The sequence below is a fragment of the Diceros bicornis genome, chromosome 3 (assembly GCF_020826845.1).
Source record: "Diceros bicornis minor isolate mBicDic1 chromosome 3, mDicBic1.mat.cur, whole genome shotgun sequence".
In the NCBI taxonomy this organism is placed as follows: Eukaryota; Metazoa; Chordata; class Mammalia; order Perissodactyla; family Rhinocerotidae; genus Diceros; species Diceros bicornis.
In genome coordinates this window covers 93,607,291-93,751,469 of record NC_080742.1, presented here as the reverse complement: position 1 = coordinate 93,751,469, position 144,179 = coordinate 93,607,291, and positions in this window count along the sequence as shown.

Sequence of the window (144,179 nt, the reverse complement as noted above, 5' to 3'; positions counted from 1 at the left end):
AAGTTTTGACCAAACAAACAAATAAAAAATCTTAGAAATGTTGGCAAGGGTTATTCCATAGATCTGCAAAAAGATCCTTTAGAGAACATCTTAGAAATTATTGTCAAGTGTCTGATATCAACTAGCATTCACTGAAATACCTTCTACACCCATAGTATTGTGTCAAGAATGTGAGGCCATTGAGGTAAAGGGCTGAGTTTTAAGAAAAAACTAATAGACGAGCTCTCCTGTTAAAAAAGAGAATTAAGATTGAATGAGAACTCCAGACAGATGAGGGAGCAGCATATTCCATTGCTTTAAAGAGTTCAGTAGTTCTATATGATTTTAATATCTAAGGTTCATGGGTTATGGGCCGGGTTAGAATTGGAAGACGAAGGACCCAGTGCTCCATATGGAAGATACAAGTCTATATGGGTGATGATGATGGTGTCCTAAGGGGAAGGCACATGTTCAGACTCTCCTCTTAGAAAGATAACACCTGTGTTGAGGTGGGACAGTGGAAGGGGTGGAAGAGAGTGCAGAGGCAGAGGCAGCAAAGACCTCGCCTCAGAGAAGCTGAGGGTCTAATAGTGTTGACAAAGGTCACATCAAGCCGGAATTCAGAAGATAACTGTCGTTAAAGAATGCAAGGCTTTCTGATGATGCATTGTTGCTACCCAGAATTCTGAAGTAGTGAAGGCTTCTGTAGTGACTGAAGAATTTCAGATGAATATTTAGTCATAGTTCCCCCCAATGGTATGACAAATCCAATACCACAAAAGTATCAGGACTTTTAAGGGAATTGAAGCTACCCTAAAAACAGAAACAAAATCTCAAAAATCCCTCTTTGAAATATGCTAAATATTTGAATTCAATTATTTGCACTACCCCAATTTTTAGAAACAATCTGTTTGCTACTTTAACTATCCCACATTGTAATGCTCTATTTCATTCAAACCCATACCTTAAAAAAATAACATTAATCTAAAAACGTTAAGCCAATATTTTTCCAAACAATATACACTTTCCCAACAACTTCCACAAAGTTCCCTGGACAAGTAGCAATATGCACTAAGTGACTAGTAAAGACTGTCATTTTTACTTATTTTACTTTTTGTACTTTTCTGAAAGCCAAATGAGTTGGTACAAATGATTTGCACTTACTTGCAAGAAATGAGGACATATGCTTAGTGTGTTTTGAGTTTATGCGTAGGATGTAGTTCATTACAGCTTCACTTTATTTTTGGTTTGATTTCACACACCTTTGGGTGAATCTTTTACCTCAACCATAAAATAGGATTAATAAAGCTCAGAGTGTACACACGTTGTGACAAAATGTGCTCGCTGCTCTCTGCTAGGGCAGTTGGGTCCTGTCTGGTAAAGCACTAAATGGGACTCTGTGGTCCGGTCGTCAACACACCTCAGCGACGTGGGCACTGGAGGGACTCTGATTCACTGTGAACCTGGGTGCCATCCATTACTTCATGACACCCGCACACCCACTGAGGCCCTGGTGAGCAGGCTGAACTAATTCATTTCCATAAATGAGCAATGCTCCTACCACTTGTGTAGAGAACTGGCTCTGACAGGGCTGAAATAATTGGGAGCTCCTGAAATTAGAAGTCATAACTTCAATGCTCAGAAGGGACAAGCAGTTCATACAAATCAGTGATGCTGGCTTGTCGTGAAAACCATTGATCCATCTTTCACTTTCTCACTTTTGATAGAGATATGGGTAACAGAGACCATATTCTCCCTGATTAAAAAATCAACAGGGAAAAGATGTTAAATTACTGGCTTAAAATTTGGTCTTGATAGTGGAGAAACAATGCAGAGTGTTTGGGATGTATTACGAGCATAAGGGAGGTAGCCTCTATCCACCTGTAGCAAACTGAAGCTACGCAGCAATTCTGGTGTTATTCACACATTCAATTTTCAAGAAAGGCCAGAAGTCTAACATTTTAACGAAATCTCCCTATTCTTAAATGCTGAGCAGCTGATCTGGGGCTGTATTAAGCAGACGCTGCTTGCTAGTGCCCCAGAGATACGTTTTATTTGGCCACACATCTTTTTAAACTTGTCAAAATATAAGACTAAATGGATCATAATAAGTTTAAAAAATTAAATTTATTGTCCATGATATCATAATTTACCTGTGAATTGCTGCAGTATGTATCAGCAAGGAATTTTATTTCTCAAAATACAATTTTTTGAGAAAACAAGTTGGTTAGTGCAAAAAAAATAGAGAGTGGATGAGTTAAAAAAAAACAAACAAATTTTTTTTTTTTTTTTTTTTGTGAGCAGATCAGCCCTGAGCTAACATCCGCCAATCCTCCTCTTTTTTTTTTTGCTGAGGAAGACGGCCCTGGGCTAACATCAGTGCCTATCTTCCTCCACTTTATATGGGACGCCGCCACAGCATGGCTTACCAAGCAGTGCGTCGGTGCGCGCCTGGGATCCGAACCAGCGAACCCCGGGCCGCCGCAGCGGAGCGCGCGCACTTAACCGCTTGCGCCACCGGGCCGGCCCCCAAACAAATTTTAATGGTATCATATGATAGAAAGATACACCACTGTACGCGACCATAAAACTACATAGGAAAGAAGAAAAGAAGGAAGGAGAGAAGAAGGGAGGGAGGAAAGAAGGGAGGAAATGAAAACACCATAAACCTGAGCTTTATTCACTGAGATTTTAGATAGAAGACTTTCTTAAAAAGAAATACATATATTTCTTAAAGTATTACCAGTTAACAGGTACAGCCAATCCTTCATTACTGGTAGATTGTGTATTTGCAAATTTGCCTACTCACTAAAATTTATTTGTACCCCCATTCATGGACATGTGCAGCAGGGCAAAAAATTGGAGTCACCTGATGCTCACATTCCCAGCTAAGGTTGAACAGGGCAATGCTCTGCTTTCTTGTTTCAGCTTCACTCTGTAAAAAAGTGTGTCTTTCACAAACTGCTTACTGCCATGCTTTGCATTTTTGTACTTTTTTAGGATGAGTTTGCTGTTTAAACTGCTGCTCTCCCAAGGGTAGTGCTGAGGTGCTGTCTAGTGTTCCCAAGCTCCAGAAAGCTGCGATGTGCCTTCTGGAGAAAACACACGTGTTAGACAAGCTTTGCTGGGCATGAGATTTGGTGCTATCAACTGGGAAGTCAATGTTAATGTAGCAACAATACATACCGGATAATATGTTTTTAAACAAAAACGCAAATAAAGCGAGGTTATGTATTGATTGGCTGACAAAAATGTAGTGACCAGAGGCTCCCAGGAACCCAACCCTGAATTTCCCTGGAAGCAATGGTTCAGTATTTGCTAATTCAGTCTTCAGGGGGCAACTTTAGAGAACACAACTACTGCGAACAAGGAGAATTGACTGTATTTACATTGCATTCATTTCTTTAAACAGGAAAATAAAGCACCATTGCAAACTACCACATATAAGAAAGTGAAAATACAATAAGTATTGAAATTATCCTTGAGAAAAATGATCAACAAACTGTGAGTCTCTTCGTAGATGAGTGCGATGCTACCTGGTGTCACTCGACGAATGTTCTCCTTTTCTTCTTCCCGCTGCTTAGACACACGTGTTAGCACATGGGACTCACAGGTAGAGCTTACAAAGGCAAATCTCTCATTCCTCCCGTGCTTACTGCAACTAACCTCTGTGGTTGACTTTTCTAATTATTACAATTCACTAAGCACTTTATAAACAGTAAACCCAGTGTTAGAAGTATGTTAATGTCAAGGGGGTTCGGGACATGCCACCCCAAAATATGTCTCTTTGGTATACTGATTTTTTTGAGCTGAAGGCACGTGAGAAACAGCAGATGCAGGAAGGGCTCTCTCATCTACCCCTTTCAACCTCAAAGTAGGTCGAAATTAAATTGCCCATGAAAAAGGTGCCTTCCCTGTCCCAGGAAGAGAATAACATTGTTATCACCAGAGACTAAGAGTGAACACCAAAATGGGAGTTGCAACCTGAGCAAACAAACCAACTAAGATAACCCTTATCTTCGGTTAGTTTCCCCCAAATATTTCTTAATCACTATCTCAATTTACTGCCCTACCCCAAGCCCCTTTGTCTTGTCACATCCGTATAACTTATCATTCTTTGTTTAAAAAATGTATATAAGCTTTTGGGCCTGATGGCTTCTTTGGGTCTTCGTTTTTCTTCTGAAGACTCTCATGTACACACAAAATATTAAATAAAATTTGTATGCTTTCTCCTGTTAATCTGGCTTATGTCAGTTTAATTCTTAGGCCCAGATACAGAACCTAAGAGGGCAGAAGGAAGTTTTTCCTCCCCTACATTGTGTAGAATTCACAGATTCCTGGGGAAACACAAAATCCAAACAGCACCCCCCATTTACATTTCCCATGAGGCAAGACCAAGAATTTTCTTTTTTTTTTTAGCTATTTGATTATTGCCTACTTTTCCTGACCTTATAGGAAATAATCCTCTTGAAATTTACAGCATAAAAATACAGATTTTATTGAATCTATTAGAATGGGAAAATTAGTCTGTCTACCTTCTAACTCTAAATTACTCCAAGGCTATAAATAAACTTGAAGTTGACTTCTTATATTTTAAGAATTTTAGATATTCTTTTGTATAATTTATACTTTGAATTTCTTTTCCTAACATAAATCATAGGTTTCTCTTGAAGAGTTCTGGCATTTTCTTTTGAATAAAAGCTTGAGCTATTACAAATATTAGAAATCTATTGGTGAAGCTGTAGAATTTTGTAGCCTCGAGAAGGGGATCATTTTGAATTCACAAAATATAAGAGCAGACAAATGTTACAAATTCACATTAATTTTAGGGAAGGTTTGTTTTTTTGTGTGTTTTTTTGGAGGGCTATTAAGAAAGGAACTGAATTTGGAAATAGGACACATTTTCATATAGTGCCTACACATCCTATTTTCAACTTTCTGCATTTGACATTTTTTACAGTTTAGGTCAATCCTAACCATTTATGCACTTCCCAAGGCATGACAGATATAATGCTGTTACAAGTGCTATTTATAGTAGGGCGGTTAAGTCCTTAAAATGTCAATGGTTGAATTTCTCTTAATGTAGACCTAGAAGCAAAGCACAAGTCTTCGTTCTAGGGGGATAAAGGGCATGCTGAGACAGAAAATTTATTCGAAAATTAAAGTGATGCCAGTTTTCTCATGACCTAAGAAGTATGTAGTTGCATCAGCAGCATTATGACCATCCCATCAGACTTCAGGAAAGCCCTGGACCTGAATCTGGAGACCTCAGACCCAACCCTGGCTTATTCGCCCTTGGGGAAGTCAAGTGCTTCAGTAAAATGAAGGAAGGGGACAGATAATCTCTGAGATTCCTTTCAGCTCCAAAATTAAGCATCTCTTATTCTGAGTGACTTGGTCAAGCTTACAAAGAACTATACATTTATTTTCAGTTTTGGACGTTAAATCAGATTCTAGAATGGCAGAGTTCTGAATTTTAGAGCATATTCACATTTCCTGATTATTTTAGAACATTATCAATAGGATATTACCAAAGGCAATTTTAAAACACAAAATCCATAGACATCGAAACATTTTCACTACTTTGGACAGTAAAAATTTATATATGATGTGTCAAAATTTGAAAATTGGAGTAAAAGTATTATATTCTAAATACCACATATAATTGTCCATATTGTTAATTCTTTAAAAGAAAACAATCATTTATTATATGGAGGCTTCCGGAAGTGGAATCTACAAAACAATTTATAATGATAGATTAATAGTTAACTTATATTCTTAGTGCCTTGATACTGTTTAAATAGACATATAAATAGTAAGATTGATTTATTTTAATTCTAGAGCATGGGAACAAAATTGCTTATCTGAGTAAATTAAGGAAAACATTCATGGCTACAAATACCTGGGGCCAGTAAGAATAAATGTATGACCTTAAGCAGGTATAAAAGATCTGGTCGCATTCAGCTATTATATGTCATGTTTCCCTCTTTTTTTGCTAGTATTTAGCCTGGCACAACAGCACGACTCTTGTTGTAAGTATCAAAGCATTTTCACAATTATATTTTTCCATATCTGTCTCCTTTACTAAATCAAGATCACCTCGATGCGAGGGACTTTGTGTCCTTAGTGCCACTAATCCTGGTTATGGAGCTGGGGAAGCGACACAGAGATGTAGTTAAGACTGCCAAGGTTCTAATTCCTGCCTGGTAGCTCTGTGACCTTCAGTAAATTACAGAACTTCACTAAGCCTCAGTTTCCTTGACTGTCAAAAGGTGAAGGTAACGACATAGCGTGCTTTATAGAATTGTGAAGACTGGGTGAGTTTATACATGTAAAGCATTTAAAACAGTATCTGGTACATTGTAAGCTGCTAATGAACATTATCTTTTATTGTTATCATATATTAAATTTTTGTTTAATTGATTTGAAATAATGAATAATCTAATCCACCCACTTGGAAACATTGCCTCAGGCCTGGGAAGACAGCAGGTCATGTTCTATAATAGCATTAATGGATTTAGGACAAAATGGGGAGCCACGCTTGGTGACTACAGGACCACCCTACTTACTATTCTCTGTTTTTGCTGCCTTCACCGATGTGGCTTATTTTGCTGCCCATGAGGAAGGCCACAAAATATAGAGAAATAAAGTAAAAGGGAAACAACAAGTGATTTAGCTTACTTAGTTTCTTCTCTTCACTGTACTAAATAACATTTCAGGGCAAACAAGCATTTTGGAGGTCTTATGGTACAGCCCTCTCAGTACAACCTGAGGAACTTGAGGTGCAGGGTAAGGGCGGGTGGCCTGTTCCAACAACTTCAGTCAAGATTTTCACACTGAGACTTGACCTCAAATCCCTCATCGGTGATTCTGTCCACAGCAGCATAACATAAGCCATAATTTCTGTATAGCTCATGAATTTTCTATCTAGAAAGCAACTAATATTTATTGAATATAGGAATTCACTACTATAGCTTCTAGTTGAGTATATGTATTAAATGTAACATGTTTTTGTACACTTAAAATTACCAAATTTTGTTAACTCCAACCCAAATTCTAGATTTATAGCAAAGAATTGATTCCAATTTTTGTTTTTTATGACTTAATTTGATGAGATTCTGAAGAGTTCAAGATGAAGAAAATGTCTCAATTGCTAAGTTACAATGCTGTGGTTAGGAATATATTAGCTAAATCAAGTAAAAAGAAAAGAAAAAGTGCAAAGTTTCAGACACATGTGAGAAAAGCCAGACAAAATTGTTTTTCCCAGTGGCTCTGTGCTAAGTGGCAGTGGGACTATTTATACATAGCATGTGAAGGCTTGTCAAGACAGCATTTATAGACAGCGACAGAGAGAGCAAAGAGCAAAGCCTGGGATGGGTGGCGACAATAAAGTAGGAAGGGCAGGACAGTGATCACTTTAAACTCCTAAGCAAGTGGTGCTGGGACAAGATGGTGAAGAAGTGGAAGACCCAGAACAAGCAGAGAGGCTGGAATGAACTAGAATGTCAGCTGGGAGACAAACAACTCCATCTGCAGCAGCAACAGCTGGAGAGTGGTGCTCCCATGTGACCCTGGTAGAAACCAAGTTCCTTTGAGCCACACAGTGAACACATCTTGGGTGGATGCCCTGGGCCCTGATAACGTACTGGGAGAGGCCTCTTTGCTTTTCAGAACAGACAGATTTTGGACCTGACACAGCCTTTCAAGACTCAATTGCTAAACCTTTAATTACTTTTTCAAATAATATTTTAGAACTTGCTTTTGTTTCTAAGACTGACTACTTTGTATTTTGTCAGTTGAATTACCTTGTAAATAATATGGCTTCAAAATTTAGAAAATGTTCTTTTTTTAAAAATATAAGGTAAAAAAAGAGCTTTGCAACTTTTAGAAATATTTTCCTTCTCTAATTTCTAGTTTTCTAATTTCAAGACTCCTGATTTTGAGCTACCACAGAGAAGTTCTAATATTTGTGTAAGAACTATTCTCTTTTCCTGCTACTTTCGTTATTCCATAGAGATCCTTGTCTTTATTTTCTGAGAACCAAGTGAGATTTCTCTTTCCAAAATTTGGAACTTGTTGGTGATTTGATAAATCTTCTCCTCTTGAAATTTAGAAAAGTTTTGGAATATGAACTAGGAGAATGAAGGTCAGAGTTCTGAGGTCAGGGAGATTCATGAATGCAAACAAGAATTTTTGTGCACAGTCCAAATTCTGCACTGCAAAATTCTGTTGCACTATAGTGAAAGGATGACCATGTCCCTTTTCATGGGTTTTCCTACTAAATAAAGCACAAACAGCCATTGTTAATATTGCCTGCACTTTGTGTTTAAATTGTTCTCCCAGCAATGAAAATGAAACGCTGTTTCTGTGATATCCCATTTTATGAGGAATTCCATTAAAAATGAAATAGAAAATGTCAATAGACCAGTAGCCAATATTTATAGGGCCAAATAAGCCATGAAAGTGAGATACACATAATTACTTGTAAATATATAGCATATATAAATTCACCACTCTCCCTACACACAAACACACACATGTGCCTGTATGTACAGAAATCATTCTTACACTACTTACACACATCTGTGCTAGGGCTAGCCATTGGTTAAAAAAAAAAAAAAACACCAAAACAATGGAAATGGATGTTTCCCTTTGTTGTCCTTCCATTTCAGTGATTGACCACTCATACCCCACCCACCCACCGCCCATCACCTATTGAACACGCTAACAGGCACATTGTAAAGTACCTGATATAAGAAGTCACATTAGGACATAAGTATTTAACGATGCTTCAAGTTTTAAAGACTTTAATGGGAATAGCACTCAAAGGAAAGAAATGCTTCAGAGGGCACTTGAGGCCCCAGAGAACAAGCAATGAAAGGGCAAGTTGACCAGAAGAAATGTTCCTTGAGTCTTTGAAGTTCCACCACATAGATAGCAACACTGATCACATATAGAGAGAACACATATAGAACCACAGACACAGTTATAAATTCATTGATGTCTACTTTCTTTCAATGACAACATCCCTCCCAACCACAACGGAGGCAAGAATAAAATCATCTCCAGCATGAGAGGATAACAGGCCAAAGTTAACCATATCTTTACTTTTTTAAAGCTCTGCACTATACAGTACTTTGCTGAGGTTTTGCCTATACTTTGCTTGGACAATCTTTTACCCTATTAAAGATGAAATCAGTTGTTTCCCAAATGAAAATGATCAGATAGGATTACATGAGGGAGGGAGTCTGAGATGAAATATTTTCTGTGGGTGTATCTAAAAGAGCATAGTCAGAAGATATTTTTCTATTAAAAAGGACAAAAATATTAAATTGCTTTGTTATTTTATCGGTTTCATTCTTTGGCTTCTCTGTATCTATTTCCTTCTTTGTTTCTTACTCTTGTTTCTTTTCTTTAAACTCATATTCTTCAAACCTCTCTTCTTTCAAAACTCATTAAGCCAAGAGATAACCCTTTTTTCCTACTTAAACAATGTGATTCAGTATTTTCATTATATTCCCATTAAAACACCCCTTTAATAATATCCCTATTAAATTTTTTCTTAGAGTTTATGCCATTGATTAGTATTAAACTTGAAGACATTATAAGGAATTTTTGTTGGAACGTCCAGTAGGAAACTGCCTTTGGTGACACACCTCAGTGGATTTCCTACCATTTCAAGCGGCGTTATAATGAGGGTCCAGGGTGTAAAGGCTACTTTATTTGGGAAACATGACTACTGTTTGACTTACAGAGTTTTTGTCTGTATGTAGTAGCTACATAATTTCTACCAAAACACATAAGGCATTTGGCCTGTAGATGCAAATGATTTGCTCACTGCTATTTATCATTTAAATCTCTAGATCACTGGATCAGAAGATGACTTGTAAAAAAGGTTCTGAATGATATAATGGGAAGCAGTACACCTACAAAAGGATTAGGCATAAAAAGAATTAAAAAGTATACAACAGTCAGCTGTGAAGGATGGGCTGGATGACATACAATACAACTTTTACATTTATAGAAAGAGTCCATGTATTTCTAGCTCTTACAAACAGTAAGTGTATGGTTGATAGGAGAGATACCAACTATAGTATTGTTTTCCAGCCCAGCCAAAATGCATACAGACAAAGATAACAATACTAGGAGATGGGTCACAAAGTCATTAAAGATGCTATTATTTTTAATGCACTTTTCCTGAGCAAATTAATTGTTTTTCTTAAAAGACACCAACTTGGAATTATGTGATTTGTTTATTATAAACAAAAGCATATCTGCACAGCAAAGGAAACCATCAAACCAAATGAAAAGGCAACCTACTGAATGAGAGAAAATATTGACAAATCATGTATCTGATAAAGGGCTAAAATCTCAAATATATAAAGAACTAATACAACTCAATAGCAAAAAAACAAACAATTCGATTAAAAAATGGGCAGAAGATCTGAATAGACATTTTTCCAAAGACAGACAGATGGGCAACAGGTACATGAAAAGATGCTCCACATCATTAGTCATCACTTGGAGCCAGCCTGAGGACCAGATGGACATATAAAGAAACAAGAGTGGTTTACAAATCACCAGGTTGATAAATCAGCTAAGTGATATCAGCTCCAACTTGAACTTTTGTTATGTGGGAAATTAAATTCCCCATTTTTGAACCAGTTTGAGTCAGGTTTTGTTACAGAAAACTAAGACAACCTTAAATGTACATTTTAAATTTTCTCCTAAAAATATGACAGTTGTTGTCTTCAAAAGCACAGAGGAGGAGGAATGCCCTATCTCCTCCATTCCTCTAGGGAGTTGAAAATAAATGATGTGGCAGAGGCTGCTAGCTATTCACCAAAAGTGCAAGGGAAGGTTTATTTTAATAATAAAAATTCCAAGTTTTAGCTGGGTGCATGGCTACACAACTGAGACAAAATTTTCAATTCTCCTTTGCAACTAGATGTGGGTGGCCATGTGACCAAATTCTGGTTAATGGGATGTGAACAGATGGTGCATACCCGTTCCAGTTCTGCTCTCAATAGAAGAGTAAGCCCTTATTAATGGAAAAGTGTATCTCATCCTCAGTCCAAGAAACAGTGATGAAATGCCTCAGCAAAACTTAAAGAAAAGGAGAACATGATTGCCCCAAACCCACTCTTCTTTAGTGATCAAGGTCCTTGTTTTCTTATTCTCTTTTTGTGGTGCCAATTAATGTTCAAATGGCAGCAGCCAATCCTAGATTTTTCTCTGCTGCTGAAAGTCCAGCCAATGATTGACTTCAACATCCCTTATATATTTTTTGATAGCAATCAATGAAGCAATTGTCTTTCCTGCTTGAATGGACCAATGAATAAGTGATCAAGGGCTATTTTGAATTGTAGTCTTCCAGTTCTATAAACATTATCAGTCTGATCCAAAAAACTATTAGCCAGAGGCTACTGACCCCTAGTTCCCTCCTTTTTAGAGCACCACCATCTAGATCATCTCATCTGGTTTCCTTCTAGAGGCACAAGCCGAGCCAGGAAAACTACAGGTGTGGCAAAGTAGTGTCGATGGTCATGGCACAAGATGGGGCTCATCTAAACTGAAGCTTATAATATTTCTATTTTAACAAGTTTCCTTTGATAAAGAAATTAGGACTACTTAATATCCTGTTTTTTAAGTGATGAGTAGTTGAGATTGCTAATTTTGGTTTTGGCACAGACTCAAGAAAGAAAAATACAAATTGCATTTCTTGAAGGGAAGAGATAGGTTCTGCATTAAGATCTGGAGTGAATCCTACAGCAACTGATGAGGAACAATGAGCCAATGTGGGTATACTTTGTCATAAATTCATAATCATTCATTCAGGTGCAGCTCAACTAACACCTGACTATGGGGCACTGCCGGACACCATGAAAACTGTTTCTTTGTGAATATCACACCTTAGAGTCCTTGAATCTTAGCAGTATAGTGTGTTCCAATATCTGTCTTTTCCACTAGATTACATGATCCTTGAAGACAAGAATTCAGAAATTATGTTTTATTGAATATATACTATATTGATTTCATATAAAATATAATTTAAGTATTTATTTAATATATGAGAGGAAATTAAAAATGCGATGGGTAATCTTTCAAGTTAGTTTAACTTTCATTTGCGTCAACTCACGCTTTCTTACCTTTTGGCATACTTAGCTAGAGTCAACACTTGCCAATGGGTGAGGAGGCTGGAAAAGCTACAGAAATGGAAGGTGCTTGAATCAACTAGAAATCAAATAGCAAGATCGTGATCATTCATTGACATGAGGCAGAAAAATAAGAAATAGTTCAGAATTTAAACGATACAAAGATATACCACTCTATGCTACCATAAAACTACACTCAACATAGCATATTAGTCGAAAAATAAATGTTTTTTTAAATACTACTTCCTTTTAATTGCATTTGCTGACTATGGAAACCCACTATAGACACAAAGGTGATTTTTTTCCTTTTCTTTCACAATGCATTAATTTATTAACTGATTATTTAATTTATTCACTTAATCATCATTTATTAAGTTCCTCCTATATGTTGGCCAAAATACTGGGGGTACAAAGATGAATAAGATGTATAATCCAGACCTAAAATACAAAGAAAAAAATCTATGTGCCTTTGCAACGACTAATAAGTGCTTATCTTAAATAACCATTCCAGTGTTTCCACACTAGGAGATTACCTTGAAATACTCATTCCCTTATAAAAATTGCCTCCAGGCATAGTGACTGAGTGATTTTTGGAATAAGCACAAATCCAAAGGATCAAGTTCACACCATATAGTACTGACTTTTAGCTGGGTAACTCTTACGTCCATCAGAACTTTTTTAGGCTAATGTGTTCTAAATAAGCAATTAATGGCAAATAAAGAATATAGCTATGGGAAAAATGAACTAGAATTTGAATTATGATTCTACTACTCACTAATATTGTCGCCTTTTACAAGAAATATCACTTTTCTGAGCCTCTGCTTGAAAAATGTGTAAAATACATATGGTGCGGATGACACATGAGGGTAATCATCAGGGGTTACAGATGCTGTATGTGAAAGGATAAACAGATGGTGATTCTCAAGAAATAGAAGCTATATAATAGTTGTGTTTGATGTTGTTATTGCTTTTATTATTGTCACACAGACTACACTCCATTTTTTGTCCACTAAATGACTCCTATAAGGTAACCCAAACAGTCAGTCTAAGTCAGTCCCACTAAGACCGTAGCTTTTTTGAATATGCGTTTTTCACTGGAGTTACATCTCAAAGTGCACATCCTACTAGGTGAGGGATGAAGACTCAGCTCTGTGAGGCCCGCAGTGTGGGGGCTGGAAGCGCGGGCCCTAGAATAAGAGTGTCTGGGTTCAGGGTGAGCTCTACTACTTCCCAGCTGTTTGATCTTGAGGACGTTACTCAACATCCCTGTGGTCTCAGTTTCTTCATCTACTAAAAGGGAAAATAATAACATCTACCTCCTAGCACAGTTAGCGAAGAATAAATGAGTAAAAACATGTGAAGTCTTTAGAACAATGCTTAGAAAATAGTATGCATCAAAATATGCTGGTTACATTTTATTATAGAGGACAGCACAGAGAAAATTAAGGTTTAGCATCAAACCAAATGAGACAAGTAAAGAAGAAAGAAGATATATTAAATTAGACTAGATAGTGGATCATTTTTGAAAGAAAAATGAGGGAGACACAGAATAAGGTTGTCTGTGTTAAACCGTTGTGGCTGTGGGACCTATAGCTTCTATCTGGATTGCAGCCAAAATGGAACCTGCAGACATCAAGCAAGATCTGTTAAGAAGTAAAGAACACCAAGGTGATAGAGCTTCAAAAAATCTGTATTTTCAACAGCTTCAGAATTCCCTGTCTAATCAGTAACAGCTTATCAAGCATGAGATGGGAGAAAAACAATCATCGGGACTCCAGATGGAAATGTTTAATGCATATGCAGTTTACAGGATGAATATAAATTGCAAACATGGTGAGTTCTGGTTAATCTGCTGAATAAAAAAATATTGAATTTGTTCTACTTTAATTAATGAGTAACTGAATATTTGATACAGCAACATGCTTAACTCTTTCACAGCAAGTCAACTGCCAATGATTTGTCAGAGAAAGTCGGCACTGGCAGTGTTATTTTCCTTACCAATGTAATTCTTTCAGAGTATACTTTGCAGCAGAGGTGAAATCTCAGATGCTCTGCAATCTATTCTCTCGGCACAGATGATAAAAGATGTCAATTTACCTAACTACGTAGAGTACAATGGAGAAGAATATAAGTATCATTTTTAAATGTTTAGCATGCTGAACAAAGGAAGAAAGATAAAACAGAAGTCATGGGCAAGAGGAATAAGGGACTTAACATCCCCTGTTCATGGATAACAAGAAGCCTGAGGATATGGAGGGTGATAAGGGGGAATGAATAAAGTGATACATTTCTGTCTGCATCTATTTCTCTATCTGCAACCTGTGTATGTTAGAGCCATATTTTAACTGCATATGTTTTACATTTATATAGCACTTGTGATATGTTGCAGGACCTTTACAAATACTAATTTATCTAATCCTGATAATAACCCTGTAATACAGGTACTGTTATTATTCCCATTTGACAGGTGAGAGAACTGAGGAACAGAGAGATTAAGTAACTTGCCAAAGCAACTAAAAAATGGCAGGGCTGGGAGCTGAAATTAGTCGGCTCTGGGGTTCTTCTGCCCTCAGTCATCACACTGAGGTGCCTAGGTAGATAGCAGCCAAAATGGAAACTGCAGACACATATGCATTTGATGTGTATCCACTGACAATAATGGCAAAAAACTGGAGAAAGAGAAAATGTTTTGCTATTTGATTAAGTTTCAGGGAATATGGGGATTTTGCTTCAACCTAAGAGTATGAAATTGCCCATCATCGCTGTTGCTTTGAGTCTTTTCCTTTTGTGAAATTAGGGGAAAATAATCATAAGCCCATCTTTTATTTTCACTGAATAAAGTGTGCAAATGAAAAAAAATGCAGATACAGTTCATCACAAGCGCATTCACTTTCTTCAAACACCAAAGGGAAAGGAATTAAGGTCATCTGTCATTATACAACTAAAGATGCAAATGCATGTTCCTTTTATAAGGCAACAAAGGCAAAAAAAAAAATCTTTTAAAACAATTAGGTTGTTTCATTAAGAAAGAAGAGAGATTAAAATCTGAGCTATAGGAACAATAGGGCTAAGTCGGAAAACAAAAAAATTATTTAAGGAAACACTCTGTTTTCTGAAATTGAAAGTCATTTTGTTATTTTAAGAAGCTGAATGTAAAAATATTTGCTAAGTAATTTAATTAAAAGCTCTAATGCCAGAAGTATCATTGGAAGGAAAAGAAGAAGTTGTGTTTTAAAGAAACTTGGGCAACTAATCCGATGCTCTTTATTTGCCAGCTGATGGGTTATTGCTGTACATTTGCAGGATCTGCCATTAGCAGAGAACTAGCTATTTTAAAATGCAAATAGTTAATCTGACCTTGACAGTGCTGTTTTTCTTCTCCTTTTTTGTTTTTTATTTTATTTTTTCTTTTTTAAATTATAAATCTTGCATTCTTTTCTGTAGTAAAGCTAGGACTTCTATTAAAGTGAAAAATATAAACAGCCTAAAAATTTTATATTATTCATTGGCATCCCCCATAATATTAACAAAAATTTACACTGACAGGGAGAATTAACAAGGAACAACATCCAGAAGTTGCTGGTTTAGTTTAAATTTTTTTTTATCGTTAAAAATCACATAATTTTTCACAATTAAAAATGCAGCAGATTCAAAATTGCTTTGAAAGTCACAACTGATTTCTCTTAGAAATGTATTCACTTAACAAGATCATGTTAAAAACTTGACGATATTTCATGCACAACTGTACTACTATTATTGTTAGTCTGGAATGCTTTAGATCTTACTAATTCTCACAATATTACCCAAAAAGGTAAGAAGTGCCACAATTCTTAGTGATAAAGCTTTGGTGCCGGGTGGAGCTGGGAGGTGAAACACATTATAATCTAGTCTGCACTTCATGCCACCACCAGCCATGGGAAGTTTTTAAGTTTTAGGTAAATGGGTATATAAAAGCAAAGGGAGGGGAAGCCACGTGGTGGGAAGAGAACCCAGACCTTAGGTTAAACGGACACACGGCTCAAGAATACGATAATAACACCTCTCACCCAGCAATTCCAGTCAAATGTGCAAGCAAATTATTGCTTACGTGCACAAAATACATGTTGATTTACATAAATGGAGCATTTACATTTAAAATGAGATTTATGAGTCGATTTTTAATCCCACCTATTACCATTTCCACTACAGTCAACTGTGAAGTTTCATAATTGTCAAGGATCATTTTAAAACTTGCCTAGATTCAACAATCAGAGGATAACATTACTGTGTAAACCCAGGGCCTTCATCAACTTCCTAAAATGAACCAGCAGTCCATATCTCGATCTCCAGTTAGCGCTCATCCAAAATGCATGCCCCCAAATAGCTTGGTTATAAATTTAGTGCCTTCAGAAACAAGAAAAAAATGCTTCAGGAGGAGTAAAACATCTTTAGATGTGCTAATCACAGCTACTAGAATAGTTCAAGCTTTGAAATCTCACACTTACAGGTTTGAGAATTCTTGACTGTAACTTTACTTTCAATAGAAATTTATTCACAAAAAACACAAACCTCTTGATCTATGATGTAATTTTATTTCAAGGAAACATAATAATATCATTATAAAGTGATTTTGATTTTTGATTTGATTTGTTTTTGATCTATCCTGTTTCACTGGCACTGGCATAAAAATGACATTTTATTCATATAATTTTCTAACAATAAAAAATATGGTTTTTACTCATATTCTATTTATAAAAGTTACCATATAAGGTATCTGGAAAGAAGGAAAGATAATAAAGCAAATTTTTTACATCTGATGGAGCTCTTAAATTATGAACATGAAGTAATGTTAATCAATGCATGAGACCACTGTTTATATTTTTTTAAATGTCAGTTGGTCAGCCATACAAATAGAAAAGGTAAGAGAAAGCATTTAGTGGAGATGAGGACAGTGAGGAAAAGATGGGTTGGTAGCAATGCCATATTCAGACAGGAGGAAAAGAGCAAACATTTTTTGTAGCCAAATGATACACATCATCTGTAAAGAGAAAAAGGGAATGTCATTACTTGTCTATTTAAACTCATAGTTTAGCCCAACCAAGTGCACCATCCAAGACTATCAGGCAGATGATAAATGGAGGAGCAGATGGAGATCTCCAAAAACAACAAAAGAAGGAAAGCGGAATGATTTTCAGGGAAACATGTTAGTTTTGGGGGGATGCCACTGAAAATTTTGGATTCTATCTCAGGTTCTTCGTCCAGGGTGAACAGAATGAAGTAAATTTTATAGAATGGAATAGCTACTAAATCATCATAAACTAAGAAATAATCAAAGGTTAATTTAATTCACCACCTTGATTCCAAAAGCGAACTTGTCTAAGGGAACAAATTAACTGCCTAGTGCTTATTCTATTATACGATGGTATGTTTAATTTGGAAATGTCACTCTATGCTTTCTGACTCAATCTCCTAAACTCACACACTCCTTAATTCATGTTGCTCTAATTTCAATTCTCATACTTCAATAAACAATTCATGTGAAGGTCACCATCAACTTCAATTTTACTAATTTTTTTTGTGCGTGTGTGAGGAAGATCAGGCTTGAGCTAACATCCATGCTAATCCTCCTCTTTTTGCTGAGGAAGACCGGCCCTGAGCTAACATCTATTGCCAATCCTCCTCCTTTTTTTTTCTCCCCCCAAAGCCCCCGTAGATATTTGTATGTCATAGTTGCACATCCTTCTAGTTGCTGTATGTGGGACGCGGCCTCAGCATGGCCGGACAAGCAGTGCCTCGGTGCACGCCCGGGATCCGAAACCCGACCGCCAGTAGCGGAGCGCACGCACTTAACCACAAAGCCATGGGGCTGGTCCCCCAATTTTACTAATTTAATGGACAATTTTTTAGTCTTCATCTTACTTGATCTCTTAGCATTCATGACTGGTGCCCACTTCCATCTTCCTAGCATGCTTGCTTGTCACATTCCTTTCAGGATTTTCCCTGACATATCTACCATTCATTCTCTGTCTCCTTGTAGTTTATGTTCCATTCCTCAGCCCTTAGATTTTAGAGTTCTCAAGAATCGATCTTAGACGCTCTGCTCTTCTCACACCGTATTCACACCCTAGGTAACCTCATCCAAATATGGCTTTAATTACCTTCCCTATGCAGAGCTAAACCACAAATACGTCTCTAGCCCATTGACACTGAGTTCTTGAGTTCTTTATTATTCCATTGTCCACTAGACACCTTGTGGATGCTGTAAACACACTTCAAATTCAACATTTTAAAAAGCAAACTCACAATACTTCCTTCAAACCACATCGTTTCCCATCAGCTCCTACTTCTGTGCCTGGCATTGTCCAACAGCTGGTAAGGCCAGAGAGACACGTGGGAGTCATTCTCAGCACTTTCTTCCACCACAGCCCATATTCAATCCATCACCAAGTCCTGCAGAGTTTACCTTCTAATATCTCTTAAATCCTTCCACTTATTCCCATTCGGCTACCACTATCCCAGTCTAAGCTGCTGTCTCTCACCCGGACTATAACCATAGCTGTCCCCGAGTCTTCACCAGCTGCTCTCAGACTTGTCCTCCACACTGCAGCCAGAACCAGGCTTACACAAAACAGGCATGACAATGTTATGCTTTGCCCATCCCCATCACTCCCAATACATGCAAACTTTTGCCTTAAGATACTTCAGTGGCATCCCTTTGGGCTTCTAACAGAAAAAACTCAGTGATGTGGCTTATAAAGTCTTCCCAACTCTCCAGCCTCATTTCATATCAAACACTTTCTGTGCTGCAGCCACACCAGCCTTCCCTTTCTGCCTCTGGAGTTTGTATATGCTCTTTTATCTACCAGGAACATCACCCTTGCTCCTATCTTCAGCGACGTCCAAAGCGCAACCCAACCATCACTTCCTAAGGGAAATTTTCCCTTAGCTTCCTAATGAAGTCGCATCTCCACTGGCATCTACTACCCTCAGAGCACCACCACTTTTAAGGATGAGCACAGGATGAGCACAGTTGTAATGCCACCACCATTGTGCAGTTTGTCAATATCAGTCTCCCCCATGAAGGCAAAGACTGGTTTTCCTCCCCACCATAACACTATGGCTATATCCCCAGCCCCTAGAACATGCTTGGTTCTAGTAAGTTTTATTGAATAAATGGATATGATTATGACCAAACAAAAGTTGTTGATACAAATGGCCAGAACTCCTAAGAAAGACCTGAAACAAACTATATTTAGTCCTCTGCCTAGTACTACCTACACCAGTATTTTCATTCACTCATTAAGTTACAAGTTCATGCATTCCATGCCTCTTCCTTAGCCCAACTACCCTTGCCCTCTTTTTCACATGTCCCATTCTTACTCATTTTTCAGATCTCAGCTTAAGTGTTACTTCCTCATATATGGTCAGGAAATATTTGTTAAATGAATGATGACCTTATTAAGAATTTATTGATTGCTGTAATTAGGTGCCAGGCAGCATACTAGGGCCTGGGGTTACAAAAATTGATATGAAATGTTTTCAGCCATCGGGAACTCATTACATATTTGCGGATTGCAGTCATGTAGCGAGATAATGAAAGCATGATATACATGGTACAACAGAGGGATGCACCTCTGCTAGTTGAGTGATGCATGGGGGAGTCATGCTGTTGCTCCCACAGAGCACGGCTGCAGAAATGTATACAGCCTTTATTCAGGATAATGTGCTTGCTACCTGTTAGCCATAGAACTTTGGCCATATCACTTAATTACTTGTTAGAAAGAAGGAAAATCCACTATTTTAGAACATTGCTGGAAAATTTCTCTTTTGAAAGAAATTTAACTAAACACTTTGATGGGCCATTTGCAGAGAAATGATAGGCCCCAGAGCATCAGTTGGAAGGCTGGCTTGAATTGCTTTACATAGAAAAATGAAAGGAATGTGGCTATGATGGAACAGCTGGAGGAGGCAGAGCAGGATCCCAGAGAGATGAAGACATGTAGGGAGATATAATGAGGCCCTGGGAGAAAAGAGAGGCTGAACTATATACCCAGGGCCTGGGCATGAGGAAGCACAAACACACACACACACACACACACACACACATACACACAAAACCTGAGATAAATTTCCTTTGGTTAAGTGTCTTTTGAAAACAGAGGTGTCCGCTATTGAGTTTTAAATTGTGTTCTGATGTAAATCCTTCCTAAATGACAATCTCCTCATAATTCCTTTTGCCCTTCAGCCCCAACATGAGTATAGTCAAGAGAAATTGGTACAGGCTAAAGTTGCCTGATTTGTAATCCTGGCTCTAAGGAGAGAATGAAGGCATGAAGCCCCAATCATCCTTCTCAACCCTTGCATCCTCGCTTCCTATACTCCCTGGCAAGACTATATGACTCTTCCATTTTAATGACAAGTGCAAGCAAAGTCCTTTAAATTCCCTGGAGTTCTACCTTAGGGTAGAACCACGGGTAGGCTTTGTGGAAATCAAAGGCTAACAGTCCTAGCACTGGGTGGTCTCTGTCTCAGATCAGCTGTTCTAGCAGTCCCTCTGAGCTCTCTAGGGCCCAGCATCTAGCTAGACTCTCAGCTGGGAATCTCAGAATTCTCAAAACAGTTATCCACTGATAGGCGAGGTTAACTTAGTAATGTTTCTCGGGGTATCTGAACCTTGAGATGGGCTGTTCATACCTGTTTTAGGCACAGAAGAACCGACAGGCTGGATCACCCAATACTGGAGATGTCATTTTTCCCAACAACAACGTGCTTTTCCTGCTTCTGCGTTTATGCCTGGTTACATTTTCATTTGATTGTTTCAGATAAATCCAGTCCTCCTCAAAAGACTGTAATTTCCATGTGAAAAGAGACTATGTCATATACTTAATTTCTGTCTCTGGTTGCAGCTAGGCACAGCATATTTTCTTTAAAGCCAAAAACAAAGCACGCGGACTTGCAATATGAGAAGAGCATAGGACCGAACTAGTCTATTCCATTTCAGGTTAAAAGAGATTTTCAGGTGCTTTGTTTATTGAATTCACATTAATAAAACACATGCTGAAAATGAAGTCATATCACAGCTCTTATTTAAAGCCAAGGCTGTCTAGGATCCTACAGAGGTCGAGCTGTGACAGTAGATTATTCCTCTAGAGCTGCTCTAATACTACCTGTGGTTGCTTACACTTGAATTTAAATTGGTTAACATTAAATAAAATAAAAAATTCAGTTTCTCGGTCACACTAGTCACATTTCAAGTGCTCAATAGCTACATATGGCCGGTGGCTCCTGTATCAGATGGTGCAGATACAGAATATTTCCTCCATCACAGAAAGTTCTATTGGACAGCCCTACTCTAAATACTGCAGAGAATGAGAGTATGCAAACTTTTAGATCTGCAACTAAAGAGTTTGGGGTACCAGATCTAAAATTATCAACGTGGATGCAATTTGTATATCTTTTGATCAAATTCCACGCTGCATCAAACTTTAATTTCATTATTTTTGTGGGGTCTTCCTTTCCCTACAACTGTTTATTTACTCTCCCATCTCAGAAAATCATACTGTTTGTTCCTCATTGAACAGAATTCATTGGGAAAAAAGAAAAACTAAGTAGTTGGAGGAAGGTGTGGACAGCAGAATTCTGAGATGACCCCAAGATTCCCTGGGTCTGGTGCACACGACTGGAGAAGCTCCTCCTCTTGAGTGTGGGCAGGACCTGTGAAGGTGTTGGATTCATTCCTCTGATTAGGTCACGTTATAGGGCAAAGTGAGGGGATTATGAAGATGTTAGCAAGGTCCCGCATCAGTCAGGGAGCCACTAGAGAAACAGAACCAGGAGGATACACATGTATTAACAGATTTATTTCAAGGAATTGGCTTATGTGATATGGGATCTGTCTAGGCAAGTCCAACATCCGTAAGACAGGCTTTCAGGAAGGGTAGACTGGAAACTCTAGGGCAGAATCCTGTTCACGGGCAGAATTTCTTCTTCCTCAGTCTTGCTCTAAGGCCTTCCAGTCGATGAGATCAGGACCACCCAGATTATTGTAGATTAGCTCCTTTACTTAAAGTCAGTTTACTATGGAGGTTAATCACACCTATAAAAACCTTCACAGCAACACTCAGATTCATATTTGATTAAACAACTGTGGACTGAAGCTGAGCCAAGTGGACACAAATAACTGGCCATCACAGGTCCCTGCTCTGATTTTGTGTCATTCTAAAGGTGACCATCTTGAGTGGGCCTGATGTAAGCAGGTGAGGCCTTTAAAAGGGGGTCTAAAGATTAGAGAGTTGAGGCATTAGAGACTCTCTCCTTCCTGCTGTCCCAAAGCAGCAAGCCACCATGAGTTCTAGAGCTACAATGAAATGATTTCTACCAACAGAGCTTGAGCTTAGAAGAGAAGCCCCAGTCTCAGATGCGCCCACAGTCTAGGCCAACACCTTGACTGCAGTATTGTAAGACTCCAAGCAACAGACCCACTTAAGCCATACCCAGACCCTTGATCCATGGAAATGGTAAAATGATAAACGCATGTTGCTCTAAGCCGCTAAATTTGTAGTAATTTGATATGCAGCACAGGAAACTAATACAGAATGGAAAAGGAAAAGAACTTGAAGTATACTGAGGGCACTGGATGGCATGGCACTGAGCTAGGAAGACTTCATAACTTACCTAAACTATATGTTAACTAGCTTGATTGTGGTGACCATTCACAATGTATAGCTATAGCAAAACATCAAATTGTACACCTTAGATATATACAATTTTATTTGTCAATTATACCTCAATAAAGCTGAAAAAAACAAATGTTTGTTATTTTACGCTGCTAAATTAAAGATAATAATAAATCAAAATAATACCGCTTTCAATTATTCTCTTTTAGAAGTGAAGAATCTTTTTTTTTCTTTTGTCTTGAAGGATAAGGAAGCTGAATTTCAAAGACTAAGTAATTAACGTCACTTTGAACCCAAAGTGACATAGTACCTGTTACATCTAAGACTTGTATTCTAGAGAGAGTTCAGATTATCTCTTTTTTGTAGACACATCAATTATATAGGACAGACTGGTTTTTTTTTTTTTTTTTTTTGTGAGGAGATCAGCCCTGAGCTAACATCCGCCAATCCTCCTCTTTTTTTGCTGAGGAAGACGGCCCTGGGCTAACATCGGTGCCTATCTTCCTCCACTTTATATGGGACGCCGCCACAAGCATGGCTTACCAAGCAGTGCGTCGGTGCGCGCCCGGGATCCGAACCAGTGAACCCCGGGCCGCCGCAGCGGAGCGCGCGCACTTAACCGCTTGCGCCACCGGGCCGGCCCCCCAGACTGGTTTTTTGATTGTTACACTGTAAATACTGTAGCATAGTAACAAAAAAGAATTGTGACAAAATACCATTCTTTATAACAGTAATACATAGTTCTTGGCCTCCAGCAGATCTGGTCTAACATGTGGTCTCTAAATAAAATAGGAAATAATTCTGCACCATGGTTGATGTCAGGGATAGTGAGCCTATTTAACTATTTATGCCAATATTTTTCATCTCGACTATTCTCCCACTATTATGAGGTTATGCACTCTGTTCAAATTCAGTTTCTTAGTGAGAAAAACTAGTTAGAATATGTGAGAACACACCTACTTATTAGTCTTTAATTGGGACTGATCACAGCAAGAATTTTAGGAAACCCAGAATCTCTTATAATGTTTAAATAAAATTAATAAAATCCAATAGGTCAGAAATCTTTACCAGACACATCTACAAGGCAGAAACAATTTCAATACAACATGCCATTGAGTTTTAAAATAAGGGAAGCCCGTCTATAAGGCAACTTCAGCTGACCGTGAGCACTGAGAGGCAGCAATCTGCTGTGGCCTGCATTGTCCTCACCCTGGTCTTGGCAACTAGCGGTGGGATTTTAAGTTCTCTAATCTCTCAGCTGTACTGGTAACAGGACTGAAAGGAATAACCTTAGAACTGGCAATGATCTGCTAAAAGTTAAAGTCTACAGATATCTTTAGTTCAGTTTAAAGAATCGTTACAGATCACCGAGAAGACATTTTTCTCTCCTCTACTCAAATAATAGGTCAATGTGACCTTTGTTGCCTTAGAATATTTGTAAATCAAGCTCTAGCTGCCAATGTCCAGTTTTTGCTCTTAGAACTCTGAATTAACTTGTAATGTGCTCCCCTACAAAACTACCTTTCCCACCTTAATTTTGCTTTAGAGCTTGGAAAGTAGACAGATAGAAAAAATAGGAGTCAAGATTATGATCGCTTTCTCCATTTTCTTGAAGACTCCTGACTTTAATATCCACTAAAATCTAAATGAAATCAGAAATATATTTCTAATCATTTCCACCTTTAAAAAATCAAATTAAAAATTAGTACCTGCTTTGTGCAAGGTAGATTTTTGGTTGCTGAGAAGGAGATGAACACTATATAAGAAACAGTTGATGTCTTCAAGAAAATGATATGGATAATATACTTGGAGAATATGAACATAACATAACATAACATAATTAACTCCTCACGAATCTGTATGATAAGCGGCAAAATGAACATAACAGTGATGTGATATAAGGGGGGAAAATTTATCCATGTGACAGACTCGTGGGTTCAATTTTATGTCTGCCACTAACCAGATGGTTTGCAACCAATAATTGCAGCCTCCCTGGATTTCACTTATCTGGTGTTTAAATAAGAGTTGGAAACGATCATGGTAAATTGTATATAAGATTTACACTCTTCAATTTCTTTAATAGTTGGAACAAACAGGCTCATACTTAGTCTTCAGTAAGTTGGATCTCATTCTTAATATATTTCTTGACTTAGAACACAAACTGTTCTCTAAGTGAAGATTCAAATGGCTTCTATTAACAATTATTGTGAAGACATTTACTATTAAACTCTTCTATTAATACTTACGATATTAAATAACAGATTTCCATATTCACCTTACAAACAGCAAATTGATTCAGAAAGAATCAATAACTTGTCCAAGGCTTCATATCTAGTAAGAAACAACTGGGGTTTGGACAAGACTCTAGATGATAACAGGTTTCCTCTGCTTTTGTGCCTTGAAATCCAATCTATCTACAAGCTTCTCTATAGGAAGCAGAAAGAGGAAGAAAATATTAGATAGGTCAGATTTACTTAATTACAGAGAGATTCAAGGATCCAGTATTTTATTTTCCATTTTGGCAGATTAAACATTTTCATAGGCTTACTTTATAAGGAAGTTAACTCTGAAAATTTTGTAAAATTGATGTGGGATTTAAAGAGTTGTAGGTACAAACATTTTCATTTTTCTAGATTAAAATAAGTCAGTCAGATGCAAAGATTTGAACAATTTCTAAGAAAGGATTTGTTAGATATAGATATGTCAAAGATGAGAAGAATAATTTTCTCTTCACTACAGACCTCTCTTCTTCATTTTTCATTATTTGGAGATATTTTGACATTTAATAGGCTCCTCTCTGATTAACGGAATATTTTGTAACTATTTATGGACAAGTATACTATACGCACTGTTGGCTGGAGATGGGCAAGAGGGAAGGGGAGGGGAGAACGGTGGCACGTGTGCATTCAAGAGAACCCAAGCAACATTCACCTTCTGCGAAGAATGCCATGCAAAGCACGGGGAAAATGTCAAGTCTATACAGAACGGGGTGGTCGGTCAGAGGATCCTTCCACATCATTTAGCAGTTGAGATGCTACCCTTTTAACAACAGACAGCCTCTTGTTATAAGGTGGAGAGGTTTTCATGGTAGAATACGGACCGCTCAGCAGTATGCTATGTGTGTGTGTGTATTATTTGATCTTTTTCATAATGGGTGGAATAATAATTATGAACTATTTATCATGACAATTCTGATATATCAATTTGGTTGACGTCAGAATATTAATAATCCTTTGTTAATGCTCACTCAATACGTTATTACTAAAAAGCATCCAAAATTAAAATGACACATTAAATACCATGTTGATAGTTGAGTCAGCATTTTGATATAAAGAATATTAGTATTGCTCCTTTAACATGTCATTTCAAAAGGCTTAAGTGCTATATTTTAAGTCACTAAAGATTGAGAACAAGGTTATTAACAAACATCATTTGGTATTAATTTTAATGTTTCCTTCTCTCTTTCTTCCCATCTCTCACTTCTCCCTCTTTAGATCCTTCTTTGTTGACAGTTACTGTAATTCTTAAGCAAATTTCACACTCTTACTCTCCTATGAAGTTAAAATGATCATACAAATAATCTAAGAAATTGAAGTTGTGACTTGATAAGAGTAATTCTCATAATGATTTTGATGGCATTGAGCTTAAGATGTTCTTTGCAAATATGCTTGTTTTTAATTCCTTATGGTGAACTGAATATTAATTATCAGATTTTTTTGCCTTCCTTTCCTGATTTTTATGTGCTTTAATTCATTACTTAAAGGTAGCTTAAGCATGAATACTCTCTATTTCACTGGGCTCAATATAGCCCTTCATAGCTTCATTGGGCTTGTAACAATCCTTTTCGTTTTCCAGAGAATCTGAGATTTTCACTGCTCATCACCCTTAACTAAGTGTCAATAAAATTCCCACATGTGTAAAGGAGCCCAACTGTATCCCATACTTGTGGTTGTATAATTATCCTCCAGTGTAAATTGCTAAGCAATTAGTTATTCTTTACAAACTTTCTACGTGTTTGATGGATAAAACAAGGACTCATTCTTTCAAAAATATTTTCACAGTGTCTACTACATGCAAGGCAGAATGTGGGCCGAACACCCACATACTGATTGAATTCTAACATAAACGAATACATGCATGTTACTTTTGATATAATACAATAGAAGAGGAGTAGACTAAGTACTAAAACAAGATCCAGTATCATTCTGCTACTAGTTCCTCATGGGGTGGTCTCAGAAAGAGCTATTTTATCTCTTTCAAGGAGCTCTTAGTTCCCCATCTGCAAACTTAGGGGCTGGATGAGATAATATCCAAGAGGCCTGCCATCTCTAAACATTTTCTGGCAACATGACTCCTGTTTTCTGCTCTTCTTTAACATCAATCATTTCAGAGAACCTCTTCTCTAAGTCCTGGAAATTATATTTTGATATGAAGGCAGCTCCTTCTGGAAAATAATTATTACTCTGTATGAGCACTAAAACCTCATTTTTGATGTAAAATTAATGTTTAAGGCATGTTTTGTTATGAGATTGAGAACAGATGCTGGATAATAAAATTCATCTTGAAGCTGAGAATATAAAAAATAAAAGAACAGTTACTAAATAATCCTCTGTGGTACAAAGGGAACTAGGAAATGTGAACAACAGCAACAATAATAATAATGGCTAATATTTATGAGTGCTTACCTTAAGCCACCCATTGCGTTAAGCACTTTACGTTTATTATCTCATTTAATCCCCAGGACAAATCTATGGAGGAAGTATTATTACTCCCATTTTGAGGTGGCAGAAATGAGGATTTGGAAAGCTTAAGCAACCATCTCAAATCATCCCTTAAATAAATGTGGCATTTACTTTAGATTTAAACCCAAAGAGCCATCTCCTTTCATTATATCGTATTGATTATCAAAAAGGATAATGTTACACGGCAAAACATGGTTAGCAAAAATAATCCCTATACATGCTTATTGTGTTCAAAACCAAAAAGTGACATCGTGAAGCATAGTTTTGCAAAATTTCTGAATATGTCGATGACTATGAAATCACTCATGGCCCTACGCAATATTACAGATAGATGAAAACACAAATTATTTAATTTGAAAATTGATGTTTTATAGTTTAAAGTAGGAAAAACATGTCACTTTGCATAAGATACATGTTTTACCCTTACTGATTTAAAGAATACGCTTTTTATATTGTTTTCTCATTATAAATAGTATATTTATTCTTCAAATTACTAATTTAAGAATCTTATATAATATTCCGAGATAAATTTTGAAATATAAATCACAACAGTATAGCGATATTACACTGCTTCTTTTCACATATCATTTAAAATATAGATTTTAGGTAACTTTTACAGTATTATTAGTTTTATACTTATCATAAAAAATAGTTTTTAAATTACTGTATTATTAACATCTGAACACCAAGTAAACTAGTTTATTCAGCTACCTTTATATTTTCCTTCAAATACAGTAACTGGTTGTTCTTTTGGAGTAATGATTTATAGGTGGACCATCCAACAGGTTCCCAATGGTTCAAATGCCCAGGAGTTTCAGGGAAGCAACAGAGAGCCACTGAGCTCGGGAGAGGAGTGGGTGTGGACAGGGGGCAGTAAGTCTCAGGGCCAGCCTCTGCAGACAGATAAAGTGTGTACACACAATGACACTGGATAAGACTCTAAAATGGAACGACATCAAGGTCAACTAAGATTAAATTCCCCAAAGAACATCAAGATGGGAGATTGAAATTAAAATTGTTGATAAAGGGATGAGAACTTTCATACACAGCTGAATCTGTAAATTGAGATTAAAATCTTGCATACAATTAAAAACTATATTCTCATTACAGTAATTTTTGAATGTTAGTAAGACAGTTATAGGATATTAGTAAGGCAGAAAAGTTAGTAAAAGAAAATGAAAGTTATCCATAATACTACACATCAGAAATAAATATGGTTAATATTTTGATTTTGATTTTTTGGGTTTTTTTTTTAATATTTGTGCTTGAATTTCATTTTCTTTTACCAACTGGTAAGTGAAAGAGATACTGCTCTGTATAAACAATCTTATTTTCTGCTTGTCTTCACCTAATACCATACCATGACCATTTTTTGTTATCATTAAATTTTTTGTAATGGCTGTAGAAATAGTTTATTCAACCATTTTTCTTTTTGTCACAACTTTCAAAAAACTATTTTTAGGGCTGGGCCCGTGGCCTAGTGGTGAAGTTCCACATGCTCCGCTTCAGTGGCTCAGGTTCAGTTCCCGGTGCCGACTTACATCACTCGTCGCTGGTCATGCTGTGGTGGCAACCCACATACAAAATAGAGGAAGATTGGCACAGATGTGAGCTCAGGGCAAATCTTCCTCAAGCAAAAAAAAGAAAAAAACAAAACTATTTTTAGGAAAAATTTTATTTTAGGTGTATTGTGCTCTAGGCAGACACAGAGAAATCCAAATTTTTCTTTTCCAATTGCTCTTTTGGAAGCATTTGGGAATAGGCAATCAATAAACAAACAAGCAAACAAATACCTCTTAATTCTGGGTTTTACACTCCCCGGTTGAATGAGTAAACAAAAATTTATTTAGTCCTTAGTTTTCTCATTGGTTAAATGGAGACAATAATAGTTCCTAACTTGTAGTAGTATTAACAACATTAAATAAGGCACTTAGCACAATATCTGACACATCACCAATGCTCAGTAAATGTTGGATACTCTGATTATATAAATAATGATAATAACAAATATTATTACTGTCCTCACTGTGGATCTCGTAAGCTCTGGTTTTGTGCTGCCTTTAGGAGGTAACATGCTTTGGTGGAAAGACCAGAAGTTAGACTGACAATGTTGGATACGTGGGTAAGTTACTCTTCTTCAAACTTCAGTATTCTCATTTGCAAAATGGGGATAACATCACCTATTTTGCAGGATCATAAGAACATTATAGATATATGCCAGAAACAGTAAACGGTAGCTATTTCTCAGCTTCTAGATCCAATATTTCCTAGCAGATATATTTCTGATTCAAACTAGTGAGAATTAATCTAAACAAATGGTATTTTAGTTAACCAAATCACCCTCTTTTTCCTTAATTGAAAAGCAAGCATGAAAATAGTAATTTACTAATTTTGAAATGTGATCCCAGTATATCATGGAAAATAAGATCATAGTCAAGAGCATACCTATTTTTTATTTCCCCCCTCAAAAAGGGATCAAATTTTCCATATAAAAAAAGAATCAATTTCATGGTCAAGATTATTACAAACTAAGTGAATCATCTGAACCAGACTGAATCTGCCTGGAGTTATCCAAATAGCTCTTTGATTTGGTCAGTTCAATTTAAAGCAATAAAATATCAGCCACACCAATTTAATGGCATTGCCCACTAAAGAAATCATTTGACTCTCTAAATAGAGCATAATTCTGTACTCTCTACATATTTTGCCCTACTACATACATCTCTGAAAAAATACGATTAAGATGATATAGTGACTTTATCCTCAAAAGCCAATGAGCATTCACGTGTATCATATCACTCCGTTTCTCACCACAGCCCTAAGAAGTAGAGAGGAGGAAGGAGGCATAGCGTTTTATATGGATGGGAAAGATTTGACTTGGATTACTGAACACGCTCACTGGGTCATGTGGTGATATGTGGCGTTACATGACGAACGGGACTTTTATGAAAAATGCAAAACCAGGCCATCCTCCTTTCCTTAATTAGGAAGCACAGAGCTCCTTGAAAACGAAGCTAAGAAGTAGGACAAAGCTTCATTTTACTTATTTATTTCGTCTCTTTTAGAGAAAAATCAGCTTCTACGCTATACACTAAGGGTCAATATTTGTCATATCTAAATGGGGTGTGTGAAAACAATATGAATTCGTAGACTATTAGCAAAGCATATTCTATAATATTTCCATTGTTTTTAACTGCCTACTGGCAAATGCACGATGCAAAGGAACACCATATAAATAATACTCAGCCTAAACTATGTGGAGGATCCATTCAATCTTATCTTGATCCCAAACTTAAATTCACATTGAGGAAAATGTAAAATTAGCCAAAGAAGAATATAGACTCAAATTGATCCTAGTCGAAATGATGATATAACTAATTGCAAAAGAATGATAGATGGGCAATTAATCAAAATAAAATGTCTATATTTTAAAAATTTAGAAGAAATTTTACATGATTCTCCACAAAATAGCACAGATAAAATATATGCGAGGGGGTCATTTTTCTTTGCGACATCTGTGCTGAGAAGGTGATATGGTAGTGTTTCCATCTATAGTATATACATAAGAGATCCCTATCTACAGGCATACTTTAATACCATGACTATCGCCCTTATCAATATGAAGTTTACCGGAATCTCAGCATGCAGTATATACTTCCTGCACATAGCAAGCACTACAATGTAGATTAAATGAAAACTGAATCAATTCTTATAATGTGTCTTTTTTCTTTATTTCATACTTCCTAACAATATAACGAACCAATTACCAGGTGACAAGCACCATCTACATAAGCAGTTATCACCAAGGGGCAATTTTGCTCCCCAGGAGACATTTCTTAATGCCTGGAGTCAACTTTGGTTGTCACAATTGGAAGAGGCATGATGTATTACTAGTATCTAATGAGCAAAAGCCAGGGATGCTGCAGAAGATTCTGCAATGAACAGGACAACCTCCTCTTCCCCAACCCCACAAAATGAGTTATCTGACCAAAAAAATCAACAGTGTCAAGATGAGAAACCTTGATCTATGCTGATATTCACCTTGGCCAAAGTATAAAATATGATTTGTTTTAAAACATTTATTTATTCTCTTATTTTAAAAAGAATGTACAAAAACAAGGAAAAAAGAGAATAAAAAGAGAATGAGTGGCACAAATTATAAAAGCAGAAGGAGATGAGGTGATCTAGAGTCCTTATGGAAGGTCATGTGAGAGATGTAGGAGGTTCAACCATCATGCCCAGCAGTTTTTGGAAAGTACAGAATCAATCTACATGGCCGGTCGACAAAGAAGAAAACACAATGCATTCTCTAGTCATTTTCCCTTTGCAACATGGTCTTATATGAATGTGTGTCATGTTTTACCTTAAACATTGTCGAAAAAAACTCATCTGGAGAATGACTTAAACCACTTGTCCTGCTCTGCCGCTTAGTTATGCTTCTGGACCTCTCACTGGTTTTTGTTTTGATAATTACTGAACTTGCTTTTTGATTGCTAATTTCAGCATTTGTAAATATGCTTTATTTTTGGTAAACAAAAAGTATGTCTATAATAAATGGACACAACATATCTATATTCGGAATAGAGGTTAGTCAGAGGGGCTGGTAAACCAACTGTGCCCAGAGTCAAGCACTAACCGCGCAAGCGGCCTCAGTCATATTTTCACCTTGTCCTCTGCAACATAGAAAAACCTTGAAAAATGATTGGAGGGAAAGAATTATCTTTTCTCTATAAGCACAATGCCATAGGAAAGAGGATTTATCCCCCCTCAATATTAAAACATTTACATTTCAAAGTAAGTTTAAGAAGCCACTCACCCATTCCCTAGGTTAACTTTGTATGACACACAAATATGGCTGATATAGCAAGTTTAAAATAGTTCAAACCACTAAATAAACAACTGATAAATAGTAGGTTGATAGCAGAGAAGAAAGAATGTTGCATGAGGTTTTGCATGGTTGATTTCACTAAGGCTAGTAATTGATACAATCCATGTGGTGATATTAGGATCAGATGGTTAAATCAGATTTACACAAATAAAGGTCTTACTTAGAACCTAATTTTACAAATTATTTTACAAATAATTTCGGGAAACAAGCAATCAAGAGACTGTGGCATAAGGCCTAACATTAAGGCCCAATATTATATGTACCTTGACATCTGAGAAAAACCAGGAAGGTCTCAAATGGCCCAACCGAAATTTCACCTCACAACTCTGCTCCTGTGGATAAGGCCCCCCAACCAAAAATTCTCCCTTATCTCAGGGACCAAGTACAGTCTCCACTTATTCCCGAGCATTTAGGTTACGAAACATCTCCATTCAACACTTCAATAATCACCTAGCTTATGAGTTATTTTCCAGAGAGACAAGATCATAAATCTAGAGGAGCTAAGTGTGTTTACCATAAGCAATCTAAAATAGGGATATCTTGCTCAAAACATTCCATAGATAAGGACTTTCCTCCTAGAGAATATACCTATTTGAGGTCCATGGGAGTACAGTTATCAGAATAGTTACAAAGAGATTGATTGAGGCCACCTGGTTTTCTTCTTCCCCAAGATCATTCTCCCAGTAACCGGGAGTGAAATGGAACATAGGACAACTTCTTTAACTCCTTCCAGTCCACCAGAACAAGCATGAAAAGCTGAAAAGGCTAATATGATACTGTTTGGAGCATAAGAAAGTATTACATACATGTTCCATTTAGGATAGGAGTATAAACAACATAAAATTGTGATAATTCTTTTCAAGTCTAAGTATGAAGGATCTGATACAAGTCTAATAGGGATAAATTATTAAATGTTTTAAAATGACTGATTTCTAATTTTTAAGTGATATATCCAAGTAATTTGGATTGCTGGAAGTTTTAAAAGTCAGCGTACTAAATGATTATTTTATTATATTGTTACTTTTAATTCACGAATGTGATAACGGCCATCTTAAATATTTGCTCTCCTGTCCTCACCTAAGCTAATTTAAATAGGTGATAATTAAGACTAACAACTCAAGAATAAAAGCTAATAAAAGAATCTTAGTATATATTTGCAATGTTTTAAATTTTACTTCTTTCCTGACATTAAAGAGAGATTATAAGTGAAATGATGATGGACTGTATAACTGTAACTTTGACTTTAATACTCTTTGCAATCACCTAATATATATAAGGATTAACATATATGTAAAAGGTAGTTAAAATATTTCAGAAGCTGAGATCCCCTGAGGAAATGCACTGACTGAGGTTGATAAAGTTTCTGCACCAAAAGAAAGCTTTCTGCAAAGAAAGCTTGAGTTGTGTTGTTTGCAAGCTGTCCCTAAATGAGTGTATTATGAAGACCAGACTCTTAAATTTTCCTATTGGACTTGTGGGATGTGCAATACTGTTGAAATATTTTTCTTGCTGAATATCTCATTCTATATGTTCTTCGACTTCTGACGAAAGTGAGAGAAGAAAATGCCAAAGCAGGACTGCATTTGAACATCAAGAAGACAAAAATCATGCTTACAGAAGGACTACAGAACTTTAACATAGACAATGAAGACATTGAAATTGTTAAAGATTTTGTTCATAGGCATGAATCTATAGAAATCGAGTAGGGCTGTTTTGGACAGGACACTGTGGACATCACTCATCCATAGGGTCACCAGGAGTCAGAGCCAACTTGATGGTATATAACAACAAATATGTTCTTACAGTAAAAATTGTGGGCTAATTTTTGTAGTCATTAGAATATACAAAATAATATGTTCTGTAGGCCATCACTATGATTTTAAAAAGTCCTTGTGGGTGGAGAAGAAAAGAAGAATTAACTAGAGGAGAGAGGTATCAAATTTCAGAGAGAGACCAATGATCTTGATTGTTATGCAGAATTTTTAGGTCTGCAATTAAATTATTTATGAAAATCACATAAGCCTGTGGATTTTGCCTTCCTCATTAGCAAAATAAGGGATTGGGCTGGGAAGTCTCTTGGGAACTTTTTTGTTTTAAAGTTCTTGTAGAGTATACATATGGCTCTCTGTATTAATCAAAATATATTACTTGTAAACTATGCTGAGCATGGTTATTTTTCATTATTTTATTATCTTCAACCAGTTACTATAATATGTGTATGCTTTGTTTTAATATGTTTATTTTTCTTAGAAAATTATTTTATGAAAAGAATTTTGGACTAATATTTACAACAAAAAATATATCCTCTCTTATTCCACAAAAGTATACTGTTATTCCTAAATCAGAACTGCAAACATGCATTTAATTACATGTCATTCTCTACCAATAATTTTAGTTTGCTTTAAAATAACATTGTTGATTTTATATGTGAACTTAACTTCAAACATTCTTGAAAGTAAATTTAAATTTGTACTTTTTAGTAAGCAATACAATGTAAATCTAAATCTAAATCAGTGACTTACTAAATATTTCTCCAAAATATGAACTAGCTGCTGTGGCGGATCAGAACTGGCCACCTCAAAATGTGTCCCTTTGGCTTAATTATTTTGAAGAACAAAAGACTATGAAAGAAATGTTGACCTTCCCCCAACTGCCTAAAAGAATTTAAGATAAAAGGCCTGTCCCCAGGACAGGCCATCACCATGGATAACTCTGGGTATCAGTAGACTGGGAGGGTGCTTGCTAAGCCCAATCTTATCTACCAAACATTTGCTTTTCCATTTCCAGGTGAATTGCCTTCCTCCCCTTTGAAGTCCCAAACCACTACGCCCAACATCCTCCTTTGTCTTTAGCTGATGATATTTAAGCTGGCAACTTGGCCATTTCGGCGAGTTACTCAGCTTTTGTGGGTTTCTCCCACGTATACATGTTATAAAGCTTTGCTTGATTTTCTCCTGTTCTGTCTCATGTTAATTTAATTTGTAGACCAGCCAGAGGACTTAGAGTAGGTAGAGGAATTCTCTCCCTCCCCTACACTGCCATTTGTGACTGTCTTGTACCTAAGTAGAAAGTTACACTTGCCATGTTTTCTCATTGAATAGACTCAACAGGAACTATCTTCCAAGTAAAAAAATTACACTGGAAAAATTTAATTAAATGCTGATAGCATGCATCTCCATAGACATGAAAAATGAGAATGCAGTTCTTTGTTTTTCATACTGTAAATTTCCTTTTAATGCAAATGTCACCCTCAAATGTCAATCCAGGAATGAGACCCACTGAGTATCTGACTTTTTACTGCATAAAATGATAATACCTTATTATCTTTTAATATGTATACCTTTAAATTCATGTTGCTAAATAAGTAAAGACCATGACACAAATGATCCAGTATATTTTTCACCATCTCTAAAATATCAGACTGCTACAAGAATGATCAGTTGCTGCATTATCATCACCAAGGTGACCCACAATGAGATATACAGAAATAGTCTATTACAAAGTATTCCAATTACAGTTTGAAATATCAACTACTTTTTAAAGAACTGAAGAATACTACATGTACTTGAAACTAAGTTCCATTTCTCTTAATGCTAAGAATATTTCTGGTTATAAAATATCAAATGTATTTTTTTATTTATTTTTAATGTTTAATTTTTTTTTTTTTTTTGGTGAGGAATATTGGCCCTGAGCTAACATCTGTACCAGTCTTCCTCTACTTTGTATATGGGATGCTGCCACAGCACGGCTTGATGAGGAGTGTGTAGGTCCGTGCCCGGGATCTGAACCCACGAACCCCGGGACATCAAAGCAGAGCATGTGAACTTAACTACCACGCAACCAGGCTAGTCCTCAAATTTATTTATTTTTTTTATCTAATTGCATGCAAATTTGACCATAGTTATTTTTCATTTTTTTATCTTCAACCAGTTATCATAATATGTGTACACTATGTTTTAATATGTTTATGTTTCTTAGAAAATTATTTTATGAAAAGAATTTTGGACTAATATTTACAATACAAAACACATCATCTCTGCATGTCCTGCATACATAATATGCTAGCATGACGATTTTAATGATCTCTTTACCATGTGTAACTTGGTTTGGATAGCTATTACATCTATTTTTTATATTGATTTACTTTTATTTTTACATTAATCTGGATATAAAGTTCAAATTAATTAATAAGAGTGTGAGTTTTTTCCTCTGATGATAAACAATTTATATATGTTATCCAGGAGGCAGTCTCATAAAATTACAGTTTAAAATAATCTTAAATAGAAATAACACAAAGTCTAGAAACATTTAAAAAGAAAAAGAAATACTGAGTGCTTTATATGGCTCTGTTGGAATATCAGTATATTCAATTTAGCAATTATTTCAACGTTCTGTAGGTCCCTAGGGCATCACTGATCTGGTGCAATTGAATCACACCCTGTTCCACCAATGAAAGAATCTATATAGCATCAAATAGTCATCAGTTTTCACTGAGGGAATAAATTAGGTCTATATCATTTACATCTGACATTAGTTCAGGTCAGCAAACATTAATTGCGTACCGGGAGTCGGCTAACTAATGGAAAGCCAATGATGAATAAGGTGACTCTGTGTGCCCTCACCCCCCAATATCTTACAGTCAGCTGTAAATATATATTGGAATGTTTTGATAAATATTCTATTGGAAATATTCTCGTAGAGTAATGGAAGTAAAGAAAAAAAAAGAGATGCAGTTCATTCTGGAATTTCAGAGAAGTTTTCTTGTTGGAAACTGCATCTCAACTGAATCTTGGAAAATGAGACAGATGGGTCAGGTGAAGAATGATGGAGAGGGCACTGCAGTTGGAGAGGATATCTGGAATGAATGCATATTAAAGAAGCAGATCGTGTACTGGGAAACAGGAATAGTTTGTGTTCGTGGAGCACAAAGTGCAACACAGAAATGATAGGATGTAATATCATGGATTTAACAGGGAGGGCACGATATTTCAAGCTAACATCTTGGACACCATAGGCAATGCAGCATCACTAAAGTGTTTTAAGCACAGATGTGATATGGTGAGATTTGTATTTTAGATTTAAAATTAGAAAAATTCTTTATAAACAATTCAATGAACGCTAATGGATTGATGAATCTGTATCACAATATATTGATCTCCAATCAACACAATAAATCTTTGTTACTTCATGTATGTGTGTGTGTGAGAGAGAGAGAGATGAACACAAAATATAAGTATCTGGGACTTTTTTATATTATGCAAAATTAAACATCTGATTTAAATAGGAAAACATGGGTTGACTTCCAGAACTGTTTCTCAATTCTCTACCCAGCTGAAAAACAGAAATTCTTACCAATTTTAAGGTATATATATATTGTACTGGGTTGAATAAGTTTCTTCCAAAATTCATATCTACTCAGAAACTCATAATGTGGCCTTATTTGGAGATAGGGTCTTTGCAGTTGTAAGTGGTTACTTTAAGATGAGGTTATACTGGATTAGAGTGAAGCCTAAATCCAATGACTGGTGTCCTTATAAGGCCATGTGAAGATATAGAGACAGAGACACACAGAGGGAAGAAGGCCATGTGAAGGCAGAGGCAGAGGCTGGAATGATGTGACTACAAGTCCAAGAATACCAAGGGCTGCTGGCAACCATCAGAAGCTCAGAGGAGGCATGAAACAGTTTCTCCCTCTGAGCCTCCAGAAGGAAACAACCCTGTTAACACCTTGATTTCAGACTTCTGCCCTCCAGAACTGAGAGAATAAATTTCTGTTGTCTTAAGCCTCACAGTTTGTGGTAATTTGTTACGACAGCCCTAGGAAACTACTACACATACATGGCAGTATCTCTTGCCTAGGCAGCATGAGGGCTCTGGGAGTTAATCTGTGGCCCCTGTGAGAGGATATTCTCATGAGCACAGTATGAAAAGGACAAAACATTGTCCTCCCTCTGTTAGCATTTGGCTTCTCCTGATATGTTTTTGTTCCTCCAGCCTGGCACTTATTTCCCGCCATGATTTGCATTGGGGGACATATCTAGACTTTATTAATTACTCATCCAAATTTAAGGCATATATAAAAATTACTTTAGTTGTGTGTATCCTAGTTTCCCAAGGTGCTGACTTACTCTTATGAAGACTGGTTAAAAGCTAATTTAGTATTTGTCATCAAAAATTCTCATTACTTTAATCAATATACTATGTTGGGCTTTTGTCAAATAAATGTTTGAGTATAGCAGCCATAAATGATTTTTAAAAATTATTAGACTGAGAGGTGTCCCTTCTGCTTCATGCAGCCCCTTTGCATAGCCCCTTTGGTATAGAAGATTAGCATCGCCGTTTGGGGAGACAGCTTACTGAGTCAAAAGACATGGAGCATATCACTAAATTTTAAAAATAACAGCATGCACTTGTTTCAACTAAACTTGAGGGAAAACCAAATGTAGAGGGAGCAGAATAATTTTAAATGAGTTTAAATTCGCTGAAATTGGAGTTCATATTATCGTCAACATAAGTCAGGAAACAAAAACAGGAGAAGCCCTGAAGGGTTCAAAGCGGTGGCCTGGAACTAAACTTCTCCACCTGGAATAGAGCGAACTTCCTCTTTTCAACCTTGAGAAGTACTTAATTTCTCAGATGACAAAGTAATCACGGAAAAACTGCACAGAGGAAGGATAACAAACACAGGGGGAATTGCCATCAGCCTGCACACCAACAGAAGCAGTGCTCTTACTGAGATTTCTCCCTCTCTAGTCCTTCTGGCAAACTCTGAAGTAAAAGAAGTACATACAAGACCATTCCCTAACCTGCAGGTTTAAGACAGATCTCAGATAAACCCTCTAAGGGGGTTCTAGAAAGGTAAGAGAAGCCATTTCTCTCTCCCAGGAATGATCAAAGCCCAGGTTTCCTGTTTTTTTTTTTTAATAATAAAAAAAAGAAACTTATTTTCTTATATTTTTCTTGGAAAGAGATGAATATAATTTGCATTCTTCAAAAGTAGACAAATGAAAAATAATCTGACCTGGACAACGGTCAGGAAAATGGCCCGGTTAGGGATCTGGTTAGGTACTAAACGACTAATCGCCAAATTTTTGACAGTAAAGACAGCTTCCAGGATGATTTAATTGTTGTTTTCCAAACAAACAAACAAAAATTTAGAGACTGCCATTTTAAAAATTAATGTTATAGGTTGTATAGATTATAAAGGACATGGGAGAAAAATAACAAGCAGCAGATGTTTTGGTTTTTCTAAGCTGCACCATCCAATATGGTAGCCAGTAGTTACACTATTTCAATTCAAATTCAAACAAATTATAATTAAATAAAATTAAAGATTTAGTTCCTCAGCTGTCTTAGCTACAATGCAAGTGCTCAATAGCCACACGTGGCTAGAGTAGGTCTAGAATATTTACGTCTTTGTATCAAGTTCTATTGGAGAGCATTGCTCTAGAGCCATTTTTGTCTTTTTTTTTCTAAAATTATATTGATGCTTGTATTAGTTTCCTGTTGCTGGTATAACAAACTACCATAAACTTGGTGGCTTAAAACAACAGAGATTTATTCTCTCACAGTATTGGAGGCCAGAAGTCCCAAGCCAGTTTCACGGGTTTGAAATGAACGTGTCTGTAGGACCACACTTCCTCCGGAGGATCTAGAGCAGAATCTGCTCCTTTTATCTTCTAGTTCTGGTGGCTGCCAACATTCCTTGGCTTATAGCCATATCACTCCAATCTCTGCCTCTATGGTCACATTGCCTCCATCTTTTCTGTGGAATCTCCCTCTGCCGACCTCTTATAAGGATGCATGTGATCACACTCAGAGTCACCTGAATAATACGGGATACTACCCACCGCATGTCAATAGCATTAAATTAATCACATCTGCAAACACTTTGCTTTATACAACAACATTTACAGGTTCCAGCAATTAGGACCTGATACCTCTGAGGCCCTTATCCTACTTACTACAACCTACTACAATGCTTTTTATCAATTTCTATTTTACTTTATTTTATTTTATGTTGCAAATTTATCATTTACTTCACTGGCATCTATCGGTTTAAACGTTAATACAGTTTCCCACAGCACATGAGTTTTCCCCCGGAGAGGCTTAGACTCTAGAGAATCAAGCTTCCTGTTTAGCTTCAGATATTTTTCCTTCCTGTCTTGTGAAGGCCAAAGCTCAGGCTTGATGAGGGAGCCCATTATAGCACCAACTCAAAACTTTACAAACCTACTTGCAATGATTACAGAATATGTTGTCATATTCTGAGCCACACACACTGAGTCAGGGGACCATGTGCCTTTTGGAAAGTTGCTTTTGTCCTATATTTACTGTGTCTTGTAAAGTAACTTCATTGACAGTGTTGGGTTTTAAACAATTATTTTTAAAGAAAACCATCTCAAAAATAAGATAAGTGTTTGGATATTGTAATGAGAATGAAAAAAAAAAGAGGGAGAGAGACAGAGCTGGCTGTAAAAGCTACTCAAAATAATAGAAAAATAGATAAACAAAAGACAACCCCATTGAAATAAGGGCAAGACTCTTGAACAAACTCTTCAAAAAGGAGGGTATACAAATGACCAGTAAGTATAACCTCTTTAAAAATCAGGAAAATCATCATTAAAACTAAAATAAGATACAACGAACACCCATCATAATGGCTAAAACTTTAAAAATAACACTAAATGTCCAAATTTGCAGAGCAACAGGAAGCCTAGTACATTACTTTTGAAAGTCTAAATTGATATAACTACTTTAGGAAAATTTTTGTCATTATTGACAAAATTTGAACATAAATATATATGCTAACTTGGTATTACTCCTTCCTAGGTTTATGCCCATGAGAAACGTTCATAGTATTTCTATTGAAATAGCCAAAAACTGGAAACAACTAAAATGTTCAGCAACATGAAATGAATAAATAATTGTAGAATATTCATATAATAGAATAATAACACTAATGAAAATAAACAAATACCTCTAATAAAAACATGGATAATTCTCACAAATATTATTTTGAACAAAAGAAGTCAGATTGAAAATAATGCATATTTTATTATTCCATTTGTATGAAATCAAAAAAAAGAACAACTACTCTACGGGGATAAAAAGCAGGTGAAGTTCTAACTTTAAGAAGTAGTAATAACTGGGAGGGGGTCCAATGGGTGCTTCTGGGTGTCAATATGATGCTTTTTGATCTGGTGGTGGTCACAGGGCTGTTCCTTTTGTTGGAACTAAGGACCAGGAAAACAGAACAGTGGTAGTGGGCTCTGGCCTTGTACCAGATATAGGTTTCCTTTTCAGTTCTATTACTCAGGCAGTGTGCCTTTGGGCAAATTTTCACTTTCACTATTTTTATCATAAGAAATACTGCTGGATTAATTGCCTTACTTTGTCCCTCAGACTGTGTTTTTCTTATTCACTGTGGTATTACTAACACTTAGCGTGTTTCCTGACTCATAAAAAGTGCTCAATAAATAATTGTTAATAAAAGAAATTACACACATCACGGTTTCCACGAAGAATATTGCCTATTTTTCATTTATTGAAAGCTGAACATGTGCCTTAGAAAATTTGTCAAACTGACAAAAATATCACATTTTGTTTTGGCCTTCCCATCATGATGCTGACAACTAGAAGATGTGTGAACACAGGGGTCTGTGTCTTTGAATACCCGGACCACATAGTAGAAAGGACCTGAATTTAGGTTAGAGCTCATTTTAGGCTTCTCTTGAAGAGTTACAACTTCCTCCTGAAAATCTAATTCTCCAGAAGACATAAATAAACCTCTCTGACTCTCTATTCATTATATTTGCTATGTAAAAAGTGATGACCAATAAAATAAACTCCTATAGAATTTTTTAAATGATATCCCTGGCCCCTTTGTAGTAACCAGCTCAGTTTGCTCATAACAATGTTGCCCATGAATTACTAAAATATGATTTGGTCATTATAGCTACTATTTTCACCAATCTCTGCAACTAAATTCATACAGAGGTGAAAGATTTATATATTTTTTATTATAAACTACCAAATGTCTGGTTAATTTTAAAAAGCTTGCCCAATAGGGCATTTGCAATTTTCTGGTTATAGTGAGCTTTTATTTTTATAGGAAGGGGTGGGGGAGAGTCTAACAGGAGACTCCTTGCGTGAAGCTGATATCCCAATTCTCTGGCTGTCCATATCTGGAATCCCTCCTCCCCTGGCCAAACAGGAAGAAAAATTGCCTGGGAGAAGGGGAAAATATATTACCAGAGAATTCTCATTCTAAAGCCAGTGTTCCCAAATAATGTGTTTGCAGATTCAATTTATACTACCTAGTAACCTTAAAAAACCTCAAGAATCTTTAATTCTGTGTTGGTACTGGCTTCATAGAAGCAAATGAGCAAAGATAAATCCTTTCTAGAAGAATTCACTAGGAACCTTGGCCTGAAAGAAGTCCCATAGACAAAGTTCTGAAGAAATTGAGATCACAGTTTCTTAATAAGGTGAATGAGCATAAGGATAAGCATGAGAAGGACGGGCAGATTAGAAGGCTAAGAAGAAGGAAAAAAGGAAAGAAGGAGATGGAAAAACAAGCATCACTAGCAAAAATGAGCAGAGATAATAGAGAGCAGAATTGCAATCCCCCAAAATCCATATATTGGAATCATTAGGCAAACATGTATGCACACATATATGATGCATGTAAGAAATACAAAAGGGGAGTTTAAAACATGATTAAAGGAAAAGAAACTTTTTAGGTGACCAAGTAGATTTTAAAAGGAACAAATAAAACTTACAGGCATATAAAATATAATTGACACTAAAACTCAGTGGTTGGCTTTAAAATAGTAAAAGGTTTAACTGAAGAGAACTGGAAGGAAGTTCTTAAGAAGGTATCCAAAATCCATCACAAAGAGTCAACAAGACGGATAATAGTATAGGTTTCTACTTAACTATTTCATAAGACTTCAGGCAATTTAATTAATAAGCTTAATTATTGTTGTTTTAGTCTATTGAACAAAAATGACTTCCCAAATCCTTTACTTAAAGTATTTAAGTAATGTGTGTTTGTGTAAAAATGAAAATATACATTTATAACATAAAACAACTTTATGTATTATTTATACTTAGAAACAGAAGGCAGTTTATTGTTAGAGAAAACAAGTAATATTAATTAAAAATAAACAAATTACTAATTAAACGAAGATGACAAAATCCATCACAAATTTTAACAGTATGAGACTCACAGTAAGAACAGCCATAGACTTCCATTCTGAGCCCAATGCGGCCTTCCCCGTTCCAGTCCAGAGGCACTATGCGCACATAGCGGGCGACAACTGGATGCTGTAAATCATGCCGAACCACGCTATCAGAGTTGACATTCCCAGGAAATGCCTGGAAAAGGAAATAGGATCAAAAAATTAGGAAAACAAAATACTTCAGAAACAACCATGTTCTCTAGGTGCTAAAATAAACTCAAACTTTCTTATTTAATAGTGGGATTTTATATTCTATACACCATAAACAATTTGAAAAAAGCTTCTATACTTCCTTTGTTTAATAACAAGTCCAGTTTTTTTTTTTTTTTTTGTGAGGAGGACCAGCCCTGAGCTAACATCCAAGGCCAATCCTCCTCTTTTTTTGCTGAGGAAGACTGGCCCTGAGCTAACATCCATGCCCATCTTCCTCCACTTTATATGGGACGCCGCCACAGCACAGCTTAACAAGCGGTGCGTCGGTGCGCACCCGGGATCCGAACCGGTGAACCCCGGGCCGCCGCAGCGGAACGTGTGCACTTAACCGCTTGTGCCACCGGGCCGGCCCCAATAACAAGTCCAGTTTTAAATGGGAACTACACAAAGTTTCCATGGTCCTTTCATATGTAGAAATACACTCATATGTTAAAAGGATGAAACCCTATATGGCACCCACTGCAGTATCCAATAAACATTTAAATTAAGAGTTCTAATATTTTGCATTTAAATTATACAATAAACAATTTTTCATAGAATCCAACCATATTTCTTGCTTTTTAAAATTTTTCTCTACATTATCTTCCCAAGCCACCATCAGAAATCTGAAAAATTTTTCAACATCAATTAGGTAAAAAGAACAATTGAGTATTTGTGCAGAGGCCAGGGTTTTCTAGCTTTTATTGGCATAAACACGTTTAGAGAGTTTACGAGTAGATCAGAAACATATTCATTCCATTTTTTCTCATTTATAGAAGATTCTGTCAAAAGACAGATTTCCCATGAATCTTATTTGATACAGAAAGTTTACATTGTCTATATTTTTCCAGCAGAGAACAAATGGATTTTCTTTGGGCATGGATATCATTCACTCAGCAAACATTTATAAAACATCTATTGCATGATAAGCACAGAGCAAGAAATTACGGGAGACACAGGGATGTGCAGAGCCACAGACACTGCCCTCAAAAGAATTACAATCTAACAACAGGGAAATGTCAGTATAAAATTATCATTCAAGGAAGATTTAAAGCAAGAGACCACCATATTTTAGAAGATATAAGTCAAATAAATGGGAAGTATATGCATGTACTATTTTAAACACCAGCTGTTTTAATTTCATATATGCATTCTAGCTGTTCGTATATTAGACAACTTGAGTTTTCGTACAACTGTATTCCACATGAGATCCTCTTTTATATTTGTTTAAATTGTCTCTTAAACATTGAAACAAAAATTTTAAAAAGAACACTGCACTTTTTAATCACAAAAAGATATAACATCAGCACTATATTACATTCCTAATCTGTTGTATTCTCGACCTGAGGTTTTGAATTTGCTTCTACATAAAATCAAGAGTTTTATCTTTTAAAAATTCTCTTTTATAACAGTTTTTAAAAGATGTAAAATTGAGAAGCAAATAAAGAGATTCTTTTAATGAAAACATAGTAGCTTTCAAATGGAAGGTTCTGGTTTAACTTCACACAAGCATCACAACAATAAAATTGTAGTTTAAGGTTTGTTACCTGATCCTCATTCCTGGCCTCCAAAATACAAAATGTGTAATGTAAGACCTGGTAATATACAGAGTATGTTGACACATTTCCTCAGAATTTAAGCTATTTTATATAACATTTAGATGGCCCCCACAATCTGCACAATGGGTAACATTTAGTCCATGACATGTACAATTATATGCTTTGAAAATTGGAATGCTCTTCAGTGATGATTCCTGTTGTATTCTCCCCGGTATTCCTCAACTACACACTACCACTGCTTTTTCAAAATAGCCACACCCTTCTCCAAGTCTTCACTGGACAAAACTATTTGAGCTTTACGTCTTGAATTTTAACACTTAAATAGAGTATCCTCTTTGTATGTTGCTGACAAAATTTGATCAAGAAAAACAGTGAAAATATTTTTTTCTTTTTAGGTGTTTTTCTAGCTACGTTTTAGCGTTACAAAGAAGCCACAAATCTAACTATTTCATTATATCATGACTGTAGTTTAATACCACAGCAGTTTGGTTGTTCTGGCTTCACAAGCAGTAACAACGAGAACCCCTGAACAAAATCACCTGAATTAAATCTTTGATTGCATAAAATTCATTATCTTAATACTCAACAAAAGCCACCAAATAATTTTAACTTGAAGATCAACTATATGCTTAATGTGGTGCTAGTGAATATCAAAAAACAACGACAGCAAGTAACTCTCTTGAAACCCTGCCTCTGAGACAATTGCAGTCTTCTGAAGCCCGAAAGAAGAAAAACACTCTTTCGTGTTTCTCCTCTACTAGCAATACTTCACTTCTGACACCAGATGTACGTGTTTCCCACACACCAAGCAATTCTCCAGGTTTCTGCGATACCAGCTGGTTGTCCTATAATTTAACTCAATTCTGACACTATCTACCTGGAGATAGAGTCAGACCCCACAGGTGAGGGGCTCAGTCCCACAAGACTGCTACCCCCAACTGTAGATGTCAACCTCAAGTCTAGTTTGTCACCTATGCTTCTGACAGACCAGCTATAAATCGGAGGTTCCCATGACCTTCTCCTCAGGTTTGATCATTTGCTAGAATGGTTCACAGAACTCAGAAAAAGTTTCCTTACTAGATTACTGGCTTATGATAGAGGGATATAATTCCGGAACGGCCAGATGGAAGAGGTGCGTAGGGCAAGGTATGTGGGAAGGGCTGCAGAGCTTCCATGCCCTCCCCGGGTGTGCCACCTTCCCAGGACCTCCATATATTCACCAACCCGGAAGCTCTCCGAACTCCAACTTTAGGGATTTTTATGGAGGCTTCATTATGCAGGTAAAATTGATTAAATCATTGGCCACTCGTGATTGAACTCTCCAGAGGTCAGAATGAGGCTCAAGGTTCCAAGCCCATCTTGTGGTTACCTAGGGGCTTTCCAAAAACCACCTCTAACATAAACTCTGGTGTGGTTGAAAGGAGTTTGTTATGTATACATTTCTCATTATAAATCACAATATCACAGGCCTAAAATAACATATGGAAAAATATTGCCAGAGGAAGAATTAAAAGGAACTACAGAAGTGCATGATGTAACTAGTAATTTCAATAATATTTGGAGTTCTATGAAAACTATGTGATCAGAAAAACTCTACAGAAAGAGATCTCAGCTGGATAGGAGGGCAGAATGGTGCTTGGGAGATAGAGATAAAGGCAGTTGGACACAGCAGAGAACAGGTTGAGCCTGGCATAAAGAAGGAACTCAGATGGAAGGCTTAAGACGCCCAGAGTCTAGGTATGCTTGTGCTGAAATTTTGTTCTGAATAGGTAATTTCTCTAGGCCTCAATTTTTTTTCATTCCTTCCCCCCATGTGTGTCCCCAAAACAGACTTGAAAAACTTATCTGTAAAATCCATTTTAGAACTAAAATTGTGAATTCTTTGAAAACATAAACTAAGGTATATTCAGGGATAGGTAATAATGACATGTCTGATTAGAAGGAAGCGTTCATGCTGGAAAATCATGGCTGTTTTAACAAGTTCTGTCTGATAATGGACAAAAGAATCGAGCACGCATTTTTTAAAAGAAATGACAGAATAAGAGCCATATTCAGGAGATCGTGAGTGGTGGGAGATCATATTGGAGGCAGGGAGACTAACAACAAGGAATTGAGGATCAGTGGCAATGTGGTGGGAAAATAAGAAAATAAAAGACAGATATGATATCTCAAAAGAGGAAGTAACAACATTTTTAGAGAAAGGAGTCAGAGAAAAGATATAAACCAACCTACTCCAAGGTATTAACACATAGGCATTGGTGACAGAAAGAGGGAAGGGGGAGAGAGTAATAGCCTTCTATCCTTCCCCTTCTCAGCAACTTCTTCTCTTTCTTTGAGTAATAAAATCTAAATTTTCTTTAAAATGTTACCATAATCCATTCTTAATCCATCTGATTCAGGAGGGGCAGATGCCACCCTCTAGCACCAGGTATGGGCACCTAACGCAGTGAGACTCGATTTTAGCACCTCTGCTGGAATGATTCATTCATATATTCAATCATTTGTTGATCTACTCACTTACTCATTCATTCGCTCAGGAAATATCTGAGAGCCTTCTATGAACCAGAAAGTGTTCAAATCACTGGGGATACGAAGTGAACAAAACAGAGTTTCAATTCTCATGGCATTGATGTAATTAAAGTACGTAGTGGGACAAAGTGAGGCAGATAATAATAGATATACAATGAATATATATATTACTGACACTAAGTTTCACATATATCATGTATATTAAATTACATATATTGTATACACAAAGGCCAGAAATGCAAACGCCCCAAGCATACTTTGCTTGTTCAGAGACAGAACAGAGGCCAGTGTTTTTGGAGCACCCGGAAGAAGGGAAAAATGGAGGAGATGTTAGAGAGGTGGAGGCCAGAGCAAAGAGGGCCTGGAGGCCCTGATAATTTTGGGGATTTCGTGTCAAGTGTGCTGGAAGGGAATCCATTGGAGAGTTTTAAGCAGGAAAGTTAGACATCTTACAATTTTTAAGATTGGGGCCACTAAAATCCCCCTCCCCCAATAAAGAGAAGATCCTAGGAGAATAGTAGAAGACTATAGCATAGTATAACATAGAGAACAGTAGCGGATGGAATGAGCTGGTGACAGGTGCTTCAGAGGAGGGGGGTTGTTTAGGGAGAAGGAATGAACGGTGTTGTAGAAGTGGGTGCTGCAGAGGAGCAACAGGACATGCTGGATGTCCTAACTACATCCTGGATCCCAAATGCATGGCACGTGAGAGAAAACAGGACACAGAACTCCTGGAACAGAGGCTCTCCTTCCACTGAGCTCCTGGTGGCTGTTTTGTCCTTATGAAGGGACGGACGTTGGAGAAAGACAAGGCAAGTGCATCTGTGATGACATCATTTCAGCATCAAATCCAGAGCTTGCTGAAGAAAACCTCTGGGCTTTCTGATTATTGGACATGTGTCCCCTTTTTTTTGTGTTTTTTTAGCAACTGAAAGTATCAACTAATACAAAGATAGGTGAAGGGAAAGATAATTAGTGAAGATTTAGACATAGTGCACTTGAGATTTCATCATCAAATTAAAAGGTCACATAGAGAATTTGAGATATATAGGATAGTAGAGTTTTATCCAAGCTTAGCTTTTCAGAGAGGGTACATTTATCATTTATGAACACATACACAGCATTTGGTATTTTCTTCAGGATTCACAGCACCAGTAGATTGTGTTTTTTGCACTTCTTTTCATTTCCAAGCATATTGAGATTTAAGACATTATCCTAATTGAAGTCTAAAACATTTCAAAAGAATGGTGTAGGCGTTACTGATCATTGTCTTGAATATAAAGGCATAAATTTATGTGAAATGTCTCCTTTTATGCAGCAGTATTTGGAAAAGTTAAGAAACAAAGAAGGAAGTGTAGCCATTGATTTAATAAAAACATCTAATATTTATATATCACTTTATTATTTAAAAGGTTTTAGTACACACTGTATTGTTTGTGCCTCACAGAAAACTCTAAGTTTTGTAAGGATGCTATTTTTTTCAAATCAGGAAACTCAGGCTCAGAGAACTTAGAGGACTTGCCAGATGCCGGATAGCTAGTAAGAGCAAACCAAGGCAATTAATGAGCACTTCCATGCTGACCCTTGTATGAAAATCAAATTTTCTGCTGGGAATAAAGGTTTTTCCATTTAGGCACAATACTTTTTATTTTTGATATTGCATATTTAAATATTAAATTTAAAGTTTGATAGATAATTTGTATCATATCACATTTTGGACATACATTTGATTTCTGTTCCATTTATTAGATAGCATATTTTGCCTGCATACTTCTCTCATTTTTATTTCCACAAATTTTGACAAAATTGATATTTTCTCTTCTCACACATTTTCCCAAAACATGCTCCAATTGTGGTCATTAGCAAAAGCTCCTCTGCAGTTTTAACGTAAGTAATTAAAAAGTATGAATGACACTGTTTACTAAAAGGAAGGAAGACTGGTCTGCTACAGCGCGTGCATCATTTTAGTAGCAATGACGACATTGTCATAGGCCTTGAAAAAGACGTTTTTCCCGCACATAATTTGACTCTTTCACATTTACTTGCAGTTTTTTATGTAGATGTAAAAAGGAAGAAAAAACAAGGTAGGACATACAGCTGATTTTTATAAAACCTTTATGATTTGAAAATCTGCATCAAAAATTGACATGAATTTGAATCTTTCTTGAATAGAACAATATCCCTTAAAATTCAACCCTCAATTAGACAAATGTCACACAATAATATATGCTTTGTGGATACGTGAAAACACTAGACAAATTCATCACTGTAAGGCTGAAAAATCAATTTACAGAAGCTTGTGAATTATATGTTATTGCTATTAAATCTCCTTTACTGGCTGTGATTTGTATATACGCTTAGAAGGATAAGTTTTTTTAACTAACATAGTATTTATGTAACTTGCAAAGATTTATGCTGAGTAAAGCTAAGAGCAATATAACATAATGTCAATCCTATGGTGCTACTAGAGTTACTGTTCTATAAATTGTTAAAATATACAGCAAAGAGTTAAAGCTTCTTTTAAACATGTGTCGTTCAGAATCGTACTATTAGAATAATCTAATACCACTGAAGTTTAATAACTGAAAATTTACCACAATATGGACTAAATATTTTTTCTAGCTCAAACAATAGTTCAGCTGGCCTAAGAGAGGGAGAGGTAAACTTTTTCTGTAAAGTACAAACAGTAAATATTTCAGGCTTTGCAGGCTGCATACTGCCCAGTCCCAAATCCTTCTTCTTCTTTTGATTCCTTTTTATTTTTTTCAACAACACTTGAAAAATGTAAAAACCATCTTAGCTCACAGATTTAAAAGAACAGGCATGGACCAGAGTTAGCCCATGGGCTATAGTGGGCCAATACCTGGTCTCAGAGAATCTTTCAAGCTAATAAAATCCTCCCCTCAACTCAGATAGGATGCAAAAGTTTAAAACTATGGGAAGACTTTTCAGCCACTTGGCATTTAAAAACTAATAAACTTTGGAAAAGTATTTTGTCATCCCTTGAAGCATGTAATTTATCAGACTGGAGGAAAATATATAGGGATTTAGAAGTATGCTGTGTGTGATGCATGAACTAACATTTTCCCTCAAATTCACTATTATGGGGTCTGAAGTGTAACCTATGAAGTATTTTAAGAAGAGAATAAATATATTTAGTCCTCACTAAAACCTCACTTTTCAAGAAACCTAAAATAAGGGATCACAAGCTCCTGTAGCAAATGAATGAGACTGTATATCTTAGTTCAAAGGTTTCGCTTAAGACAGAAAAATGTGTCTAAAACACTCAGCTGTTGTGTAAGTAAGCCTAGGATGAGCTTTTAGTGCTATTGACAAGTCTCAGACGTGGGAAATTATGTGAGAAAAACCACAACACATGAAAACTTCCTAAAGTGAGAGATCTTATTTTCTTAAAGTATAAAAGCGTCTCTGCTGCAATAGAAACACGTACTGATTATTCCTTAAGTTGATATCATAAACCTGTGATCACTATAATCACTTTTCTTTAAATAAAATTTTATTTCTTGCTGGATTTTAAATTTTATTTTCCCCATGCTCAGAATTTATATCAAAATGTAGAAATAGATTTTCCATTTTTCAGCCTCGATGTGAGTCTCCAGGCTTACTTACACTCCCTGCTGAGACAGGAAGAAAAGAAGTACCTTCATAAAATACTGCATCTGTCACACCCCTGATCTGGCCTCTTCACCTGGACTCTCTTGTCATCATCTTTATCTGGCTGTACAAATACATCCTGCAGGACTCAGCTCAGATAATGTTTCTTGACTTTAAGAACATTCCTTGACCCTCATTCTTCAACCCCGGCCAATATGTAGGATGCCTCATAGCATCCTATACTTTTCATTCCCTTCACACAATTGTAATTATTTTGTTATGTTTTTGATTACCCACCTAATGGCTGTTTCAGAAATATGTAAGTCCCCTTTGAAGTCTGTGACCAAACCTCTGGTCCAACACTATATCTGGCACTGCTAGCACAGTGATTGGTGTTCAATAAGTATCCTTTTACTGCCTGATTAGAAGAAGGAATAAAAATGTGCATTCCCAAACTCCCACCTGTTTACATTTCTTAGCTCTTATTATCTCTGCATGTACCAAAAAACCAATTCAGTAACTGTTTACATTTAATAAACCATGCTTGATAATATCGTATAGGAAAAAAATAGAGCATGCTAGTCTGATTCAAGAAGATACTAGGCTAAAAAATAAAGTTTTCCCAGAGGTATGGGGATGTCATTGCAAGCACATAAAGTGGCTAGGAATCACAGAGATCATGGGAAATAAAGGAAATAGCCATGCAAAAATCACATAAAAATCAGGGGAGAAATGCTAGGAGCAATGTGAAAATTAACACACGCACAGCCCACCCGCCCATCAAATCGCAGATGTTCACATCGGTAATTCACTGGAACTCTGCTAAAAATATACTATTTTTGGATTACGAAACCATGACAAACATGCTGTGGGACAAATGTCAAAATATTCTATCTATAGATGAGCAGCAATACTCTCTCTGGACACTTCTGCTCTGGACTCAGTTAAATATGTCTTCTTATCCTTTTAACTTTGCCCAAGTTATGAAAGGATTTTAAAAGAAAAATAATTAAGAAAAGAATTATGAGGTAAGAACAATAATTTGACTTAAAAAAACAATAAGGTAAAAATCTAGTTCTTTAATGTTTCTTTCCCCTTATTTATTTCTCATGGGAACTACGTGATGATGCTGTTCTATAGGTTTATCCTTTGTGGTCGCCTGCTCTCAGTCTCCTCCCTAATCTAGTCTCAGGCACAGGGATCTTGGATTCCTCTCTCCTTCCCTCCCTCCCTTCTTTCTTTCTTACTTTCTTTCCTCCGTTCCTCTTTCCTCCCCTCTCTTCCTCCCTGTCTCCTCTTCCACGCTCTCTCTCTTTCTTCCTTCCCTCCTTCCAATGGTTTCATGTAATACACGTCTTTTTTCTTGCTCACATTGCAGGTCAGCATAGAAGGAAGGGAGCGCAGGAGCTCTCCTCCGCGTAGACATTCAGTGAGCCAGGCTCACCTTATTTGGTTCTAATCATCAGCTTCTGGTTCTCAAGTCCACCACAGAAATAGAAGAGAAAGCATGGAGAAATGTACACGAGGTGTGTGGTGGGAGTTGATCAGATTTAAAAGTAAAGGGCACCACTTCTGCACACATTCCATCGGTCATGCGTCTTACTGGCCTTAACCTTAGTGCAGAAGAGATTGGGAAAAGTAGCACAAAAATGAAACAGGTTTGATAAATGTATAACATTGTCTCAGCCACAGAGGAGTGACATGATGCCCATGTATTTTTGAAATTCTATGCTTACCTATATTATAGCACTTATTGTACTGAATAGTAAAATTATATATGTTCACTTATTGGTTTCCCAACTAAACTGCAGACTATGTAGGCAGTAACATGGCCTTTTTTTAAACTGAGGTATAATTTAAACAGTGAATTGCATATACATATGCAGTGTATGCATAATTACATAATGAATTAAGTGAATAATCAGTTTTGAGAAATGCATTCACCCATGCAATCCCTTCCCCCATTAGGATATAGAATACTTCTATTAACCCAGAAACCTCCCTTGTCAATCTCCTCAGTCAACACCCTTCTAACTTAATACCACTTTCTACCCTAAGCAACCACTTTTCTGAGTTCCATCACCATAGATTAACTTTGCCTTTTCTCGAACTTCTTATGAAAGGGATCAAACGTCACTTTCACTCAGAATAATGTTGTTAAGATCTCCCATAATTTTGTGTGTATCTGCAGTTTATTCCTTTTTATTGCTGAGTAGTATTTCATTGTATTAATATAACACAGTTCGTTTATCCATTTTTCTGTTGAGAGACTCCAGTGATGTCTTCAGTTTTTTACTATTATTAATAAGACTGCCGTGAGCATTTGAGTAAATGCATAGTGGAAAAGCTTCCAGGGCATCGAGTAGATGCAAGCTTAAATTTTTAAGAAATTGCCAAACTGTTTTTCTTAGTGGTTGTAGCATCAGACATGTATGTTAAATTGCATCAGAGAAAGCTCTACTATACATTCTATGAATAACTTAAATTCATTATTTTATGCATCTATATTATTTTTCTCTCCAAACTTCCCTAAATTTTCTTCATCGTACATGTCAAGCCATAAGAAAGGATGAAAATAATTAGATAAATGCTATCAATTGTCTTTCTTTTCAATATTTGAAATAAATATATAGATAGTAAGAAAAACAAAGGCAGTATTATCAAGCTTGACGAGGTTAAAGAATGTCATCACTAACAGAAGTCTGGAGTTGGAAATGTTTGAGAGAATGTAGAAGGACATGGTCAATAACATCTGTGTCATTCAAATAAAGAGTTAAGACACTAACAAAGGTCGATAGAACAGCAAACCCACTTTTAATTAATTATTAAAAGTAAGAAAATTAACAAATAAAGAATTAAAAATATTTGATATAAAGATGCCATGTATGAGAAAAAGTAAGTTAGCTAACTACTAATTGATCTATCAAGAAGTCAGTAATCAATAGGTAATTTCTAAGTTGATAAGTGAACAAACATATATGAGTATATAAGGAGAATGTAACTGGCAATGGGGAGATACTGGGAAGAGAACTTTTGCTTTTTAAATTAAACTCTTTCTGTACTATGTGATTAAAAATATCTATCCAGAGGCTGGCCAGTGGTGTAGTCTTTAAGTTCGCGCACTGCACTTCAGCCTGGGGTTCGGATCCCGGCACGCAGTGACTCATCGTTTATCAAGCCATGCTATGGCATGCAACCCGCATATAAAGTAGAGGAAGATAGGATGGATGTTAGCCCGGTGCCAACCTTCCTCAGCAAAAAGAGGAGGATTGGCAACAGACATTAGCTCAGGGCTGATCTTTCACACACACACACACACAAAATTATCCATATGTTACTTTGTGAAAAATATTAAAAATAAACCACAAAAAATTATTTTTGTGTGGGGTGGTATCTAAAACTTTGGTTTTAAGATTTCTGGCATACCACACAGATGGAGACACAATCAGTTGTGAGATTCATCTTATCTGTAAAAACAAAATCTAACCAGTTGCTTGGAGAAGCATAAGATTCCTGGTACTAAGCCCAGAAAGAAATTTCTCAAATGAGTCCTCATATCAAAGGAAGCATGCAGCACAATGAACAAGGGGTTCAACAACATCTGTGTAAGAAGACAGCACAAATCTCAGAGGGGGCTTCTGATAGTTCCCTCAATGCCAAAAGACCATTCAATAAACACAATTTTACAATGGCAATCAAAATTTTCAATGTAAGTATTTAGCTCTCTGTTGGCTGGCTTAATCTAGAAATAGTTTAGAGTATCCAGAGGAAAGGATAGATTGCCTTGCCTTCAGGTTATTCTCCATAAATGTTGATTTTCTCAAGTACTGCATAAGTTTCAGCAGCAGTGAATTTGAGAATATACTCCTTGGAAATTACCTGGAGTATCTATCTTTATAAATGTGGAATCAAATGCTTTCATAAGCAGAAGATCAACAAAATGATCAAGTTTTATTTAGGGTGAGGATCAATGATAGCAAAGTAAATTACCATCTTTAAATTGTGTCTTTTCCAAATATGAAATTCTTCATTTGGATAGCTTGATGCCATGAGATATCAATAATTTTGACACTAAATGTATTCTCTGACTTGAACAATAATAATGACTTTACTTTCTCAATTTAATATACTTATGCTTCCTACCATGTTTATATCTTACAGTAATGTTTCTTTGAGATAAAAAAGACCAAAATAACCAATGGTTCTTGGGTCTACAAAAGTCCACATTTCCTCCGAGAGATTTGAATCTCACCTTTTATGGGGACAAAACCCCAGTGTTTTACACTATTCCTCCAGTTTTAATAATTCTAGTTTTCTACAATCTTCAGCTACGAAATTTCTCAAATAAATGGCTTGTGCTCTGCATTTCCCTCTTTCTCTATGTTCTCTTTAAGCTTCAGCAATTTGCTTACTGCTGTCTTTCCTTTGAAACAGAAATTAGAAAGATCACTGATGATAATTCAGTAAATGTTTTCTTGGTTATTTGATTTTTCTTCAACATCCCCCATAGTTAGACATCTTCTCCATGAATCTCTCTTATTCAAGGACATTTCTGTTACGCACATTTGATCTCCAATCACTTCTCCATCCTCTTCACTGGGTATTTTTAATGCTTCTGTGGATTACTTATTTATTTATTTATTTTTGTGTGGAAGATCAGCCCTGAGCTAACATCCATGTTAATCCTCTTCTCTTTGCTGAGAAAGACCGGCTCTGAGCTAACATCTATTGCCAATCCTCTTCCTTTTTTTTTTCCCCCCCAAGGCCCCAGTAGATAGTTGTATGTCATAGTTGCACATCCTGCTAGTTGCTGTATGTGGGACACGGCCTCAGCATGGCTGGAGAAGTGGTGCGTCGGTGCGCGCCCGGGGTCCCAACCCGGGCCGCCAGTAGCGGAGCGCGCACACTTAACCGCTAAGCCACGGGGCCAGCCCCTCCTTCTGTGGATTATTAAAGGCCATATTGTTCTCCCTACTCTTTCACAAGTGATATCATCCACTTTTGTGCTTTCAATCATAAGTTCTATGAGGATATTTTGCTATTGGTCTCTGTTTCCTCCACTACCCAGATTTATTTTCTGATTTCCTGGGAGCCTGAGTGATGATGGAGCTAGTTCCTACAGACTGGGTTACTCAGGCTCTAGCTCTTACAGCCTAGGTTACTCAGTCTCTAGCTCTTACAGACTGGATTACTCAGGCTCTAGCTATGATAGCCTGGGTTACTCAGACTCTAGCTCTTACAGACTGAGTTACTCAGACTCCCTTGCCCTCTGGCACCTGATTGCATTCTGCCAATAAGGCACAGCAGCAAATGAGCAACTCCTCTCTGGCAGCCTGTCTTTCGTGGCCCGGCTCTCCTTGGTCTGTGATAATACTGTTTCTTCCCTTTGTTCTGTAAGCCCTACAATCGGTAATGGCTTCCCTGGGTTTCCAGTGCATGGTATCTCATAATCCTTTGTTATCTCCCTTAAACCAGGCCACACTTCTGCTAATTGTCCCTTCATTAAATTCTGTTTAGGTAAATCCTTTTGAAAGTGCCACGTGCTGCTGATCAGAACACTGACTTGTACATATGTGTACAAAATCTCTATTATAATTATAATATTTCAATAATTTTATTTCCAAATGTCCTTAGAGTGCATTCAGTTGAAAATATGTCTGTCTAGAATTCTCCTAATTTTCCAATATCCCAATTTTCCTAAAATCTTTGGCTATGTTAACTTTACCTTTCCCTGTGCTTTTCATTATCAAATCCAGTTACAGTTTTTTATCTACATTCATTTCCTTTCCATTCCAGGGTTTAGGCCCTCTTCATTGTTTCATACATGAGATATTATGATAGTTTACCACTGTTTTTTATTTATTTCCCTGTTTCATATATGTGATAGTTTCCCAGTATTTTTTCCCCTCTGCTTTCAACCTTATTCCTCTACAACACAAAATATGAGTTGATCATGTCAAAGCCTCCAACTCAAAAATTTTAGGAAATCCCTGTTGTGTACAAAATAAAATCCAAATTCTTTACTGGAATGTGCTACTACAAACTATCTTGCTATGATCACACAGTACTTAAAGTTTTGTTACATCAAGCAAAGTTGTCTCCTAATTTAAAGGATCCCATTACAGTATTATACTACAAAAATAATACAATTTTTTTGCAAGACATAGGAATGCAATTTTAAAATGCACACTTTAAAATATGTTAATCAGTAATAATTGCATTCTAATGATTTGGATTCTTCTCTGTCAGTTCATGCAGATCATTTTCTCTTGTACTGAAATAGACATAGAAAATTAACACAAAAATCATAGTTATAAAATTTTATTTTATTTGCAAGATACTCAGATTATTCTTACTGTTTCTATCTTCTCATGAGAATGATCAAGTTAATAGTACTTTTGTGTAAAAATATTTTTATGTAGCAAGAACCAAAAAAAAAAGAGGACTAGTAATATCTTTAGTGTAGGATGCCAGTGGCCATGTAAATTGTCCAAAATTGTTTACTGTGTTCCATATGTGTCTTCATTTTCTTTTTTGAATTTCATATTCTATAGGTAATAGCCATCTCTAAAGAAAATATCTATAATTTACAGAAAATTTTCAATCAAAACAGTCTGAGGTAGTTGATCAGATAGCATTGTCTGACGTAAGAGTACAATAACCACCTGCTAAACTTAGTAATTTTATTTTAGATGAGAAAAAAAGGAACAAAAGACAAGTTAAATTATTTAAAGACAAATTTTTAATTTGCTCTAAGGCCAAAGATCCACGACTTAAGTACCTATTCTCTGGGATAATGTCTATTTTCAGACAAGCCTATTTATCCTTAGCAATTAAAAGTAATATGTTGTATAAGAGGCAAGATAAAAAGATCTGCTTTGTAGAAATCACATAGACATATGCAAATAGGCTGACCACAATTGATGTCAATCAAGGTTGTTTCTCAATTTGGCCAAACAATCTTAAAAGATCATGGGAATCTCTACTCCATTATAGATGTGTAAGAAATGGATCATTTATGCTAGGTTTAGTTTGCATATCTTTTGTTTGTTTGTTTCTGAATGGTTTAATGAAATTCTGACTCTTCTCCAAGAGCCCATACATTCTTGCTCCCAGGCTCTGAAAATGTTTCATCTCCTCTCACAGTCACTACTTTAATAGGAAATGAGTAAAAGGAAATACCTTCTATATTTCCTGTTATTTTTAAATAACTACATATAGAAATGTTCTTTTGAATACCCATTTGTATTAATAAATTTTAATAAGAGTTTATTAATAAAATCACTATAATATTGGAAAATTTAAGCATATATCTTTCATTTATGGACATATTAGATAAAAAATTACTAAGGATATAGAGATTGAGACAAATAATTAATAAGCTTAAAATTATATATTTTAAAAACCCTGCACCAAATATTTTTCAAAGCCTGAATTGAAAAATATATGGAAATGGCATATTTCAGGCCTTGAAGCAAGTCACAGTAGATATCTAAAAATTAGCATCATACAGACTGCATTCTCAGAAGATAATGCAATTCAGTTATATTGACTGGAAAGTAATCATCAAAACAAAACAAAAATACAAGCTCTGAAGTGAAAAAAAAATTTAATTCTAATTCTGCCACCAACTAGCAATGTAAATTTGGATGAACTCAAGCAACAAAGACACACAGAGACAAACACACCATCATGGTCAAAAAAAGGAAATCGTAATGGTAGTTAAAAGCTACTGAGAACAAATTGGTCATAAAAAGTACTAGATATCAAAAGTTGTGGTATGCAGCTAAAGTAGTATTTAGAGAGAAAATTATAGATTTTATTATTTATAGTAGAAAATGAAAAATGGTGAAAATTAATGACGTAAGCATACAACTTTAGAAGTTAGAAAAAAGAGAGGACCAGAATAAATTCAAACGGTGTGTAAGAAAAGAGTTAAGAAGATAAGAGTGGAAATAAATAAAACAAAAGACAAAGATCAAGAGGGCCAAAAGATGACTCTCTACAAAATAAGAAAATCTGGAAAATCTCTGGTGAGACTAATCTCCCAAAAAAAGAGAAAGAAAAATGATCAATATCATAAATGAAGAGAGAACATAACTATACAGAGATTAAAAATAAGAGAAGGCTATGAACAAGCTTTATGCCAAAAATTTTAATATGAAAGTGAAATGGTCACTATACCACAAAAATATAACCTGGCAAAAATGACCCAAGGAACAATATAAATCATAAAAAATCCTTCTAAATTTTAAAGAAGTTAAACCAACAATTCAAAACTCTTCCCATTGTTGAGAGACAGCTCCTTATACGTTGCTCATATTTCTGCACATCTTATGAGCAGAGCTTTCACTCTGGACTATCTTCTTAAGGACGGTTGTATAGTAAGCAGCTGGGGAGACAGGTACATTGTTCCTTCCTGAGAAGAGGGCAGGACAATACAGTACAATAAAGACAATACCTCCTCTGGGGCAAAGGTCAAGCATGTTTGCTTGCAACTCATTATAAAAGAATGAGGTTTCTGAAGCTTAGGTTTCCTTAGCTGTGTTTCTTCTGCATGTGCAACATCCACATTGGCCAATCGACATCATCTCCTTGGGTTTTATGGGGCAAGGGGAACTGATGTGAATATGAAGCTCGTAAATAAAAATTCTGAAAATACCCAGTGCTAATGAAAATGCCACGCAGTGGAACTCTTGTACATTGCTAGTAGAAATGCAAAACGGCACAGCCAATTTGGAAAACAGTTTGCAGCTTAAACATACCCAGAAATCCCACTACTCAAGAAAAATGAAAATCTATCTTCACATAAAAGTCTGAATGTGAATTTTTATGCTAGCTTTATTCATAATCATGCCTATCTAGAAACATCCCAAATATCCATCAACTGACAAATGGATAAACAAAGTGTGGTACACCCACAGTCCACTGCTGAACTGACTTCCTTCCACAGTCCATCAAGGGGCAAGTCCTACTTGGACTATTTTCTCCCTTCTTCTCATCTAACTCCATCCTCCCTATTTTTCCACTAGCCAGGTTTCCATGGTGCCCTTGTGTTCCAATTCTTTCCCTGCTTCAACGCTTTTAATGAAACAAATTGTGTCCTGATAGAAAAGAAAAAAGAAAGGAAAAATAAATCAAGATAAGCAAAACTTCTTTTGCTTCCCCCAACTTCTTTTAACCCTATTCACTTTTCAATCACGATACCATACCAGTCTTTATTGATCTCCTAAACTTCTTGAAGAGGCAGCTTTATATCCAGCCTTCCAAGGGGTTAAGCCTCATTATGCACATTTTCCTTATTCTCCTGTAATCAGTTTCCTGCACTAATATAATAAAATCCCAGGCTTCTTTCTCAGTTCTGACCCTCTGTAACTGCTTTGGAGCACTTGGTATCCTTATAGTATCTTTAAGACTGTGATGTCATTTTGATTTAGGGAGAGGAACCACTTCTATTCTCTTACGTCTCTGACTTCTTCCTCTCAATCTTCTTCTACCAGGTCTCATTCTAATGCAAATAATGGAGATTGATTTCCATATTCTTAGCTTCAGCCCTGAGTTGGATTTTGAGATCGAGGCCAGAATTTCCAACTGTCTGTCAGACATCTTTATTTGGATAGCTGGAAGATGTTTCAAATTAAAAAAGAAAAAGTCTGCCTTTTTACCACCATAACTTGCTCCATGTCCTATTCTTCCCGTACCATTCGCTGACACTGCCATCCTCCTAATCCTCCCACACAGAATCTTCTGTCACATCTGTAGCTTTTCCTCTTCCTTACTCATATCTGCAACGTCTTGGGTGCTGGTGGTCCTGTCTCCCCAGTAATGGCTTTTCCACTCATAGGGCGACTGTACTTTTTCAAACCCTCGTTCTCCCCTGACAGCTCTCTGAATGTTCTGTCTGCTTCTAGACTCTTTCTTCTTCGATTTACTTTACATACTAGCCAAAGAGGGATCTTTCTAAACCAAAATCTCCTTCCATGAGAACCTAATTACTTAACCCAAAGTAGAGACACAGGTTGCCTTTGTTCACATTTTGCCAACTCAATAAACTGAAAAGAATAATTTGTATAATTATCACCCTTTGTTTTGTTTATAGGATGCTAAATGATTCACTTAAGTTCTTTTCAACAAATTAACAGAACTGACTTAGCTGAACAAATATGTTTGTTATGTTGGCGTCATGCATACACAACCACAGGGCTCTTTTTAGTTAGAAGCTGAGACAAGTAGCCAGTTACAACTCCTGAAGTACAGAAAATCTTTAATGCTCTCTTTCATAATGAAAGATGATCCATTTCTTGTGCGATGCAATGATTATTTCTAGAGCCTCACTATGTTCCCCTGTATGTTTGAAAATTTTATTTGCTTTCTGAATTGAATAATTTAAAATTTCAAACAGATGACCATCGCTTTAACTTCTTAACACATTTTCCTCGACTAAGAGGATGAGAGGGAGGGTATGTAGAATGCAGGGAGCACGGAAGATGAATAAATCCTCTGATTTTAAGCTACTGGAGCAAAATGTTAACCAGAGCAAGTTTTTTTTTTTTCTCCCCAGAGCATTCAGGTGTGACAGATGCAGGTTTGCACTAATTTTATGGATTTTTTTTAGCACTGAGATAAAGCTAGTAAGCTCTAGGTTTTGTTAGCCAATCTCACAACCTGAGATTCCAGGGAATAAAAAGTTAGAAAGCTTATTTTGAATATGCCCTTTTGAATAAGTCAAAAAACAAGCCTTAATAGCTATTAGGTTACTTTGAGAATAAAATGGTGCAATTCAGGTCTATTTTATTCAAATTGTCTTTGGGAAATATCCTATGCAACTATCTAGAGGAAGGATGGTTAGCATGATAGCATTCTGGAAAGAAATAAAAAGAAAGAGAAATTTAATGTCTAATGGAAAGTAGACACTATAAGAATCACCAAATATTATCTGAAACTATATATTAATTTCCAAATTTAATCATTATTGTGAAAATGAAGAAAATATTTCCTGAATTATATAAATATATTATGTAAATATCACATAAAAAATCTAAGACATTTTATAAATCTTATCAAGAGATTAAATCAATGGAGCAAGCATACGTTATTCATAATGTGGTTTTTAGAGTGATTTAGATTCAGTAAAACTTTGTTACTTTAATAAGCCAACATAAATCAACCTTTGTGCTCCAGCCATCTTATTTATATAGTTTTGATATTAGTATTCTACTGTCATTTCTTTCCACTAAGAAATGATGCATTTATCTATGTTTTACATAAACACCTATGCATTATAATGCTTTCATGTATAGCTCAGGATCCTATCTTCAATTTCATATTCATCAAGTAGAGTAAATATATGTAGGCTTTCTAGCCATACAAACTGATGATGTCAAACAAGCACAAACACTGAGCTATCTGAGATATACAGGTGTAATGTATGCACACACATACAAAAAACGAGAGAGACAGGGACTGTAAATCACATGGCAATCTATAAGTTTGACATTTTTTGCCTTTATGTTTTTTTTGAAATAATTTTAGACTCATGTAGTAGTTACAAAAATGGTATAGAGAGTCATTGTTTACACTTTTCCCTGCCTCCTCTGATGATAACAACTTACATAACCATAGCACAGTCATCAAAGCCGGAAAACTGACATTAGCACAATATTATTAACTAAACTACAGACTTTATTCTAATTTAACTAACTTTTATATCCACTCTTTGTTTTTTTTGGGGGGAGTGCATACAAGTTTTACCACTTGTGTAGATTCATGTAACCTCTAACAATTGTGATATAGAGCAGTTCCATCATGCACAAGTAATTCTCTCTTCAGTTTTAAACTTAACCATAAAATTAGTAGAATGTGCTTAGAAAAGCCAGTTTCCCTTTCATTTGTGAATTTAGTCCTCACTACAAGGTACATTATTTTATTTCTTGCCTCTGATGGGCTACTATGTGAGGGTCATTGGATTAGATACTGGACACTAATTGTTAATAAGAAACGTATAAAGAAAACAATTGAGACTATATCTAAAGACTGTGCTTAAGTTATAAATGAGACAGAGTTCCCAACTGAGTTTAAATTGGGATCAGGATTGGAGATTAGGGGAAATAAAGAGAGGAGCTCAATAGAAACTTCTCTCCAGCTCAGCCCTATTGACTAAATAAGCAAATTAGGTAACCAAGTGGAACAAACACGAGAGAGATGAGGTTTTTTACCATTATACTGTGAAACCCTAACAGCTTTGGCACCAACCAGGAGGACTCAATTACATCTCTAGTGGGGAGGAAGGGATTCAAAAGGCAGCTGGAAGCAAACATCATATTCTCAGAGGGCAGACGCCTAGAAGTCATAGTAGGTGACTAGTAGCCACAGAGAAGAGTGGCAGCTCCTAGCAGAAGGGATTTAGGAATATATGCTCTAGTTTATGAATACAACAGACTAGTGGTTGCTAGGGATTAGGGAGGAGTTGGGTGGAAGGGAAGTAGGTGTGGCAATTAAAGGACAATACGAGAGATCCTTGAAGTAATGGAAATATTTTATATCCTTACTGTATCAATGTGAATATCTTGGTTGTAATATTATACTATTGTTTTGCAAGATGTCACTATCGGGGGAAGCTGGATAAAAAGGGGACATGGGATCTCTCTACATCATTTCTTACAAATGCAGGTGAATCTATAATTATCTGAAAAAAAAGTTTAATAAAATAGATTATATGCTAAGCATCATAAGTGTCTCCTTGAGCTATCAAAACCTGCATCTTAGAGTGGATTTATTTTTTGCCTCAAAATGATATAAAATTTCTAAACAAATGTTGGCACATGTAGAGGGACAGAAACAAACATGAAATTGTAAACTCTCTCTTCAGAGATTGAAAGCATCAGTTGCCTTCCCCAGGTTCATCTCATTCTAGTTCCTCATTTAGTACTCCAAAAGTAGAATAAAATGATAAAGGTCTGAACGCTTCACTCCTTTACGCAAAAGTTTGTCATAAGGCAAGGAACTCAGTGCCCTGAATTACAACAGCTAGGCATCTGATAAATTTGATTAAACTGTCTCTACAAATGACTACAAGTTATGATTAATGGCTCTCAATTCCAGAGATAACTAACTGGTGGACTCTTATATATTATAAAGAGTAGAATCATTGACTACCAAATACATACATCAAATATAATTAATTAGAAACATGCAAAGTGATCGTTACTATGATGTTTGATAAACATAATAAAATTCTTTGATTAGAAAAATAAACACAAGGCTCAAGAAGAGTCCCATATCTGACTGCTTTCCAATCTGAAGAAAAAAAAACACTTTGGCAAAATTCCACAAAAATGATACTTAAATCACAATATGATTATTGTAAATATTTTGTCATGGATAGAACAATGATTTATTGCGTGTTCTATTGATGAAAACATGTTAAAAGAATCCTCTAGAAATATTACTTACTAAATATTTATGTTAATGATGAAGAAATAGAAAAATCGTACAATTTATAATTTATATTTGTAGACAACCCTAAGCACTTCTGCATAGGGAAAATCTAGACCAGTGGGAAAATTTTGCAATAAAATGTGGATATGGAGAAGCGAAAAGTGTGCATTAACATAATCAATTTATGGTGAATTTCTAAAGGCAGGGGAGCTGTCCAAATTTGTATTTCTGGAATAGTGGACTTCGTACAACTAATGACAGAGCTAGGAGTCATTATAGATTATTACTGGCAGTCAATGACTCACTGGGCTCTTACAGTGAAGCCAGACCAAAGAAATGGAGTGGGAAGCTTTATCCCCCTGTAGTAAAAGACAGTGTTTCTATGGGATACTATTTGGAATTCTGGTCACCAAACTGCAGCAAAGAAAATAATAGAACTCTGGGAAGTCTAGAGAGGGTAGCTGAAATGGTCAAAAGAATATAGAATCTTCCACATATAAAAAAGGGGATTTAAAAAATATTACTCTCAGTACAAAAAGACAAAAAAGAAGAAGAGAAAATAGAGTTGCACAGCCATACTCAAAATGTATTCATTAATACATCAGTGTCAACTGGATGGGTATCTTTAACGGTGTGCTGGAGAGTTCCTTCCTCAACTCTCCATAGGTCAAAAATTCATCTATGTCTGATGAAGGCAAATAAGACATTGCTACCAAATTTTCAAGGTGTATAAAGTTTAGGAGAATAATGAAATGTTATATGCCCAAGGCAATATATGAAGATAAGAAACACAAAGAGAAACTAAATATAACAAGATCAAATTGGGTAAATATAAGTGTAAATATCTTAAAGTTTGAAAGTGAATTAAACTAGTAGGAGGAGGGACAGATATGTTCTAAGAACCTGTTGAGTTGGAAAAGCCATGAGGTTTTTCTTGACCCCAATTCACTTATGAGCTGTCACATGTTCAGATGTGAAGTGAGACACGTGATAATACTACCTCGACTTTAGAATGAATTATTAGAAATAAAATATCCATGCCAAGGAAAGTAATAGCCTTACTGTATTTTACATTTGTTGGGATTGCAGTGGTCTGGAAAACATGTCATATAAAGGATTGGGTAAAAAACAAAAAAACTATATGAGTTATTAATCACGGCTCAAAATTTTACTTATATTTTTAAAATAATTGTTTTTATACAATACGTAATTAGAAACAACAACAAGGGAGTATGTTTCATTATTAGGACAACAGACCAGGTTCTAGAACTTCTGGATACTGGTTGAACTTGAATGACTCATTATGTAATCATTTTAGGATTTTTGTCAAAATTTTGCATCCATAAACCTGGGGTACTGGGCAGACTCTCAGGTTATCTTATTTGTTTAAAATCACAAAATACTGCATAACGATAATATGATATGCGTTATAGTAATGATATTTCTAAGAACATCGAATCACATTCTTTCTTTGTCACCCAAAATCAGCGTTCTCTAACTGAAATGTGTTCCACTCTGTGCTTTTCTCTGTTTTCCCAGATTTATGCTGTAGTGACGATGTTCAACTGACTTCTGAAGCTAGGTTTCATCTGCCTAGACCCTGGCACAGTTAAAAATTACTTTTAAAGGTGACACCTAGAGAACTTGGTGTTGATGACGCAATATTCCCGGGCTATTACAGGAAACAGAAGTGTACTGCACCATCCCATTGTTCTACATCTCCCCTCAAACCTGGGGGCCTGGGCCTCTGGGTATATCTGAATAACATCAAACACATCGGCAATGCAGCACAACGCAGCAGACTGAATTTGTCTTCCAGATGACAGCTTTAAATGGGTCAACTCAAATAAAGGAGAGCTCCGTACATCAAGGAAACCTAACCCGGTGGTTTTCTGATACGTACAGTGCTCCAATAAAACAGTTAACAAGCAAGGTCAGGACACTCTTTGCTCACATCTATCATTCCACGCCAGACCCTTTCAACACCATGACCTCTCTACTCTGTTATTATATTTGTCCTAATCAGGTATTCAAAACCCAGTTGTGTACTATGTCAATAAAGTCTACAAAACAACAGAAAAATATTCTAAAATAGGCCATATAAAATGTTCTAAAACAGTTTATATAAATATTCAAAAGCCTTCACTGGCATTTTGGTGCTTACCGCATCGTGTGAATTAAAAAAAAAAAAAAAAACCTCAGCCCAGGATTCAGGATCATCTATGATATGTACAAAGAGTTTATTTCTCCCAAATCATCTACCATCACCTACAGGCATTATAGACCCACACTATATTATTCCATTGTCTTAGTCCTAATTGTTGTTTTTTATTTAAGCCTTTTCTCATGCTATTTGCTGTAACCAGAACACTTCTGTCCACTTAAACCTTTCCCTAGCTAAACTCTGTCACTGAGGCCCTACATCAACAACCACCTCCTTTATAACTCTGTTCTGACCACACTAATTTGTTGTGAGCCCTTCTGTCTGTGAAACACGATTACTAAACAAAGTACTTTCTGTTTTGGAGTATAAGAATTGACACACTTGTTTTATTCTCGTATTACATCTGAACCATGTCGGTAGAGATCAATCATTTTTATTTATTTGTATTCCTTCAATCTAGATTTCTGCCTTACACATGCTAGACAAAATGGTCACTGAGTGTAAAATAAATTAACAACAAATTAATAAATACTATATTAATACCAACATCATGATGAATATTCTAATACTGGCAACTTCATCTATCATACTAAACACATTTGAAGTTTATCTTATTAAAGGAAAGCCTTTCTAGGAAAGTTATATAGATATTGATAAAGGTCCTTTTCTTCAGGAGTTTGCTTTTTTGTTTGTTTTCGCTTTTGTTGTGAATTTTTAAAATGGTATTCTCAACTTGTAAGACATCATCTAGAGAACAGGGCCTTCCATCATAACCACCATTCAATTAACTGATTTTTAGAGATATTTGCAGTTGTAATACGGCCTTTAATCTACAAGTCTAAGGGTCTCCAAAGACAGTTTTTGACATAATGGAACTCATTTTTTCCAAGGGTTAGTGTGAATATAAGATCAGTTCGTCAATCAAGAAAAGCAGATTTTCTCCGAAAAAAGCAAAGATAAGGAAAAGATTTCCATCTGTGTGTTCTTCCCCCTTGTCTTACTTCTTTCCTCATTCAAAGCAGTCCCTGAGGTAAAACCATAGTGACCTGTGCAACACAGGTGGAAAACCATTGTATTAATCCCCAGCAAACAACGAAAAGTGAGCGGTGCATGTTTAGGGCACATGGCGTGGTGGAGTCAGGAGGAGGCTATCACGGGACAAGGAGTCAGGTCAATATTCTACTTCACTAGGGTTCAATTTTCAAGAAAGAAAGTAGGCTTCTCCTTCAGCTCATCATCTTGCTGGAAAATTCTGTACCTAATCAGTGTGTTTGGCAGTTTTATTGGAATTTACGTGGGTCATATATAGGAATTAGTAAGAAAAATTATCCAAAATTTAAAGTTAACGTAAAATAATACTGAGTGCCCTATCACACTAAAGAACTGTCTAACAAACCTGCCTACAAATCATTGACTTTCCAGGGAAATACATCTTTTTTTTTTAATTTATTATAGATTATTAAGTTAGAACCCTGGTTCTATAAACATAGGTGTTAATCTATAGAAGATTAATACACTGCAAATGACGTTTTGCTAATAGAAACGCTAATGGTTTCTAGCCAACAGAAATAATGGCTCTGTTATAGATTTATTGCCTTGTACAACATTAAGCAATTTTGTATATAACTTATTTTGACATTCTTTCTTTCACTGGTTGTATGCAATATTCTCTCATATCTTTTATCTTTTGAACCAGCTCTAGCATCCTTCAGGTTCCCTTATTACTGAGTTAAATTAACCTTTGATATATGCCCACAGTATATTTGTATAAGAATCATTTTTTTAATATACATATATTTTTAAATATTATTGAGGTCACATTGGTTTATAGCATTGTGTAAGTTTCAGCTGTACCTCATGATATTTTGGCTTTTGTACAGACTGCATCATGTTCACCACCAAAAGTCTAGTTTCCATCTGTGCCCATACATGCGTGTCCCTTTACCCCTTTCACCTTCCCCCCACCCCCTTTCTCTCTGGTAACAAGGACAGCACAAAAAAGGAAAATTATAGGCCAATATATTTTTAAATTTATACTTGGCAAGTGCACTGTGAAAAGAGTTGTTCAGTGAAAATAAATCAGTTATGCTCTTTACTTACTGTTTTCTAAGTCTTTGGCATTAACAAAAAGGCTATTTTTTAAAAAAAAGCAGGGGCCGGCCCCGATGGCTTAGCGGTTGTGTGCGCGTCCTCCGCTACTGGCGGCCCGGGTTCGGATCCCGGGCGCGCACCGAGGGGCTGCTTGTCCGGCCATGCTGAGGCCGCATCCCACATACAGCAACTAGAAGGATGTGCAACTATGACATATAACTATCTACCGGGGCTTTGGGGGAAAAAAATGAGGAGGATTGGCAATAGATGTTAGCTCAGAGCTGGTCTTCCCCAGCAAAAAGAAGAGGATTAGCATGGATGTTAGCTCAGGGCTGATCTTCCTCACAAAAAAAATAAGAAAATAAATAAAAAATAAGTCTTTAAAAAAAATAAAAATTTAAAAAAAACCAGAAATTGAGTGGGGATATTAAAAACTTAAAGAGAATTTAAACCAAAATGCCAAGTTTTACTTGAGATACTTTTATGAAGCATTTTACAGAGTTTCACCTGCATGTAAAACATGCAGTTATATAATAAACAGGAAACAACATAATAATACAATAATTTCAATAGCTTCACTGTAGAAAGGAAAATAAATGCAGCTTTTACATCGCTGTGTTATAACAAGTACTACCTATTAATGTTACATTTTAAGAAATGGCTGCAGTATCAAGCTTTCTGGTTTATTAACAAGGGCATAAAGGTGAAGAACATAATATGACATAAGTGGCGAAGGTGGGGGAGGAAGATGACTGGAAGGATGCAGGAGAGAGAGAAGGTGAAAGGAAAGAGAAAAGAATTAAGTGTGATGGAAGAAGTAGAAACAGGGAAGCTGAAGGAGGAGAAGAGCACTTTCAAAATGTGTCAGTTCACTTTATTCATAGTGGGAAAGAGAGGGCGGGGAATCCTCTAAATTGATTTTTTCTCAACTAGCTTAAATGACCAAGATATGACTAAAAATAAAACTGGTTAAGCTTTTCTTGAGCAGCACAGATTGTCGATCTTCCTTCCTTCAGCATCTCTTGCCCTAGGTTGCCCTTTGACTGCACACAATTTTCCTCTGTGGGATCACAGCTGGATGACCTTTCACGCGCAGAGACATATGCAACAGACCTTTCCCAATTATCTCCACCACATCCAAACAGAACTTCCCTTGCCCGTTCTTTTAGACCTCTACTCTTGATTACAAAACAACTAGCAAAACTACAAACTATTTTATGCTTTATTAATCTAAGTTTTCTACAAGAAGTAATACGAGACTTTGAAAAGAAGCCTCCCAGAAAAGAGAAAAGGTCTTAAACACAATGACGAATTTGAAAAATGGAATTTCAGTCACTTTGGCACATTAAAGAAGAAATGATTTGTTCAAATGAGACTGCCAATATACCTTCAAAAGTGAGCTATTTACTCTTCATACGGGACCAGTCCTTGCTAAAAAGCCCTGGGGTAAGTAGTTTGTACAGGTTTATCGTAATTTAAAACATACTTTATTGTCTGTTTTTCAGTCCTGCTATTTCAAAGATTATCTACAGCAAACTTTATAATGAGCAAGAGGGGGGAGAGTTTTGAATACAGAAATATTCGATTCCTTACATCCATGGAATGATCTGTCGTTGAGATGCCTTACCATGCTAAGTACAGGAGCATATCTGGCTTGAACTCAGAAAAAGAACAAAGATACTTGCGTTTCACCAATGACACTTAGACAAGCAATCAGACACTAGATTAAAAGACTGTCATTCCTCACTGGTTTTCCCTGCTTTCATCAATTGGGAGAGCTAGCTAAGTTCTACTCAAATTAGCACCGATGTGTCAGAAAGTTTTTGAAAAGTCGCATAGCTTTCAATCTCCTGGAACTCAAATAGAAAATTACCAAATTTCTAGTGTTCCCAAGGGATGAACACAGTGCACAAGGAATGAAAATCAGGTAAGTACTGTAAAAAATATTCAATTAAAGGAGAGACTTTGCCACCTGATAGCCTCACAATACTGTCTATCACTACTTATGGGAAGTGACAGTTAATTCACCTGTCATTCCTAAGAAGGAAGAAATGGAGGGCCAGTGTATTAGCTTCTAAGTTCTTTCCATATTTAGACACTACAACTTTGGAGCCATACGCCAACGAGTAGAATTCATATGAGTTAGAATTCAAGTTTGACGGTGGTGAAAGGGAACCTAAGAGGACGGTTTATGAGATATCTAGGACCTCCCTTTTCTATATTTACAGTATTTCTGGTGTTTTTAATCTTTCTTAAAGGAAAGAACACAACATTCAAAAAAACATGAAGCATGTGAAATGTATATATTGATACAACAGTAATTCAGTAACTCAAGCCCATTTCTATCCTCAAAAACGTATAAATAACCAAGAATTGCTTCAACCTACACACTACCATGATGTCACTGAGATTTTCCTTTAGGAACCATGACATCGTCTCAGTATTTCACTGACTAAGCCACTTAACACTGGCAATTAGTCAGTCGCAGCCATGAGGGCTATATCATCACCATTACCACCCACCAACAAAAATGAGTCTAGATGTTACAAGGGCATGGTGTTTGTAAGTTAGTAATTTTTAAAAAATCAGGAGGATTCTCTTTTTTGGATAAGGCCATCATTTTGTCTATACAATAAAAAATGATCATCTGCTGTATTTGAGGACAAAAGAATACAATATAATTAAAAATAAGCAGTGCCAGAAATGTCCTAAGAGCTTCATGTGTTTTCTCAATTCTCGCAGCAACCTTATTGTGCCCATTTTATAGATGAGGATACGAGGCCCAGAGTGTTTTAGCAGTGTGCCCAAAGCCACTTTGCTCATCATTTCTACTCCCTTTAAACCTGATCTCTGTCCTGAATCAGACAACCTAAACTACATTAACCATTCCCTTGTCTCGTGTTTTCCAAACTGCCTAAAAAGCAAATACTACGAGGATACAAGAACAAAACACTCTGCCAAAAGCATACATAAACACTCATCGAGTACAATTAAAGTTAACAGAGTCACTAAAATGATTTAAGAAATTAATTCCTTAGCATTTACAAAAAACTTTCATATGACATTTTATAGCATGCTTTTTTTCCATTTGGCATTAATAATCTTAAATTATGTATTAATTTGTCAGGCATCTCAATTAGAGCAGTCAATGAAAGAGAATAACATATTAGCATGCTTTCCTTAATGTGGTACACAAACAGCTAAAGACTCTCCAGGGGTCGATTATGGAAGAGTGTATATTATTTAGGCCTCTTCTTTCTATTTTGTTTTCTGTTGCCAACACTTGAGACCTTTCACTGCTGATTAACACTCTTCCCACCAAAGACTGGCAGGAGAGCTGAATGCCATGGATGCTAAATCGATTCACTTGGCTTGGTGTGTGGGCAGCTGTGGTGGGGTGAGGGGGTGTTGGTGGCAGAGGCAGGATTACAGAACTAAACATTATGTTAAACCAAAGGGGGAAGAGCGAATATTTGGATTATTGGCTAACTTGTGAATTCCTTTTATCCATGCTATGTCCCCTACTTGGAGCTAAACAAACAATGATGTCCTCATTTACTTCTGGAAAGTTAACTTGTCTATTTATTGTTGGATAATATAATAAAAGTTTCCACGGTTACTGGTAAAATATAAGCTATTACACCAGTGAATATAAAATAGAGCATCATAATGCACTGCTCACAGAACAAGCCAACATATTAGAAATTACTAGGTGTTATTTTAGAAAAGCAGGATATGTACTATAGCTAAACATATGTTCTAATTAGAAACAAATTTAACCTATTTTGTTAGAAATGCAGATGATACAAGGTTTTTTATATTATACTCCTGAAGTTTGAATTCCTGCCAGGAAAATGCATTTGTTTAGGAATATAGAATAATAACTAACATTAAAATGAGTATAAATAACCTATAGATTGCTGTGGTGAATTCATTTAATGACATCCAAGGACTTGGTCCCAGAAAGCAGCAGCCGAAGTCTCTGGCGAAAGGCACTGTTTCTCTCCCGACGTCGCATCACAAACATCCTTTTTTCCTATTCATAACTCTTTGTGCTTCTAATACACACACATTTACTGATATGCATGCATATCTTTAGATTGTACCTCTCTTTAACTTATCCAAAATTTGACCTAAATACGAAAGCATATTGGAAGAGAAAAATAATTAGTTTTCCCTCCTCAGCAACTGGCACTGTATTTGAGTCACAGTAGACACTGGGTTAATATAAGACAAGGTTCAGCTGTCAAGAATCTCCATTCAATCGGTGAAGTACAGGTAGATTGAACAGTAAGACAATGCTCCATGTATCTCACAAGGCAGTGGATGAGTGTTTGCTGAAGAAATTCTGCTATATGTATTCAGAGGAAGTAGCTGGGTGTGGACAAAATGTGTCGGGAAGGTTCCAAGAAAAGATAGGAAACAGAGACAGATCCTGAAAACGGGCAAGTGGTGAGGAAAAGGGAGAGCATTTTAGACAGAAGAACAGCGAGCATCAAAGTGCTGATGTGAAGACAGAGTGTTTGGGAACAGTATATTTGGCTAGAATTTGGCTAAATGTTGCTTGATGTAGGGAAACTAGAACTAAATGAAATGCTGGTATCAGAATGAGGAAATCACTTAGCACAAAGCTAAAAGGTTAGTTCTGATTCTGAAGACAAATGGAAGTTCCGTTTTCCCCAGTGTTTCTCCAGGTCTGCTATACCTCTCTTGAGGTTTTTAAAAACATAACTGAAAACAGTAATCCTAGTGTATCTCTCAGGGATTAGTAAAATGGGCAGCTCATTCTGTCAAAACTATCTTGAACTTTGTGTGTCCACCAAGAAATAGAACCAATGACTTCAGAAAGTTAATTTTAACCACTCCATGCCATATTTGCTATCATATAACTGATATTATGTAATTCATTCTTCTGTAAATACATTGAATTTTTTTTACATATTTACATTATGCTTATTTGTCATTTATTTTTTTTTTGTCAAAAATAGCTTTGACAGTGCTTTTTAAAATAAGGACCCATCAGTTTGATTTTTACCATCTACAAGAGTTGTCACCTGCAAACTTAGACATGCCATTTCAAATACATTCTTCTAGGCCATTACAAAAATGTTTATACTGGTTATAACACTGACAGGTCCCTAATGGATCTAGTATTTATGTCTATGTAGTTTTGGACAGGATTGCAGAGATCTTTCATCCTATTCTCTCATTTTTATTTCTAAGTCAATTTTATATCCAAGTCAAAACATTAAATCTAATTATAAATAATGTTTTCAAAAGCCTTTGCCTGGAAACTTCTCACAAATATTTTAAACGTCTAAATCAGTTTCATTTCTTCTTGACTAGCCTCAAGAATCACCATTCTCAAGTTTCAGATGAATTAATTTTGAAATTTTCCATAGAATTAAAATTATTTTGAATTATTTTTGCCATTTACTTTCAAGTTTTAACTACATTTACAACTATTTTTGGGTTCAACTCTGAGTTAAACTTTTGTTTCTTAACTCTAATACTTTTTTCTAAACCATTACTTCTCCATCTTCCTAATTATTTTTTTAATTTTGAAATAATTTCAAATTTACACAAAAATTTGAAGAGTAGCAGGAAGAAATTTTTCCACCTTGTGAATCACTTGATAGTAAGTTGCCAACACAATTTCCATCCTCTTTTAGAAATATTTTGTAAATATTTTATTTAATTTCTACAAACAAGTATATTATTCTACATAACCACAATAACCTTCAAAATCAAGGCATTTATATTAATTACTATCATCAAATGTACTAATCCTATTTAGATTTCACTTATTATGCCAATACTGCTCTTTATGGCCAAAGGATGTGGTTCAGAATCACGTCGCATTTAGTTTTTATGCATCATTCAATCTAAAACAGTTCTCATTCTTTCCTTTACTTCTACACCTTGACACTTTAAAAATCACAGATCAGATTTCTGTTGAATGTCCTTCAATTTGGGTTTGTCTTACATTTCCTCATGATGAAATTCAGGATATACATTTTGGCAGAAATGTCACAGAAGGCAAGCTTTCTATAGGTGGCACATAATATCAATTTGTCCCATTAGTGGTGATATTAACTTTGATCACTTGTCAGCCTTCTCCACTGTAAAGTTACCCTTTTTCTCATTTCAATTAATAATTATTTCGAAGGGAGGTACATTCAGATTATGTAAACTGTCCATTCCCCATCAAATATTCACCCACTAGCTTTGTATCCATTGTATTTCTTGGCAGAATTAGTAATTACTACGATGGTTACCATACTGTGATTTCTGATTCCTTCTACATTGCTTAGTTGACACTCTTCTGTAAGGAAAAGCTTTCTCTTCTCTTCATTTATTTACTCATTTTTTTTAATCACAGGATAAAATGCAAGGATTCTCATTTTATTCAATGAGTGATAATATGTTACCACCATTATTTTTTTGACGCTCAAATTGTTCCAGATTTGGCAAATAGGATTCCCTTTAGACTAGCTCCTATGTACTTTTGACTCGTCACCATCATTCTTGAGTACTTCCTTACTTTCTGGCACAAATAAATATTTCAGACTCATCTTGTATTTTCCTGTCTCAGCCCTGAAATTAGTCATTTTTTCTAAGAAGCCCTAGTCCATCAGTGGAGAAGAGTATTCAGAAACCAAGATCTGGATGCCTGGTGTGCCCAGTGCTATTGGAAAGTTGTTACTTCTAGGCCCTTCCATTGGACAGAGCTGCACATGTGTTTATATCAATATGTATTTCTATTTTCATCTATATACACTGAAAACTGTGAACAGCATGTAGTTTCTAAAGAAGAATCAGAAAAATTTTGTAGTAATACCATAAAAGTAACACCCTAAAATTCAAGCTAATGGCTTCTCTCGCCTCTTGAACTCTAGGTTAAGGGACTTAGAGGATTTGCCTTTAGTTAAAGCTGCTTTCATTAATGTCAGGAACAGATTGATAAATATTCTGCTAGATGTTGAGCTAAGTTATTCTATAGTGTCATTTTCCCCATTAAACAAGGCCTTATTTTTATCTGAAATGATCCATATTTAAATATATTTTCTTCCATTCATTTGAATTGCAAATTCAAGATAAACACAGCTTGAAAAGTCCACTGGCTACAAATGATACCGTTTCAAAGAGAAATTATTAATTCAGCAAAACTCCAAGGGAAATAAATACACAGTTCTACAGCCAAGGTAAGCACACATATTGGATTGTCTGTATGGAAAACATTCCTTTGTCAAAATTCTGCAATCTCACAAGCACCGATTCTAGAAACTACACGGCTTGATATTTTTAACCAGGGCTTTCCTCGATCAGACATTAGGTTTTTGTAAAATCTGGTGTACTATACAGAAAATTAGAAAAAACATCTGATGATTATCAGAACATTGATCTTATTATATTTTAGATTACTCCCATCACTAAATAGTATGACACACACGTTGAGCAAGAGGTGTTATAAAGACTCATAGCTACGTTGGCATGGAAACTTGTACTATATACATGTGTTTGCGTAAGTGTGTGTATGTTTTCTATACACGTATAATCTAGATTTTTATAATGCATCTGTATAATTTTTTTCCATTTGTTTTTATAATTCCTCGTGAATGAGAACCATTTTGCCTTTGAAACACTCCACAGATTTCAATACTAGGTACAGAAAGCTAAAAAATAAAAAACAAATTATAAAAAAAGAATCATCATAGCATTCTGCCTCTTCCAGAATTATTTTCAAATAAAGGCCATAAAATTATAGCTGACTCTCTCATTATATATTAGAAATAATGGAAGACTTAGAGCCAATTGATTCTCATTATTTTCTGCTCTTTACTTGAGTAGGCCGTTGGATATACTTATCTCCAGGATTAACAAGACACATTCTTCTCTTCTCGTTAACATGAAGGAATATTTAAAATAATTTCCTAATGGATCCCATGAAATAATGGGTAACAAAAAGTTAAGAGGTTGAGTAACTGGGTCTATTTAAAAGGTAGGACTAGCCAAAACTAGGTGTTTCCTTACTAGGTAATATTGGACAGATCATTCTACCCATTAAAACAGTAAATAGACATCTGTCATATTAATCGATTTTAATAAGAAGCAGGAAAATGGACCTACATTTATTTTATTCCATTAGAATTTTAGTTTTCTTTTCGATTAATGATGGGGGAGAGGAGTGCATTAATTTTATTGCAGTATATTTTGTTATTTCTAAAGGCACTGAATATGCATTTTCTGAAGTTTTTACTCAGTGGATAGTGAGCATGATTTTTTCCTTTGCTGCTATGACTGAAAATAGTTGGTAAGGTACTTACATATCAGCATAAACTGGAAACTAGAAAAATTTAAATAAGTGCAAATATCTTAAAATATCCAATATTTATGAAAGTTAAGTTTACATCATTAGTTATATTAGTGAATTTCATTAACTTCATAAGATTACAGATAGCTTATTCGTTCTATTAAAGTTATAGAAAAACACAGCAAAGGTGGTTTTCTTTTTTTCTTAACATTTTTCACTCCATGACAAATTACTGCATTTATACTTGTGTGAAGCAAAGTATCACAAGGAAGCATAATAAGGTGACAAACGTGTGATCGTCTAACAATTTAAACAGCATACTCTTGGCTACTATTTAAACATTCAACTTTAAATCACCTTTCTCTGACTAAAATCATTATTCTTTTTTTTTATCAAAAATAGATTATTTTACTTCTCTGTAAGAAAGATGATCACAGGAATATGCAAAGATAATTTATACTCACATATTTTCCATCTCATCAGAAACTTTAAGACTCAAAATATAGAAAATATTTAGTTTAGAGAAAATAAATTGAATTACTCTGTGTGGGAGAGGGAGGATCTCTTTTCAGAACATTTATTTTATATCGTGTACTTAATTCATATATTTATATAATACATAATCATTTTGTATTATGTATTGAAAATACTGGTCATTATGTAAGGATTATTTAAAAAAAGCATGGGTTGCTGTCAGGAACATCATTTCTGAGATGAAAAGATGAGATAACTTGAGTTACCGACTGCTTTTTCTTCCCTTTTTAAAGTTATAAAACAGTTCAACATAGAGAAAAGCAGAGAAAATACTACAAAAAGAACTATGCCACACCTCTCAGATTTAACAAGTATTTGTATCTTACCACGTATTTCAGATCATTTGAGAAATAAAACATTACACAGCTTTGAAGCTATTCCTGATATTGTGATCCTGCCTCCAGTGAGACCAACACTATTGTGAATTTGGTGTGCATCTTCTCCATTTATGTTTTTTTTCATTTTTTGGGTTTTTTTGGTGAGGAAGATTGGCCCTGAGCTAACATCTGTTGCCAATCCAATCTTCTTCTTTTTTTGCTTAAGGAAGGTTGGCCCTGAGCTAACATCTGTGCCAATCGTCCTCTATTTTATATGTGGGTCACCGCCACAGCATGGCTTGACTAGTGGTGTAGGTCTGCGCCTGGGGTCCGAAACCGCGAACCTGGGTCACCAAAGCGGAGCGCACCGAACTTAACCACTACGCCACGGGGCTGGTCTCTCCATCTATGTTTTTATATTTATGGTACAAATTGATGTATTCTTTAAATACATACATAATGTAATTTTATGTTTTTAAACTTTATACAATTATCACAACGCAGGTGCCACTCTACAACCTATTTTTGTTTTTCACTCAACAATATGTTTTCAAGTATAATCCACATTGTTATCTAATCCATTCATTTTAACAAAAGCATAAATAGCTAGGTAAACTTGGGGAAGCTGGTTCTATATGCTTCAATTTCCTCATCAATAAAGTGAAAAAAATAATAAAAGGTATGGGTTATCTTAATGAAAGCAATTTGTGCAGACACACACACACGTATGTATTCCAGGAGTTAAAAAGCTCCTGGAATAAAGTTGAACTCTCAGTGTTAGCATTTCTTTCTCTGGAATATCTATATACAAATTGAATTGCTGGGTCAGTGGGTATGAACATCTTCAACCCTGCCACACAATGAGAAATTATTCCTCAAAGTAGAGGAGTAGAGATAATCTATTCCTCTATTCTATAGTTGCACCAAACTAGATTCTTAGTAATATATGAGGAAAAGTTTCTTTTGCCCATCTACTAGTGAATATTTGGTATTGCAGAAGTTTCTTTGCTTGAAGGAACTCTGCCAGGTTAAAAAGTTGGCATGAACATAGAAGATAGTGATGACAATCCTCAACGTGCTCGTCTCTTGAGTCAAAATGATCCAATCTGATATATCTGCTCTCCACTACTCATGGACAGTTGTCACCCTAGGCTTCCCTTCTCCATCATGGTGGAGACTCCTCTTCTCTGTTAGATGGCTGGTTTTCTGAATCCTTGTCCTCTTTTCTAGATATACTTCTTTATTTGGAAGGGAACATCTACTGTTAGTTCCTTGGCATGAAAGCAAAGGAGATAAATAATTGTATGACTGAGAATATTTGTGTTTATTCTCATACCTGAGTTATAATTGGCTGGATATAGAATTTTAGGTTAGAAATAATTTTTGCTCAGAATTTTAAAGGCAGTATTCTATTGTCTTCTTGCTTCTGGTATTGCTGTTGAGAAGTCCAAAGCCATTTTGATTTATGATCTTTTGTATGTGATAAGATTTTTGTTTGCTTTTTCACAGGAAGCTTGTGGAACCTTCATTTTATCCTGACTGTTCTGAAATTGTGAAATTTTACAATTATGTGCCTTGATGTGGGTGTATTTTCATCTACTTGGCTGGACATTCTGTTTTCCCTTTCATTCTGAAAATGCATGGCCCTAAGTCACAAAAAATATTCTATAAATATTTTGTAGATAAATTCATCCCTTCTATTTTCTCTTTCTAGAATTTCCATTATTTTAATATATGCCATCTCATTTTATTATCTTTCCTATTATGTTTTCTATTTCATTGTCTTTTTATTTTCTGGATAATTTCCTTTCTCAATTTTATTTCTCAAAAATATTGATTATTTTTAAAATTTTTGCTATTATATTTCTAATTTATGAGAGCTTATCTCGATCTCCAAATGCCATTTGTTATAGCATTTTATTCTCTTAAATGGACAAATTACTTTTTGAGTTCAATCTGAAAATGCTAATAAATATTTTTAAGCCTTTCTTCCTTTTGTATAGTTTCTATTTCTTACAAATTTTTTTTCTTTTTTTCTCTTTTGTTTGTTTGTTTCTAATCAATGTTACAAGATTTCCTCCATTACCTGGAAAACTTTGAGAAAACTGGATTTCAGAATCTTTAATACTTTCTTCACGGGCTGGTGAGATTTCTTGTGCAAGTGGGTACATGAGTCTTAGATTTCATGAAGAAATCAGGGCTGGAGATAAAAGTTACAGAGACATTAGTGTTTAGAAGATATTTATAGCTACGGGAGTAAATAAACTTGTCTTGGGAGAGAGGTGTAGATAAAGAAATAAAAGGGCCTAGCACCAAGCCTCTTTTCAATGTAGCCATACACTAGTGTTTTCTATGTATTATGATCTACAGTCGTTTCTTTAAGCTAATATGTATCACCTTGAACAAATTCACATTTAATTTTTCTACATGTCTGCAAAATAATTAAGAGCTATTCACGTGTTATAAGTGCTCCATTTAAAGGCATGTAATAGAAAAAGGACATCAGAAATAATTAAACCAAAGGACAATCACAATGAGAAAAATCATCTTTAGAAAATAATAAATTACATTAATACTCATAAGATAATTAGATTCCATTAATACTCACAAACATGGTGATTTCACATAACTTTGACATTTTATAATTGAGTACTTGAAAGTAGTCCAAGCTAAACAACCACTAATTATATTCTCGGGATGGAGGAAAACAGCTGTATGATGTAATTATAAAGGAAAAAAAAAGAAAAGAAACCAAAATCATGCTATATGAGTTACTCATTTAGCAGAAATCATTCCCAAAGTTTGCTACAAGGTGTATTTCTACTTTTCATGTGATTATCACTATAGTATTTAAATTGTGTGCAGAAAGAAAAAATCGCTTTCCTAATTATCATAAAATTAGAGTACTTAAGAATTCACCAAATCTTTAAAATTAAAATTGGAAAAGGAAACGAGAGCTTTCTAGCAGAAATTTAACAGTAATGCTCAAAATGTGAACAGTAACACTAATCTATACTTAAAACAATTCATAAAATATCTTTCCTGTCCTGAAAAGGAAAATATAGAGCAATAGAAGAAACTCCAACAGTAAGATTACTTGCATTGTGCTTGAAAGAAATCAGACTTTTAAAAGACTGATTATTTAAAAAAAAAAAAAATCAAATCCCAGCTCCTTTACTATTTATTACTAGTAACCTATAATGCCATGTTACTTGTTCCTTTTTCCATAGATTGAACTTAAATAATTTCTTTTTCACTTTTTTCCACTAACACTTGCATTGTTGGTTACAGTAGTCTTCTACAGAAAGTGAGAATGTCTCCACAACATATCTAGAATACACTGCCTGCTTAGCAATAGAAAATTATGATAATACATATTAGGGTAGAGAGTAGATCAGCTATCAGATAAATTATGCCTTACTTAACGAGTTTATAGCATGTCAAAATGGTATTGGTTGGACCTGAAAAACATTAAACATTTTCAGAAACTGTTGCCTGCAAACTCTCTTCTTTTCAGCTAGAACAACGAAGTTGAGACCCTCAAGAGGACAGTAGTGGCCAAGACAAAGTGGTGGATTGTAGCCTGACGTTTTAACACATGTGTGGACAGAGAACAGAACATGAAAATTTAATCACTAGCATTTATAATTCTGGTTAGCAACTTGCTACCATATAAGGAATACTTTCCCAGGAAGGAGATAAAATATTCATTTATTTTAAATTTCCGAGAGAAAATCCGAGCAAGGATTTATTTAAAAACCCATACAATAATTATTTTTGTATAGTTTTGTTGCTAATTATTGGAATTCACATTAAAGTAGTTAATTCTAACAAAAGACCCTAACATGACCACATTTTCTTTGTATGTATTAGATTTAACGATATTTGGTCTGTCAATAAGAAAATCTGCGCTGTAAAATTATTATCTTTGTTGTCTTTACAAACACTTCTAGGAAGGAGGTATCACTCTAGGATTAAAAGAAGTAGTCTATCTGATTTTTACCTTCTTTAACATGAACACATGTAAAAGCATTTATATTTCTAAATATGCTTATCTAAAGGACGCGATCGGCTATTTATGTTGCATAGTTACTCCACAGTAACGATTCATAGCAGAAACACTTCCAAGGGAGTTGTGTGTGTACATAATAGTACCATTTCTCAGTTGGAGTCTTTTGCTTGATGTAACACCAAAACCTCAAAATGAATAATGTTTGCTGAGTAGAGAAAAGGGACAAACACGCAGCTATCATCATTCAAGCAGTAACAATACATTTATGCTAAAGCAGTAATTTCTTCCTAGTGAACTCTTATAAAGGCATTCAGCAACGCATAATCACTTATCCTTCATGCCATTCACATTGTTAGGCTCTGAATACACAAATCACCATAACAACATGGAAAATGAAGAAATATGATCACTTTTGAGTTTTGTTGTTCAACGATCTCAGCACTTTTCCTGATTCAATATGTGCCCAATTGTTCCTACGAGCAAAATTGAATGATTTTCACCATTATGTTGCACTTTCTTCTTTAAAAGAACTTAGTGAAGTCTCTAGAGACGTTTATGTATGCCCAGAATTTATAAATCTATTCCCTTCCTGGTTTTTGAAATTATTATTACAAAGCATGAATTTGATGAAAACTATTCTGTTCATAACTTCTTTCTTCCTTAACAACCTTGAAAAATTTCTTTAGATTTCAAGGTGTTCTCTCTCTTGGTGGTAGTATTTTGATCACGCAGGGGTACCCTGTCCAAACGTGTTACCTCATTGCTGGACCCTACAGAGTCATTTCTCTCTCTCTGCCTCATTCTGACCTCTATATTCAATGATATTGAAGCACTAACTGCAGATGAGTGTTCTTCTTTTCGCATTTAAGTTAAATTGTCTTGTTACATTATGAACTGATTTCAAATCCCAATATATTTTAAAATTAATAATATTCCAAATTAAATGATTTATATTCATATACTATCGTAAATGCTCTGATCAAATGTCAACATTTCAACTACAATTATTGTTCAATTCAGATCTAGCCAAATTTAATTTCTCTTTTTCTAAATGTATTTAGTTCTTTCTTGAGCCTTTTTTTTTCCGTTGGATGAGGAAGATTGGCCCTGAGCTAAGACCTGCTGCCAATCTTCCTCTTTTTGCTTAGGGAAGATTGTCCCCGAGCTAACATCTGTGCCAATTTTTCCTCTATTTTGTATGTGGGATGCCGCCACAGCATGAATTGATGAGCAGTGTGTAGGTCCACACCCAGGATCCGAACCCTCAAACCCAGGGCTGCCGAAGCAGAGCTTGTGAACTTTTAGCCACCATGCCACTGGGCCAGCCCCTCTTGAGCCTTTAAAAAAAAAATTTTTTTAACCTGACTTACATGTATTATTCTTTTCTTTCCTACTAGACTGAAACTTCTCAAAGGTAGAAACATTCATCACTGCCTTTCCCATAAAGCACTGGAAATTTGCCAACAGAATGGAAAAAAAAGTGTGTGGGAGCCGGCCCCGTGGCTTAGCGGTTAGGTGTGCACACTCCACTACTGGTGGCCCCGGGTTCAGATACCGGGCGCACACTGACACACTGCTTCTCCAGCCATGCTGAGGCTGTGTCCCACATACAGCAACTGGAAGGATGTGCAACTATGACATACAGCTATCTACTGGGGCTTTGGGGGAAAAAAAAAGGAGGAGTATTGGTAATAGATGTTAGCTCAGAGCTGGTCCTCCTCAGCAAAAAGAGGAGGATTAGCATGGATGTTAGCTCAGGGCTGAGCTTCCTCAAAAAAAAAAAAAAAAAAAGTGTGTGTGGGGGTGCAGTTTTCACACATAAACGAATTCTTGGGGGCTGCCTATTTCTCCCAGAATCCTTCAAATATGATACCATACTTAGTTAAACCAGTCTCCTTTGGCCATTCTCACTTTTTTGTGGTCTCTTCTGTTAGTGTAGAAGTTTGAGAAAAGTGTAGTAATTTGAGAAAATCATTTTTCCTTTGATTTAGTCAATGAGGTTTTCTTACTAATATTTTTAAATTAAATTATCAGTACCCAAATACAAACAGACCAAAAAATGTGTTTGTCAATCAAAATCTAAACAACTCCTAAAAAGAATAGCAGAATGGCAGTATCCCATCACTCTTCTGATTATACAATTTCCCTGAAGAAGCAAACCTTAGGTCAGGAATGTTCAATGATGGAGAAAATTTTCTTGGTGAAATACTACTCGGATCTCAGGAGAAGAAAACGTGTTGAAATTAGAGAGAAAGACAAAATCAGCCATGGAATACTGTAGGACACTCTTAAACCAAAACTAATCTTAAACAAAACCAACCAAGACCACTCTTAAACCACAACTAACCAAAACAAACCCAACCTAGATATCTACTTGAAGTTATACATGAAAAGTAAATTGATAAAAGAAAGTAAAATGAACTTAAGCACAAGTAATGATCCATACTCTCCTAAGACAGATGTGCAATCAGACCTCACTGGGATAGAAGCTGTTTTGTAATGCATTTGAAAGGCTCAAATAAGTAGGACCAAGTTTTGTAAAACATTTTGTCCATGTGTACACTTGGTAGTAAACTGAACTAAGTGTCCTAGGCAACTCATTCATTGAATAATTAAGACTGGATGGATAATGCCATCCAGAGATAATGCCAAAATTCTGACCTCACAAGCATTAAAAACGGAAAAGTTGACTCACAGGAACAAATAAGCCCACAGAAGTTCAAATATCATTGTAGATAAGATCTCTCTGTAAATATGCTCTCTTTCCTATTCCCAGCCTCTGCTTTTTTCCTCTCTAAAGGACCTAAGTCTAATTAAATATGGCCCAAATATCTACATAGTAGCTTTAAATTGGTATCAGTATAAGCCAAGTAGACTTCTATTTTGCTGGGAAAACTGAAAAATAGTTTTAGAAACAAAGAATTTTTTCAATATTTTGCTTACTTAAAATAGGTATTTTGAAAATAAATGTTATGTTTTTGAAAATAAAAGTATTTTTATATTACTTTAGCTTGTCAAATCTACAAAGCTAAAGTGTTACTCCCTCTCTCTCTTTCTTTTTTTATCTTTTTCTGAAACTATTTCACCAAACACAAGTCTCCATAATAAATAGAATCTGTGTGTCCTTCGATGGAAGACTCTAATTACTTTAAGAGTTCAGAAGAAAGATCACTTATAGCCAGGGTGATTAGAAACATCCTCAAAGAAATCCTTCAAGGTGAATTGAACTAATAAACAAATTAAGTGAAGTTGCAGGATATAAAATTGACATACAAAAATCAGTTGCATTTCTATACATTAACACTGAACTCAAGTACTTTCTCAAAAAGAGAAATTAAGAAAACAAACCCATTTACAATACCATCAAAAACAATAAAATATTTAGAAATAAATTACACCAAGGAGGTGAAAGATCTCTACACTGAAAACTACAAGACATTGATTAAAAGAGTCAACGAAGACACAAATAAATGGAAAGATATCCCATGTTTATGGATCAGAAGAATTAAAATTTTTAAAATGTCCATAGTACACAAAGCCATCTATAGATTCATGCAACCTCTATCAAAATTCCAATGGCATCTTTCACAGAAATAGAAGAAACTTTCCTAAAACTCATATGTAATCACAAAAGATCCCCAATAGCCAAAGCAATCCTAAGAAGAACAAAGCTGGGGGCATCACACTTTCCGATTTCAAACTATATTATAAAACTATAGTAATCAAAACAGTATGGTACTGGGATAAAAACAGACACATAGACCAATGGAAAAGAATCAAGAGCCCAGAAATAAACCCATGCATAAAGGTCAACTATGATTTGATGGGGAGCCAAGAATACTCAATCGAGAAAGGATAGTATCTTTAATAAATGGAAATCTGGATATTCACATGCAAAAGAATGAAATCGGAGCCCCTTCTTACACCACTCACAAAAATTAAACTGAAATAGATTAAAGACTTAAATGTAAAACCTGAAACAATAAAATTCCTAGAAGAAAGCATAGGAAAAAGCTCCTTGACATCGGTCTTGGCAACGACGTTATGGATATGACACCTAAAACACAAGCAATGAAAGCAAACATAAACAAGTTGGACTGCATCAAATTGAACAGCTTCTGCATAGCAAAGAAAATCATCAACAAAACCAAAAGGGAAACTACGGAATGGGAGAAAATATTTGCAAACCATGTACCTGATGAGGGTTTAATAGCCAAATACATAATGAACTCATACAACCCAATAGCAAAAAACCACACAATTAAGACCTGGATAGGGCAAAAGACCTGAATAGACATTTTCTCAAAGAAGACACACAGATGGCCAACAGGAACATGAAAATGTGCTCAGCATCGTTAGTCAGCAGACACACACGAATCAAAACCACCTCACATCTCTTAGAATGTCTACTACCAAAAAGACAGGAGATAACAAATGCTGGTGAGGATGTCGAGAAAAGGGAACCCTTATGCACTATTGGTAGGAATATATATTGGTGCAGCCCTTATGAAAAACAGTATAGAAATACCTCAAAAATTAAAAATAGAACTACCGTATGATCCAGCAATCCCACCTCTGGGTATATATCTGAAGGAAATGAACACAGGAAATCAAAGAGATATCTGCACTTCCACGTTCATTGCAACGTTATTCAAAACAGCAAAGACATGAAAACAACTTAAAAGTCCATCAGTGAACCAAGGGATAAAGAAAAGATGGTATGTATACACACACACACACACACACACGTACACAGTGGAATATTATTCAGCCTTAAAAAAGAAAATGGATGCAACAAATGGATGAATCTGGAGGACATTATGCTAAGTGAAATGTGAGATATAGAAAGACAAATACTGCATGATCTCAGTTATATGTGGAATCTAAAATAATCAAACTAATAGAAACAGAGAGTAGAATGGTAGTTGCCAGGGGCTGGGGAAGGTGGAAATGGAGAGACACTGGTCAAAGGGTACAAACCTCCATTTATAAGATCAATAGGTTTTGAGGATCCAGTGTACAGTATGGTGACTATAGTTAACAACACTGTATCATATACTTGAAAGTTGCTAAGAGAGTGAATCTTAAATGTTCTCACCACACAAATAATTGTAACTCTCGGAAGTGATAGATAAGTTAACTAATCTTATTGTGATAATAATGTCATAATATATACATATATCAAATCATCACATTGTATACCTTAAACTTAAGCAATGTTATATGCCAATTACATCTCAATAAAACTGAAAAAATTTAAAAACTCTCTGCAGAAGGAAAATTCTGCGCTGACATACAAGTTCTGTAATGCTGGCTTTTGTCAAACACAGGCTAAATGACTACTTGCAAGGAGCACTTTGAGGTGATTTAAATAAAGAAGATGTGGTATATATACACAATGGAATACTACTCAGCTATAAGAAACGATGAAATCCAGCCATTTGTGACAACATGGATGGACATTGAGGATATTATGCAAAGTGAAATAAGTCGGAGGGAGAAGGTCAAATACCATATGATTTCCTTCTTAAGTAGTAGATAATAACAACAATAAACAAACACATAGGGACAGAGATTGTATTGGTGGTTACCAGAGGGGAAGGGGGGAGGGAGGAGGGCGAAAGGGATAATTTGGCACATATGTGTGGTGATGGGTTGTAATTAGTATTTGGGTGGTGAACATGATGTAATCTATGCAGAAATAGAAGTATAATGATGTACACCTGAAATTTATACAATGTTATAAACCAATGTTACTGCAATAAACAAAAAATTAAAAAAAAAAAGAAAAAGAAAAAAAAAATGGATTAGATGGTCAATACGACTCCTAAAACGTGCCCAAAAAATGATGGTGACATGTCAAAGAACACAGATTCAGCTTGAAAGGCCTCCCAGTGGCCAAATCTGAGAAAATTTTGAGGAAAAAAACACATTGACAGTAGTGCATTATAACTCATAGAATAAAATAAGAATTCAAGAGTCCATATTGATGGTGAGAGGAGAAAGCTCTTCCTTACAATAGTTTTCCAATTAATAAAGGTAGAAGGAATGATGGAAACAGAATATCACCATTTGGCAAAGACTGCAGTAGTCAAAATCATCAAGGGATACTAAAATTAATAGGTGAATGTTAAGTGAAAAAGTATAGTGAGAAACAGGTTATTGACATAGTCTTAAAGTATTTCCCCACAGTGTACTTATAATTACAAAAGGAAAAATAGTAACCTGAAAGTGGAGAAATAACTTTAGGTGATCAACATTAATATCACCAGAAATGAGACACAGCAACACCTTGTGCCTCCTGATATGACACACTGACAAGGATATGGCATCATTTGCCAAAATTGCATAAACTGAGGAAATTTTGGACAAATTCAAAATGAGGGACATTCTACAAAATATTTGGCCGGTACTCTTCAAGCTTATGAAAGACAAAGAAAGATTGAGGAACTGTCCAAATTAAAAGAGACATGACAACTGAATGCACTATGTGGTCCTGGTCCAGAAAAAAGACATTAATTGGGCAACTGATGAACTTTGCATAAGGTTTACAGATTCAAACGGTATATCAGTGTTAATTTCTGGATAGTGAACATTGTAATGTGGTTATATAAAGTGTTGACATTTGGGGAATGGGAATTTTGTATTATTATTGTAACTATTTCATAAGTCTGAAAGAATTTTGAAATGAAAAGTTAAAAAAGACAAAGTAAATATAAATATGCTGTCCCCCAAACCCCCTCCCCCACAAAAAAGGTGGAGCTAGGTATGATAAGCAGCACACAAGAAGGGATGCTGGGAATCAATGTCACCAAAAAGCAAAATGTGTGCCTGGAGGAATAAGGCTGCAGCAGCAATACAGTCCAGACTGTGGTGGTCCTTCAGTTGTGAGATAAGGAATTTGTATTTTATTCTGCTGCTAATGGGGAGCCAATGAGAGTTACTGAACTGACTAACGACAGGTTCATAGAAGAGTTCTGTGAGGTTGAGCAATGCAGTGGATAAGAGATGCGTTGGAGAGGTCAGATTAAGGAGGTCAGTTAGGAAGTCTCTATCATAAGTGCCTATATGTTAGACTATTGGTGCCTAAACTACAGTGGCGGTAGGGTAGCAAAAAATAGATGTGAAAGACAAAAATGAGGAAAAAGTGACTTGATGATATATTTCTTTTTTTTTTTTTTTAAAGGAGTCCACAGTAGACATTGTTATGCACTGACCAGATATCCCTTCATGACTGAAGGGCTTATTTACCCTTTGGAATTTCCTTAGCTAAAGAGAGTCACTTTGCCCAAGATCACTTCCCTTTCCCTGGGGAAACTGCATCTGATAACTGGTCAAAGCAGAGTAGACAGCCCCAGCCTATCACCCCAACTCAGACCAGTGCTGAAGGGCCATCCTAGATTTAGAGCTTCTAATAAGGCCAGCTGAAAACTTTAAGAGTACATTGCACCACAACTTCTCTGTCTGCCCAATCCTCCCTCCCTTCCTTCTCTTCTGTTCCACAGATAGCGAACCCAAGAGCACCCCTAATAACCCCCTACATGCTGACCTCCATCTCAGAGTCAAACCCAGTCAGTAACAGAATCAAAGATGATGCTTGGCTGAAAAGAAAATTGTGACACCACACACCAACAAGCTGGTAGACAAGAAGAGCAGGTGTGTGAGAAAGGAATATGGAGAAGAAAAAAACAAAGAGTGGATTTTAGAATGCTAAAATTGAGGAGACTGTTGGGTACACGGCAGAAATGTCCAGTCGGCAGTTAGAATACAGAGGGCTCGAATCTGGCAGCAAGTTCAGAACAATGGATGCAAACTTCTTGCCCCCATCCACATAGAGAAGGTAGTTCTACTCCTATTTTGAGGGGTGCTGCCACTGCCTTTACTTCTATTATCCTGTGAGAAAAATCCAAATAGCCTCAGATCCATTATGTGATTCCTGATAAGATTTCCTTTAAACTAAATTCTCCTTGGTCTGTGTATTAGTCATGTGTTCAAATGGTCTAGCTGAGGATTTAGATTAGCATCTTGGACAAGTTTTGAGCAATGTTAAACCATTTCATCTGTTCAAAGATACAATAACTGCTTCTTTTCAAAGCTTACAATGAGATAAGAACTAGCCCCCCTCACCCCACCCAAAAAGGTCATTTTAGTCAGAGACAATATAGAACTTGGTGAAGCCCTGAATCTTAACAAATAAAAAGTTCCATCTTTTCAAAGAAAATAAGGCTATCAGGACTCAAACAGACCCTTTAGGAGTGAGTTAATGTATTTTTTCTGCCTCTGTGGAGGATGGAACCTGAATGGTACCTAATTGTGATCTGAAAAGAAGACAGAAAGCATATCCCACTCTGTATGTAAAAATAATACCTTGTTTTCTTATTCTGAGCACTTACCAAAAGCCATTTTAACCACTTTTTGTAAAGATTTTCTTTCTCTAGTAACCTAAATTTCAGAATTCAAAAAAACGTTATATTCCACATTAAAGTTTTGTTCATTTTATGTGACCATGAATTTTAATTGTGCACATTTAAAGATATTTCCTCACATGGGAGCTTATATGCGTTAGAAAGCGGACTCAAGAGAAGATACGTTAATTCATTAATTTACTCATTTGCTCAAAGACTAATTGAACTAAATACCAAACCATAGAATTTTATAAAGTGAGAGACCTTTAGTGAGGAAATTGAGGCCTGTGGGACCAGAGTAGAGCTATGTGAATCTGGGCAAAAATTAAAATTTATTGAATGCCTTTTATGAACCTGTCATTGTACTGTGTTAGGTTCTTTAACAAAAGGTTATCTTCTTGAATTCTTATAACCACTCATTTGTTATAGGATGGTTATAAGAAGATTATCTAGGATGGTTATAATCTTCTTATAACCATCCTATAGTTCCCATTGTACTAAACAATGAAATTGAGACCAAAAAATGTTAAGTATGTCAAACGTCACATCACTGGTAACTTTCCACTTGTCCCTGTTTTCTTTCCCTGAATGTATTACATAAATCATTCAGTGAGTTGCTTCAGCATTCTCACTATGAAAAACACACACATATTTCAATTTATTTCCACGATAATATCATCACAGTAACTTTATTATATATCTGTCTTCAAAGACCCACAAGGAAGACAGAATAAGGCAAGAAAGTTTTCTCCATTTTAAATTAATTTGGAAGCTTTTCACATTAGTTCACTCTGAATAACAATTGCAATTCATCATAATCTTTATTAGTTTGATTATACTATTTGCTTAATCTTAGCCTATACAAAATGTCAATAAGAATCATGACATGGTTATAGCAAAATATTTTCGTTTTCATTTTTTTATATTTAGCTTTTACCACAAGAATACAGTTTATCACACATGAATAAAAGTGGGTACAATGAGTACTAATTAATGCATTTCCTAATAATAAATGTTTTTAAAATAAAATAATTCAAAAATTGTTATTCCAAACCAACATTTAAAAAAAAAGATTAATATCCAAAGTACACTTTGGAACATTTCTCACAAGAATTAAATGTTTTTGGGGGCATATATTAACTCATTTTATATCTGATGTTGGTGCCAAAGGGCAACCATCCTTACGCTTTTGCTCAGCATCGAAATTGTAGTTTGGATTTATTGAATTAATTGAGATCTCTCTATACACCACGGGCCTTGTTGAGAGCTTAACAAATATTATCTAATATAATCATCAATAATAATCCTCTGATAGGTAATAATATTATACCTATGGTATAAATTACTGAAATCAAAATGGTGTAGCAATTTGCTCCAAATCCCATATCTTGTGAGTGAAAATATACAACCCCAGGCCCTTTGACGTTAATGTCCTTGCTCTAAACAAGTGATTTTAAGAATTTGCTACTTATTTCTCAGTGACACACTGTAATGCTTTTAGTAAAAGATTACTACAGAGCATGGTTAGACTCACCTGGGAAGTGTGGTTCCCCTGCCTGCAGTATCAGCAACACCGGAAATTTGTTAGAAAAACATTCTCCAGTCCCCCCATCTATCAGATCAGAACCTCTTGGAATGGGACCCTGCAATCTGTGTTTCAATATGCTCTCCAGGGGATTCTGATCCACCCCATACTGTGAGAATTAGAGCAGTAAAAGGTTATTTACCCTTTAAAAACTGTATTCCTTTCTTTACATATCACAATAAGTAGAGAAAGAAATGTTGAAGGAATTTTTCTCCAGTAAGATGATTCTCTGCAGTTTCTTCAGTGATAGATACAATCTTATTTATACCTAATAATTGCTAATTGCCAGTAAAGCAAATCATAATAATGATCTAGTATAAACCAAAGATGTCTTTAAAAACTATTTTATTTAAGAAAATGCAACCTTAAAGAGTTCAGAAAATATTTTTTAAAAAAGAACTAATCAAGATTTTTTAAATAAACTTTAAACACTTAAATGTGTTGGCAAAATTATATATATACATATATATGTGTGTGTATGTATACATATATATATATTTTTTAAATGAGCGAGGTTTTGTACATGGTTGGTGGTTGGCCAATAGTATTGTTCAGGATCTTTAATATTGTCCAAAAGAAATATTAAATATTTAAAATCTAAACTTCTTATATCTACCTATGCATGGTTTCTCTACTTCAAAGAAAAAAAAGGCAAATATTTATAAAAAACCTGTTGACTGTGCTGATGGTTAACTTTACTAAAGATGGTTGTGTGAATTGACTAATAAATTAGCTCAAAATTATGAATAATTGTAATGGAAAATCTCAAGCCTTCTCCACAAGCACTTTGTTATGTTTAGGTAGTTTCTGATATCTGACATATCACCGCTAATACTGAAAAAAATGTAGTAATGAGCTGGAGTTCCAGGTCAATGTCCCACACCTATTGATGGCACTTTACAGAATAATTAAGGAAGCCTGGTGTTTACATCCTCTTTTCATAACTACTTTCATCACTCCATGAATTAAATTAACAGTATTCACTCTATTATAACTACATAGAAATGATTCAAAACAGCGTGAAAGCTCTTGCCTAGAATAGTGTGTTTTTGTGGCAAAAGGTTAATTTCACGATATTCATTCCATTAGAATTCAAAGAGGGCTATTTCACTCAGATGTTGAAACACATGAATTGGGACTGTCAAATGCAAATTCCACTAAAATTAAATGCCTACTTAAAAAGAATTGTGCTTGCATTTCAAAAGCATTACATTTAGCTGATGGCATGCAAAATTGCCAGAACATAATATTGATTTATAGATTTCCACTGCCAGGAAACATTGGGGAAAATGGGAGAAGCAGTGGGATTCAAAAGAAACTTTCTCATTTCATGAAGAAAAAAATATTAGAAATCTTATGAAAATAAACTTACTGAGGTTGTGGAGCTCTCCCAGTGACCCACACCATAGGGAGAAGTAGAAATCCTGGCAACGGAGGGCAGCAGCCTCTCTTTCTTTTATTCTTCTCTTGTCTTTTCAATGATAGGATGCACTAGCTCTCTAAAATGGCACCTCCTTACAGCCATTCGTAAACAAGAAGGCATTATTCACATGAAGAGAGCAAGAAGTGGAAAGAAGAATGAGAGAAGAGAATAAGAAAGAAGAGAAAGAATAAAGAAGACAAAAGAGAAGGGGGAAAAGTGAAGGAAAAGGAGGAAAAAGCAGGTTGAAAAAATTTTAAAGGTAATGAAAATGAGGAAGAGGAAAAACAAGAAGGAAAATGGAATCAGCAAAGAACCGAACAGCCTATTTGCACGTACAGTTTTCTAATTGCTCATGATTTCTCATTTATTTGATAAAATACAATGAATATGAAAGAAAATGGCTTCCAAGAGGGTCCTATTCACCATGGGTATTTATGACATTTCAGGTACAAATATTCTTTTTTTTTTTTTCTGTTGGGGAAGAGTTGCCCTGAGCTAACATCTGTGCCAATCTTCCTCCATTTTGTATGTGGGTCACCGCCACAGCATGGCTATCAATGAGTGGTGTAGGTCCACGCCCAGGAACTGAACCCGGGCTGCCGAAGCGGAGCCTGCTGAACTTAACCAATAGGCCACGGGGCCGGCTCCCACAAATATTCTTCTGTATTCATTCTTTTTAGCTGTTAACTAGTTCCTGTACTTTGTGGAAGGTAAATATATTTCTTTTCTAGCCTTTGCGGCTGGTTAAGAACAGAATTGCTCTAGCAAACCTAAAAAGCATGCCCTTCACAATCTGCTCCACTGAAGACCTCTGTAGCAGGCTGAGGAGAAGCAGTGCACTTGTTTGACAACTTACCACAGGGAAAAACAAAGCTATTGTGCCTGTTATGGGCATACCCACACGTAGTCTACTTTTTCTGGAAAAAGAAAATTCAAATGTGATACAGAAGAGAGTTTAGAATTTTGGGGGTATTTATGGGGGTGGGTGTGGGGGACTGATGAAGTAATTCATTAATGCATTAATAATTTTTGCTTTGAGCCAATAATTGCATTTGTTCTCTTCTGTTTTTTTTTGTTTTTTGTCTGTGGTCTCTAAAATTTTTTACTTCCTCTCAAGTACAGATTGATTGCAGGATATGTTGAATTTCCCTGGCAGAAGACTGGGGAGAATACACTAGCACTCTTCCTATAGGTAAAGAGGGTAAATAAAATTTCAGAGCTAAACAAAAGCAGAAATGAATGTATTATTTCCCAGTCTTCAGAGTTCCACCTCAATTCAATACGATCTTTTAATAGGAAAAAGAAAAAAAAGGAAAGCCATTTCTAGAAACTTTTGTCTTAGAAATGACTACTAATTAATAATAGACTAGAAGGTTGAAATAGATGGTTGAAGCTCTTCTATTGTGACAATGCATCAATCTATTATTTCAAGTGGGTAATTATCAGATAAAACTATGAATGTACATGATGTTAGCAGTGCACTTTTAACGTCGTGGTTTAACAATGAAGCTGAATTAAACCATTAGCAACATATTTTCTATAACTCTTTTTTTTTTTTCTCATTTTGCAGCCTAGGCAAAAATCCCTGAATACATGTAGGTAATGACAAACAGTATTCAAACATATAAAGCTTAAACAAGACCAAAGAATTGGAAATGGGCATTTATTTTCAATTGTTGTTAATACAAACTCAGAGGTAGAGCTGTCTTTTCTTCTCTGGACCTTTTGACATTTGCAGCAACACATTCCGCATTTTACTCTGTCATCTGTGATATTAAAAATGAAATGCTGTGTCTGATCAGAAGCATCAAGCATGAAGCCAAGCAGAAGATACATAAGTATCTTATGGTCCATTGCCCACAGTGATTGAGCTAGTGGCATCTAAAAGGGACACGGAGAGGTCTGACACACAACATCATCTCTCATTCTCAATCTCACACACACATACCAATACACACACGCATGAAGAAATAGCCTTCTCCATCTGGTGGCTGCTAATTGACTAATTGAACATTAAGGCCTTCACAGAGTACTAAACATGAGTAGGATTGAAAATTTCTCCCTCTTTGAACTGATCTAGGATAATTTCTTCTGGTTTTAATAGTTCAAATCTATTTTTTTTTTTTAAAAGGAGGGGGGGTTAATGTTTATGTTAAAATTTCATAGTACATAACACCATCTCAAATTTCATGTACTTTAAGCATATATTTTACTAATTACTATCCTAAATGAGTATGTACAATATAATAGTTAATGTGTTACAGTTCACAGTTTTGAATAAAACTTAGCTAAATTAGCTCTAAATTGTGTTTTGATTCTCTTCTCTCTCTATCCCAGGGGTGAGAGAACTGAAAAGCCTGTGGACCAAAGCCAGCCCATCGTCTATTTTTAGATGGCCCATAAGCTAAGAATGGATTTTACATTTTTATGGTGGGGGAAATCAAAAGAAGAATGTAATGAAACAGGTGAAAATTATATGAAATTCAAATTCCAGTGTCCAGTAGTGAAGACTTATTGGAACACATTCACTCTCACTAGTTTACGTGTTTTCTACATCTCCTTCCATTATATGATGACAGAATGGAGTAGTTGTGACAGAGATTGTATGTATCCCACAAATGCTAAAATATTAACGGTCTATCTTTTTTCAAAAAAACGTTTGCCAACTCTTGATTTATACCATGTTCATCTACTTCAGTTGAAGTAGAAATAGTAACGGTAATTCTAATAGTTTTGGTTTAAGCCTTTTTCAGACATGTTCTCTTCTAAAAGTTAATTCTTAACTCAGTAATTTATGAAAATGTAACTCTTCCTCCACCCCCAACCTCCACTGAAATAATAATATTGTAGACTATTTTAAGCTACAGCACAAATTGTTTATCTAATAAGAAACTGAAATATGCTTCTGAGATTAAAAAACAATACAAATGACGAATATAGGATTTTAGTTCCATAAGCCACACTAGATTTTTAATGGGCTAGATTTTACACCAAGATACTTTCATATACAAGTGGTTAAATCCAGTTGGCAACAGCCTTTGATCTGGAAATGGAGAGGATTTATGCAAGTGCTTGTCATTTGAAAATGGAAAGATAAGATACATCAAGGAGAAGAGTACATTTTTACTAGTTTAACCACATACAGGGACTCGTTTTCCACTGTTCTCATCTATTTTTCTATCACAAAATTTACATGAATAAATCAGAAAGAGCTTGAATTACCATAATTTGTATATGTCTTATCTCTTCTAATAAATTATAACTTTGTAAGAACAGGCATAATATATTATGTAGCTCTGTGTTTCTAGATGATCAATGAATATTTATGAAATGAAAATGACCTCATTGCAGATTTCTCCGCCATCATGGAAGATTGGTTACTGCCCATAGCTATTTGTGCTTCTCCTTCCATAACAGCTGTCCATCCATGGACTACATTTTCTGGCTCCCTTGCATGGACAGGGGGCCTTGTGTTCCCTGCCAAGGAAATGTGAGCAGAAGTGACGAGTGTAATTTCTAAGTTAAGGAGTTTAAAAAGCAGTTATGTCTTGTCCTCTCTTTTTCCAAACTCACCGGCTGAATGCAGAGGACTCTGGGCCCTACGGTAGGATGGGGCCAAAAGAAAGAAAGAATCTGGCCCTTCAATCACCATAAGGAAAGCTATCTGCCTAACAGGAACACTTCCTTTGGACTATCCTGTGACTGAGAAGCAAAATTCCACTGTGCAAACCACTGTCATTCAGGAATTTCTTTGTTATAGCAGTTTGCACTACCCTAACCAAGAATAGCTGACAACTCTAGCCTTGTTGCTAAATATAAAGGATACAGCTCAGTCCTTATCTCTACTAACTTTTCCACAGCGTTAATAGCATTTATCATCTGCTCACTTTTAAAAGTCCTCTCAACTTCGCCGTTTGCCTTCTTGACTAGGACCACACTACACCATCCCCCACATTTCCCTGCTTCCCAAGTTTCCCTTAAATCTTTCTGGTTCCTCCTTTTCATTCTCCTTGGCCAGCTCTTCTGTTTCAAAGTTCATACTCTTCAAAAACTCTGTCCTAGGCCCTTTCCTTCCCCAGGGCAATATCAACCACTTCAAATCTCTGGAAGAAGAAGCTTTACTATACCAACTAGGACCTTAACCTGGAGGAAGCTGACATTTTATGACTCAGGCTAAACCATTTTAAACACACAGGACATTTAAGAAAATCTTATACCTTTCTAATGTGATTTACAGTTCACTATTCTCTTTCAAAGTCTTACTATAAGGAGTTAATAATATAGGAGATTTCAGCTAACTATAAAGGGATTTCAGCTAACATGATCTTCTTTTTTCCCTTTTACACATGTATCTTTCTTGGTGCCCTCGAATCACAATATCTAGTAGATCTTACTTTATTTATCCTATGCATAATATATGGGAACTAGAATTCTTTATTCCTTCAATAAGCAATTATTAAGAACTTATCATGAGTTGACACTCCTCAAAGTGTTGGAGATAAACTGTGGAGAGGAGAGTCAACATCCTCGCTTTCATGGAGATTATTACAAGTGGAGAAAAAAAGATGATAAACACACAAAATAATTTCAAACAGAGACAAAGGCTATGAAAACCATAAATTGTAGTCATGGGAATATGTGAGATGAGATGTAATTATGGGGCAAGGGCAAGTTTGAGAACAGTAGAGCACTCTCTGAGAAAACAAATTGAGGTGCTATCTGAATGGTGAGAAGAAGCCATACAAATATCTGGGGGTATTCCAAGAAGAGGGAAAATCAAGTACAAAGAAGACAAGGATCTCAGTTGAACAAGTGAAAGACTGCCAGTGTGGCTAGAGTATATAGTACAAGAAGAGGCCAGAGAAGTAGGCAGGAAATGGCATGGGAAGGAAACTGGGTGTTAGATGTTATAAATGTGCTGGACAGTATTTGGAGGACAGACCACTGGGAGAACAGAAGACTCAGGCAGACTTACATGGCATTACACTAATAAAATGGATGAATTTGGGAAAGCCATTTAATTTCTCATGCTTTTTGATTCACTTCTGCAAAACACGGGGGTTGGAATTGATAGCCATTAGTGTTTTGTCTGGATCTAGAAAATCAATAGGAAAATTAATGGATCTTTAGAATTTTACAAGTGGTATATCTAAAACACAAATTAATTTTAGTCAAACTCTCAAAAATTTCAAGGCTATTCTTCCATTTTTTTAATGTGACAAAATTTTATTCACACTGTTGCTTTAATACTTTGGCATAATTTATCTTTCCTTAGTTATTTTCCCAAATAAACTTAGAGCAGCTTTAAAGGTTGGACCTTTTCTTATTTATTTTTGGGTCTTCAAAGATTAGCATCTAGTACTCATTGGATTAATATATATTTAATGAAATATTGAGTTAATTATATATGTCTATTCTGCACAATGAAGACTGAACAAGCCCTCTTTTTAATTCTTTTTATAAATGTGTTCCCAAGGGTGAAGTTAGAATCACAGTGCCTTAGATTTTTACTTAGAAGAAACTTTGAAGACCATGTGGTCTAGCATTATTATTTTACAGATAAGAAAACTGATAACCAGGGAATTTCCAAAATGCCCAAGTATTTTGCAATATAGATAGGTGTAAGAGTATACTTGTGGCTGTGGAGAGTTAGAAGACACCTAACCAAACATCAACTAATGGAGTCATTCCAATTCCTGGAAACCATATTGCTGAGAACAGGACGAGCTTTCCTGGTCTCATTTGAAAGGGTTGTCGGGCTGGTGATAATCAGCCTGTGCCCTCAGTGGGCAGACTGGCACCACACTGGGCTGAAGGCCAGGTCAACTGGCCATGACCTTTGTTTACCATACGCTGGACCACCCCTAGCACTTCCAGTGGAGTGCCAAAATGACAAACTCCTTGTACAACAGAACTGCTCTGATATTGCAAAGACAACTAATTTTTTTAAAAAAATCAAATTCTCTCAAATTTTCAAAGAAGATCCTAAATCTCTCAGCTGAAAAGAGTAGAATAAAAATTGATAGTTTGTTGAACTAACAAAGGCTCCTAACCAGAGCTGATAGCCTGGTCTAGGGTATTACTCTACGGGAAGAAACTGCAAGGGGAACGCACTTTGTGCTTCACTGCTTTAAGTCATTTAAGATCTTTTCTATACTTACTCCTATGTTATCTTTTGAAAAAATTCAATTTCTTCATACAGTGTTCAATCTCCCGTAAAAAAAAAAAAAAAAAGTCCAATGTGTGTGGTACCACACAAATCTTTATACTGGAGTTTTATTTACTTATCTCTCTACCACATCAACCCACACAATTTGACAGGGCCCCTCATTTGAGATTTGGAAGGTCTGAAACTGACCAGACGAAAGGCAATGAAAAGTCTGACAGTTACAGGTTTCACTTGCTCACCAAAATAAATATGTGAATAAATTAAAAAGTTTAAAAACACAAAATATAGTATCCATGAGAATGTTCCACTTAAACGGTCAATTCTGCAATTCACATTATGTAAGTTTATGAAAAGTATCTAATAAAATGGAATACCTAACTTACTTTTATGGCTAGGCACTCAACGATCTTAGCTTTGTTCTCAACATTGTCTCTCTGTCTTCATCTTTCTCCTCCAGGGTGCTATTGTTCATGCCTGGTAAAAAGACTAATACGTCATCAAAGATAGCAAATACTTCCCGAGAGTCATGTTCTGTATGATCACTCCTTAATTATATTTTTTTCATTGTCTCCTGGACTCTTAACTGTTAGTATTCTCCATTTGTATTTATCCTCTTTTCTATTCATTTTTATGGGGTATTCATCTAAGGACAGTTATCAATGATATCTTGATGTCTTTCCTTTCTTCTAATCCTAGACATATGTGTGTGAGTGTGTGTGTGAGTGTGTATGTAATGAACACCAGGAAAGAAGTATAATTGAAGCGTCATTCTTTATTCATTTCTCCATGTAAGTTTTCCATTGAGTCATAAACAATAGGTCTCTCTTCTCTGGCCTTTGTACTTTTTTTATATTAATTCACCAGTTGAACTAACAAATCTCCAACAAACTTGGCACCATATTTTAAATTTAAATTGTACTTTAAGGGTTTCTGTTTTCAGATTTTCTGCTGGTTGTGCCCATAACACCGTCTAAATAACTGTATATAAATTTCTTAACTCATTCCCATTAGACATTAAGTGTTGACTTTGTGCCCTGAGAGGTGAAGAATTTAGCTCACTTACTCTTTTGCACTCCATATATCCCATCACCCTTCTCTGAGTTTTGTTGATTAAAATATTATTTTTATTTCTCTATTTACCATGTGTCTTTAAGTACTATTTTGAACTTTTATTTCTTAACCCATATGTCTCTAAAAAAACCTGAAAAATCTACCTCGGAAGGCTTAGGACTCCTAATGTATGTTCTAGCACCTCAAAATAATATTCTAGTGTGTTTAAATTATGTTTAAAATAAGTACTTGTATAATTGCTTTACATTGCACTTACTATCTTCTGACTAAATATAAATGCCAAGGAAAGTTATTTTACATTCTAGACCAGCACTGGCCAATAGAACTTTCAGTGATAATGGAAATGTTCTATATCTGAACTGTCCAATAGAGAAGAATAAAATGAAAAAGTGCTATTCTGATTCTCAAACACTGGAGATATGGATGATAGATAGATATATTTGAGAAAAATATAAAGGGGTATATTTACCATTTATCTAGTGCTCTCCTTTAGTTTCAAAAGATTTATATCATACATCTATTTTGATGTTATAACTAGAGTAATACATTTTATACTTCATGCATTTTCCAATATACACTCTTTTAGCTTCACCTCTACTTGAATTTTCCCAGTGACTTGAGTACAGGCCTGGCATATGTACTTGTTAAAAGGGTCACTTGAAGTTTTAATAGTTTACAATCCACCCTAATGATGATTGTCATGTTGTCCGCAAAAAATAGCTTTAAAAATAGCCATACATGGTTAGTGGCACCTACTCGACACTTTTTGATGAGTAAAGATTATATCAGAAGTCTTTGTCCGTCCAAACAACATTTAGTGAAAGCCTTCCTCGTGTCACTAGGCTGGCCTACAGTTGCTTGCACTTGCTTTTCACTCTGCCATTCCCTAGTTTGGGTACTCTTTTGATCTTCAATTTCTTCATCTATAAAATAGGAAGGATAATGCTAAACTTGAAAGACTCTTATGAGCTTTTGGCAAATGAAAACTGCCACAGAGTAGTTGTTCAGCTGATGGTACCTAATATCATTAAGTTATTTTTTGCATTAATCATAATTAAAGTTATTAAACAATTTTTTACACATAGGATTGCAATGAGGATTAAATTAAATGAGATGCACTGTAAAAAGCATTTAGCAAGGTATCTGACACACAAGACATGACCACTAAGCGTTAATTCCACTAAACATTCCTCTCATTCCCTTAACCCAGGCAGCAGCCACCACTGTGGCTTTCTTACCCGGAGCACATTGCACATACATTCTGCTGAATGCTACACTTCCTTTGGGGGGGCCTGTGCTTGGTCTCCACGTAATTGTATATTTTTCCATGTTACCGTGTTTTGTGGGACAGTGGTTTTTTCTACCTTTGAATTACCCAGAACTTTTTAATTGTCCATGAGATACTCTTTCATACTATTTAGTATATAATAGATTTAGGCTGAATTAGATAGTGAGTTCAGACATTGCTGAGGTAAGAGCATAGAAAAGGTTTTTCTGTTACCATTTGTGTCCTGGTTGATCTAGGGCTCCAACCCCGCTGGTGAGTAATTGGGCATCAGCCCTTTTGGAGAATTAGATGTTTGTGTCTCCCACCTCCAACCCCCATAAATATTTACTTGCGCTAGTTAGCACAGGGGCCTAAGAATCTCTCCTCTGCAGGAACAGTGGCTGGGACTGAAGCTTTCATGGTGGCTCAAAAACTACAAATACTTGCCTGGTGGACTGAGTGTCCCCAAACTGAGACTAGATTGCAGGGGAAGATAGTAAAGGAGCCTGGACTGATTAACCAGACTCAACTTAAGGCCTGAGTCAGAGAGGGCAGCTGTTTCTGGGCACACCCTGACCACCTGGGCACCATGGATGCTCTCTAGGGGGGAAGTCCATGTGGTGTATGAATGTGCATGCAAGTGTGAGTGTCTAAATGGAAAAATCTGCACAGATAAGAGTGGAAACCCTTTGGGCACAGATAATTTGTGTCCCTGATTAAGCACTCACAGAGGTTTAGAAAATTTTCCCTTTCAGATCACCAGAACACTTCCTGCTGCTCACCTCTGTGTAGACAGCACTAAGATCAGAAGGAGTAAGAGTAAGATTGATAAGCCTTAAGGTAGACATTTGGTACAGGACTAATGACAATGATTTCTGCCTCCATCATTAGCCCCAACATGAGTGGCTCAAGGAGGCAATACTGGGAGCAAAAACTGTGGAGTCGCCCACAGAAGGTAACATGTACTTCCACCTCACTAGCAGAGGCGGCACATGAGAGCCAGGGTGATTCAACAAATTACATAAGTACCTCTGAACAACCCTGAAAATATTTTGGAGGAGATACCTGGAAGATGGAAATTCTTGCTGGTCTAGTAGATTGTTTTCAAAACCATTGCCATGTGTGTATCAATGCAAGTGACATTTGGTTTTTACTCAAAGGTGTGGGTCCCCTGACATTGTTACGTATTTGCATCCTTATTTCTCATTATTTCTTCATGATTATCCCTCTAAACAAAATTTGGGCAAGCACGATATAATGGTTCTCTATAGCCTGTCATCTGTAACTTTATCTCCTAAACAACTCTTAACACAATGCTGTACATTAGGGGTTGGCAAACTGTGGCCCCCAGATCAAATCTGGCCCTACTTGTTTTCATAAGTGACTATTTTTGGAACACAGCCATGTCTATTTGTTTAGGTATTGTCCATGGCTTCCCCCATGCCACAATGGCAAGACTGAGTACTGAGACAGAGACTGACAGATCACGTGGTCATAAAGCCTACAATTTTTATACCTGGCCCTTTACAGAAAGAGTCTGTGGACCCCTGCTGTCCATGAAAAGGAGATCCAGTAAATATTTTTTAAAAATTTAAAACTTGCTCCAAACTATTTCTAGACTCACAGAAAGAACAAATTCTTCTTTGGAGTTGAGTTCCAGGTTTAAGTATCTTAACACTAAAGAGAATCATCTAGTTTATCTTAATATCAACTAGTCAGTTTAGTGCAAGGTGATATCCAGAGCTATAGCTAAAGAACTGATCTGTACTTTAGGTATTAAAGAGCTGCACTCAGGGTATATCTTTAAGATTTTACTGTCTTCTATGAAGACATCTGGGAATTAAATTTAAAGTAAACAGTTTTAAAGACAAACCAAAAGAAAGCTTAATTGCATGCTATTCTTTTGCAGAAACAGATACTTCATTTAGTTAAGTGACAATGATAAGAAATTTTGCATGTTTTAGTAACATTTTGCAGTAAATTCCATTGTTTTGCAAATGTTCACTAAGGCTTGGTTCTTGATTGAGATGACAGTATTCAAAATAAAACCACTAAAAAGTTATTTTAATTCAGGAATAGTGGGCTGAGGCTGTGGAGAGAGTTTCCAATTCTGATTTGGATTTCAAATGGGACTTTAATAAACCAAGATGAAGCTCATGGATTTTCTCATTTACTGCCTCTACCGCTAGTGATCAGTGCAATAGGATGGCTTGTTGTTCAGAGGTCTCTTCCTCAGAATTTTCCAATCTTCCAACAGGCAACTGCTCAACATAAAAAACCATTCTGTCTTGCTTAATACAGTGAAATAAATAAACCAGTGTCTCTCTGTCTGGGAAGATGAGCTTTCAGATTGTTTCTTTGCAAATCAGAATCCGACTGTGTCGAGCTATTCAGATTTCATAAACTGTACCATATCCAAGGCAGCTCGACTCAGATAGTGATGCTTTAATTGCTTAGTGATGCCTCAGGACAATATGAAACAATTTTTAAAAATCTAAATAAATATTAAGCACCAAATCAGTTTTTCAACAATAAGACATCTCATTTGATGTTTATATTTATCCACCCTGTTTTAAACCTGGCTGAATATATTTACACACCATACTTTGTGTTTGCAAGAAATCTAAATTAACTGCATTGCTGTTTAAGACATTGCATTTTATTCTCTGAAATAAGCAGGTTAAAAGGGAATGCAATGTTAGCCTACTGTAGGAGATATAAAAAAAGGGTGACACAGAAAATACACCATGGTAAGTGAAGCAGAATACGAAAACATATCTTGATAATCAGAAAGTTAAATGGATAATAAACACTTAGGACATTTTCCTTTCCTCTAACAAAGATTTTCTAAGACTGGCTAAATTTCATTGCCTTACACAAGAGCAGGTAGGTGCAATTTGAGATAAAGGAATTATCTTGTGAACAAGAAAAAGTAAAAGTGAATATATGATTCAGAGTTATTTAGATAATTAACAAATGTAAAAAAAATTAGGAATATATACTTTTCAGAAAATTGCTGTTCAACTTCATTTGAGGTCTTTATTTAGAAATTGGCTTCAATTTTGTGGTAGCCAAATGGTTTTTGTATGGGGAGTTTCTCGTTGACTCCCCTTGGGCGAGGTATCAAGTCCTCTGCACAGCCCGGGGCTCCCTCCCACAAGAGAGTTTGCATGTGCACACTAACTCTGTTTATCCCGAAAGCCGTCATTAAATGTGATTTTCAAGCCCTCCTTTCTGATTTTAGGAATAGTCCTGTCTTCCTTCAAAATATCCGATAGCTCCAGATCTGCAGAGTGCATTTGGGGGTGGGTCCGAAATCTTGAACTCCATGATCTGAATTTTAATTAAAAATTTTATAATGCTAACATTCATTTCACCGTAGGCTTTTGTCTCTTAGCTCATCTTGATTTTTACAAAAAGGAGCTGACTACAGACTACATTATTGGTAACCTTTAAAACCTTCAAGCCCACATAATCTCAGCATTTCTTGCTCAGTCAGAAGGTTTCCGGACACAGAGTCCAGCTCAGGTTGACAGGTGCATTTTTGACACCAGGATCTTAGCAATAACAAAAGGATGTGTTAAAAAGGAAAAAAGCCCACAAAACACAGCTCTATAGTATTCATTCTTTCATTTGTTCAATAATTATTTCCTAAAAATCTATTATTTGGGAGGCACTGAACTGCACTTGGACTATAGAGAAGAAATAAGATATGATGTCACTGTCCTCAAGAATCTCACAAAAGTAAGGATCAAGTTCACATTAACAAATGAAGTATACCAAATGAATAACTGTATAAAATCTAAGAGAAATACGGTGTTCAGTGTTATCTAAACAGGTTACATAAGTAAGCACTTCATAATTGTATAATTCACTTTACATCTTGACCAAGACAGTATGTTAATTGTCTTCTGCTTGCCTAAGTATCTCTGTGATCTCAAACAGCTCATTAGTTACTCCAAGTCTAGAGCAGATTCAGAGACTGTAATCCCAGGTACCACAGTCAAATTTAGGAGTCAAATTTAGCCCATTCTCCAGAGAATGATTCATTTTTCATTTTCAGAGGATGAGATCATGCTGCAACTTCCTAACAGATCAGGAGCACCTCAAAGACAGTGTTTTGTGTCTTATGAATTCCTCTATTCTCTGTATCCATGACTGTGCTCAGCATTATAAGCATTTCCTAGTTCCACAATATCAACTGCCTGCCATTTCACCATTACAACATTATTTGCATTCCATTTCTCATTAAAGTCTCCAGGGAGAGCAGTCACATAATATATCACAGAATATAGTGGAATGGGATACAGGGGCAGCATCTGGAACTCACTGCAAAATGTTATAAAACAACCACTACTACTTTCAGGGCAGAGGGTGTAAAGAGAAAAAACAAAAATGTGCCCTTAGAGAGAAGATTCCAGTAACAAACTCCACTCTTTACATGGTTCTCTTTACTTCTATCTTTACCACTTAAATATAGGTCACAGAGGTTCTTATTGTTAATCTCCCATTGGCAGACACATCACCTTGACAAAGGTTATTCAGGTTCCTACAGGTATGCTAGTGGTCACATTCATTATGGCATCTACCGTGCTCCCTGGGACTCTGTGGTTGTGCCTGCAGGGGTCACTACTGGCCAAGAACTGACACCTGGGTTCACGGCTACTGCCAGCAAGGGAATGAGAATGTAAATGGGTTCACAGGTCACTTTATGTCAACTGGAAAATGAACAATAGTTTTGTTCCTGTGGGCTAGAGAAAAACATGCATCATTGATCTCACAAGGATTAATTTCTAGTAATAAATGTAATTGTCTAAAATAATAGTGGGGGAAACCAATCATTCTAAATGCAATACCCAGAGAATGAGTGGGTGAGAGCTGCTCATTTAAAAAGGACAAAGAACTCAAAAGGAGTGACTGGGGTGCTGTTAGCATGCAGTCAACAATCGCTCTTCGCCACCTGATGATTTTCGTCTCACAGCTAGAGGTCAAAAAGAAAAGGTATATGTCCAGTATGTTTATGACAGCGCTACTCTATGTGACATGATCTTTTAAAAGGAAAAAAAAAAAGTTACCATATTCAACTTTGGAGAAAATTAGCATGGCATTGGCTGAAATTCCAATATTAAACTGAGGGACTTATTAAACAGAGTTTAGAAGAAAATAGTTTGTTTTGCTGCATGTAGGGATTTGCCTATTGTTTGTCGTGATTAAAGAACAATTATTCTTTTCATTAAATTTCTTATGTATGGGTCTCAGATTGTTGATAAACTTTTGAATAAATCCTTATACCCATAGCAAGACTTAATTGCTACAGCTTTTTTTTTAACAACTGCAGAAACTGTAGTAAAAGAAGTTATTTTTCTGAATGCTGCACCGTATTTCAAATGACCACTATGAACTCCATAAAAAGAAAGGCCACAGGCCATGGTGTAATTAATATGGGCACTGCACAGACAAGTATAGAAAGCTCAGAGCCTGAGGATTTTTCAGTCTCCGGCCTCCTTCTCAGAGCCAGCTGCCAAGGACCCATAACAGGCCAATACTGGGAAAATACAAACATTCCCAGAATAAATAATAAGAATATTTAAAGAGCATAGTAACTATTTGCAAAGGGAAGGGTGTGTATTTTGGACCTGAATGGGATTATTAAATGTTGTATATGTACATCAGGGAGAGAAAGGAACTGTTGCTTATTTTGCCATTTCCCCAGGGAGAACTGCATAAGTTAGGAGAAGTTTTAGTGAAAGGAAAGAAAAAGCTAAGGCAAGGAGATGTGCTAAGAGTTAGGTGTAGCCTGAAGGACTGACAAGAGAAGAAAAGGGGACAAGCCCTGGGTTCCCGAGAAACTAATTCCTGGAGAAACGCAGTGGTGTGGTTGACAATGAATGGCAGGAGACTAAGACATCCAGAACACTGCCATGAGAATATTTGAGAGTGGACAACCTGTGATCTAGGGCCAAGAGGAAAAGAAAGGTCACCTGTGTCAACCAAGGTTTGAATCCTGTATTCTTTTCTTATGACAGCCTTTACTTTCCCAGTCTAAAGCTTGAATCCCTGTGTCTCTCCAGCAATTCCCGCCTTTAACATTAGCATGGCAACTGGAGTCCCATATTCTGTGCATCTGACCTTTTCCTTCTGGAAGCCTTTGCTTTACCCTGATTATGATCTCCCTTTTTATATCCTGCCTTGAAATCTGGTTCCAGCTCATATTTCTTTCTTTTTCTTGAAAGCTTTGCTTTTGCATCTTGACTCTGGATTGTATGTCCCACTTTGAGCAGAGTCATGGCAATGAGAGAAAGATCCGAGGCCTTTCTCTCCTTAGATTATAATAGTCATGGTCCTGATTCAAAGAGCGATAAAAATCATGGGGAAAGACACAGAATACGATGGAAAGGGAAACCTTATCAGTGTTGAGTTAAACTAAGAAAAATAATGAGGAGAGGATTTCTAAACTTAAGCTTATTTAAGTCTAATGAGGAAAAGATTTTATATTCCATCCATTCAATTAATCTTAATTGGCTATCTACTATGCGCCAGGCAACAGTCTAAATACTGAGGATGTATTAGATGGATGACAAATAACTGAGGTAAAAATTAATTTAAAATACATGAAAATGTGCTGTGAAGAAAAAAAAAAAAGCATCAGTATATCAAAAAAAATTATTTAGATGCACCATTTTCCTTTGTGTTTTGTACATGATATTTAACAACCAAAGCATGTCCTCAAGCATGCGTCTGCTTACTCCCTTCATCCATCTGGATAATTCCTACTTGTATTTCTAGAGAGAGATCAAACAGCATTTTCTCAATGAAGTGTTTTTATCTCTACTCCATATAAAGTCAGCTGCATCTTCATGAGGTCACTATGCAAAACTCCTTTTGTATGTTAGAGACCCAGTAAACGCTAGTTTCTGGTCCCTCCCTAATTCTTCTCTGATACTACCATGTAGTAGAAGCCAAATGAGTAGACAATTTCAAGAATATGTTTATACAGTAAAGTTGTATCATAATTCAGACTATATTCTAACCGCTGCACCTAGTATAAATTCTGTATATCCAAATCATTCTTGAAAACTTCATTAAATCACACATAAAATATATAAAATACTGTATAAATGGCTTTGTGTACACACATGTAAATCTATATATTAATTGTTCTAATTCTTTCTTAGTGACTTTTTATGGCCATCAAATAATCTTTCACCATCTACCCCAAGAATGCCACTGATACCATCATGCTCCTCTTCTCTGGCTGCGTAAGCAATGAACTTTACTTTCTTTTCTATGGCCCGGAAAACTTTCAAGTTATTTGCACATTTATTCTATAGCTGTGGGCATGCTTGCAACAACTTTTTCAGATTTAATTGAATTTGCTGCTTAGGGTAATTTCATAGAGTAGAGTGGAAAGTGACATGGTCTATACTGCTTAAATAGATATATTTTCTTTTCCTCCTTTTCTTTTAGTGGGAATATAGCTAAATTCACATAAATTCAATGCTCCTATGAGATAATTTCTCCCCACACTATTCTTGTTTCATTACTCTTCCAAATTCATTTATCCACTGATCCCATTTATATTTACCCAAAACACAATTGTCTATTAAAAGGTTCATCCAGAATGTCAGCCTTTTAGTTGCTTACATGGGAGAAGACTTGTATTCCTGCAGTCTTCTAGGGGATATTACCTAACATACACAGAAGCCTATATCCCCAAAAGGGAAGTCCTAGAAATTGCCTGGAGTAGGAAATAGAATGAATTTATTCTGTATTTATAATATTGTGTATTTTATGATTCCACTCTCTTTTAGAAGAGTATATTTAAAATTTTTCCTTCTCTTTGCTGGCACAGGCAGGAAAGGGAGATAATTACAGATTGCAATGTACTACTGGCTTTAAGCCCAGCTGAAACAGAATGTGGAAGGAAGCACTTTTTCTTTCTTCCAAGATAGACCTACAGGACCTGCTCAGATCCAAGAAGAAAAGTCAAGCTAGGCAGTGGATAAATAAGAGTAAATAAGATATTTCCAGTAAATGGGAGGAAGCAAATTGTTATTCTTTTGAAAGGGCCTTGCAGATGCTCACACAACAATTAGTCTATTACCATAGTTATGCACTAAATAGATTCTAATGAAATGCAGTGTGGAACATCTCTGCAGGTTTTTCTCACCAAATTGTTCACATCTTTAACTTCATTTCTGAATATCAAGGGTGTACATAAAGCAAAAATAAACAAATGAGAAAGTTAAAAAATATTCTAAAAAGACTAGTATTACAGCTTTGCCTCAGCTATAATATAAATGATCTCCTGAATCCACTTCATTTTCAAAAATAATTTGTATTGGGATTGGATGTATGAATTGATTTGAAGAAGGAAAGCTAGCAGTGGAAAGAAAGACCTACACTTAATAAGATGGCATAGAAACCTATCAGTCATGGCCAGTGTTCTATAATATGTGAATTATCAACCTATTAACTACTGACTATTTACTGAGATGACTAATTTATTTAATATTGAGTATCTACGTTAACTGCCAGTGGCTATGTGTTGATGAATCTCCACCAGGTTTATCTCTCATATTCTACAGTACATAAATTGAACTGCTAATGGAAAACAAAACAAAAACAAAAATTAAATATTTGATGCAATAGAATCATTCTAAGTTCCACAGATCTCTTCCAACAAAGACTAGTGAGGGAATAATGCATTTTAAGATGATAAACATAACATGATTTAAAAGAATTATCTCTAGGGTTATCCTAAAATGTACACTTCTATGATATATTTGATAAACTTTTCATATTTAAAATTGCCTTGTCAATTTAAAACAATAATGATACTCTTTGACTTGTTTACCCTAGGGAGTAATTGTGGTTCAAGTAGCTCAAAGTTTATACAAAAAGACTTTACAAATTGGAAAACAAGATTGTTTCGTGTGTCTTCCTTTACTCCATGTTAGTAGGGCACTGAGTGACTCGAACTTTTTCAGACACTTTGTGTGCAGCATATAGGTCTCTGTGCCAAGAAAATTATAAACGGCTTTTGAAGGAAAAATCCTACAACTATGTGAATAAATAGACTTAAGTCTTCTTGGATATGGGTAAGATTTAGCAAAAGTAGATGAATATTACCAGCCACTAAAAACGAATACCTCTTAGCAACAATGCCAAACAATCTACAGTTGAACGGGGGTCAGGCAAAGTTAAAAGAATATAATGAGGGTCAATGATAACATAGGAGATAAGACTAAAACTATATTCACAATTCTGTTCAAGTGGGATGCTGTATATATTTTGTCAGGGTAGGGAATCACTTACACTATTCAGATGCCAAGTAAGTTTATATAACATGTCCGAGAAGGCAGTAGGTCCACGCACAGAAATAGAAGAATTCTCAGTAAAGGGTAAGCTACCAAGAGATCTAAAAATCTCCGTTTTGTTTACTTCCGCAAAAGGATGGCAACTACTTCTCCTCTCCTTGGACTGACATTGGGGAGCTTTGCATGGTTTCAGACAGAGGTTATATTACAAATCAATGAACATATAATGGACTATTCAATAAATGTTTCTGGGACAATTTGATACATACAAATGTAAAAAGTAAAGCTAGACCTATATTTCACATCATATCATATACTAAAATGATTTCAGGTGAATTAAAGTTATATAAGTGACATTTTTGAATTTTAAAAGAAAATAGAGTGTCTTTTTGACATTTGAATAGAAAAGGATTTTTCTTGTGAGCAATAATGCACACATGATAAAAGAAAATATTGATTAATTAAACTTAAAGTACTCTGTATGAAAAAACAAAAGGATATAGAAACAATGTGAAAAGATAAGACAAAGATTAGGAAAAAAACATTTAAAAGTCCACTAGATCCATCAATTACAATATAAAATTATTTTCTCCTATAGTGGGAATCCTGCTGTCAAGTTCCTGTTGATTAAATAACTCTCTTCCAGATGTAAGAATTTTTATGTAAAGATGTATGCCTTCCTTTTTTCCTCTACATATAGTTTTTTGCCTCTTTCAGCCACTTGGAAACATATGCTAAGATTTTTTTCATCTGCACACTCTTTCCAGGTTTAACGAGCTATCAGTGTAGCATTTCCATTACATTGGCACATTCATTCTGCTCCAGCAAAGCATACATTTCAAAATGCAAAATGTGCCCACTGTGTGTCCATTCAATGTGACATCCTAATTTTAGAAAAAATAGCAGTTCCCGTTAATGCCATTTTATTAAACACTAAAAGAAACCATTGCATGTTAAATTATAAACTAATGAAATTTTATTGCAAAGGCGTATAAATTCAAGAAATAAAATTTCAAGGCAAGAAATAAGATTGCAAAACCTCTTCCTATCTATGCAGCAATTTAAGAAAAACAAATGAAATAAGAGCTGACTTTATCTGGAAATCTCATACCGCAGATTATATGGCAGTATCATAATAGTTGATTCTATAAAGCTATCAGCAAAAACTAGAAACGATGTATAGTTGTGTCCTACTGCTCTTTCATTTATATTTCCATATTTATAACACTGCAAAAAGACCCAATGGTAGATTCACTTACTACTGTTAACAAACCATTCTCTTCCAAATGACATTGATAATTCTTTGGGTTTACAACCATTGTAAATATTAGGGATATGGAGCTTTAGCTATTTTTAAAATAAATAACTAAGAGATACCTTGTTCCCGCCCTCAAAATTGCCCCTGAGCAGGTTAGTCATTTCAATTAAGGTCAAAGCAAAAGATTGGGCAGTCAGATCTATACAAATATTTACATGTCACTTAACATTTTGAAGCTTTGGGTATGATTATGACTTGTTACAGTTTATTTACTACTTCTTTTTGTATCTTGCAGTTGACTTTTTCAATGTCATTTTTCTGCTATGTGATCATCTTAATAACAGAGCTGCCATTGTTTGTTTATTCAGCATTTGCGAGCTTTGTTTTAGGTTCTGTACTAGGCATGGAGAATTAAGAGATGACTATGACATCTCCTTATTCAACAAGTTCACAGCCACTTTGGGTCAAGGGAAAATGTAATAAGTAAAGATTTTTGTTCAGCAAGGAATATCATGTTTGATCATATGTGATGCACAAGGCATTGTTTTATGCTTATTACAAATGTTGCAATTTTTCATCTTCATTACAAACCTATATAGAAGTTATTATCTCCTAGTTTCCAGAAGAGGAAAAAATAATAGCTAGCATTTATTGACTGAATACCAAATGGCAGGATTCTATGCAGAACTTTGTGTGTTTTATCTTGTTTTATCTATACAATAATCCTCTAAGATAGTATTCCTCTCATCTTCCCTTTAAACATGAGGAAACTAGCTTAAGGTACTGTATCAGTCAGACTTCTTCAGAGAAACAGAATCAACAGGATGCATATAAAGAGATTTATTATAAGGAATTGGCTCATGCAATTATGGATGCTGGCAACTGGCAAGTTGCCGACTCACCCGAGGTTGAGTCGGCAAGCTGGAGACCCAAGAGAGCCAATGGTATGATTCTAGTCCAAAGGCCAGTGGGCTCACAGCCCAGGAAAAGCCAATGTCCCAGCTCAAGCGCCATCAGGTTGGAAGAATTCTCTCTTACTTGGGGTAGGTTCAACCTTTTTGTTCTATGCAGGCCTTCATTGGGGGGGAATCTGTTTTACTCAGTTTACTGATTTAAAAGTTAATCTCATCCAAAAACCCTTTCAGAAACACTCAAAATAAGGTTTGTCCAACTCTCTGGGCACCCTGTGGTCCAGTTCAGTTGATATATAAAATTAACCATCACTATTACTGTCTGAAGGCATACAGTCAGGAAATGGTGAAGCTTGGACACAAACCAGAAGGCTTGCTCTTCAAATCTATGTAGTACTTACTTCACGAAGTTAAGAAAGTACTCCAAGTCACACAGCTAGTGACAGATACATATGTAATTCCAAAGTACATGCACTTTCTGCTGTATTATAGTGATTCTAACCCACGAAATAGTATTGGTTCTTTGGGATTTATACCGCCTTGAGCAGAAAGAATGCTCATAAGACCACTTACAGTATGACTCTTTTTCTTCATTATCTGCTATTACTCAAATCTAAAATAGCATTGAGCATCCATGATGTCTTATTCTACCTAGATACAGCCTTAGTTGAAACCAACCTTGAGATCTGGAAAATTCTGTGATCCATTCATTTACTTCCAAGAAATTCAATAGAAGTAATTTCGTATTTCACTGAATATAATCTTGAACCATCAAAACAGATCAACCATCATCTCAGAGCCCTGTCTCTTACAATAAACATACGTGCTTGCATTTCCTTTTAGAAGGTGCTGTGAAGATCAGTATTTGTAAGTTCAGAAATTCTGAAGAATCCACATAGGAAAAATTTGTACTAAAGTTATAAAAACTAAATCTATTGAACATCTTCAGTCTCTGTGCTCTTATAAATACCCTTTTGAAATGCTAAGAAAAGGAGTTTCCTGAATAACGGCAAAATCAGAACACCTAGGTTAGAAGGTTATTGATCATGTATCTTGAATCTTTTATCAGCATCTTTAGACAAAGCTAAACTACATATATGTGCCTTCAGATAACATAATTATTCCAGAACATTGTTGGTGCCCCTGTTTTTATATGCTGGTAAAATTTTCTAACGAACCTATGAAATCTGCCTCGTTGGGCCTCCAATAGCTAACACAAGATCAACGTTGTCATTACTTCTCTTGTCAGGTAAGGCACATTTTGTCCTTGGGGTTCGTATTAACGATTTCCTGGATGACAGACACGAAGTTTTGCTAAATTCTTCACATATATTATCATCAGAGTGTTGTTGCTCTCCCCCTCACCATGATTAATAAGAACTAAAGTACATTTTAAGAAGGCAAAAAAATATAATCAAAACCTTGTACTCATCTCCTTCATCATGGCTAGGGTCTCTCCATCTTGCTTGCCTTGCCCTGCCCCATATAGTTGACTCTGGACGGGAAGAAACATTAGGAGCCCTGGTTCACGTCCTTAAGTCACTCCTCTTCAAGGCAAGTGGATGCAGGGATGACAACGCTCTTCTTTAAGGAAGAGATTAGGAAACTGAGGCTTGAAGTTCGCACAGTTTCAATTCATCAACTTTGTTGTGAAATGACTGAGAAAACTAAATACGAAATTTAGATTCCTTGGCAGAAATAATTACAACTGACTGATGCAAAAGTATTTCTAGCCTCGCTTCTGCCAGAACCTTAGAGAATATGTCTAAATTGGCAGGTTCCAAAAGTATGGTTATGTAAATGTGAAGTGGTAAAAGGTCCAGAAAGTTCTGGACCATACAGGTTTACCAAGCAAAGTGGAGAACTCAAAGGGGAGGTTGAGGCAAAAGCTAAGGACCAGGGAAATATAACCCCAAGCCTCAAAATAGTTCAGAGATGATGAGGGGGTAAAACTCTGGGAAGAATGTGATTTGGTGGCCACTTCAGTGAAGGGGAAATGCTCTGAGGTGGAAGTCTGCATACATCTTAACAATTTCATTTATTCTGTCTTAAAGTCACAATAAAAATGTTTGCCAACCTAGGGTCCATATTCCTTGACTGGCTTTCAACATCGTTTTACCCTTCTTTCTGTATGCTGATATGCAAAGATGGATGCAAAGATGGAAGAAAATGAAGCTTAAGACCTTCACTTAGCCTGTTAAAGACGCTACAAGAGGCTCTTGCAATGTGTTCTCATATAAGGTGTTTTTGTAAAATTTGCAAAAATAATATATTTTAAGCAGTTGGCTATAACCATCTTCTTAGTCCTGCTTCCTCTCCATCACACATCCCCACATGCCTTGGTGTCACTGGAACTGTTCCTTTCATGCACTGTGCCAATATACACAGCATTATGACGTGAATTACAGAACCAGAGGTTGTATGATGATGGGAACAAGTCCTACGGACCTAGCACCAGTAGCATGCGTGTCATAAAGAAAAAAATTTTGTAGTGTACAGAGTTGTAAGGTAGTCTGTGGAGGATGCTTTCAAAAACCCAATGTGTAAAACTGCAAGTAAAGTACTTGGTTCAATGCTTTATCAAAAAAGAGTTCTCTTGTACTTGATAATGTATCAAATGCAATTATAAACTCAAAATACATTGTTTTATTGAAGGAAATGGAAAATTTTATTAAGCAATTACATACTATGTAACTACAACTTGAAAATACATTTTAGAATGTTTCAATCAAAAAAACTGAAAAATTCAAACTCCTGATTAGGCCCTGTATAAAGATTAAGTTCTTTTGTCACACTAAAATTTATTTCTGAAAGCATGTAGAGAAAATCAGATGCAAAAGTAATGGAACAAGAAACAAAGATAAAGATGTGCAGTAAAATTAATAGAAATTATTCTGACATTGAGAAATAAATTGTAACAAAAATTCTCTTACATCAGGGATTGGGACATATTTTTCTGTAAAGGGTCAAGCAGTAAATATTTTAGGCTTTGCAGGCCATACTGTCTCTGCCACAGCTATTCAATTTGACAGGTGTATGGGAAAGCATCCACAGGTAACATGCAAAGAAACAGGCATGACCAGTTTGGCTCCTATTTTAGATCATGCTAAAAGCAGTACTTCATTCAGAGAAAGAGACATGTAAATAGCAAATAGAATAGGCTTTAGGATTTTTTGATAAACCAAGGAGAGAATCATAATAATGTGTTCATTCAAATCTAATTTTTGATCGTTTGACAAAATATATTGACATCAACAAAAGATAATATTAAGTTTATATTATGCCACTACAAGGAAACAAAAAAACAGTTACAAATTTAAAAAGTATTTAAGATTAATCACTACATTATAAAACTTAAAATGCTCTGAAATCTTTCAGCATGTAACTTGATAAGGGTGTTCATGAAGTTTACAACTATTCTAAAAATTTACAAATTTATATGACATTACCACTAATAACATGTCGAAAAGCTAGAGGAAAGAAATTTTTTAAATATCAACAACTGAAAAAAATTTAAACAACCATTCTAGAAGAATGGCCAAATTGTCTTTCTTTGCCCTACATAGAAAATTTTTAGAAATCATTGTCACAAAAAATGATAATGAAAGGGGATTATATCAACAAAATTGTCAGAACAAAAATATTTACAAAGATGGCATTTTTAAATGTTGTGAACATTTGTATTTGTCTGTTCTTTTTAAATTATCAATATGAAATGTGATCTCTTTCCTAAATTAATATTCACTTTTAAATCTCATTATGTATTAGCAGTTTTGAACTATTTTTTATAACAGAAAGACCCCCAAATTATTAAGCTTCCCCAAACCTTGAAAATTATCATTAAATTCAATAACTAATCTTTAGATTTTGAATATATTTTATTTAAAATGAAGATTTTAAATTTACTTTAAATAATATCTATGTCAATCCTGTAAATATAAATACCTAAGGATTGTTTTATTAAAATATGTCATGAAAATAAATTCACACAAGAAATCATAACAAAATGATGAATTTGAATGATGCTTTTGAAAATGACAAAGAAGGAAGAAGAAATAGTAAGTTCCTCAGAGCCTTCCTCAGTCTGGTGGATTCAGCCTTAGGAGTTAGACATTCTGATTCTATAAGGTAGTAAAAAGAGTATTTTGAAGTAAAAAAAAAAAAAAGAAAGAAAGAAAGAAAAGGAAGGAAGAACAACACGAATAGCATCTTTTTAGTTTTACTAGTAGAAAACACTCCAAATGTCTCCGTTTGAATCCAACTTCCCCTGTCCTAAATTGGATAGAAGAAGATTGATGGCCACCTACGCAGGGAGAGGTTTTAACACAAGGACAAAGCAGCTTCAGTGTCGTGGGGATTGTCCAAATATAGACAGAGAAAGAGAACGATTCTTATACCCTTTCTGGATCTGTGTTCTTCTGTGTAGAATGAGAGATCAAATAAAATGATCTATAAATTTCCTTACATTTCCAATATGGATTCTAAGAAGAGCAGCAATGTCATCATTAAAGGCATCAAGTTGATTGTAGTTAATTGTAGAAATTCCGTAGAGACAAGAACTGATCAGCATGAGTATGATTCTAATGCGTGTGCTAAAGATACATTCCTAAATCTTTATGAAGACGGATGGGATGAGTGGACTAAATCATTCCCCAAGCGTGGGCAAAGAACAAGGGTTTTCAATTAAGGATGTTTCCCAATCCCTCAAACTAGCTTTTTTTTTTTTCCATTTTATATTTTTTGTTATGAACCCAGTTCAAGATTTGATGAACTATAAATACTTGAACTTCAGTAATGTAACTAATTTTTCCTAGTGGAGACACAGAGACATCCCTGGGCTGAGCCAGAAAAACATTACAAAAATCAAGGCTGACACCCCAGCCATTCTTATTTAGCAATAGATAAGTCACGCAAGGTTACATTATAACTTAAAACCTCATGATGTCCTGCTCTAAGAGAAAGTCCAGGCTAAGCAGTGATCCAGATGTTTTATAAAGGCTGCAGATGATCTCAAGTACAGACAAGATACTTTTTTACAAATGGAATTCTGATGCCTATTCCAAGTGATCCCAAAGAGAAACAAAACCTGAAGGCATTTTTCAAATGTCAGCAAGACTACACAGGATGCTCTCGTATGAGTATTATGACTTGCACTTATTTTCTTATTTTAAAAGTAACAGGTCATTACAGGAGAAAAATATAAAAAGAAATGCCAACAAAAAAGAATAAACACAAATCACTCATGATCTCACCACCTTGAGACAACTACCATTAAATTCTTGTGTATAACCTTAGGATTTCCTGATGCATATGAATATCTACATTAATAATCTTAGAATGCAAAGATGTTGTTGTTTGGTATCTTACTTTTTTTCACTTAACATTATTCTATTATGGGTATTTTCTCATTTATTATCATATGTAAGGCTACACGTTATTTTATGGTATAGTTTTAATCAAATGTCTAATAACGAACATTTTGTTTCTAATTTTTTTATATTACTACAAACTATGTTGCAATGAAAATATTTCAATGCCCTTTAAGAGCTTTTCCCGATCTTTGTTAGTAAGTAGAACAATTGGGTCAAAGTGCAAGCCCAATATTTTAATGTTGATAGATGTTGCTATACTACTTTTGGGAGATGGCACCAATTAACATTGGCATTAGCAGTTCTCGCAATCACACTAACGTAGGAGTTATAAATTATAATTTAATTTTTTCTCAGCCAGGAGGCCTTCATGTTATTTCATTTACAATTTTTGTTACTGATAGGTTGAACATACATTCCTTTTTTTTTTTTGGCCACTTCTGTGTCTTTTTGGTAAATTATCCATGCATGTTTTTGCCTTTTTTTCCACTGGAGTGTTGGTCTTTTTATTATTAATTTGTAAAAGTTATTTATGTTTTGAATATTAATTAATATGTAACTGTCACAATATTTCCAAACATTTTCTCCAGATTTTCTGAACTATCTTCTGTCCTTCAACCACATTCTTCTGGTAGTCCTTGTATCTGTCTCTTCTCTTTCCAATCTCCTTCCACTCTCCTATTTATTATTTAGTCCAGCCACAAAAAAGTGTCTTTTATTTGAATTTGATGAGAGCTTTCACATAACCTATTCTCTCAGCTAGAAGAAAAGAGTAAATGGGTAAAGTTTTTTTTTTTTTTTTGATTCCCTGTATATGTAAACCTGCTTTAATCTACCCCTATACATGACTGACAGCATCGCTATGTAGAGAATTCTCCTTTGGTGCTCTTCCCTGGTAGAATTTTGAAGGTATTGCTCTGTTGCATTCTAGCACCAGTGTTGATTCTGCAACAGTGAAACATAATGATTCCTATTGACGAAGACGCCATAATGTTCCCCTCAGCTTGATCAAACTTAAGTCACGCTTCTTCCTGACCCTAAGCCTCTGACCTCCCTTTTCTTAGAGCATTTACTTTAGAAAACTTATAATTACAAATTCTCTCTTTGCCTCTTTGAGACGTAAATCTTTTTTAAAGTCTTTTACCATTTATACAACCCAGGAATGTCTTTCTCAAGGACCTGGGAGTCATATCTTTGAAATGTTAACATCAAGGGAGCTGGCACCCCTATCTCCTAGTTTCTATGGGAGGGCAGGAGGCTAACTTTGATGGGATCCTTCCAAGTTGTGAAAACTACCTCCTGTGAGGAAGATAGGAGAAAGTTTACTTCTCCTTTAGGTCGATTAGCAAACACAGGTGGTCTAGATCCCCCAACCTCTGCTCTTATAAACTCTTCAGTGCTGGTCTCTCTCCACTATGGTAAGAGCTTTAAATAATGACTTCCTTGCCCATTTAACTTTGCCCAGCGCAATTTGTGCTTTGATACTATGTTTATCATTTTTATACCTGAGGTTCTGAAAATCCAAAATAATATTCCCTGTTGTGTTTCATATATATATGACTTTCAATCCATACTCTATTATTCAGCCTCTCCCTTACCCCTGTCTTCTGTTACACTTGTGCCTCCAAATCCTAAGTTTCTGAGGTGGGGGAAAATGTGACTGACATCTACCAGTGTTTGTCCCCACAGCCTTTGTGACTGAAGCTCTGTTCAGTTAAGTCAGTTATAATTACAGATACAATGCCTATAAAATACAAATGCAATACAAACAAATGCAAATACTTCACCTATCAAAACTTTGTTGAACTCCCTTGACTGCTAATATTTCATTGGCTATTCTCTTTGTTCTTGAGGGTTAGTACTTTAAAATCACTTTCTTTACTCCCGTATGAGGGAGACTGCCAATATATATGATTAAAGATATGGGGAGGGACTAGATCATGTAAAAAATTATAGGTCATTGTGAGATTTATAGATTTTATTTTAAGTGAAATGAGAAGTCACAGAAATTTGAAGCAAGAGATTTGACATGGCATGATTAGTGCTTTCAAAAGATTAGTCTAGCCATTGTGAAGATAACGTATTACGAGTGTTCAAAAACGGTTGCAAGAGGGGCCGCCCTGTGGCTTAGCGGTTAAGTGCGCGCGCTCTGCTACTGGTGGCCTGGGTTCAGTCTCAGGCGCGAACCGACGCACCGCTTCTCCAGCCATGCTGAGGCCGCGTCCCACATACAGCAACTAGAAGGATGTGCAAGTTGTATGACATACAATTCTCTACTGGTGCTTTTGGGGAGGAAAAAAAGGAAAAAAAGGAGGAGAATTGGCGATAGATGTTAGCTCAGGGCTGGTCTTCCTCAGCAAAAAGAGGGGGATTGGCATGGATGTTAGCTCAGGGCTGATCTCAGCCCCCCCCAAAAAAAAAAAAAAAAAAAAACGGATGCAAGAAAGACCAGTTTGGAGGAATTGCAGAAGTCTGGGTGAAAAATGATGGTGGCTCGAACCTGCTTGTTATTGGTAAAGGGAGAATGAAGTGGAAGCATTTGAGATTCAGTTTGATGGTTGAACAGACAAGCCTTAATGATGAAATGGAAGTGAGAGGTGAGGGAAAGAAGGATGGGGACTCCTAGGTGTTTGGTTGAACAGCTGGTATATTTTACCAGGATGGGAAAAAACAGCACGTAACAAGAAAAGTTTATTGAACTTTTTACGTCCTCTTTATATTTCTAACAGCTCTTTAGCAACACAAAATTTATTGGTGGTTTAGCTTTATTATATATTTCACTCTTTGTCTTCAAATCTTATTATTTATTCATCCTTAATAAATCTTTACAAATTACATTCAATTTTGTCTGAACTCTGTTTTTTCCATTTAAAATTGCTTTTGGTACTTCTTTCTTCATCCGTTCATTTTTAGCTGTTTTGATTCACTTTGTTGAAGAAAATCTATAGTTTTTTAAATTAAATGTATTTGTTAAATTTAAGACTTCTGTTTATCCCATTGGCCCTTATTGTTGAATCAAAAAAAGATTGCTGCTCACCACTCCACTGTCACCAACTTAGAGCAAAAACCATCATCTCTTTCCTGACTATTGAAACGTCCTTTACGCAGCCACCCTTGCTTTCCTACAGTGCATTTTCACATGATTCTCAAACTAAACTTTTTAATCGTAAATCAGATCTTGTCACTCCTCATCAATACATAAGTAAATAACAGAATAAAACAAATCTCCAATGGCTTTTCATCCTGCACAGAATAAAATAGAAAATCCTCACCACAGTCATGAAGCCCCCTATGATCTCCAAATCCTGCCTCCACCTCTCTGATGTCATCTTCTAAAACCCTATTCCATTTTTACTCTAGTTCCGGCTATGCTGGCCTCTTGATGATCACACCAGATGCACTCCCACCCCATAAACTCTTGCCTCAAGAGCCTGTCATGTCATTTAGTTCAATTATCATCTTTCAAGGAGGCTTTCCTTGATGCATTAGTGACTTAGTAAAAGAATACCACAACAACGTGGTGAATATGTTGTCCTAAGAGCACTGATTAAAAATATGGTTAAGGAGATTTGAAAATTGAGCTTTAAAATGTTCATTATTGACAATATTAGGTGAGAAGGAGGTTATCTAGTTTTGTGCCACAAAGCTTTATTTTTGGCTTTGTTAGTTGAATTGCTTTTAATCAAATAATTGAGAAGGTACAAATGATGAATGTCAAAATTAAAATGATAAAATGTAAGGAGAAACTAATACGTACCATTGTCATTTTTATAATTTATATTGGTACCAATATGGAGATAACCTTTTAATATTTTCTTTTGCAGAAATTGCAAAAAAATAAAAATATTTAAACTTCAAATCTCTCAAATTGATAGCCATTTTGAAATCTCATCAATTGTATATAAAAATCATCTATTGGAAGAGACCTAAATTCTTGACTTATCTTGAAAAAAAGTCATTGAAAATGAGCTAATTGGGGAAAAGAATTACAAACATAGTTTTTTGCTCTATAGTCCTTTTTTTCAGTTACTATGCACAATTAAAAATCATTTGGATTATAAACTGAGGATTTTAAACAGAAGAGAAAATTAAAGATTTTAAACAGAAGAGAAATATGCTTAAATATAAATTATCCTACCTAAATTCAGATGATGCCAACTAATGACACCAGAGCTGGGTAAACCATCAGTATTTCATTGAAGTATGACAACTAAAAATGAATATTTCTTAATTATCACTTTTTAGTGATAATTTTTTTAGACAAAAAAATTATGATGAACTGCCATTCTAAAATCAAGAGAAAAATACCAACCCCAGGTAAGTCTTTTTATCTGACACGGACATTTTAAGCCTTTTAAACTTTGGGGTGAGGGTAAGTTACAGAGAAATCACAATTGTAGATCTTTACTCTCTAGCTTAAGGACATAAGAATAACATTATGACATCAACTAGGATATGAAAATGACAATCAAAAAGTATGATGCATCCACTAGCACTTGTCTAGGCGCCAAGGAAATGGCATGTGAAAAGTGAAAAGAGAACTTTTACAATCTCCAGGGAGCTTAAATTCAATTTCAACCCACAGTTTGGGTAACAAGGTAACACAAGAATGACTTCCCATCATTACATCTACAATGCTATAATATACACACACACAATTTATTAAGATTCCCCCTATTCTATTTAAAAAAAAAAGGTGAGGGGGTAAAATATGATGCATGTGTACTTTTTTCATGACATTAATGGAAGACTAAATTTTTAAAAACATAGAGAATACTGGGAGAAAACTCTAACTATATGGTGAGCTCTGTTACTCTTTTCTGAAGCTACAAATTGGTAATTATGTTGAAACGCTATCTTTTCTGTAATGTAAACCAGATCTCAAGGTATTTGGCAACACTTCAAAGTCTGCTGCAAACATCAGTCCTATGATATTTCGGTAAGCCAACAATATCCATATGAATTTAAAAGAGTTGAAAACAGAATGCATAAAACTGAAAAAAAAATGTTATTTATGGTCAGTTAAGGAAAAAGTTCTAAGTATTGAAAAATATAATCTTAATGCATTTTGGTTTCCCTTGGGCTTCCATTTTTCTTGAGTTGATTTAGTTTTTCTCCAGGTATTAAAATCAAGTCCTTCCTCAAAAGGAAACATTTTGTCTACTCAGTCTAGAGTCCCTAACCACAAAATTGAGAAGCGCTTGAGGTCCTCAGTTCCTTCTATTGCAGGCACATTAAAAAACCAAGGGGTTAAGAATTGAGTACCATGAAGAAAAAGAGGATAAAGAAATCCAAAAAGATTCTCTTTCTCATGAGGACACTATACTTCCAGGAGGTAAATGACAATCACATTCCCACAGCTATGACCGTGCTGCTGAGCAATCATTTCAAACTATTTCTTTCACTAGAAGAGACATTTCAGAGAAAGAAGAGAAAAAGAGCAAACTTTTTAAAGTCTCCTTTTTTATTCATGCGTTGCAAATGGATGAGTGGCAATTGTGAATTTGTTGTAGACAAATGTGCTATATTGAATTCTTTATCTGCTACTTATAGTTGTGATTCCCAAGAATGGATTCACCAAGTGGAAAATAAATCACACAGAAGAATTCAAAGTGCACTCCTATTGTGAATTTCTGGGTTATACTGTAAAGCAAGGAACAAAATTGAAGATTAATCCTTGCTTACGCCTACTAATGCCAGTCTATATTTGGGGGTGGGTTTTTCGTTGATGATGTGTTTCTTCTTTGGTCAATATCTAGCATTTGCTAAGTTTTCTATTCTTTCCTGTGTTGTTAATGCTAAATATTTGACCTCCTAGATACATTTCAGAATTATATTTTTTGAAAATGTCAAGTTTCCATTTGTCGTACAGTAAAAGCTAGTCTGCACGGATGCCCTCTTTCTGCCCTCAACCTTAGGTAGAACAATGATGAATTTGTAAATTCACCTTCAATACTCATTTAATTTGTCAGAATTGTCATATATCTGAGACCACCAATATCTAACCCCTGGCCTGGTATATAGGAAGCTCAATAAATATTTGTTGAATGAGTGAATGATGCATTAAGTACATTGGGCATATAGGACAAAAAATAATTACATAAGTTTCTGGCCCTCAAGAAGTTGACGGGATAATGAAGAATATACAAAGTAATAAGATTAGCATGCCGAGTGTCAAAAATGCTTGGGAAGATTAAAGAGCAAAATAATTTTACACAGAAAATAGAATTTGCGAAATACAAATATAACACTCTATAGTAAATAGAATCTAAGATTTAAAATGAACAAATAAGCAAGTATTAATAGGAAATGATTTATGATAACACAGATGAGGAGTAGAGGGGTTTTTTTTGCTTTCATTGGGGGGAGGCCCGGCATTCTTAGGTATAGAACACAATGTACTAAAGAAGTATTATATATATATTAGAATTCATATTCATGAACATATTTGGAACCAAAAATTTCTTAAAGACTTTCCTCATTAATGCCACATGAGCATTATAGATTTTTATAATGTTTATAGATTGCTATACACTTTCCTGAGTTCGTCGAATTCCAGAAAGTCGATGATCATGAAGTTGCATGGTCATCGTGTATGTGGCGTTTGTTCAGTCCAGAGCACTGCGCACACTGAAGCTGCACGTGTCTCTCTTCATTCAGTAAGAGGCACAGCCTGGAAATGACCAATTATCTGTTTAATAGACCCCTCTTCCCAGCACTGAACTTGAATTAACCATGAGTCAGTGAAAACAATGTCTGTTCTTTGGGAGCTTAAATTAGTTTAAAAATAGTATTGTATATTTTTTCTCTTTAAAGTTATATATCCATTGTTGAAAATTTGGAAATTACAGAATAGTTAAATGATGAAATAAAAGAACGTACAAACCCATCACCTAGAACTATCACAGATAAAATTTTGGTATATAAATATACCCTTACCAACAGCGCTTAGAAGATAATGCATACAAATTTTATGGATGGCTGTTGAAGTATATTTACTTAAAAAGAGTGACTTTACTAACAGCAGGGGTTTCATTAAAAAAATTATGGCATAACAATACAGTTGAATATTATTCAGCCAATGGAAAGTTAGGAACTTACTTGAAAGTGGTAACACATGATTTTAAAGGGAACATAGGAGACTAACCAGAAGCCATGGATGTTTTATGAAATTCCACTGATTAGACGAGGAAGCATTTTATTTAAATGCTAAACTGTATATGGACCAAAACTGTTGAAGAGACAACAGGATAGAAAGAAGTCCACAAAATAGATCCTAAAAAGCAGATTGAGTGTTAATTGGGTTGGCAGAGCAGAGAAAGCTAAACTTGAAAAGTCTGCTTTGGGTTGTCCACGTGGAGAGCAGAGACTATTTGCATTGCAAAGCTCTGCTAAATTTGAAGAGTTCAGGAATTCAAGGTAACAAGAATCCCTGAAAGTCAAGGCGTGCATGGGACTGGGGGAGGGAGGGGGAAGGAATTCTGTGTAAGAGGTAGTAAGACCCCAAGTTCCCTTCACCACTCTTCACAGCCAGACAACCATCCCTCCCTCCATGGTAGAAGGTGGAGGCCTACTTTCTGGAGAGGCTGGAGGAAAATCTGTGAGTGGGACATCGGATACAAGTAAGGGATGTTGGCAACCCCTCCCAGCCTCACTCAGGTTGCAGAATGCAACAGCAGGCTTATCCAAACAAGCGAAAGATTGAAAGTTTCTTCTTTGAAAGCAAGATCTCAAAAGTTTTACCTCTTGGGTATTTTTTTTCCGAACTACTGGAGAATGTACACACTAAATGACAATATGAATCAAAAAAGAGGATGGATGATATAAAATTTGGGAAATATGGAGTCCAACACTGGCTCAGAAATTTCATAGAAGTGAAGAGAACACTGGGGACGTTGGCAAAGAGAGAGCCCGGATAAGAGCAGGAGGATGGAAGGCTACAGGAAGGATATTTCAGGAAAAGAAATTACATATATAAAAATTTATATTTATATATATAAAATATCTTGCCGGGCCTTTGGGGCGAGGTGCCACTGCACTGTGACTCTGAGTCGAAGGGCCTAGGCGTCCAGGAGGATTGGGTTTGCTTGACGGGTGGCATGAGCCAGACGAGTCGGGGACCAGGAGCCTCCGGCGCCAAGTGTTTCTTATCCCAGGACGCCCCCGCAGGTCCCGTAGATCTCCCGAGATCGCGCAAGATCAGGCTTCCTCCGGGAAGAGTGGTTGGGGCACCTGCGCCGGGGCCCTGATTCCGCCTCTCTCTGAACCACCCGTGATGCTCAGCGTATCCCAGGCCATCTACCTGCCCCTCCATCTCGACCTGCAGTTACTCCTCCCACACACCTGAAGCCGCATATGGCAACCTCCATGCTCCAAATGCACCCTGTTTGCCTTTCTGGGAAACCCCACACTCCACCCACCCGGACCAGGCCCTGCCCGGGCAGGCAGGCAACCCCATGTGGTTTAAAAGAGGAGACTATTTCTTCGCTCTGGTGAAGAGGCCAGCTCCCCCGTCGCAGAATCTGGCAGTTGGGCTGGGTGAGAAAGAGAGAGCAATGAGCTGGGGTTGTTCTTCAGGGGAAAGGCTCAAGAAAAAAAAATATATATATAAAAAATGTATACACATACACACAGATGACTTATTTTACAAATTTGATTATACTGAAAGGAAACTTAAAACTTTAGTGGAGAGTTTAGAAATAAATTAAATAAGTACTGATAGGAAACTAAGCAATTAAAAAATAAGATAAACATTCATTTCAAGAAAAACAAGAGGGTTTTCATAAAGGAAATGTAATCATTTTTTACACTATGGGGCTCAGATGTAAAAAATAGTGTCAAATTCCTATATCATAAAAGTTTGATATAATTATATTTACAAGTTTTGCAGAAAGGTGGCTTGGAAGACAGTGCAAAATATTTTAAACTAAAAAGATCAAGAAAACAGTCTATTGTTGGATGCATTCATTATAAAAATAGCAGAATTGCAACATATTGCCTCTAGAGAGTGGGGATCCGGTAGAAATGAGTGGGGCAATGGTGTTTTTAGTTGTAAATCTTTTAAGACAATTTGTTTTTGTTTTTGTTTTTTAAATCATACATATGTATTACCTTGATGAAAAAACAAAGACAATGCATACATGTTGTTTTATTCCATGAGGGATGTTATATATCTTTCTTTATACAAATAAGAATTTACACTATGTTTTAAAGTAAGTCTGTTAGATGCTTCTATATTTTACTTTCAACATAAATGCAAGGGAATGTCCTTATATATGTTCTTAATTCTGGAGAAACCACAGAATCTTCTTATCAGATTTACTTAATCATAGCTAGATCATTGGCGTCATGGTCGTGGATTAATTGTCACAAGATGTTAAGCAAAATCGGCCTCTTTGGGCAAATTTAGTTTTCAACACTAAGTGAATAAATGGTTTTCTATAATACATTTTAACAAATATAAAATCTTTCCTAGTCTCAAGGTTATAAGCCAGCAGTCCTTGGAACCCTTAAAACACACGTCTAAGTCTTACAGAAGAGCAGTTGGCCCTTCCCAGTAAATAGATTTAGAAAATTAAAAATTTGATGGCATAAAAAGAATAAGACTCTATTGAAATCTTACAGTAAATGGTCTGCCATGATTGTTGCTTTATCTAAATAAGCAAAGATGAAGGAATACCCAAAGCTCTTGTATCAACAGTTTCTTTGCTGGAAGTTTCTCTCAAGGATTTCTCCTTTCTCCTTCTTCCTGTTGGTGGAAATATGTGGCTTCTGGGTTTGCAAAAAATTTTCAAGGCTGAAACAAAGTTATTTGTGATTTCTTATTTTTATTTCTACATCAATTGAAAAATAGAATCTCAAAAATATGCATTCTTTTTATAATGTATTTATCTTCTAAAATATAAATGACTTGCATATTTTGTCATTCTACACAGAGAAACTGTTTGTTTGTTTTGTTTTAGAATGAGTTCCCTTACAACTCTACAATATTTATATTTACTTCATCACTGTGATATCGTTTCTGCCATAACAAAAGCAATTTAAATGATTTTATTGTTTTAAAAATTATGTTGGTTTGATAAAATTTGAAGGCTACAAAAATATTATAATGAACACAAGTCTGGCTATAGAGTAAGCACTGAAATTGTAGAAGGAGGACCTTTCAATAACTCATTCATTCATTCACAAATATTTATTGGGAGTCTGTGATGTGTCAGGCATTGTGCTAAGTGCTAAGTGCACATTAGCCTCCTACCTATGATATTAATCATCTGGATGGGGAAGAGAGATACAAAAGTTTAATTTCATAGATGAAACTCAATTGGAATTATAACTTAATATCGGGAAATTTTTCTACACAAAGTGGTTGGGTCTAATTTTGTGGTTAAATATGCCCTCCATATTGGCAGCTAAGAACAGACTGAGGAAGAATACTACTAGAGAGGGGACCAAAATCAGTTTAAGAAGTGTTGAAGTTTTGTCTGTAAACACAGACACACACACATCTCAGATTAGTTTTAATATACAATTTGAAATGGCCTAATCAGAAATACGAGAATCTATGGTTAGTCATTTAACAATTAAATATTCTGAAAGACTGGTTAGTTAGCAACTAAAGCTTTTTAATCAAAAGGCCAAGCACCAGAGCCACTTTACGTATTATTACCTTCAATGTCAGAGGCTTGGTAAACAAGCACAAGCATTCTTTCCAATGAAATGGTGAAATGGCTGATCTTTCTGGTTTGGACTCGTAGAATGCCATACAAGCACTCCTATCCCCACAAGAATAGGGTGTAGGCGTCTAGAGAACTCAATGACCTACAACCCTTTGGCCTGTCACCAAGCCTTAAGATTTGAATTGGTCCTGTGTTCAGAAGCTTATTGGAGGATTTTGTAGTCTGACTCTGACCAGAAAGTTAGCTGAACACTGCTGTTAGAATATTATGGCTTCTGTCTTGAGTAAACATTCAAGGTGCTGTCAGAGCATCAAAAAGACAGAGACCTGGGATTTAATGGAGCTCAGAGAATTGTATAACACTTATCGTGCCTGCTTTTACTGTTATTTGTTCTGATACTAGTTTTCTTTGGAACATATCAGGTATGGAGAGCTAGAGGCCTCCCTTTCTATACCTGTTGGACTCACTGATATCTACTCTGTTTGAATTTTTCATTGTGAATGACAAAGTTTGCTTAGGTAAGTTTGTAACAACATATCATTTTACTATCTGGAATTTTTCCAATATATTTGTCACCTTGCTCTACTTAATAATCCTCAACATTGATTTTTAATGAAAGAAAATTAATTCTTATGCTTATGTTTGACAATATATATTTAAATATAATTGGCTTGAAAGTTCTTAGTGCCTGACCATTCTGTGAAAGGCAGTGAAATATGCTGCCACTCCTCAACCTCTAAGAGTAACCAGAATTAATGAAAATCTCCAGGTGAGGAAACTATGTCTTTCTAGAAAATATCTTGTTTTTAAGTTTTGCCCTGAAAAGTGAAACTCTTAAATAGCAATTTTTGATTATCATAGTTGCTAATGTTGTCATGAAAAAAATAAGTAACATATTTTCAGGTGCAGTGTAGTAATGAATTTATGAAAAATATGTGATGCCTAGGAACACTATTAATTGTAAGCATATATTTCAATAATGATGGAAACATTTTTAAGCCACTTTGATAATTCATCTAGGTCTTTTTAAAAGTTTACATTGGGCCGGCCCCGTGGCTTAGCGGTTAAGTGTACGTGCTCCGCTGCTGGTGGCTCGGGGTTCGAATCCCGGGCGCGCACCGATGCACCACTTCTCTGGCTATGCTGAGGCCACGTCCCACATGCAGCAACTAGAAGGATGTGCAGCTATGACATACAACTGTCTACTGGGGCTTTGGGGGGAAAAATAAAATAAATAAAATTAAAAAAAAAAGTTTACATTTATGCTTATTTTGTGCCATTTAAAAGAGAAGGAGGAATTGGAATTAAAAATTCATTTCCCTTCTATCTAGTATGCAAAAATTGGTTGAAATACAAAAGAATCAATCAAGCAGTTATTTTATCATTAACATATTTACAATTAGTGGACTGGCACCTTTTTTCCTCCACAAAGAAGAGAGTAGATTCGTTGAATAATTATTAAACCTTGGCTCCTTTACCTAAGTTATTAATTTGTCAAATATGTTCCAGGTTTCTTAGAAACACAGACTAGATTTTATTTTTAACTTTTCAATGTATTAAAGGATATAATTTTTAAAAATAATAACTAAATTTTTGTAAAATATAACTATTATTTCTGTAAATTATAAGGAAGGTAAGTAAAGGAAACTTATTTTGGACTCATAGATTTTATACTTTTCTACATATTAAGCTTAAAAACGATTGTACAATTTTGATGATTTCCAAATGGATATATTCATGACCAAGCATTGGAATTATTATTTTTTTAGAGAATCTATTTTTACCACTAAAACCATATTTGCACAGTCTTTTATTTTATAATATGGAGGCTTATGCCTTAATTTAGACAGCTTCCTTATCTAAATAGTTAATAATTATTAATATGCTCTAACCATAGAGATTGATGGGTTTTTTTGACACTTTATGTCAAGAAATCTGTAAGTCTGGAACCTGGTAGGAAATAGCACCCTGGATTTGAACTAATTGAGGAGTGTTTAAGAAAGGGACTATTTATAAAGGTATGGACAGGGTACAAAGGGACCACATGGGGAAATGCATACCCCAGGTATTCTGTTACTGCTGTTCCTTAGCCTAGCAGAGCCTGGAGAGAAAAGGCTGTGTGGAGCAGCCAGCTGATGGAAATGATCTTTGATCAAGAGACTCAACCATCCTGTAGCATCCCTGCAGGGAGGGAACCAGGGATAAATACCCCAAAATAGCTTGTTCCCTCCTCCAGTGTTCTGCTAGTGTTCCTATGGGCAGAAACCAACTGAAAGCCAGAGAGCAAAGGAACCTGTTAATGTCGAGTAGAAAAGGGCAGAAAGTAAATGTGGAGAGGAAAATGAAAAATATTGTCAGAAAACTAAACACTAGCCTTCTTCTGATAGATTAGCAGAGAGTTTTCTGGTTTTTTTAGAGAACACCACACTTGTGGCCGATGAATGTATTGGCTCACTCAAGAGTCATCTCAGGTTTGTCAAAGTGTCTTCCTGACACTGTGATGTTGGAAAGATAAAGCTACATTTTCCAGTTGTCTTCACAGATGTGCTTTACATTATGCCAATCAGATGTGTATGCCCAAGTCATCGATTTGGGGCTGAATTACGTGGTGAGGGTAGGGTCTGATATCCATTCTGCTGCTGTGGATTGTGGCAGAGGTAGTACAGGTCTGGATTGAGCAACTATGGCAACATCTTGGCTTGACCATTGAAGCAGCAGTAGCCCTCTTAATGATCCAGGTCTACTGTATGGTTTGGGAGATTATATCTGAAGGTCAGTTTAAACCCTACTTCTGCAGTCCTGTCAGTTTGCTAGGTACACACCTTGATGAAGTACATTTTCCCTATGTAACCTAAAATGGTTTCTGTTGTCTGCAACTGAGAATCTCACCCAATGCAGCACAGTAAACACAGCAGTGAAAGGTGTGGCATTCTGGCAGGGCTTTTGACCGAACATTCTCATCACTTTCAACCTTCCATACACAACTCATTTTGATACTTGCCCTCTCTGTAAGCCAGAAATAAAGGTTGTATTTATATATATGAAGGAAAAATTGCAAGTGTTAATCCTTCTGTTTATTTCAGTAATCCTTCTGTTTATGAGTAGATATACTCATTTTCAGAAAAAAAGTGAGATAACTCAATAGGTGCTTATATTATTACATTTTCTATGTAAAAAAGGGAAACAATATGTTATTATACTAGAATTTACAACTATCCACAAGTGGTGTGTGAGACTGATCCATAGCAATCCCTGTGATGATTTGAAGATCTAGGGAAAATAAGTAGAACATGACATATTAACCAGAAAACACACATGTTTTTTTAAAAAGTTATTCTTTTCGCATGACATTCTACTGCATGCAATCAAAATTATTGACATACTGAGATTTTCCTTCATTGTTCCAGGTTGAAACACTTATGTATCAAAAGATATATAAAATAATTCACAGTGATGAGCTTTAAAATACCTTAAACACAAACACAAAAAACAAATGAACAAACAAAAAAATCTCTTCACATCTTTAAATGAGAGCTATGAGTAAGATTGGTGAAATTTGTTTTCCAATAATTATGATAGATTTAGGTAAAAATTGACTTCCTACTCTCGTGAGTAGAGAGTGACATACTGACTCCACACGTCCTCTGTTGATCGTCTTACATTTTAATCTTCAGTAATAGCTGCTGGCTCTCAGACTTCTTAAAGGAAAGTGTGAATGACATCTTCTCCAAGTAGCCTTCTTTGATGACCTCCAAACACAAGTAAGCTCTGACCTCTGAATGTCTCACATTGATTGATGTAAACATTATAAATCTATCACATGTTACTATATATCTTGTGAATACAGAGAGGGAAGCTGTGAATATGGAGAAGAGGATATGTGAATATGGAGGAAAGAACAGAGTCTGACTGCATTAGAACTTTCGAAGCCTCCTGGCAGAAGTGGCAAAACTATTTTGTGGTGCAGAATTGTACTTCTAGACACTAGGATCAACTCTTAAAGAAAGAGGGATGTTTAAAAAAATCTAGTTTTGGAGATGTTAACTTGGAAAGGTCAACAATGGATCTACAGGGGCCGGCCCGGTGGCGCAAGCAGTTAAGTGCGCGTGCTCCACTGCAGCAGCCCGGGGTTCGCCAGTTCGGATCCAGGGTGCGCCCTGACACACTGCTTGGCAAGCCATGCTGTGGCGGCGTCCCATATAAAGTGGAGGGAGATGGGCATGGATGTTAGCCCAGGACCAGTCTTCCTCAGCAAAAAAAAAAGAGGAGGATTGACAAATGTTAGCACAGGGCTGATCTCCTCACACACACACAAAAAGAATGGATCTAGAGAAGAGAGAGCTGACAAGACATGGGGCTTAATTGAGACTTTGTATAACCTGCTATTGGGAAAGAATATGGTGCGGGTGTCATTGTTCAGTTACAAGAATTCCTTCAGCTCAGATTCTATAATTTATTCCAAGAATCTCGGCAGAAGGAAAAATAAAATGTAAGAGTTTGACGGTAGTTGGGGAAGCTACTAAGGCAGAAATTCTCAAATGTTCGTGTGCATCGGAATCACCTGGAGGGCTTGTTAAAACACAGATGCTGGGCCCCATCTCCAGAGCTTGTGATTCAGTAGGTCTGCAGAGGGGCCCGAGAATATTCATTTCTAACGAGTTCCAGGTGAAGCTGCTGCTGTTGGTCCAGGCATTAGAGTTTGAACACCGACATGCTAAATAAATGGATTGGCGCTTGTAGGTGGAAAGATATCCTCATCAAATGAAAGGAATTATTCAGTGGTGGGATGGGAAGTAGTTATAATCACCAATGCAATAATAACAAGAGCAAAGTCCACCAGCAGTAGTGGACAATTCATAAAAGCAGCCAAAACATAGTACCATTAGGAGAAGGAAAAAACAGCCACCAAAATGTGACATTTCTCCCTTCTTTGGAGTGAATACCGTTACATTTTTGTTTCCCCAAACTGTTTCCACTAGAAAGGAGATATGTGTACTTACCATTATGGTTACTTAATTTAAAAATGTTTTTAAGTTCATATTATATTCTAGGGACTGTGTCAGGCAATGAAATATAGGAAAGAATAAGACTCAGTCTCTTTTCCTATGGAGGTCAGTCCATTACTAATGTTGTAAATTCTATAATGCAGAGACAATGCCTTGTGCATCTTAGTATTTTGTACAAACTTCAGCACAGTGCCCTGTGGATAGAAAACACTCAGTAAACATGTTGAATAGATGTTACACTCATTGGCCTGGAAGTATCAGCATGACATTCGGCTGATCCCTACATTTGCTGAACTTTGGTGATGTACCAAATACTCTGCTAAGCATCCTCTATTTTACTTCTTACAATCATCCTATAAGAGAAGTAATTTTATTATTCCTGTTATAGAGAGAAGAAACCAAGCTTTACAAGATTAAGCAACTTGCCCCAGATCACACAGCTAAGAGGGCCAAAGCTGGAATTTGAGCCTGATCTGTATGACTTCAAAGTCCCTTCTGCATCTGCTATGCTGTCTCAAAAAGTGATTGAAAGTATTTTTTCTTATGTTATCAAACATTCATTCCTGTGATATTTACTCTAGTAATACACATTAGAAATAAATATTTTTATATGGCTCATTCATTTTTTTCCCCACTCATTTACCAGAGTGCAAAATGTCAGACATAACGTAATGAATTAACCCAAAGCGCTGCTCTAAGTAATAAAAAGAACTAACATTCACCATATTCCAGGTAATGTGCTAAAAGCGGCATCTAATTTTACTTTCACAAAAGAAACCCTGTAAGTATTATTATTACTCCTACTTTATAAATGAAGAGTTAGAATCAGAGAAATGAAGTAACATTTTCACAGTCAGCAGAGTTAATAAATGGCAGGTCTCAAATGTGAGCTCTGTTTTTTCTAATTTTAGAACTCTCACTATACACCACTATTCCATACTGCCTCTCTTCAATTTTCACCCACTTCTAGACAGTCTGCCCTTAAAATACTCATTGTTATATTTTCACTTTCACCTTTCTATAAAGAAATTTGACTGATTAAACTCCAAAAACAATGATATACATTGTCACTCAAATGACATATTGGTACTTGGCTTACCATCACATTCAGACATGGGGGACTTCTGTGTGTTTTATACATGGGTCATTTAACAGGTAATGCCTATAGTTAGATTGTGAATGTGACAAAATTTACACATCAATAAAAGCAAAATCAATATGGTTACAAAAGGCAAATTAAAAAGGTTAAAAGTGTTATTTCCTTTTTCCTTTATTATTTTCTTTGAACATAACCTATGTGAAGGAAGTATAGAGAAAAATGTACAATGAATATATATATACACATACACAGTTTGTTCCCAAATTTAGACAAATATATCAATGTTGTTATATACCTCTTTATTTATATATTAAGAATGATTGTATTCATCATGTACATAGGGATTATTAACATTATTTCTGGGCATATCTGATATAATATCATTTTGAATAGATATACTGAAAATTTCCATTATGACAAGAGTGACATTAATTAATATATTCAACTAATGTTTTCCTTTATTGATCTAGCCTCTGTCATCTGTTTCCTCCTGTAGGTTCAGGGATGTCTGTGACCTAGAATGACCTTATACATTAGCACAAATTACCTACAAGCTTCTGGCAGAGTGAGAACCATGCCTTAACATCAAGTTTCCTTGGTGCCTGATCTCATTGCTTCTCACTCTTGCCCTCCTTAGGGGACTCAGGCCAACCTTGCCTTCCTGTTCCCCCATCAAGCCAAGTATATTACTGCCTCAGTTGTCACTTGCAAATCCTTCTGCCTGGACTCATCATTTAGATCTCAGTTCATATGTCATGTTCTCAGAACATCCTTTTTTCCCTTTCCTTTATTTAGTTATAATTTATTTAGAGTAAAAATTCTTCCCTTTTAGTATATTGTTCTGTGAGTTTTGACTAATGCACAAAATCATGTAACCACCACCACAGTCAAGATAGAGAACAGTTCCTTCACTCAGAAATTCCCTGTGCCCCTCTTTAGTCAACTCTTGCTTCCACCTCATGCCCCAGGAAACTGTGATCTGTTTTCTGTCCCTATAGTTTTTTCTTTTCTAGAATGTCATATGTGTGGAATAATATGTAGCCTTTTGAGTTTGAGTTGAATGTCCATTCCTCACTATTTATACAATGTTGTCCTAAAATTTACTCTTCATCATTGTATTATCTTATTTTCTTTTCTTTACAGCACTTACTACTCCCTCAAAACATCATTTTATTGGCTTATGTGTTTATTATTAACTTTCTTTGCTCTGAGCTGAAGCAGCTACATATGTGACATTTTTGTGCAAATCAGAAAAAATTTTCTTCAGGTTTACCCTCAACTCATGTACTTAAAATTAGTCTTCAAAGGCATTTCCAAGGTTAAAGATTAAATGAAGTCCTCAACTCTCAGAGTGGGCAGTTCAACATTCAATGGGACAATTTAAGTATAGATACTACACATTTTAAATAAGAAACCAATGCAAGGAAAGATACAGGGATGAGTTGTACACTGTATACAAATTGATTTTATGAAGATTCAGCTGCCTAGAATATAAACTAGCAATATTAAAAATAAAGAAAAAATTTAAATCGTTTGTCCCCTTGACAGTACTTCTGTGAAAAGCAGATTCCCATATACAATGAGATCAGAGATAAATATTTATAAATACAGATCAATGGAATATACTAATATACACTTATAAACTATTGATATATATTTCAATTTTGAAAAAATCTGTTTATGAATTATTAGTTTATGTATGTATAAATGAACATCCTATAAAGTAAATAGGAAAAAATAAAATATGTCAGCAATAAATGCTGCTTTAAAGATAAGTAAAACTAACTGGATTCAATTTAGAACCAGACAAGCAGAGGATGAAAATAATAATAATACCTTTCATCTCTAGTATTTTATGAGTTAAATAGTAGTAAATGAAACAGACATTCTAGGCCAAATTACTGTGCTAAATCGATGCACAATTAATGGCAAATTTATTTAAGAACTTCAAGAAATTAAAAGAAAATTTCTAGGACCATTAGACAAAGGTATCTCTTGATATAAATTGTGCTATATATAGCCACTGTGAGAAAAAAAGTCTGGTGGTAGTGTTTATGACTGATTTGTAAAGAATGGTTTTAGATACAATCCTGGATATTCCTTACCTATTAATCCTGTGTAAATGGAATTTTAAAATATGACATTTCACGTCTCAGTTTCATCTAGTTTGCCAAAAGTCAACAAGAAAACATGAGGCGTCCATAACCCCAATATTCAAAAGGAGAGTACTAGAATATTTATGTGGGATTAGCAAAGGGAGTGTCCAAAAATCTCTCTCCCATCTTATCCTGTTATACTTCCACAGCAACAAATTTGAAAGAAATACATCATAAATGAGAAAAATCATCAAAATTGATTTAGTTCCTCATTCCATTTGGCTTTGTTTTCCCTAAGTTCTTTTATATGGTTGCATAATCCTTACCTTCTAAAGCCATATCTTAAGGTTCATAGTTATTATGCTGTCCTGATTTTTCTCTTAATTTTCTAAAGTTTCTGTGTGTGTGTGTGAATTTATTATCCTTCTTTCTTTCTTCCACTTTTCAAATGTAGATAAACCGAAGTCAACACTTAGCTTATTTTATTTTCTGTCTCTTTTTCCTTCTTGTCTGTCTGTCTATCTATCTACATAAGTTCCAGAGACTCATGTAAATAATACATATCTCCCAAAAATGTTCCATACAAAACCTACCCTTGCTTGCATATTTCTGCTAACTTAATCCAGGCTCAAAACCACACTGTAATCTATGACTAATAGTACCCTACAATCTCAGTCTTATAGGGGGCTGTCATTCATCAGAATCTGAGCATAATGCTTTTTGTACATGGTACTTTCTTTGCATTTCTACCCTAGTTAAGACCCACTATTTTTTAACACTTTAACCTCTCAGCTATTATTTTTAAAACAACTTGGGCTGGCCCGGTGGCATAGTGGTTAAGTTTGTGGGCTCCACTTCAGTGGCCTGGGGTTTGCAGGCAATAGATATTAGCTCAGGGCTAATCTTCCTCACCAAAAAAACCAACTAAACATATTTCCTATTGTAAGGCTTTTCTAGTCACTCATGAAATCATGATTTTACTAAACCTCACTTTCTGTTCTTCTCTGTTTAAAAATTTTCATCAAACTTTCAACTTCCACCTCCTCTAGGAAAAAGCTCAAACCTCTTGGGCTGGCACCACATGCCTCCTCTGTGTGGAGAAGGCACTGATTTTGCGGCCTCATCCCTTTCCATACTAGCTTCTCTCTTACAGACACCATGCACTCCAGCTAACATGACCAATAAGTACCTGGGAAACTCTACGTTTTCCATATACGCTTCTGAAAAGTGCCCTCCTCATCTGCCTAGGAAATTTATACTCACTGGACCTCTTTCTCCAGGTTCAGGCCCTCTTTCTCCAAGAAACTTTGCTGATTTACCTAAACCAATGTTTTCTATAGACCCTGTTTGTCATTTACACTTCTCTAATGAGAGGTTACAAACTCCATATGACCAATAACAAAGGAGCTGATAATCTTCCTGAAGATAACAATTACATATAACTTCAAAATCTAAAATCAACAAAAGAAGGGAGCCAACATTGTGTAACATATATCAATTGCTAAGCAATTGGTCAAAAGAAGGGATATTAAAATGATCAAAAGAATAAAGGGGCAATACTATTCTGTATGCAGAGTCCTTAGCATAGTGTGTGGTTTAGTGTAGGCGCTCAGCAGCCTTGTTTTCATTCCCAGTCTCAAATGAACCATATTAAAATATTTAAGTTTTTCCTATCTAGAAAAACGATGTTTGAAGTCTAAGAAAATTATGCCACAAATGGGAAAAGTGAATGTGAATTTTATCAGCAAATCACAGAAACTAGAATTAAGAGTGTTACTTGAAGTTTAAGGGAGATATTACAAATTAAGTAAAACACAGGCTTAGCACTACAGCTATTTCACTATAATTTGATGTCAACTATAGGATATTCCCAAAACGTGAATTCAAAGCATCATCCTGAGCCCCAGTAAACTTTTATCACTCAATAGCTAACGTAGCATTTTCCACAAGAAATGTTATATTGATTTCATTTTTCCTTATTCTGGATATTGCCATACATGTTTCCAATTATTAGACATAAGTGATGCACACTGACTCTAGGACTTTATCAGTGTACGTGTTTGAGAAAAATAAGGAAACTTGCTTAACCTAATAGAAGTAGAAGCAAGAGAATTACATTTTCAAAAGTTATTGTGGTTACATCTATTTTTAATGCTTTGGAAGCACCTGTCAGCAAGAACATTTGCATCCCAATAGTCTATTTTAAGGAAATTTAAATCATCCTCATGCTGACAAATACCGCCAAATTCCAGATATGCGCATCTCATAAAAGCTAATACATATTCAATGACTCATAAAATCAAACATTTAAAAAACATCATGAGTCAGGACCCCATACATATTTTTAAAATAACAATATTTCTTAATGAAAGGATTGTATACTGTATGCAAATATTCTCTCATTTAATAATGATGATCACTATACAAATGCCTCTTAATTGAAGGAAAGAAATCATTACACCACATGTGTCACCACAATTATTTATTCCTCTTTATGAAAGACAATGTGTGTTTGAGATACTTGAAAATTACCATATATTACATACATAATAGTTAAAATGTTCTTGAAGATTGTAAACAAAATGTTATTATTTTTAGTAAATATTAAAAAATTGTAGTTTTATTCCCCTAATATAATAATGCCCATTGGTTTATTATCTGATTGCCCACTGGGTTCCCATGCTTCAGATGGAGGGCAAACGACAGCTATAAAGGAAAGTTGTCTGACTGTCATATTAGATTTCTTTAAGTCACTGTGTAAAAAAGGCCTTGAAAGTTAGGCTTTGTGAAAGATAAAAGTAGTTTCTAAATTCCCATAAGCTCCCTTTAAAAATCAAGAGCTAGACTTGGCCAACTCTGATCAAAGAATTTTACTCCAAATCCTTGCTAGAATGAACTCAGGAGAGGATGAAAGCAAAGGTCCCTTCAAATAGGAAGAGAAAGTAGAAAGAATTCTATATCAAGAGAAATTGAAAGTAAAGAAATGAGAATGTGGGTGAAACCTGAATCCCTAAAAGGAAAGATTCCTCAATTTCCTGGGTTTCAAGCAGAAGGATGTGGTGAGTGAAAGCAAAATGATTAAACCCTTGAAGAAATCCCACATCCCTCAAAGGTTGAGCAAGAATCCAAGATCCTCTAAGTCAAGGGCGAGTCCCTCCCTCCCCCTTCCAGAGAACTTTTGGCAATGAAGGAGACATTTTTGATTACCACAATGGCAGTGAGGGGTTGCTACTGGCCTCTGGCATCTAGTAGATAGAAGCCAGGGATGCTACTAAACAATCTACAGTGCGGAGGGCAGTCCCCCACTACAAAGAGTTATCTGGCCCAAATTGCCAATAGTGCTGAAATTCATAAACACTACTCTAGTCTGGCGTTCTGCTTCATTGCCATCTAGTATGGGGCTGTAGCATACATGGGCAAAGGGATTTTTCCAGATAGATTAGCCTGAAATGTTATTCATCCAAATTTGTGACCAGCGTAACAAAGTCCTTAGTCAGCAGTAGGAGCTGAAAGCCCATTCTCAAAAGATAAATTCTTTCATTCAGCAAATGTAGAGCGTTTACTCAATAAGCACTTGGCCTTGTTCTCCCCACTAAGGGTACAGCACTGTCTGAACCTGCCACACTTGGTGGAGAAACCAGAGAGACAGAGTACAGGGATGGGGCCACTTATTCCACAGAAGGACTTTAGGGATGTTTTCTCTGAAAAGTTGACATTTGTAGAGGTTCAAGGAGAGGAAACAGCGAGTATAAATTTCCTGAGCAGAACTGTGCTTGGTAGGTTTGAAGAACAGCAAGGAGACCAGTGTGAATGGAACAGAGTAAATGAGAGGAAGGGCGGCCGGAGATCTTGCTTACAGGTGAGACCATTAGGGAACTGTTGTCTATTGTGAGAACTTAGGGTGTTTTAGTGAGTAACATGGAGAGTGATGAAGGTTTTGAGCACTGGAGTGACGTGATATAATTTGCGTGTTTAAATGATCACTTTGCCTGTTGTGCATAGATTATGAGAGGAGGATGGGGGAGAGACTGGAACTGGTCTCGTGTGGCAGTAAAAGATGTGGTGAAAGTGGTCTGATTCAGGATATATGCCAAAGGTAGGGCTGTATTTGTTGACAGATTGGCTCTTTGACAAGACTCAGGATAAATCTAAAAATTTTACAAGAATAAAAGAACAGAGCTGTTATTTGCTAAGATGAGGGTGCTGTAGACTGCTTCTGTCCCCCCCAAATTCCTATGTGGAAATCTTAATCCCCAATATGATAGTATTAGGAGGTGGGGCCTTTGGGAGGTGATTAGGCCGTGAGGGTGGAGCCCTCATGAGTGGGATTGGTGACCTTAGAAAAGAGACCCCAGAGACCTTCTTTCCTCTCTCTCTCTCTGACAGTGAGGATACAAACCAGGAAGAGATTTCTCACCAGAAACCAAATTGTCTACCACCTTGATTTTCAACTTCCCAGCCTCCAAAACTGTGAGAAATACATGTGTATGCAGTCTGTGGTAATTTGTTAAAGCAGCCTGAGCTGACTGAGACAGGGAGAGACTGGGAAGGAGCAGGTTTCTGTTTCATTTTCTTTTGTTTTATTAGGGGGTTGGGAATTTTGTTTTCAACATATTAAATTTGAGAAGCTTACTACATCTAAACGAAACTGTTGAATACAAAGTTGGCTAAAGGAGTATGGAGTTCAGGAGAGAGATCTGAGCTGGAGTTACAAATCTGAGAGTCGTCAGAATAGAGATGGTATTTATAGCTATGAAACAGGATACTCTCATCTAGGGTGTTGATTCTTGAACTACCTGTGGTGAAAAAACAGGATTTCATTCAATTCCTCAAGGATTGATGTTTCGTCATAATTTGTGTGGCCAGTAGGCAATCTTCACAAGGGAGTTTGGCATTATCTGAATTGGACTATACCCTGTTCAATGACACAGTCCGTGGATCAAGGTCTCGGATGTTGCAGCAGTGTGAAATTGAGAAAAATGTTTCCAACCTCTTAATCCCAGTATCTGTAGTTTTCTTGTTGAGGACAGGTAAAGCCAGTTGTGGTCCAGAACCAGTCCACATTTTCTATTGAATTTTTTGCTTTTTAATATGCGATTGGATTGATATGATTCAGAATCTCCATTTTACTGTGTAAAGTAGACATATTCTGAGTACTGGAAAATATTCAAATACACATGCAAAAATTATGTATGTACATATATTTATACATAGCTGTATTTAATTTAGCAAATGTTAGCAAACATGGTACACACCTTAGTATAAATACTAAAGAAAGAGAAATGTTCTGGAAATAGTGGACAAAGAAGATCTGAATTTATGGGATAAATAACATGAGGTTATTAATTCAGCCACATGATAAAATATTCTATAACGCAAAAGGATTGTAGAGAGACAAAGAAAGAAAAAGTGAAAAATGGAACTTGTATGCAAGAAAAAAGGGCTCAAAGAGTAATAAATAGATTCCCTCAGAGTTCTCATTGCTAAAAGTAGGAGAGTAAATTATATAATTAAATGTTTTTAAAATAATTGTTTTTAGAACACTGATACACTCAAGCATCTAGTACAACTGACACCATCTTTTAGTTTTCAACATCGAATCCAAGTAAGTCCCAACATTTCAGTTTTGATTGTAATATATTCATCAAATATTTAACTTAAAATTTTTCCTATTGAAAATTCCATAAAGGATTTAGAGCACAGATACAATTTTAGAAAGTGCTTTTGTTTGATTCATCGCCTTTGGCTTTTACTTTATTTTTCAATTTAAAGTCAGATTTCATTTTGTAGGACATACATTGGGTGTTCAATTATTTATGATATTGATATACTGTAATATATTCAATGCTTTCCCTGTGTATGCATCCATCTGCTCAGAATATCTGAAAAATTACATAGAAAGCTATTTTTTAATTGCTTTTGCTGTTTTTTGTTTTTTGAAACCAGATTATAAGACTACACATAGATGAGATATTTTATTCTTAGTAAATATCTGTAAAGAATTTTTTTTTTAATTTTTGTTTATTGCAGTAACATTGGTTTATGACATTGTAAAAATTTCAGGTGTACATCATTGTACTTCTATTTCTGCATAG